This window comes from Stenella coeruleoalba (genome assembly GCF_951394435.1).
Source record: "Stenella coeruleoalba genome assembly, chromosome: 19".
NCBI classification, from domain to species: domain Eukaryota; kingdom Metazoa; phylum Chordata; class Mammalia; order Artiodactyla; family Delphinidae; genus Stenella; species Stenella coeruleoalba.
The window spans coordinates 11184134-11294012 of NC_137165.1; the positions used below are offsets into that span (position 1 = coordinate 11184134).

Genomic DNA, 109879 nt, shown 5'->3' on the forward strand with positions numbered 1-109879 from the left:
CGTGCTGCAACTAAGACTCCGTGCAGCCAAATAAATAAATATTTTTTTTAAAAAAAGGCAGGGGATCAGGAGTGACCAGCAGCAGAGAGGACTCAGGCCACTGAAGGAGGAAAGGAGGGGGCACTGCAAGCCCCCTTTGCCCTGCCTGGTCCTGGGGCGTTGGTCCTGGTCTCAGACTCTTTGTCCCTTTGGAGCCTCGGCCGGGGTGCAGTCCCGCTTCCCTCTTTCCTATGTCCCGCTATCTCCTCCCCAAGATCTGCCCGCAACCTGGCTTGGGAGAGCACTAAGACGGAGTAAGAGAAGGGGAGCAGGTTTGGAGAAAGTTGAGGAACCCCCACCAGCCCTGCTCCTGTCTCCCCTACAAGGTCTGGCTGAGGACAGTGAGCTCTCCCGTCCCCTTTGCAGGGTCTCATCCCTGTGCCCTGGCCCCCCGGGCAGAACTTATTCTGGGCATTTGGGGTTTAAAAGTGAAAAATGATGTGAAGACGTGGTGTTTGGCGCCACCTTGTGGCCAATTCAAGTTCTCATGCCTGGTCTGCGCCAGGCCTTGAGAGGCTATGTTACAGGGAGCAGGGACACAGGACCCTGCCACAGGGAGAGACGAGAACACGGCACCAGGAGCCCAAGAGAGCTGCGTTCAAACGGCTGATCCCACCTCTTATTTCCTGACCTTGTGGCTTTGGGTATCTCCCACCCCATCTCTATTTTCCCAACTGCAATGGGAAAATCGACCTCTCCTGCCTCCCTCTCTATGAAATTGAGAAGCTTCCCTGAAAAGTGAGTGGGACCCCAAAACCCAGCATCCCTAAAAGTTTTGACTCCCATGAGGAACCATTGGCATACAGCAGGGCCAAGCCTGGGCCAACTGGTCTGGGTCACAAACCCAGACTGGAGCAGCCCAATCACCCCTCCAGGACCCCTCCCTGAGTGCTCAGAACCTCCCCACTGTGGGCCCAGCTCCATCTCTCTCTGAAGACAGGGGATAAGGTGGAGGGGGGTTGTGAGGTCCTTCTTTTCTGTTCCATTCTTTCTGCAGCCACATAGCAACCTAGAGCAGTCTGCATGCGTAGGAGGCAAGATGGTAAAACTACAAAGAAAAATCAGAGAGATTCCCATAGAAGTCAAGCGAGGGGGGACACAGAGCAGGGGCAGTGGTTGCTTCTGGGGTCCTGGCAATATTCTGTTTCTTCACCCAGGTGATGGTTACATGGGTGTTGGCTTTATAAGTATTCATGCTACTAGCCTTTACGTTTTAGGCATTTTTCTGTCCATGATGTCATTCACAAGGGAAGAAAAAGTTCTAACTGGGTCTCACGTTGCTCAAAACTCTCCCTCTGTTTCAATTGCTTCCCTTTGCAGAGAGTCGAAAGGCACACCTGAGGACTTCCCTGCGGTCCAGTGGTTAGGACCCCATGCTCCCACTGTAGGGGACGTGGGTTCAATCCCTGGTCAGGGATATAAGATCCCGCATGCCACATGGTGTGGCCGGAAAAAAAAAGAAAAAAAGAAAGAAAGGCGCACATGGATTGCAGAAATACCTAGAGGTTGAACTGACAAATTTGGCCCATGGTTGGCGAGGGTGAGGGATACAAGCAGAAGGGGGTGTTGAAGCTGATGCCGGAAGTTTCAGTTTCACTGCTGAGAAAAATGAGGTGCTCAGGCCACAGCCTCTAGAGGGAGCCCCAGCCACTGTTTGGCCCACAAAATAACTTCCTAATGGACTTCATAAAAATGCAACTCTAATAACCTCAGTCCCCTCTGAAAATTCAACAAAGGCTTCCCACCACCAACAGGATAATAAATTCTAACCTCTTCCCCTGGCTGATGGGGTCCTTCAAGCCCTGCCTCTTGCCATCCGGCTCCTGGCCTCTCCATCTTGCTCAGGCTTCCTCTGCTCCTGGAACTTGATGGAGATCTGGCGTCCCAACATCAGCCTTTGCAGATCCCTCTACTGGAAATCCTCTTCGGCTTTGTCTCCCTAACTCATCAGCTAAAGCATCATATGTTAAGGGAGGCCTGCCCCGACCCCCCAGCTCCAGTGGGTTCCCCATTCCTTTTACACCCTCTCATCATCCCCTAGCACCTCACATTCATGACATTTTGCACAGTTTAATGTCTGCTTCTTCCATCACACGGGCACTTCCATGAGGTCAGGGTAACTGGTGGAAGTTTTCCGTTTGACAGGGAGCCTTCAGGGCAGGGCAGGGCTGGAGCTCCTTCTCCTTCTCCAACCCCCTCCCCAACAGAGGCAAGGATGGAGCTGGACCCAGAAAGCCTCAGCCTGGAACCACGGACTGGTTTTTCCTCCTTACAAGGAGGGCCAGGAGCCCCTGTACCCACCACCTCTCCGCTGGGAGCCTGCTGGCCTCCGTACATTTTCCTTCCCACCACCTTGCTCCACCCTCCACAGGAGGCCAATAGAGAGGCTCCTCATTCAGAAGAAATTGTTTCTTCCTCCTCTTGTTGCCATGGAGACCATTCTCCTTCACCTGCCCTTCCAGTCACAGAGCTGAGGGAGGCGGGCTGAAAGCTTCAAGCAGGGAGGGCCTCAGCGTGCGTTCAGCCCCTCGTTCCTGATGCTTGATGAGGCCGTGGAATCTAAGGTTAAGAATTCAGGTTTCAGAGTCAGACCTTCAGGGTTTAAGTTCCAGCTCCGGCTCTCTGTTCCATCTTGGGCGAGACACCTCACCCGTCTGAATCTCAGTTTTGTCATCTGTAATGGGAATAAAAATAGTACCTGCTTCATAGCGTTGCTGTGAGGATTAAGGAAGATGAAAGAAAGGAAATGCACTTAGACACATAGTAAGGGCTTCACACATATAAGCTATCGTATAGATGCCTGTGACGTACGAGCCAGGCACTGCGACAGGCAGACAGGCACGGATGGACAATGGCAGCGCGACGACCGATTTGGGAGGATTTGTTTCTACATGTGTCACCTTCCCTGAGTCTTTCCCACATGTTCAACTTAGTTTCCAGAAAAATGATAACTCCTGCTCCCCCCCCCCCATATTTCATTGGTAGAGGACACGAAGTAAATTCCCTAATTACAATAATAAATCCAACAAGCATAGAAGAAGTGTGGGAACGCACACTTCCGACGCTTGGGAAACAACTCGGCTAGGGGAAGAAGTCGAGCAGGCAACACCGAGCAGCGTTTTTCAAACCGCAGCTCACAACGCTTAGAGAGCCATTGTAACATAAACTTAGCGAGCTGTCACCGCGACTTTTTTTTTTTTAAGGAAATAGAAAATATGTCAAAGCACCTCACACATAGTCAAGTATTGTTTCAGGAAACGTTTGTTTTAGTTACACATATGTGTGTGTGCTGGGGGTCTCACCTGGGTCCTGGGCCCCCAAACATGATGTTCCTTGTGCAAGAAGAACACCTCCTCCCCTGCCTCCCACTTCCCCACATACACACTCAAACACACACATTCTTTGCTTGGTGAACTCATTTTCTAGGTCTCAGCTTTAAGTGACATCATTTTGGTGTCATAATTTTCTTTGACGAATCGATTACTGGTTATTTAATTTATTCATGTCCGTTTCTCCCCACACACTAGATCTGAGCTCCTGGAGGTAAGGAATGCATCCGTTTTGTTGACCTTTGTGGACCATTGTTAGCACAGTGCTGAATCTATCAAGACACAAGTAGGTATTTGGAAAGACACATGAGGGGACATGGGGAAGGAGGAGAAGGGGGGCTGGGAGAGACCAGGGTTGGATACACCTGCCAGGGAGAGGTGCAGGCTGAGGAGATGCAGTGTGAGGCGCTAGTGAGGCTCATGGACCCTGGTCCCAGACTAAGTCTGAATCCTTGCTGCATACTAACCGGGGGAAATTGGGGCCCCACCAGACCTCCCTACACCTCCGTTTCTTCATCTAGTCCTTGGCTGCAATGAGGGGCTCATGAGTTCCTCCTGTAAAGTGCTTGCAACACCAGTACCTGGTGTATAGTAAGTACCTCGTATTAATCGTTCTCCTCCCATGGGGAGGGTCCCTTCGCAAGGGTGTGGGTGAGATCACCCAGAGGTGAAGAATGGGGTTAAGGACTGAGCTTCAAGGTGCCCATCAGTCGAAACTCGGGGTGGGGGGGTGGAGGGTTTTAGGTGAGGACGGCAGCAAGGAAACGGAAGGGGGAACATGGCCAGTGCTGCCTTGAGGTGGAGGGGGGACGGGGCTTTCTAAATGGTGGATTTTTTAGTTTGGATGCTAAAGGGAGGGAGGGAGGGAGGCACTCAGCTGGATAGAGGGGACGGGGCGGGGGGGGGGCGGGGAGCGTACTTGGAGGAGGAGGGGAGGTGCACCCAATCTGTCCCCTCTTCCAGGATGGACTTTCCTGGGGGTCAACGCGGGTGGCAAGTTTGGGGGACAGAGGGTCAGTCTCAGGAAGGCACAGGGTCACGAGGGAAGTTTGAAACAAAACTTCCACAGGAACCCAAGGCTCCGAGCTCCCCCAGCCCAGGCTCTTTCTGACAAAACCACTGAGACCTCCAAGCAGGATGGGAGGGGCCCCTAGGAGCTCGGGACCCCGCCTCCGCCCCGCCCAGTCAGACCAGCCAGAACACTTTGTACTTAAGGAGGGAGCCCAGCGACCGGGGGGCCGAGCTTCAGGAGGTGGCGCCGGGGCTGAGCCGGCGCGGGGGAAGGATTCCGCAGGCTGAGCGGGCGGGACCCGAGAATACAAAGAGGCCTCAACGCGCAGCTCCCGGCCCGCCAGACACACAGAGGAATGAATGGGGACGGCAGGGCCAATCCGAGAGCAAGATTCACAGCCGCGGGCGCAGGGGCCAATCGGATCCCCGACGAGGCAGCGAGGCAGGGACGGAGCCAATCAGCTGTGAGGACAGGGCCAGGGGGCGGATCCGCGCGGTGTTTCAAATCCTCTGGATGGGTGAGGAGCAGCTGTGCTCGGCGTCTGGTGAGCGTTGGGCGCTGTTGGGTGAGTGCGGGCCGGGGCGTGGTACGGCCTCTGTTAAGAAGGGACGGGAGGGGGGACCTCCCGTTAGGACGGACACATGTGGGGCTTCTGGGTATAGCCGGATGGACATTGGGGTGTCTGGTCAGCCCGCCAGAGCGCGTTGGGTCAGGGCGAACCCGTGAAAGAGCCGCTGGTCCTGCCCTGGACCAAGTGCTGAGGCTCGGTGACGGCCGGCCAGTCCTGACTGCCTCCCTCTCCGCCTGAGGCAGATAACGGAAAAGAGGCTGGGATGAAAAGACAGCTTGTTTCAGACACTTGCAGCACGGGACACATTGCTGACCGGCCTTGTTCAGCCGCTACCCTCTTCTGGTCCTCGCTGACCCCTCTTCCAGGAAGCATCCTCCTTCCTGCACCCACAGTTTCCAAGTGCCCCACCCCACGGGCCCCCATCGCATCTCTTTCCCCGGTACTCAGGGTGTCTCTGAAGCCTGGGAATGGGACAGTGGGGGGATGCCTTGCTGACCTCCCTTTGATCTCCTCTCCAGGGTCTGCTGGGCAGAACAGACTCTCGGCAGGGCAGATGGCTTCTCGGTGGCCAGCCGTGGGGGCCTCCATGCGTCGGAGGTCCCTACAGAACCAGGGGCAGCTGGAGGAGAGCGAGGCCCTACAGCCTGCAGTTGGCCACCCAGACACCTCCAGCGGGGCCCTGGATTCCCTGTGCAGACAGTTCCAAAGGAGGCTGCCCCTGAGAGCAGTCAGCCTCAACCTCAGGGCGGGCCCCTCCTGGAAGCCCCTGGAAACCCCACAGCCAGGACAGCAGGGCCTCCAGGCTGCAGCTCGCTCAGCTAAGAACGCCTTGGGTGCCGTGTCCCAGGTAATATCGAACATGTCCAGGTGTGGAGGGCCTTCTTGATGCTGGATAATAGCTGCCCCTGAGGAGCCCCCAAGAATATAGATTCTGTGAAGACAGGGCCTTTGATTTGTTCATTGCTGTGTCCCCAGCACTCCGAATAATTGCTGGCACGTAGCAGGTGCTCAACAGATAGCTGAATGAGTGAATGAAAGCAGTGTTGTGAGGAAACAGAGCCTCATAAGACAAGATGATAGAGCTGTATTGTGATAGGAAATTGCATTCAAGGGGCTAATGGTGGGGGAACACCAAAAAGAAGCTTAGTCAGTGAAGGCTTCCCGGAGGAGGTGATTCCGTGGAATTCACCCAGGAAAAGGGGGAAGTATGAGGAGTGTACAAGGCAGGTGAAATAGTCCAGACCCAGGGCTGAGGGAGGGCAAGATGCTGAAGAGAACTGGCAGGAACTTAGTCTATGTATGGCCGGAGGACAGAGCGCAGCGTGGGACGTGAGAGGGGCTCGGTGCGCCGAACATGTTTAGATGCTCCCAAGGGCGACTGGGAGCCCTGGGAACCAGTGGGAAGAATTTGCAACATGGTGGGAATTGGGTCCGATTAGCATTAGAACTTGTTCTTTTAGCTACTTGATGAAAAGGGGGTTAGAAGAAGATTCGCCTCTGAGGGGGTCTGGGGGTCTGGCCTTGCAGAGGAGTGAGCAACTTCAAGAACTGCTCAGAAGATAGCTTTGAGAGGATTTGGTATCAGATGAGAGGTGTGGGCAGGAAGAGGCCACGTGTGCTGGGGCTGACGGGTCCGTGGGCCTCCCAAGTGGCTGTGTCTCCAAACCTAGAGCTGGAGGTGTGGGGAGGTGTCACCTAGGAAAGACAGGAGCTGTGAGAGTGGACAGGCCTCCAGGGAGAGACCTGGGGGTGGGCAGGGCATCTCCTTGCTGAGTGGGAATCTGAAGGTTTGGGAGAGGGAAGCATTTCTGGACCCTCTGAGGAGAAGTCTCTGAGCCAAATGTCAGTCCCTGAGAAGGATCTCTGTGCAGCAATGTGGACGGTAGATTAGAGTGAGGGAGACCAGAAGCCGGCAGAGAAATTATTTCACAGTATCCTGTGGGTAGGCCTGCTCTCCTCTGGGTCTCCCCTTTGAGTCTGGGTCAGTCTGTCCCGAAAGAGGGTTTGGACTTAGACCAAATGCAGACTCCATGAGCCAGCGTGGTTCTGCTACTGGCCACGCGCTCATCCCCGGGGGCCCTGAGCTGGGTCCTTGCCGTGGACCCATTCCACACGGACTCACCTGCAACCCTCACCTTGAGAGTAAAAGCTGCCTGGATTTGTAGGACCGGCTGGTGGGCCGAAGTGTTGGGGGTACGGCCTGGGGACGCTGGGGTAGCTCACTCTTGGCTTGTCCGTGCTGACCTTTCCGTGTGCCTGTCACAGAGAATCCAGGAGTCCTGCCAGAGTGGCACCAAGTGGCTGGTGGAAACCCAGGTGAAAGCCAGGAGGAGGAAGAGGGGGGCACAGAAGGGCAGTGGCCCCCCAGCTCGCAGCCCGAGCCACAGGAGCACCCGGCTATCAGTGGCCGCCCCTGCCCGCTCAACCCTGGACCCCCGGGAGAGGGCGAATCGCCGCCTCTCCACCCAGATGGGCCCGCATGCCCACCCTCGGCGGCGGTCCAGGAGGGAGGCTGCCTTCCGGAGCCCCTACTCCTCAGCAGAGCCCCTCTGCTCCCCCAGGTACGTGCAGTAGTGCCTGCCCCGCAAACACTAACTGGGCCCTGGGGGCTGCTGAGCCCCTCCCAGGGCTACCTGGAGCCAGGGACACCCTGAGCGGAGCCACATCTGTGATCTGGCCCAGCTCTGCGCCCTGCTGGTGGGGGATCTGGGGAGGTCCTTCAGGGTCTTAGTTTCCCCATCTGCCAAAGGAAGAGGCAAGCTTAACTCTGGGAGTATCACAGTCACCCAAGCCTCCTGGGGAGCCCAAAAGCAAGTTCTGAAGCCATCTGGAGGGCTGAGGCTCACCTGTCTACAAGATCACCTGCCCTTGACCTTGTGGGCCTTGATCCAGCTTCTCTGTGCCATCTGCTCCAAGCTGCTCTGATGTCACTTCCTGGAATGGGAGTCTACGGTGACACGTTACCAGGCCGTGTGGGTCATCTGGGCCCATACACCAGGCCCGGTGCTGGATGGGAAGGGCTCCTGTCACAGGTTTCCAACTAATGACTGATATGTGTGGCTCTTCCTTCCGTTCAGCGAGTCTGACAGTGACCTAGAGCCCGTGGGGGCAGGCATCCAGCATCTCCAGAAGCTGTCCCAAGAGCTGGATGAGGCCATCATAGCCGAGGAGAGGTAAGCTGGCATACCGTGCTTCAGAGGGCCGTGGCCGGGAGGGTCCGCCTTGAGCAGCCACTTTTTTTTAGGCGGGCTCTGGCTCTGCCCTGCTGTGTGACCCTGGTCGTCCCTCTCCCTATCTGAGCCTCTGTCTCCTCTGCAACATGCCTCGGTCTCCTCCTTGATGAAAGACCTAGATTGGGGTGGTGGTTAAGGACATACCCTGCATGTATGTGGCCCCCTGGGCCTTGGTTCCCCACATTTGTCCATCACATGTGGCCGGGTCCCTGGTTCCTGAAAAACCCGCCCTTCCTCTGCCACTCCCCATGGCTCCTCTGGGCCCTGCCCGCCCACAGAACTGGGAAAAGCATCCTGGCTGCTGTGAAATGCCTGGTCTGTCTGCTTAGGACAGCGTCCCGGGGGCAGGGCCTGGGCCTGGAGCTGCCCTAACTGGGGGCCGTTTGTACGTGGCTGTGACGGCCTCTGAGGCGGGGCCCTGCCGGCTCTGACTACATGCTGAGTGGGCCATGTCCCCGCCACGTTGCCAGGTCTGCTCTTGTCTAGCTCAGGCGGGGAGGGTCCCTCAAAGCCTGCGGCACCCAGCGGCATCTGTCCCTCCTGCTTTCCCACCTCTAGTGGCGACATGACTGTTTCTCTCATTCATGACTGAGGACAGCATCCTTCAGGTAATGCCCTCCTCCTAAGCATCTTTCCCTGTGTCTTCCCCCTCCCCCACCTCCTCCTCTTGCACGAGCCCGCAGACATACTTGGAGGTATGTTAAAGAACTGAGTCTTTTCTGGAAAAAGCCACAGAGCCGATGGGCCTCACAGAGCAGGAAGGTGCGAGTCTTCTGAGCTGCTCGGAGCCGGAGCTCCTGACCTCACTGGGCCCATCACTGATGGAGCAGAGCATACCGGGGCCCCAGGCAGCCGCAGCCACCTTCTAGCACCTCATTTCGGGGGGGCAGTCTATGGTGTCCCCGCCTCCCCTGGCTTCAGCACTGTGAGGGGCATGAAGGGAGCTCTGTCTTGCAGGAAGCAAGCCATAGCTGACCACCATGCCCTCACACCCAGGGTCCGCGCCTCCCAGGAGTTCCTGGAGGACCCAGGAGCTGGCAGTGCCCCTGGGCCGCGGCAAACAGGGACCGGACTAACAAGGGCCCAGGTGGAGGCTGCTCGGGGGTCTCTGCCCTTCTGCTCCAGCCACTTCCCCGCCCGCCAGTGACCACTTGCCGCAGTCTGCGAGTGACTCGGGGAGCCCTCGGAGAGGCGGGGGCGACTGCTCATTCTACTCCCCTTTGGGGCTTAGAAACTCATCCCACACGTGAGCTTTACAGTTGCTTCACTTGTAAAGTGCAGGGCAAGCACAAGGTAATATCTGAGAGCTCTGAGCTGCGTACCCAGGAGTAGGGTCTGCAAAGAGTCATCTCCTGTGTCACCAGCGCAGGGGCTCTTGGGAACCCAGATTCTAGCCCTGTTGCCCACAGCAGAGCCCCGGAAGAAGGGATGGGAGAGAGTTCCAGGCCCCAAGACCCTGAGTCCACAGACACCTACTTACATTCTCAGCACAGGGCACCCACCGTGGGAGTACAGGGAGAGGTAGCCCTGTTCAATAGCAATCTCTGCCCTTTGTAAATTATTTAAGAAATCTGCTTTGTCATTTTATTCGAAAGAAACCAGTGTAGGAGTTTCCTAGACAACACTGCTTTTTCATAATAAAGACTCTCTGTATCTGACATCTCTTCGTTGTCACCCTACCCCCTGCGCCGCTCCGAGCAACAGGTCTGTGGTCTAGGGCCCGGCTTTGTCGCCCTCCTCCACCCCGACTCCAAGCCAGCCTGCGCCCAGCTCAGGCGGAACGTGAGCAACGGGAAGGGTCTCTCGGCTTAGTTCAGAGCAAAGCACGTTTTAAAGGCAAATAAGGTTTTTATTTAAGTGACAACATTTGAGAGTTAAAAACCAGCTCACATCAAAATCAAGACCAGTTGTAAAAATCTTTTAACTCTGTAATGCTGTTTTTGTCTTGTTAGAAATCTGGTATTTTACATTTTCTTTTCTAACGGATTTTGTACAAGGCAGCCATGAGAAATAGATTAAACCTTTTTCACCACAGAACCGTCCACCACAAATAATACTGAGAGTTACATACTTAGGAACAGTCAGACGGACACGGTCAGACCGGCTGCCACCGCCGAGGAGACAAATAGAAAAGGACAGCGGGGTCTGGGGGTGGGAGTCCCGACGAGCAAGCCACCCTACCGTCCCACCCCTCCTGGTGTCACCTGCCTCTCCTTGTGCCCGTGAGGGTGGCGGCCAAATTCCTGATTCTTTTTTTCCCATCCACCCTGTTGATTTCTCAGCAAGGAGACAAGGACCCAGGCCAGGCCTCGCTGCTTGGACTTAACCCTACTTGGGGGGGGGGGGGGGGGAGGTTTCTTCTGGCTGAGCCAAAGAGAATAGGTTTCCAGAGCACTGGGCACCCAAACCCCCGGGGATTCGGCAGGAACGTTGGTTATTTAAGGCGGGGTCAAGCTGAGGCTCCGCAGGCAGGGCGCCCCTCCCGGGCAGGGCTGCACCTGGGCTGGGTGGGCGAGTGTCCCCCACAAATCCGGCGCCACCTCGGGACCCATTCCCACCTGCCTCGGGGTCCGCCTTTCATTTAACAATCGGCGCCCCGTTTTGTCGGCAGGGCACTTCCAGGGCGCGGGTCTGAGCTCCAAAGCCGTCAAAGTACGGTTTAAAACCCATGAGTTCCAGCTTCCCCTCTTTCAGGGAGCCCACCCCACCCCACCCCAGTAATGTCTGGAATCCTGGGGTCCAAATACGTTGGTTTTCTGTGGCCCAGCACCCAGACTGGAGGGCCCTTTATCCAAATGCATGAGTCTTACTTTTTTTTTTTTTAATGTATCTGTTGCGGAGCCTAAGAGAGGAGTTGCCGAGGCCGGAAGAGCAGGCCCTGGCTACAGATGCACCCTGAACCCCCAACAGGGCGAAGGCAGGGGAGGCTGCAGGCAGGCCCTCTGTCGGGACAGCCGCCCCCCCACCCCAAACTAGGAAGAACAAACATGCCACGCAAGGAACAAGGAGCTTTGGTCAGGCGGGAAGACGTGTTCCAGCCCCTGGAGAGCAGGCACACGGAGCTGGAAGGATTCTCTAGAAAACAGCCAGACTGGGGGTCACACAAGTACTCCAGGAGAGGCAGTGGCACCCCCTCCGGAGAACGACACAAGTTGCTTCTTTGTTTTTCTCCAACTTAACTGGAAGGACAAGATCAAACAAACCACTAGCAGAGAAAGTGCACGTTGGTTACAGAGTTGCTGTGAAAGCAGTACTGAAACAAGTCGAATCTGATCACTATACAGGGCTCCAAGTACACACATTCACACACACCCACCGAAGCTCCCAGGACGCTGTGTTCACCACATCTCACTGTACACCTTCAGCATCTGAGGTGCACTTTGTCAGAGCCCCAAACTGGAGCTCCAGAAGGGAAGGGGTGCGGGCCCTACTGCTGGGGCCCACGTCCCGGCTCCGATCTCCACAAGCACAGAACCCTGCTCCCGCGGACTCCAAACTCCTCAGGGTCCCTGCTCTCTCTTGCTCCCAGCCTGGGGTTCTCAGAAAAAAGGGCAGAGGGACTCTAACTGGGGGAGAAGTATCTCACGCTAATTATTTCATCACTTGAGAGCCACACATCAGTGGCTTCTGCAAAAAGGAGATGGAATTTCAGAGAAGCAGACCAACTCCGCCCGAGTGTAACGCAGCGTCTGCTTTGGAAAGGAGGGGAAGGACTGGAGTTGACGAGCTGCTGCTCGATGGACAGCCAAGAAGGATGAAATGTTAAAGGCGGGATGGGCCCGCTGCGAACCGCCAGGAGGCAGGACCAGAGAGGAAGCTGGGAGTGATCACCCCTCCCCAGCAGACTTGCCAGCAGCTCTGGGCCTGGGCGCAGAGGCGGCGCTGGAAGTGGAACGGGAGCTGGCAGGCTGGAGAAGACAGAGTTCCAGTGGAGAGCAGGGGTGGGGGCTGGGAGCCCGGAGCCGTCCAGCCCCAGCGGCGCGTCCAGTTTACCGGGTGATTCACAACAGCAGTGCCAGCAGCCCCCACCAGCAGCCGCCACTGGGGAGGACACTGGCCACATGGGACCTGCAAGAGGTAGACAGCAGAAGCGACACTGAGCTGACACAGGTGCCTGCTGGGTATACAGACATCTGGGCCTGGGCAGCCTGGCCCGTGACCCAGAGCCTCGGCTGCAAGAGCTGGATCAGCCTCAGTGACGGCCCGAAGGGCTCAGAGGCAGCCCGGGTAGCCCAACACAGCAGGTGTGGGTCTGGGCCAGGGAGCAGGGGAAGTGCAGGAGACCAACGCCTGGGCCAGGGGCTCAGCAGGAGGAAGGCCTGGGCAGAATCTGAGGGGCCCTAGGAGAGCCAAGCCCTGCCAACCTCAGGGGATGACCCAAGAGGAGGTTACGGGCACCAAACCAAGCTGAGTGGCAGGGGGAAGGGAAGAGAACACAACAGTTTGAGCCAAAATTACATGAACCCCCGCAGCTCTGGGACCTCAGCTGTTACGCCTTCCAGGAGCCAAAGGGAGAAATCACTCTGAGCAGAGCTGGGGAGGGGGAGCCCGACCAGTGCCCTTTGGGGAATGTCTCTGTCCCTGGGACACCAGGTTTGGACCTCAGTGCAAAGCAAACCTCTCTATGGAGCAGGGACCCCTTCCCAGCGACCACCCAGAGGGGCTTCCTTTGAAGTGGTGGGGCAACGGTGGCTCCCTCCTGCCCACCCCCTGCCCCAGCCCCTCTCTTAGTCTGCAAGGAAGGTATAGATCACTGGGCACTCTGAGGGGCTCTGAGGGGCTCTTAGGCCTGAAAAGCCTCAGGAGGCAGAAGTGCAGGACAACCTAGGAGTCAAAAACTCCCACCAATCTCAGCTCGGGAGACCCCTCCAGTTACAGAAGGAAGGCAGGGCCCAGAGAGGGCAAGCAACAGGCTCAAGGCTCACAGCCAGCCCGGCTAGGCCAGAACCGGGGCCACAGCCTCACAGGGGAGGGCACCAGGCAGGACTCCGGGAAGAGGCATAACTGTCCTCAAGGGCCACGGGAGAAAGGTGAGGAGACAAGAAAGGGGACAATGGACAGCTGCAGGAGGACAGACCGTCAGCACCAGACCCCGCCCCCCAAGGGCCGTGGGCAAACGACTCAAACAGAGGATGAGCCCAGGGGACATCCTCTCGCTCCCAGAACGTGGCCACTTTGCCACAGGAGAGCCAGGCCCAAGATGGTGACCCGGGACGCCACACGGAGGGCAGGCACAAATGCCACTCGACCCTCCAGCAGGCGGCCAGGAAGCTGTACCTGCCAGCGGCATTTGGTCCCTGGTCTGGGGGCTGCTCCCGTTAGGGCCTGCTTAGCATCACTGTGGAAGCCTCAGGAACTCAGGAAGATGGTCGACTTTGTCAAACCCTCCGGCTCCAGGCAGGCCTGCCCCCGGGATTACACAAACATCCACCCTAGCTGGGGCTTGCGCTACAGGCATGATGGGGCAGCAGCAACCGCACTGAGACCCCTGGATCTCACCCCTTCGCAGCCCAGGGAGCCCCCCGAGGCCAGGCAGGGTCCTGCCCCCCTCGCTGGTCGGACACTGCTGGACAGACACGGGAGGGAAAAAGCAGGAAAAGGCCTGTGTCTGCCGGGGAGAAGGCAGCCCGCTGGGGCCCCCCTGCTCTGCGCGCAGCCTGGCCCTCAGGGCACCGACTCGAACTTGGGGGGCCCGCGCGCCCAGCTGAGCGCGGGCAGGGGCCGCTCGTGGTCCTTGTCGGACTCGGGCTGGCTCTGGGCCCGCTCGGGCTTGGGGTTGGCGGGCGGGTCGGGCTGCTGCACCGACATGGTCCGGCGCAGGTGGTTGCGCTTCCGCAGGAACTCGGGCTGCGCGTGGAGGCCGAAGCTGCCCTTGCGCAGGATCATACGCGAGCTGTTCTTCTTGGGGCGCGAGCGGTGGCCGGCCTCCAGCGCGGCCAAGTGCGCGGCGTAGCCCTCGCTCAGGAACTGCGGAGGGGACAGGCGTCAGGCCAGAGGGGCAGGCGGGCCGTGGTCCTGCCCTTCCCCACACCCCAACATCGCCCTCTCCCCGGAACACCCAGCTGCTCCAGGACCTGGGGAGCTCATGACCGGTTAATGCTCCCTGCCCGGCTTTGGGCAACTGAGCGCTTCTGTCTGTACCCCCGGGTCACGCCAGAGTTCCCTGGATTCCTGATGGGGTGAAGCTCCCATCCTTGTCACTTTCACTAAAATCCCCCAAAGGTAGTCTCTCTCTCCCCTCCTCCAGCTTCTGCTGCATGGAACCTCGTTATTTTCTGGCCCCCGCAGCTGCCCTTCCTGCCCATCTCTCTCCCTAGGTCCTCAGAGCCTTTGCTACTCAAAGTGTGGGCCGTGGATCACAGCCGCAGCAGCACGACCTGGACCCTTGACGGGCAGGATGTCAGGCCCCAGCCCAGGCCTAGGAATCTGCATTTAAACGAGGTCTCCAGGTGACCTGTGCGCACCTTAGAGTTGAGAAGCCCTGCTCTAACGGTCCCCACTCTGAGGTCCCACCATCTCTGCCCCTCCACCTGCCGGTCACTTTCAGGCACCTCCCACTCAACGTGGCCCAAAGAGATCATCGCCTTCCATTCAGTCGCCTGCTTTTCAACCCCAGTAATGGGACCACCTACCTGGTCACCCAGGTCAGAAACCGGGCGTCATCTTTGACTTTCCCTTTCTCTCGACTCATGCATCCGATCCCTTCGTTACCAAATCCAATCCATCCTGCCTCAGAAGCGCCTCTCAGGCCCTTGGCCTTCTCTGCCCTGCCACTGCTTCCCTCCCCTCTCCCCTTCCTCTGATCCGCCTTCCACCTGCAGCCTGACGGACCTCTCTGAATCACAAACTCATCACAAACTCACTCCAGAGCCGTAGAGTCCCAGCTTGGCAAGACACACAGGCCGTCCAGGACCCGCTGCTCCAGCCCCCTCTCCCCTTCCCTCCCACATCACACTCAGACAAGCTGAGTCACTTGCAGTTCCCATAATACACATGTGCTCTGCCGTCTCCTGACCGTGGCTTTTGCTGCTGCCTCTGTCACAAAGGCTCCTCCAACCTCAGGCCCTTCCTGGATAATTCCTTCAAACTCCCAGAAAACAACCTTGTCCCTGAGTCCGGCTTAGCTGCTCCTCTCTGGGACCCCACAGTTCTCTGTGCTCCCTGTCATTCATTATGGCTCCTGCCACACTGCACTGTCATTGTCTGCTAATTTTTCCATCTCCCCCACTAGACTGGATGACATGACATCCGATTCCACCGTGGATCTCCCCTGTACCCAGCGCAGGGCCTGGCCCAAAGCAGGCACCCAGTCGTGTTTGTGGAAGGAAGGAAGGAAAGAAGGAAGGAAGGAAGGAAGGAAAGAACAAATGACTGAGGAGCAAACAATGGAATAAACCTCCTCCTCCCCTCTCCCCTTTTGTTGGTTCCACCCCCCTCACCCCCCAACCCCCAGCCCCACCTCTACCCACCTGGCACTGGGTTTGGTACTTCTTGGTGGGCCGGCCCACGATGAAGATCTGGGAGGGCGGCAGGCCTAGCGCACTGTAGACGGAGATGTCCTTCGTGGAGCCGTAGGCCGCACTGATTTTGATGAAGCACTGAAACACAGGGCAGCTGATGGAGGGAGAGGGGGCCCAGCGCATCCCCACAGAGGACTCCTAGATGTCCCCCCAGGGAGCACTGCTGGGGGACCCTTTATCTGCACACTGATAGACTCCAAGTCATGGGACCACCCTGCATCAGGAACCACCCCCTGCAGTGGCCTCCCCTCCCGCCCCACCCTCTGCACCAAAAGCCTGATATGGGCTCCACCTGTGAATCACAGCCCCACCATTTGCTGACCCCACGTGAGGAACATGACCCGTAGGTTACGAACAGTGGGGCAAAGTGCTCCTCTGTGGACAGGAAATTGAGTGCCAGGTTGACACAATGCAGGGCCAGGACTGGAGGCCGGTTCTGTCCTGCCAATTCTGCCCTCTGGTTCTCCTGCCTGTCCGTGCCTTTCTCTCCATTCCACGACTACCACCTGGATTCTGGTCTTCTGTCTCTTCCTTGGGCAACAGCCTCCCAACTGGCCTCCCTGCCCCTCGTTTCTCCCGCCAATCTGTTCTCCATACAGCTGCCAAAACGATCTTTCTACCCAAATTAGACACTGCCACTCCCCTGCCTGAAGCTTTTCCATGGCTCACCATTACCCTCAGCAGAGAGTTCACGGTCTTGCCCAGTTTCTAAGGTTTTCAAGGCCTGCCCAGCACAGGCCCCTGATCACTTCTGGGACCTCAGCTCCCACTGGACCTGAATCGGATCCAGCACATACCCCCATCCTGAATACCTGCAGCTCTGAGAACATCCCAGGCTCTTTCCTACCTCAGTGCCTTTGCACATGCTGTTTCTCTGGTCACAGGACAAACTCATACTCATGCTTCAAGACTCAGCTCAGAAGTTGCCACCGCCTAGAAGCCTTCCCTGGCCTCTCTAGACAAAGTTAGGTCCTTTCTCCTCTGTTTTCCCAAAGGGTCTTTTCTAGTCACCCACCGGTTAACTGTCAATTTCCATGTTTTTCTTCCTGTAGATCAGGGATTGGCAGACTCTTTTGGTGAAAGACCAGATACTAAATATTTTAGGCTTTGCACTCTGTTGCAACTACTCAACTATTCCATTGTAGCTGAAAAGCAGCCATGAACAGCCCGTAAGCAAATGAGCACGGCTGTGTTCCAGTAATACTTTGTTTATGGACATGGAAATGTGAGTTTCATATAATTTTCACATGTCATGAAACCTTATTCTTCTTTTGATTTTTTTCCCCCAACCATGTAAGAGAATTAAAACCATTCTTAGCTCACAAGTCATATAAAAACCATGGGCCGGATTCAGCCCCTGGGCCATGATTTGTCAACCCCGGCTCTAGATCGGCAGTTCTCAAAATTTTGTAAACATCAGAATCCCCTGGTGGGCTTGTTAAAATACAGATTGCCGGGCCCCCTTCCCAGAGTTTCAGATTCAGTAGGTCTCCAAGGGGGGGCCAGAGACTCTGCATGTCTAATGAGGTCCCGGGGAACCCTGTGCCATGGGGCACGCAGTGAAAATCACAGCTCTAGGACATCCCGAGTTCTGTTTGCCTCTGTGCATCCCCAACGCCCAGGACAGGGGAGGGAACACACTAGGCACTTCAGTGTCTGCTGAAGGTGTAACCAGATGCAGAGACAAGAGTTTAGGCTTTCGGGTCAGAAGATAAAGGATGAAAGGGTGACTCTGAGATCCTGGGCACATCCCTAAGCCTCACCTTTCTCACTTGCCTGTAGGGATAATAAGACACACCTCGCTGGGCAGTAAAAGGACCCATGAGGTGCACGTGAATGTGCTTTGCAAACTGGGCATCCGCTTGGACAATCGGAGGATGTGGGGTAAAGGAGGAGGCCCTCCCACCCCGGGTTGAGGGAGGAGGGGAGGGGTGATGGGGAGGGCGGTGGAGGAAGCCCTGCCCAGCCAGGACACTCACCTCCTGCATGAGGTTGCGCAGGAAGATGGCCTTCTGCCGCAGCGGGTCGTGCACCAGCCCGTCCGAGAAGAAGATCATGCCCTGTGGGAAGTTGTGCTGGGACAGCCACGACACCACCCGCTGCTTCTGCATGTCCGGCCGCCCCGTGATGTAGAGGATCATGTAGCCCAGGTCCTGCCAGTGCCTGGCGAGACGGCATTGCAGGGTCCAGCCCCGCCCTGCGTGGGCCACCCCCTGCCCGGCAGCCCGCCCCACTCCCCACTTCCCCCTGCCCCGAGAAGCCGGAGGGGCTGTTCCCAGGAGCACTAGGGGAAAACAAGGGGGCACCCTGAAGTCCGCACCCCCAGTTGAGCCCCGTGAGTCCTGGCCATCTCCCCCGGATGGCCCACAGGCACCAACCACATGCCCACAGCACAAATGATCCCCCCACTCCCGGCCCCTCTGCTTGGGTCCCCTTCTCTGTGATGCACCACCAACACTCAAGCTTCTGGAGCCAGAGAGAAGCGCCTTTGATCCCTCCCTTTCCTTCGGTCTCCCGTCCTTCCTCCTCCAATCAAGGAGCCTTTGATTCTACCCGGCAGGATCTTCACTCCATCCTCTCAGTTTAACTCCACTTCTTAGCCTTAGCTCAGGACCCATCGCTCTCCTGGGCCACTACAAAACCCTCCTGGGAGGCCCCTTTCCCTCCAGTGCCCCCAATTGCAATCCAACCTGGGCCGTGCAACTTCGAGCAGGTTACTTAACGCCCCCAGGATTTCAGTTTCCCCTTCTGTAAAATGGGGCTAATAACAACAATTACCACCTAGGGTTTTCTGAAGGATGAAATACATTCATCCCAAACAAGCCTGGCAGTGAGTTTATTGTTATCCTTGGTACTGTTTCCATGGTGATTTCTGTAAATTGCACATCTAACCCCACTACTCCTTTGCCTAAAGCCATTCCTGGCTCCCCGGTGCCCTGAGGTCGCAAGGCCCCCCTGCACTGGTGGTCCCCCACACTCTGCCCTTGAGCATGGCAGCTCCCCAGCCACACGGAGCTGCTTTGCTGCCCCAGACAAGCCCTGTGCTCTTCTGCTGCAGACCCCTGCCCTAGAGAGGCTTTGTGCTCCATCTCCTTATGTTCCCATCCCCCCATCTTTCAAGGCCACCTCCTCCAGGAAGCCTTCCCTGCTTTCCGAGCAGGATCTGCCTCTCTCTTCTCTGTGCTCTCACAGTGGGCAAGTGCTCTCCGCTGACATGGAATCCTGTCTGTAAGATGTCAGATGAGCCCAGGCCTGATTGCAGGCTTTTGTGGCGCTAGCCACTGACTGGCCACCATAGATTGGGGGTTTCCAAACCTGGAAGATGCTCTGAGAGATTTGGGGAGGTTTTGTAAGAATGCACAGGCTCAGGTGTCACCTCCAGAGTTCTGGTTAATTCTGACGGGGTACCCAGTGATCTGTGATTATAGAAAGCAGCTTCTGATGCTTAGCAAGGTTTGGAGAGCACCGCAGCGGCCCCAGGAGCCCATGTGAAGAGATGAGAGCACCAGATGGACTGCCCCCCAGAGAGGAAGGACCACAGCCTCCCCTTCCCAGGTGTGGGAGGGGGACACTGACTTGGGAGGGGCTTGGAGAAGATATAATGGGAATAAAGGACGCAGGCTTATAAGGAGGAGGTCGACCCCTGAAATGAGCAGGTCCAGGGCCTGTTTCCACAAGGCCAGTGGGCATCTTGAGGTGAGCAGTCTCGTAGGAGTCCTTGAGCCAGACTAGTTTTCTCTCCCCAGAGTAACCACTGCTGCTGGGGTGGTGCAGGGCAGTCCCCTGACCCAGTCCCCAAGAACTCCCAGGACCCGGGATCGGTCCCACTCTTGGTGTTCTGATCCCTTGGAGTCCTGGAGTACAGTTTCTCATGCCCATGACTTGTTTTCTCCACTGGACTGTGAATTTCCTCTAACTAGGATCTCTTTCTGCATCAGTGCCCAGCCTAGAGCCTGGCCCAGAGCCAGCCTCAGAAAAGAGTGGAGGGAGAGAGGGAGAGACTAAAGTGGTACCTCTTTTGCTTTTCTAGTGGAAAATCCGTTTGCACCTCTCTCCGCAGTACAATAGCCCTAGGAAGCTGTGCTTCCTGCCGCACCTCCTGCCCTGTCCCAATCTGGCCCCCAACATCCAATGGCCCTAAACTTGCCCCACCTCTTCCCCACACGTGCTCTGTTCTTCCCTGTCACCTTCTTGGCCTATCAAAACCAGTTTTGTGGGCTTCCCTGCTGGCGCAGTGGTTGAGAGTCCGCCTGCCGATGCAGGGGACACGGGTTCGTGCCCCGGTCTGGGAAGATCCCACATGCCGTGGAGCGGCTGGGCCCGTGAGCCATGGCCGCTGAGCCTGCGCGTCCGGAGCCTGTGCTCCGAGACAGGAGAGGCCACAACAGTGAGAGGCCCGCATACCGCAAAAAAAAAAAAAAAAGAGTTTTGTATTTTCTTCTTTTTGTCTTTCTGCATGTGCTAATATTTGTACAATGGCATGGACTGCAATATATATATATATATATCCGTCCTTCAGGAGTTGCCTCAAATGTCACCTGCCCCAGGAAGTCTGCTCTGCTTTCTCCAATCAGCTGTAATAGCTGCAATCTCTCGATTAGCACTGTGTTAGCTAGTCTTGAAAGAGGGCCTCCCAGTGAGCCACGTGTCCCAGTATTCACACCTTTATGTGGTCCCTTCCCCTTGAATCTGGTTCGATCCTGCGCCTCACTTATAACCAATAGAACGTAGTGGAAAGGACACTGAATTCCGAGGCTGGGTCCTAAGAACACTTGTAGCTTCCAGCTGGGTCTCTAGGAACCAGAGGAGGCCGGTCACCATGGTGGAAGTCAGCCACCAGGTACAAAGTCTGGCTGGTCTGAGACCACCTGGCTGGTCACATGGAACAGCCACATGGAGAGAGAGAAAGAGGCGCCCCAGCCGAGGAACAAGACACATGAGCTCATCATCCATCCTGAACATCTTGAACCTCCAGCCCAGTGGAGCCCTCAGATGACCCCCCGCCTGGACCGCCACCTGACTGCCATTGCTGGAGAAACTCCCAGCAGAAGCCAGTCAATGATGTGATAGAATAATAAAGTACGATCTTCAGTTGCTAAGTGCGGAGCATTTGCTCCACGGCAACCGGTAATCAGAACACACCAATTTTATCCTGACTGGGATCTGAATGCAAGAGACCGGGCCTGATTCACTGCACAGAATGCTCAGACAGTGTTAGAATAAACAGAGGGAGGAAGATAGGGAGGGAGGGAGGGCATCTGAGATTCTCAAGGGCCTCAGTAAATTACTGCTGGAGGTGAAGCCAGGACTCCCGGCTCCTGGCCCATATCCCCCAGGGCTGCTGGCCCCTGCCCCGGGGGGACACATCCCCTGCAGGGAGGGTGCACTCACCGGACAACGTCCACTGCCCCTGGCCGGACCTTGGGGTCGCTTCCCATGATGGACACGCTGGCCGCGAAGGAGCCGTCGATGCTGAAGACCACGCACTCCATGCCCCGGGGCAGCACTGTGAGGTAGCTCATCGCGCAGGTCTGGTCGCCCCTGAAAGGTATGGCCAGCCGTGCGCTCAAGGTCAGGTGTCAGCCTGAGGCCAAGGTCAGCCCACAGCCGGGGTCAGAGCTCAGTCAGGGCCAGGTTGAGAGAGAACCTGGGCGGCATCTCCTGATGCTACAGCTGCGACCGCATCCCATTTTCCTCTCTCCCTGCAGACAAGGACAGGGTCCCGAAGACAGTACCTCGAGGCCCCCATCTTCTGGACAGGCCTGGCTGGCAGGGCCATGGAACCGGGTGAAAGCACCGTGAGAGTGTCACCTGGGTCTTACCTGACGACCATCTTCACAGGGTAGACGCCGAGCCCCAGGCGCCGGGGCCGCGGCACGCTGTACGTGATCCGGCCGCTGCTGTTCGTGATCTCCGTGTCCAAGTGCACCCAGCGGCCGGAGGAAGGCTCTGCCATCACCAGGATGTCCACCTGCAGGCAGTGAGGGGCCCAGGGGAACCGCTGAAGGCTGGGGCGCTGGGGCTGGGCTTGGGAGCTCTTCTCTGCCAAGACAGCAGGGCTTGGGGTCCCGTCCGACGCTAGCTCCTGGCTCCCACCACCTTTCCTCTTTCTACTGCAGCCACACCAGCTTCTCCGAGGCACCCGGTCCATCCCTCACTCCCGCTCTCCCTCCCTGACCTGCATGAGCATCTCCCACCTCGTGCAGCCAGGCCTTCCGCAGCCCTCACCGCACGTGCCACGTGGTACCCAGGAGAGGATGGCCCAGCCTCTGTACCTTCTCCCCGGTCAGGGCCACCATGTCGAGGGGCCCGTACATGAACCGCCCCACCAGGACCTGGGGGCCGTCTTCGGCAGCAATCACGTCGTTGGCCCGGTGGTTGGCGGTGACATTCTGGAAGGACAGAAACCAGCTCAGCTTCTGCAAGGGGACTTGACCTGGCTTTTTCCTTACGTCAGCCACTGGATCAGCTGGAGGGGTGCACACCCGCCGGATATTGCCTTCCTTCCTATTAACCTCGTTAGAGCTTCCGAGATGTGTCCCCATGGAGTCCACGAGGGAAACAGACCCTTAGACCCTCACGTGGTCTCCAAGGAGCCCCGGGCTCCTGCAGACCAGCATCCTCCGCTCTTGATTCTCCGCATGGCCCGGAGGTAACAACCAGTCCTCAGAGCCTGGCATCCTTCTAGATCCCCAGGCTGGAAACTGAGGGTCACCTTCACTTCCTCCTTCCTCATCACGGCTCACATCCTACAGTAGCCGTTTACCATCCGTCTTTGCTTCGTGGGCGATTTAAATGTCAAGAGTAGAGAAAACAGCGTAGGAAGTCTCGTGTGGCCGGAAACCAGTCGCGGCCGTTCTGGCTCTGCTCTTCCCTGGCTGGATGCCCCCACCCCGCTCCAGATCATTCTGGAGCAATGCTGGACGTCGCGTCACTTGTCTGTAACTATCCCAGCATCCCCATCCTTCTTCACGTCTGGTTTCAATTCATTCCGTAGCCCTACATTGGCCCCAGCTGCCCACCACTCCCAGCCTGGCTTCAAGACCCAAACCACTCCATCTTTACAGAACCACCCACATCTGTGTCTTTTCCCACACCCAGGTACCTCTCCCCTGGGCTCTGCTAGTAGCATCTTAAAGGAGCCCCCTTACTCAAAAACATTCCCCGTGGCAGATCGACCGTCTTTACAAAGCACAGAGCTTTTAACCCCCCGGGGCCCTCGGGATGAAGTACAAATCCTGAGCCTGGCATCAAAACTTTGCTGGGCAATCTTTTCAGTCCCATCTCCTGCTGCTGCCCTTCGAAGCCCCACTGGTTCTTTCAGGTCAGGCTCTGCAGAGGCCTCTGGGCCTTTGCTCACACTGGTCCCCCCACTTTCTATGGCATCCCTGGTCCCCTGCCTCCTTCTTCCAGCCCATCCACTAAGACCTGACTCAACTTCGTCCTCTCCAAGAAGCACTGGTGGACTCCCCAGAGATGGTCTCTGCCTCCTCTCAATTCCATGGTATTTCAATTCAAATCAACAAACATCTGTAGGCACCTCATCTGCACTGGTCCCAGAGCTGGGCTCTGGGGATGCAGAGAGGAACCAGTCATGGACCCTGACCCGGAAACCCTCAGTCAAGTGGGAGATGCAGGCCTGCTGACAAGAATACCGATAAGGGAAGAGCTCATTCATGGAAATAAACACATGGAAAGATGCCATAAAAAGGAATTAAGTACTGACACAAACCACAATGCGGATGAACCTTGAGAAAGGTGCTCAGTGAAAGAAGCCAGACACAAGGAACCACCTATGGTATGATTCCATTCTATGAAATGTCCAGAACAGGCAAAGCCATAGAGACAGAAAGTAGATGAGTGGTCGCTTAAGGTTAGGGGTGGCAGTGGGGCTGGGGGAGCGGAGTGGTAGCTAAAGGGTAAGGGGTTTCTTTCGGAGGTGATGGAAATGATCTAAAATTAACCATGATGATGGTTGCACACATCGGTGAATATACTAAGATACATTGAATTGCACACTTTAAGTGGGTGAATTGTATAAAATGTGGTTATAGCTCAATAAATATGTTTACCAAAAAAAGAGTTGATTCATGGATCACTGATCACCTTGTACCATTTAGGACTGTTCTTGGGGTCCATGTCTGATGTTCCCACAGGACTGGAAGTGCCCACAACAGTGGCTGTGCTTGTAAATCCCTGTGCCCCACTGCCTGGCAAAGGGTCTGGGACACAGTGGGTATTGACCGTCGTTTGCTGAGTAAATGAATGTATGCCTACTGAACTCCTATTCATACGTCAATACCTTGCAGAGATGATGCTTCTTCAGGGAAGCGCCGCACGGCCTGCCCTGACAATCCTTCTCTTCATCTTCTTCCTAATCTGTGCCTCCCTCTATATGATGACAAACGCCACACCGGGCTGTGGTTGTGTGCAAGACTCTTTCGGACCCCTGGGTACGTCTACAGAGGCCTGGCATATAGCAATTGCTCCACAACTGGCATCTCCTCACCATCCCCAGCGCCCTGGAGCCCCACCCGTGGTGCTCCTGTGGAGCCAGGCCACGGGCAGCCAGCTCCCCATCCCACCAATCCCCCCTCCCCCTCCACTGCAGCCCTGGGGGCCTCGTCTAAGCCCGAATCCCAGCATGTATGAGCACGGAGATCTGAGGAGCGAACCAAAGCCCTTCCCCGCCGTGTGGATGCCCCAGCCCCCGGGGGCAGCCCCACCTCCCCGAGACCACAGCCTCAGCCCGTAGGCACCTCCAACAAGCACATACCCGCAGCTTGACCTGGGTCCTCTTACGAAGCCACTTCTCGCGGGGGTTGGTGGGGCTCAGTGCCGCGGGGTCCAAGCCAGCGCTCTCCTTGACGTTCACGCTCTCGTAGCGCATCACCTGATGAGCCCAGCAGGACTCCGGGTCAGGCCATCTGGGCCCCTCTCCCTCCTCCCCATGGTGTCAGGGCCCTCCAGCTTGCGGCCAGTCAGGCCCTCCCCCAGGCCTCCCCACCTCCCAGCCTGGGACCCTCAGGAGGCCGGGAGCCCCCAGCACCTACCACTCTGCCCACCTGTCCTGACAGCTGGGGCCAGACCACTGTCTCTCAAATGCTCTGGCCTGGACCAGCCTCTGCTCTCGACACCCAAACCTAGCAGCCACCTGCGTCTGTACCCATTCTCTGCCTTCCCCCGTTACGGTGGGTGACCTGGTCCCACCCAGCCCCACCCACCTCCTCAAGAACATAATGGAGCCAGCTCCCCTCTCAACCCTACATCAATGGCTAGTCCCTCACTACTGGATCATTCTCCTCAGCATCTAAATATGCCGTCATACTGCCTCTCCCTAGGACCCCTCTCAACAACCATGACATGTTCCTGCTCTCCCTGACAGCAGAAGTCCGCAGAAGACTCGCCCTGCACTGTCTCCACTACCCCCCACCCCCGCCTTCTCCCCTCCCTCACCCCAGGCAGCTTCTGATCCTGTGTCTCCCCTGAAGCCATTCTTGTCAAGGCCCCGTGACCTCCATCCTGCCCAACGCAGCGGCCCCCTCCCGTCTATCCGCTCCAGGACTCCTCCCTGAACTTCTCCGTCTACAGTAACTCCCTCGGTATCTGTGATGTTGGGATTTATAAGAAGAAGTAGATATTTGGTCTTTGTCCAATTTCTGGCACAAAGCTTCTCAAATCCTTGCAACGTCCTAAGTGAGAGGGACAAAGGTGTCTTTCGTTATGTTAACGAGGTGACTTGAACCGCATCTAAGGATGGGGCTGGTTGCCAGGAGAACCAACCTTGTGATCAGAGGGTTGGAACTTTCAGTCCCGCCCCAGCCCCACATCACCACCTCGGGAGAGGGGAGAGGGGCTGGAGGTTGGAGTTCAATCACAGATGGCCAGTGATTTAATCCATCATGTCTATGTAATGAAGCCTCCACAAAAACCCAAAAGGATGGGGTTTGGAGATCTTCCAGGTTGGTGAACACATGGGAATTTGGGGACAGTGGTGCCCTAGAGAGGGCATGGAAGCTCCAACCCCTTTCCCCATACCCTGCCCTTTGCATCTCTTCCATCTGGCTGTTCCTTTTTATAAAATCCTTTTATAATTAACCAGTAATCTAGTAAATAAACTGAGTTCTGTGAGCCACTCTAGCAAATTAACTGAAACCAAGGAGAGGATCTTTGGAACCTCCATTCTATAGCCTGTGAGTCAGAAAACCCAGGTGAGGGACTTCCCTGGTGGTCCAGTGGTAGAGAATCCACCTTCCAATGCAGGGGACGTGGGTTCAATCCCTGGTCGGGGAACTAAGATCCCACATGCTGCGGGGCAACTAAAACCCACGCGCCGCAACTACTGAGCTCACACGCCTCAACAAGAGAGCCCGCGTGCCGCAAACTACAGAGCCCGCACGCCACAACTAGAGAGAGAAAAACCTGCATGCCACAACTAGAGAGAAGCCCATGCGCAGCAACGGAGAGCCCACGCGCTGCAACGAAAGGACCCACATGCCTCGATGAAGATCTCATGTGCACCAACTAAGACCCGACGCAGCCAAACAAAAATAAAGAAAAAAATTTTTCATGATGTTTAAAAAAAAAAAGAGAGGGAAACCCAGGTGACAACCTGAAGATTGACATCTGATGGGGGCGGGGCGGGCAGCTGTAGGGCTGAGCCCTTAACCTGCGGGATCTGACCCTATCTCTAGATAGATAATGTCCAAACTGAGTGAAATTGTAGGACACCCCGCTGAGGTCAGAGACTTGCCTGCTGTGGGGAAAAAACTCACACGCGGGAATTGGTGTGAGAAGCAGGGCAACCCATCACTGGCTTTAAATGCCATCCAGGCTCTGATGACGCCACATTTTTACCTCCAAGCCAGCTAAGCTCCAGACTCTCCACTCACCTTCCCTCCCAACATCTAACAGGCGTCTCACCTTCCCAGGTCCACACCCAAGACTCAGCATCCCCTCCCGCCCAGCCCCGCTCTTCCCCAGCCCTAGGGCATGGTGTCACCATAGTTAATCGAGTGGAAACCAGGATTCGTGGGACCCCCCCCCTTTCCCTCGCAGCCCGAATGTCAGCAGGTCCTGTCACCACACCTCAAACCCGGCAGCCCCTCGGCACCTCTGCCACCAGCTTCCTAGCTCAAGCCGCCACCTCAAGGTTGGGATCCCACGCTTGCTCTCCTGCCCTCCAAGCAGCAGCCACAGGACTTCCTTCTAAAATATCAATCTCTCTCCCTTACTCAAAACTCTGCAGTGGCTTCTCATCGGACCCAGTATAAAATCCCCCTCTGACCTTGGCTGTGGAGGGTGCATGTGATCTGACCCTCACCTGCCAGCCTCTACCCACCCCCAGGCTCTCCCTCAGTCCCTGGCCTCTCTCTCCACCTATTTTAGAGACGAGGACCTTGAGACCCACAGGGGAACAGCCATGATGACTCCAGTCTCCAAGTTGAACCATAGGTACATTCTCCTACGTGGTGTCTATTTAATTTTCTAGAAAGTACCACGCCATTGGCCAGAAGCCAGCCTTCCTCAGGAAAACCGTTGTCTGTCCAGGTCACCCCCCGACTCGCCGCGCTTCGGTGCCTTCCCAGTGTCCAGCGTGGCCCGCGAGGTCAGCCTCTTCTCCCCAGAAGGACGGGCCCTCCCAAGAAGGGGCGGCAGTACCTGTCTCAGGATGAAGGCCACCACGTCCGTGGACTCCCAGTAGCTGGCGTGGAAGAGGTGGGGCAGGGCCACGGTGGGGAAGGCGGTGAGGACGTCGGGGCAGTACAGGGCGTAGTCGATGCGCTTGCTGCCCCACCACTTGGCTGTGACTGCGGGGCCAAGAGGGGGGCAAGGTCAGAGCAGCCTGCCCGGGGCTCTGACCCAAGGGGCAGCGTGGGACCCTGGGGCCCGGATCCAGGGGTGGATGTGCCACTCGGGGCACAAGTTTGGGGCCAGAGCGCTCGGCTCAGAATGAGCTCTCCTCCGCCTTCAACGACCCCCCACCCCCTCGCGTACCCACCCCTCCCCCAGGGCGCGTGCTGCAAACTGGTCCCCAGGATGGGGGCCTGACCCACGGAGACGTGCACAGTCTCATCCCAGGGCTGTTGGTCACAGGGACTCCCAGGGGGAAAACTGAACATTGGGATTAAGTCGAGGCCTGGCAAGGTCACGGCTCAGTCCACGGTCAGAGGTCAGGGCCCCTGTCCAGGGTCAGAGGTCACAGTTCTCTCTGAGGTCAGAGCTGGGTCTGGATTCCCTTGTCCCCTCCTCCCCTGCCCTCGGCAGCCCCGGCAGGGGGCCAGCGGCCACCCGGAGGAGGGTTCCCCCTCCCGCGAATCCAGGCAGGGCCCGGGAGACCCTCACTCACTGCGGGAGGTGCCCACGGGGGCCAGGCTGTCCGAGGACTCCGAGCTCTCACTGTGGGAGCTGCCCTGGCTTATCCTCCGCCCCGGGCGCTGGGACCTCGGGGCGTGAGGGGGTGAGGCCGGGGCCTCCAGAAGCGGCGGGCTGCCCCGGGGGTTGCCCTCCAGGAAGAGGGAGCTGTGGCTGTGCAGGGCGTCAGCTGGAGGGGGAATTTCACAGTCAAGGCCGAGTGGTGGGCCTCAGATGAAGCTGCCCGTGTGCGCCAGCCCCGTGCTGGGCGGGAGGCTGAGCCCGGCCTGCTCCCTCACCTGCCCAGCGGGCAGCCCGCACCTCTTACCCCAGAGCCTGACGGGACCCCCTCACCGTAGTATGCAGTCAGATTTCACCTCCGCCAAGCCACGGGTTACGCAGGCACGAGTCAGGGTCCCGACCATCACATCCAGCCCCAGTAGAGCGGCCGAGGGCACGTCTGGGACACTGCCCCCAAAGCACCAGCTGAGGTCACAGGTGGCACGTTACCATGTGACTCCTCCCTGAGCCACAGAGGGCTGTGGAGGAGCTTGGAAATGAATGGGGCCTCCATCCTGGGAGCGAGGGCGCCCCCTGGGGGCAGGGGGATGCCCTGAGCAGAGAGTGACATTTTAAGATGTGGGAAGGTTTTAGAGCCCCTTCTATCTACGGAAGCTCCTGACAAAAGAGGACTTTGGAAATTAAGTTTCCATTGACATGGGGCAAGGGGGGGTCAATTGGATTTTAAGCCTGAATGAGCCATGTGCACAGCAGCCCCCGCCCCCAATCTGGCCCAAATCTCTGAACCGGCTTGGCTAAACTTCCTGAACTGTGGTACGGAGACAAGGCTCTGATCTCCAAGCCCCTGACTGTCCAGTAGAGGCCTCCCCTTGGCCTCACCCCAGTCCATGCCTGGCTCACCCCACTTAAGCCCTGGAGGCCACGCCCCCCCAACCCACCTGTCCTTGCTCCTGATGTTCCCTCCACCCAGAAGATCTCTCCAACCCCCATCCTCCAGCTCTTCTCCACCTGTCCGATGCCTTGGTTGAAGGCCCCCTCTTCCATGAAGCCCTCCAGGGTGACCCACTCCGTGCCCTGCCCCTCCAGAGTCCAGGCTGGGCTCTAGGCATGGCACTCAGCATGGATCCCCGGACTTACAATCAGGTCTGACAACTCAAGTATTATGCTGGTCCCGGCCATGGGAGCTGGTCACGGGGCAGAGCCCAAAGATGCCTCCTGCAGAACAGGTGCTCACACAGGTGGGCTGCTTGGAAGGCAGGTGAGTCAGCTGTCTTCCTGTCCCCCCCGCACAGAGCACATAGTCCTTGTTCAGGTGAGTCTAGTCACTCTGACAGCTGACTAGCTTGGAGGGGCTGGACCAGAGAGGGTGGCCCTGGGGCACCTCCTAGCTGGGGCCCAGCCTCCGGCTCAGCACACTCTTATACTCCTGAGGGCCTACCAAGGAGGAGGGACTGTCCGTCACCCAGCGGGAACCTCTGGTAGCGGGGAACGCTGACGGGCGACACCAGGTGGAACTTGGGATCCAGCAGTGGTTCAAGCCGGGAGGCAGAGGGGTCTGCACAGTGGAAAAAGCTGTAGACCTGACTGCAGGCAGGACGTACCTGGAAACCTGGGTGGGGGTGGGAAGTGGGAGGATACATGGGGGAAGTCCCTTGAGCACCTGCTCCCTTGGCCCTAGGAGGCTCCCTTCACTGCAGCTTTGAGTAACCTATTCCTCTGCTCAAGAACCTGCCATGGCTCCCTGCTACCGACAGGATCAAAGCCATCAGGTTCAGCTTGGCCTTCAATGCCTTGCCAACCTGCCCCACCTAGAAGCACCGCTGTAGGCGCCCAGGACTACAGCCACGGTGGACGTCGGTGACTCCCCAGCCAGGCTTGCTGCTTTCCTTTCTCTGCGCTTCTGCTCAAGCTGCCCCTCCTCCTAGCAGGACGCCCTCCACTATTTCCACTGGTCAAACTCCTTTAAATTCTTCTAGCTGTCACTTAGTTGCCACCTGAACTATGAAGCGGACCTAGGATCTTTCAGTCAGAATCAGCAGCCCTTCCTTCGGCCCGCTCAATTCCCAGGCCCGGTAGTAAGTAGACTTCTTAGTTTGCCAGAGCCGACAGAACACTTCTCCCATTGACCAGCAGGTGTCTCCACTGAGGCTTCAGCTCATCAACGTGCCTCACTGTCCCTCTTAGAGGACTGGACGGTCCAGCATCCAGGGAGCCCTAGGTTTCCTTAGCAACGTTAAGGACAGCCGTGGGATTCTGCCTCCTCTCCCCACTTCTAGCAGACACCCCCCCGCCACTTTTTATCTGTTCCATAGTGCAGGCTGTTGGTAAACTTGGGTGCTAAGGAAATTCGAGAATCCCTGATCCACTGTTCTCCGAGGTGCCTCCAGCCTCTTACATCCGCAGAGCCATTGCTAAGCCATCTGCTGGTGCAAACCACCTCCGTGTGGATCTTAGAGGGATGGGGAGAAGGCACTGAAGGCCGCAGGGACCGCGAGAACAAAAGCACTGAGGTGAGCAGGGCATCTGCAGGGGGCAGTAAGACCAACCTGGCTGCAGAGGGCCTGCCTGGGCGCTGGGGATGGAGGGGGTGGGTGCAATAGGGCTTCTCTTCCCTGACAGCATGACAGCTGGACAATGGGGGCACAAATCAGTCTGGGGCATGTGACAGGGACAGCGAAATCCACCAGGAGCTGCCTCACCTTTGCCCATCTAGGGAAACTGCCCCACTCTCCTCCCCCCCCCCGACCCCTTCTTCTTCTTCCTCGCCTCTCTCTTCATCTACCCCAACTCCATGGCCCTCCCTGCCCCGCTCTCCCCAATTCCAGGCCCTCACACAGTGGCCTAGTGACCCAAAGGCATCTTGAACCCCAGCCCGCGCCATACCCACCATCCAGTCCGGGCAGCACCGTCCTCCGCATGGCCAGGACCAGGCCCAGGGGCGAGCCAAAGAGGAAGAAGTCGGACACCTCAAAATCCAAGCGGCCCAGGCTGACCTCGGGGAGCTGGGGCCCCCCGGCCACAGGGGGCTCAGCCTCATCCTTCAGCACGCTCGAGTGGATGCTGGCCGAGGGAGGAAGACAGGGGAGCGCAGGTTAGGGGAGGACCAAGCGCAGGGGGCGAGCACTTAGCAGAGCGGCCTGAGGTCCGGGGTGCAGCGCCCAGCCCTCCGTCTCTGGGGCGGGGCTCAGACCCGGAGTCCACTTGATGGACCACCGACACGAGATGGCGACCATCTCAGCATCCAACACCAAGGCCTGGCCAACATTTGGGTAAGGCAGCCATCAGCCAACTTTTCCTGTAAAGGTCCAGATGGTAAATATTTCAGACTTCGGGGGCCATATGGCCTCCATCACATCCACTTAACTCAACTCTGCCGCGTGGCACGCGGGCAGCCACAGACGCTACTTGAACAAACACGCGTGGCCATGATCCAATCAAACTTTCTTCACTAAAATAGACCGAGCACCTGAAAACCTAAGCCCCCTGCGCATTGGCAGGTCTGCCCCATCGTACTGGTCTTGTGATGGCCACACTGTGAATTCCTGCCCTGTCCAGCAGGGAAGCCCGGCCTGGCCAGACAGCTGGGTGACATCAGTTCTGCCAGGAGGAGGGCTTTCATGGTAACTCATGTTCCAGGCAACTCGCAGACACAGATGCAAACAGCTTGGTCTTCCCTCCCCTCTAGCCCACAAAGGAAGCTGAGCTTAAAGAGAAAAACACGAGACACCCAGAATTCCAGCCGTTCCCCTCCCAGGTGCCCGTTGCCCCAAAGACTTCAAGTGGATGTTTAGTCCCAGACCCAGAGTGGGCTGCTGAGAATGGGCAGAAAACTGGGGACCTCCCTGACCTTCCAGCTGCATTTAGGTACTGGTCGGGGTTTAAGAAAGTGCAGCAGGATCGCGTGATCTATGAATCCATTAACGGAATGCAAATTCTACTAAAATACTCAAGTGGGAGGAGAAAGGGAATCTTAGAAATAACCATCGAAATCATGTGTGCCAGTCCGCCATCCCCTGTGGGCGAGGGTCCGGGCAGTTGGATCTGAATCCCCACACACCCGCCGCCTCTCGCAGTGTGAGCATCTTGCAGTGAGGATGACCACCCTGGTGTTTAACGATTCGTATTTCATGTACAGCGTGGTCCCTAAACACACACCAACTACTTAACTGCCAGAGAAACAGCCATCTGTCCCTGCACCAGAAGGAAGAGCTGGCTGTGTTGGACCAGCTCTCGAGAGCCTCCAACTTCACGTCACTCTCCAAATTTGGGGCTTTCTTAAAGGATTTTTCAAGGATGAACCAGAAATGGTACGATTTTACCTTGCAACCTGACTTGAAATGTAGCTGCTTTTCTAAAGAATAATCTTTCAGAGGGGCTTTAAATATGATTTGAGTATGCAGAGCCTTTGACCTAATAATTCTTCCTCCAAGAATCCATCTGAATGAAATAACCCCTATATATATATATATATATATATATATATATATATATATTTATGCACAAAGATGTTTCTGGAGTGCTGTTTATAATTGCAAAGAACTGGAAAAAGCCAAAGTATCTAGTTACTGGGACTAAGTAAGATGTCATCCATTCACTCAAAAAAATATTTTTAAGAATATTTACCAAGACTTTTTAATTATATGGGGAAAAGAACACAATATGAGGGTTTTTTTAAAGTAAAACTATAGGCAAAGCAAGTAAAAAATATACTGCAAGGAACACTCCAAGGTCAGCAATGGTGAGAGGATCCATCTTCCAAATGCTGTGATGACCTCCTGCTACTTATCATTTGGGTGGAAAAGAAGGAGGGGGGATGGGAGGAGAGAAGCGAGGAGAAAGGGAAGAAGCAAAGAGGCGTTCCTTCCCATGTGGATCTATGTTCAATACCCATTTGAATCCTGAATAAATGTACAGATAATTCATTTAGCCAGTGTCTGTTAACATGCCTCTTCTAGAAAGTTAAAGGGTGGGCAGTTCCATGGAGGGACCCGGCTGGCCTTCGAATGAGAGTGCATTGGGTGCTGGGCACTGGGACACCAAAATGCTGACCCCAACTCTCCAGTAACTGGCTGTGTGGTCCCTGGAAAGTTCCTAACCTCCTTGGCCTCTGCTGCCCCATCTGAGAGATACCAAGAACACAATACTAAGAAATACAAAACACACCTACGTCTGTTCTTTCACCAGATTCTTGAGACCGTCAGTGAAGTAGGCTGCAGGGCAGCGTCTACTCTCTTGGTGAGATCGATTGCCCCCAGCTCTCTGCAAGCTGGGGAGTGGGGCGGACGCAGCGTGCAGAGTCCCGGGTCTTGGCGCAGGGTCCGTGGGGAATGGCCTTGGTCCCAGCATTTCAGTGCTCGTCCCTTCCCCCCTACCCCGATGCAAGGGCCTGGGAGTCACAGGCCTCCCAGATGACCCTGGGCCGAGGTTCTGTCCCTCTGGACGCTTTGCTGGAAGGCAGCAGGCACAGGGAGCGGTTACCTCGATAGGAAGGCGTGATGCTGGGTGATGGCCTCGCAGTCATAGGTGGAGGAGTCGCTCTGCTTCCGGGGCAGTGGCCTCTTGGGCTCTTCATCCTCCAACGCGCTGGAGACATCGATGCTGCTCTTGCTGAGTCGCTTGCTGCTGGCCAGGCTGCATTCCTCCTCCACCACAACTGGGGTGTCCTTTGGGGCCGAGCAGAGGACAGGAGGACACTTCAGTCACCGGAGACTCTGGGGCCCTGCCTCCTCCCCCGGCATAAATGAACCCCTTCCTCCTACGGTGTGAGAGGCAGTCCTTCTTCCAAAAGGGGCATGAGAGCCACAGCACAGTTAACGGTGGGATCTTAGGCACAGGGCTGTCCCCCAAGTCCAAAGGGCTCGGCAACCCAGCAGGACTCTGGACAGCTGTCTAGGGACCAAACCCGGCATGAGCCCTCTCTGGGCTTCAGTTTCTTCACCTGTAATAATAATCTCCCACTACTCTTGCAGGACTGTGATACGATACCTTGTAATGTGGATGTCACAGCACAAACACGGAAAGCTAACACTGCTCCCCCAGGAGAGGCCCTGTTCCCCTGGGGCCGGGGCCGGGGCTCCCAAGGACAGACCCTCCCCCAGTCCCACTACCTGGCCCGCACCTGTGTGCTGCTGACACTCCCCTTCCGGCTGCCGCTGCCAGGGCTGTCACCTGAGGGCCCCGCGCTGTAGCAGATGGCATCGAAGGCCAGGAGGCCCCCCACGCAGTCCCCGATGAGACACACCTGGAGAAGGCAGAGCCGGGACTGCAGGCCTGCCCACTGCCACGCCCCCGCTCCACACCCAGACAGAGCGTGGGTCGCCTGCCGCGGGCGAACAAGGAGCCTGTCCCAGGGAGGCACTGAGGGTCCCAACAGGGGGATGGGAGGGTCAGCTTGAGGACAGAAAGCAGGCTATAGTCAGGGGTCAGACTTGGGCCACAGATCAGCATGGGCTGAAAATCAGAACTCAGATGTTGGCCTCAGTTTTTCTATCTGTAAAATGAGGATAAACCCAAAGGTCTCAAAAGCCTCTTTGGATCTCAGAAGCTAGGGCTCCAGGGCACCCTGGTCTAGATCCTCCTGGAAGACCCCAGCCTCTCTCCAGGCAGGGACCAGGACAGGGAGGTGAGGGCAGGCTGTCCTACCTGCCCACTGAAGCCAATCCCATCGGGGGATTTGAGGAACTCCATGTACACCTGGTTGGCTCGCTCGATGACGGTGGCAACTGCATCCTGGTACTGCGGGGAGGAGATGGCCAACAGGGGCAGGGCGGCCAGAGGGATGTGGTCCTGGCTGTTGCTGAGACAGCCCTCATCGTGGCTGTAGGGATTCAGGCTGCAGACAGGGGGCCAAGGTAAGCCCAGCCGGGCAAAAGAGAGCACATGCTGGCCAGGAATTGGGCGTTCGGCTCGGGGACTCTTCAGGAGGACACAGGCAGGAGCCGGACGAGACAAAGCACAGGCAATGGGGTGGGGGTGGAGGGAGGGGCAAGCCTCTGCTGAATCCCCTGTATGTCCATCCCGTGCCAGCCATGATGTGGGCCCTGTGCCTCTTATGACAGCAGTGCTCTCTGCCCTTTTCTGTATGGCCTCAAAGGACACCCCAGTTATGGAGGGAGCCTCTGGTGTGGATCAGGGTGGGGACATGTCATCATGGCAGACTTCCTGGAGGAGGTGAGGTTTGAACTAGGCCTTAAGAAAGGCTTTAGGGAAGCTAGAAGGGAGGTGAGAGGGCGTGCCAGGCATGGGTATCACACATCGGCCACAGCTTGGAGGTGGGCACGCAGCTGCACGCATGATATCGTGTCCATCTTTCTGGGGAGAGGATCAGAGCCATCAAGGGCTTTGTAGAAAGGTCTGTGACCCCAGAAAGGACTGAGAGAGCCTATCCTACAGCACCTCCCCAACCGTGGATTGATCCTCAGCCGCTGCGTGGGCCCCTCACTTCCTGCCTCCCTCTCTCTGGGCAGCTCAGCCCCAACAGGGACGAGCTCCCAGATGCCTGTGCCTGCCTGCACCCCACCCGTCCTACCTCTGTCCCCTGGGGCATCGGACCCAGCTGGCTGGGAGGGAAAACAGAGGGAGGGACTGTACGTCCCCTCCCCAGAGCCTGCCCTTCCCCCATAGTCCAAGCTCAGGTCGACCCAGGGCCCAACAGGGACCTGACAGAAACTGGGGAAGGTGACAGGGCTCAGGGCACCCTGGACAGGAGGCAGAGACCTCATGGTGTGCCAGGCAGGCCTAACAGCCATTCCTCATCTCCAAAAGAAACACAAATTAGAGGAAACAGCCCTCAATTGCAGCCGGAGAGATTTTAATTAGCTGAGAAAGACCTCCTTCCCAGCAGTGATTAGGGGTGATCGATGGCCCGGGGAAGGAGCTGCCTGGGGGAGAGCTAGGCTCCCTCCCGCTGTCCCCTCCAGCGGATGCTGGACCATTCGTCTTCCTGGAGATCAGGCCCGGGCTGGGTGACCCAGCTCTGGAGGTCAGATGTCCTGGGGGAGAGGGGGTAGGGGTGGGGAGTCCTGAGATTGATGATAAAGGAACACAATTAACTCCGACTATTGGCAGTGATGGACAGAGCCTTCTTTCAGCTCTGCCTCCCAAACCCGCTGCAGAGCAAAAGCCTGGAGGAAGTCAGGATGCAGATTGTAGGGCTCCTGCCCTCCAGACTCAGCCGACCCAGGGGGAGCCCGACCGCCTAGCAGTTTAACAAAAACCACACCCCGCATCTGGGCCATTAATCAGGTTGGGGCACTACTCTCCTTCCTGACCGAATCTCCTTCCTTCCAACTCTGGTTGGGATCTGCCCAGCCCGTGTCCTGGGAACACGGATAAATCTAGAAGGCAGAGGAGACTTTCCTTTCTCTCTCAGAGGGGAGAAGTGAGACCCCCGCATGCCCTCCCCGTGTTCCCCCAGAAGCAGCTGGACGCTGGGCCCCTCTCCTTAGAGCCACACCGGATCCAGAGCACGCACTCCACCCCCCTGGGGAGCTGGCACCAGACTGGGGATCCCTCTCCACCCTCCCCAACCCCCACATGGATGGGGGCTCCTCTGCAGGAGCTATGAAAGGGGGTGAGGGGCGAGGCCGAGGTGCCACTGGCCTCCCTTTCACCCCCGTTCCAGGCTCGACAGCCAGCCGTTTGCCACACAGGTGCTCAGGCTCTTGTTTGCCTATATCACTGCTGAGCAGCCAGGGCTCCCAGCTGGCTCCAGGCACCACCTTCAGCTGGTTCAACAGGGCAGGCGTCTGGGGAGCACCTGAGGGAGCCCCCGGGTCCTGGAGAAGTGGTCAGGATCTCCCAAAGTCTCCCAGGTTCTGAGGGCCCCCAGTTTCACAATCTGTCCCGCACTGGTTCCAGGGCAGGTTCGTGAAGAACTAAGCCGTGCAATCACACAGCCTTATTCCCAGCCAGCAGGGTTCTCTTCTCCTGCCCCGGCCCACTGTCCACCAACAAGGACAGTGCCTTCTCCCCTACCAGGATGGCGATGTGAGTCTCAGCTAATGCCTTCGCCCTGCCACGTGCTTCACACGCACTAGCACAAAGAATCCTCACAAAAACTCTAGGAGGTGGTTAATACCATGATCATCCCCATTTTACAGATAAGGAAACACACAGGGAGAGGTTAAACAACTTCCCCCAGGTTACACAGCCGGAACTCAAATCCAGGCTGACCGGAGAGCCCGGACCCTTCACAGGTTACGCTACTCTCAAAGCATACCCAAAAGTCACCTCCTCCAGGAAGCCTCCCTGGCCCTCTCTCTGAGTGTCTGCAGTGCCCTGTGCCCCCTCCATCATAGCACACATCTCCACTGGCTCTTAATTGTGTGGCTCGAGAGTGGGGCTGCCTGGGTTTGACTCCTGGGTCCATGGGCTGCGTAGTAACCCTGGGGACATTGCTTAACCTCTCAATGCCTCAGCTTCCTTGTCTGGGCCAACGAGACCAGGGCCTGTCGAGCACAGGAAGTGGGTCTGAGCGCCACCCAGCCCCGGGCAGAGGAGGGTTCGCTGCGCAAGTGTTAATCACTTTGGACTCTAGCTGACCACTTCCCACCGGTGATGCTCGTGGCTGGTCGGGACCTGACACCCCAGAGAGGCCTAGGCAGGCACCTACCTGCCCACCACGTACCCACGTGGCAGGGGCGGCCCCTCCTCTTCGGCCCCCCACCAACCCCAGCCAGTCCAAACAAGCAGAAAGGGACTCACTTGGAGACGAGTGAGAAAGCCTCAGAGCAGATGGCGGGACAGGGGACGAACTTGATGAGGATGTGGCCCAGGGCTGCGGGGAAGTGGGCGCGCGTGACCTTCTCCAGCACGGAGCTGAAGGTGTGGATGTCGGCCACCTTGCAGGACGGGTCCCCCGAGCCCGTGTCCAGGATGCTCCCCCCGTGCAGCACCAGCAGGAGGACGTGCGTCTTGCAGGAGCGCTGCGGGCAGCCTTCCTAAGAGGGACATCGGTCAGGATAGAGAGAGACAGGCAATGGGGAGGGGGGGGCAGGGGCACACAGAGGCTCACACACACACAGGGGGACTCTGACGGCACCTCCTGTGCATTCAGAGTGAGGGGCACAGGCTGCCAGGAGGGCAAGCCCCTCCGTGTCAGGGTGGGAAGAGTCCCAAGAGACTCTTTTTGTTCATGCGGGACCCAGAAGCCCAGAGAAGGACAGGGACCGGCACGACATCACAAAGCAAGTCAAATGAAGAGCTGAGTGAAAACTGGGTGGCCTACCAGCTCGGAGCTCTTCCTGACATCCTGACCACAGAGGTGGCCCGGACACCCTCAGAAACCCACCTCATTGTCTTCGTGGATCTCGATGCTTCCCTGGGCTGGGAACCTCCGCCTTCTCAAGGAAACCCGGTACAGTTCTCCTGTGGGGCGGACAGCGGACTCAGCACCTCCTGGCCTCCCTCACGGTGACTGGATGTTCTCTGGGCCCAGCTGGCATGAGGCCTGGGCTCCCAGGTGAGCTAGAATGACAGCGTCCCCAGCTCGGGAGGGTCACGCTGCCCAGCCCCTGCCGCCGACAGATACACAACCTGAAACCCTTCTCCTCCTGAAGAAAGGGAGGCCGGGGACTTCCCTGGTGGCACAGTGGTCAAGAATCTGCCTGCCAATGCAGGGAACACGGGTTCAAGCCCTGGTCCGGGAAGATCCCACATGTCACGGAGCAACTAAGCCCGTGCGCCACAACTACTGAGCCTGCGCTCTAGAGCCCGCGAGCCACATCTACTGAAGCCCATGCGCCGCAACTACTGAAGCCCGCGCGCCTAGAGCCCATGCTCCGCAACAAGAGAAGCCACCGCAATGAGAAGCCCACGCACCGCAACAAAGAGTAGCCCCTGCTCGCCGCAACTAGAGAAAGCCCGTGCACAGCAACGAAGACCCAACACAGCCAAAATTAAATAAATTAAAAAAAAAAAAAAAAGGAAGAAAAAGAAAGGGAGGCCGGCAGTGTGAGGCCATCATGGATGCTGTCTGTCCCTGAGGCCAGGAGGGGTGTCCCAGAAAGGAACTATTCTTCTCTTCCTCACCAGTAATGCGAGAGCAACAGGACAAATGCCATCTGGTGACTACCAGTTACGGAGGGAAACTTGGGCCAAGCATCCCTCTGAAAACAACTAGAGGAGCTGGGTAAAGTATTTTTTAAAGGTCTGTTTGAAGCGCTCGGAGTGACAGCAAGGCCTTAAATCATGGGAGGCCGGTCCAGGGAAGGTGGATCCTCCGAGAGGCAAGGCCAGCATCCAGGAGCACACTCACCGTCACACACGAGATTTGGGGTGAAGCCAGCCACTGCCAGGAATGCTTTTCTTGCTTCTCTCGGCTGCCATGTCCTCCTCCAGGAAGCGCTCCTCGGATTCCAGCCCTGGCTGAGCTCTCATTCCTCTAACATGTAAACTACAGCCGTGGACCAAATCTGGCCCGCCGTCAGTTTTTGTAAATAAAGTTTTATTGGGACACAACCGACTTTTTCATTTATGTATTGTCTATGGCTGCTTTGGTGCCACAGCAGCAGGGTTAAGTAATTGCCACAGGGTTCCTACAGCTGGCAACGCCGAAACTGTGGACTATCTGTCTCCTTACAGAACAGTTTATCTGATCTAACACCCGCATTTCTGAATGTCACGGCACTGGGCTCTCCGGTGGAGAGGCGCCTCCAGGACATCCAACGGCCCCCTCATGGCCCACCCGGTGATGCCGGCCACACTGAGGAATCCTCACCACCTCTCCTTTCTCCCCATGAGAAGGATACTATTTTCTCTGTGTGGCTGAACCACAAAACTAGACTGTGAACCAGCCACTTGTTTGCCTTCAAGCGGTTCATCTCTAAAGCATCCGGTTCTAGACAGGATGGCCCTTTCTCCTTCCCACTCTGCCCCACCCCCGCCAGGAGCCTGCAGCACCCACTAGGAGTCACATCTGGGGAGGGGCCTTCCCAGGGCTTTACAGGCAACCCTGCAGTAGGCGTGGGCGAGAGCCCTGGCCAACATGTTTCTAAGTCAACATCTCAGCCACTACTGGCCCCAGGGGAGGGAGCGTGCAAAGAATTCCAAGTGAGAAGCTTTTCTCAGTCAGCAAGTGCATTTCTGAAATATTCTGTCCTCACAGACACAACCCTGGTCTAAGGGTAACTGCTTTATGAGCTCGGAGCTGCTGCCCACACAGACAGGAAATCGTTTCCCAAATGATGGAGAGGTTTGGCTTGGAGGAGGACGAGAAAAAACTTGTTTTGAGGCCGGACTCTGCCCTGCACTTGCTGAGACTCCTTCAGTGGCTCAGACTCTTCTGCCTTAATTGGAACATCCTGTAGACCTTGCCCTGGGCTTGGCTAGAAGAGGTCTGGGCCCTGCCTTCAGGACAGGATTATGCTAAAAGACACCAGTAAATGGCTCAGTTTTGTTGAGCACTTATTACGTCCCAGGCACAATGCGCTTTACAGGTACCATCTCATCTAGTCCCCACAGTTATCCTCTGAGCTGTGGTCCTCTTATTATTAGCCCCATTTTACAGATGAGAAAACTGAGGCTCGAACAACCAAGGTCACTTGCCCCAAACCGCACAACTAATTAAAGACTGAGTGAGCTGCCCCACACTCAGCAGAAGACGATGCTTGACGAAGTGGCTCCCCTCCCATCCCCCTGATCGCCACAGCTTTCCAGTGAGGTAGACACGACAATCCCCATTCTGCAGGAGAAAAAACAGGAGCACAAATGGATGTGACATCCTGAAGACTAAAGCCCCCGAGACTTCTTCCCACCGCACGTGAAAGTTTGCTAGTAGGAAACCCCGAGAGTGTCCAGGAGGGAAGCTGAGTGTCGCTTCCCCAGGATGAAGCAACCGTACTTCGTGGTGTGTGCAGCCTCATGTGTGCAGCCCTGGGGCAGCTGGACCAGGGGGAACCAGGAGCTGGGCAGAGCTGAGGATATGGGCGGGCAGCCTGGGAGACCCCTCACTTCTGGGGCCAGGAGAAACCTAGTTGGGACCATGGACTTTGGAGCCAGAATGCCTGAGTACAAATCTAGGCTCTTACCAGCTGTGTGCCCTGTGTCTCAGTTTCCTCATCTGGAACATGGGCATAATAACAGTGGCTACCTCACAGAGTGGTGATGAGGATAAACGAGCCCATATATACAAAGCGCTTAGGACAGGGCCTAGAACATGGTAAGTGCTATATAAGGGTTAGTAGTTTATTATTATTATTACTATTATCCAGGGTGCATCGGGGAGCACAGGGCCAGGGCCACAGCTGACACAATGGGGCTGGAGGCTGATGGGGACATCACCGCCTCCACACTCCTGCCCTGCCCCCAAGTCCCTCCCTAAGCCCTGGCAGCCTCCCCAGCCTCACTGGGCTGGATGCCTGCTTGCAGTGTGATTACAGAATTAAACGCTGTGATTGCCACAAATTACCATAGCAAGGCTATAAATAAGTTGCAGGGAAGACATGAGGGTCCTGCCATCTCCTGGGTACCATGTCCTCCAGTATGTGGGGACTGCACCCTGCACCCTCACTGATGACACAGACTGAGAGCACCCGCATCCCTGATCTTCCTGTGGCCAGCTCCCTTGGGGCCCATGTGATGCCCTGGGCGTCAAATCTGTGCTGCGTCCCGGCCACAAATGATGCCGAGGCAGTTCCTGGCTCAGTGGAGATGGGAGACCAGCAGGGTTGTCCTCAGCATCCCTCACCCCTTCCCTAGCCAAGGGGAAGAGTCTGGCCTCCCACGCTGTTTGAAGATGGAGACTTGCTTCCTTTTAATGCACAAAAGCCAGAAATGCTTTGCTCTGGAAGATGGAGGTGGGGAGACCTCGCCTGCCAGATCTGGATTCTGGCCCCTTGAGAGCTGACTAATAGGACCAGGGTTTCCCCATCCTCAGTCTTAGAAGAGGTCTCTGTAGACCAACAGAAAGGCAGCCTAGAACCCACCTGCCAGTACCTTGCCCACAAGGGTTCTGCTCTTCTAAGAACCAGACATTCCCACCACAATGACTGAGGCCACTGGCTCTGACTCACCCACAAGACACAACTCTTTCACTCTTCCATGCCTTTGCTCATGCTGAGCCCTCTGCCTGGGAAGCCCTTCCTCCCTCTGCAGACCAGCAAACTCCTACCTAACCTACGAACGTGCTCAATTGTCACCACCTCTGGAAAGCTTTCTCAGATCTACTCAGGCAGAGACGGTTATCTCACAGGGTGCCAGTGGTCAGGACCTAGCATGACATTTTTGTGAAAACTTACTGCAAGTGAAGATCCCAGGGTACACATGACCTATGAGACATCTCTATGCTGTCAAACCCCCAGGAGAAGCTGGGATCAGGGGAGCGTCATCCACCAGGAGGCACATTTCTTGAAAGTCCCCAGGAAGCAATGGTCCCCCAGAGCCCTGACAGGCTCACTTGGACATCTCTGGCCAACCCCACCTCATTGCTTGTTGGGTAGGGTCACTGGGCTGGGAGCCCAAGGTAGCGCCAAGGGCTTAGGGCATCTGGGGAGGAGGGGACACTGGCAGAAAGACAAACCAGGTTGGAACCTGCAGCTCTCATAGCGGCTCAAGGAGTGCAGGTTCATGAATGGGGTCACGATGCGGACGGGACAGTGTGAAGCAAGGGAAAGAATGGGCCCGCGCTGGATGGTTTTAAAACTTTTTTAAAACAGTGAAATCTTTTGCCCAGTGAAATTTTCCTTAGAAACCCAATTTGCAGAACAGGTGAAAGTGGACGTCTCTGACTGAAAAAGGTTGGGGGGCCCAGAGCCCCGCTTCCTTACTTCCCCCCACCCTTGACCTAGGCAGCCACTGAGGGCTCCAGAGGACAATTAAAAAGCCACCAACTTTGTTCACCAGCCAGACTCCAGGCCACCCTCCTCCACGGTGCCCCAGCCCCTGGCTTTATGCAAAAACAGCAACCTAGGTGGAGTGGGTGGAGGGTGGGTTGGAGGCCTGATATTGGAAGAAAAGCACACCAAAATGTTTACAAGTGGTTTCTCTGGATGGTGGAACAATGGGTGATTTTTTTTAACTTTCTGCTTTTCTCTATTTTCCAATTTTTCTCTAGCAAACTCCTATTTCTTTTAGTTTACAACTATTTATGAATACATCCATTGAATGCACTACAAGCTTGTGTCGTGTTTACGATAAGAACATTTTCACCAAGCTACTACCCCTGACTCTGCTAAATGCAAACACTACAGACAAAACGAAGTGAAATGCCCTGTCCTCTGGGAGCTGACAGCAAATGAGGAAATGCACAAAGGAAATGACATGCTTATGGAAGGAAAAAACGAATGTGAAACACGATGAGTGAATCACCATCCTGCATTTGGGTTAAAAATCCAACTTGATATGACTTGCCAATTCCTCCTCCGTTGGTTATTGCCCAAACTTGTGTCCGGGCTGGAAGTACCAAGATGAAGCAGATATATAGCAGGTGCCTTCAAGGATCTCTCAAGCCCCTAGGGTCACGCGATCAAGGCCTACGTCATGTGACCCAGCCCAGTCACATGACCAAAGGCTGCAAACTGCCTGAGCCAGGGTAATGGGACCCGCAAAGCTAGTCAGCCTCTGAGGCTGCGCACACTAGAGACCATGGAATGAGGAGGGGACGTCCCCGTCCTGCTCCCTGCAGCTCAGGTCACTTTGAGGGCACATCTGGAGCCCAATAACTTGGGCAGGAAAGCTGTGGAAGGGGGCCCAGCCTGGGGAAGCGCAGGCTCTATGGGACATTTGCTGCCTGCAAATCCCAGCTGAGCCGTGTTTGGGTCACAGGAGCAGAAGACAGAGTCGGGATGAATGGGGGTGCGGACAGTTTCTGAAGAGTTCGGAATTTCAGCACAACTAAGGGAATGTTTACAATAGTACGAGAGTGACCCGTGCTGGCCCAGCGGCAGGGCATTCTCTCCCCTTCAGGAGGCTGTACAAGCAAGGACTGTGAGTGGTCACTGGGCAGGGATGCTGGCAGGGGATGTTCATACAGGGCTGTGGGATCTAGAGGCCGAGGCCCCTTCTATGACTCCTTAAGCCTTTCAGGGTCAGAAGCCAATCAAGTCAGCCTGGATTCATCTGGCTAAAGAGGCCAAACCCCAGGAGCCAATTAGCCCCCCACAGAGTTGCCTGTCCCTACCAAGTCCTGTCCCTTGCTAGGGTCTGGGCCCCAGATCCTGCCTCCTGAAAACATACTTTTGGCCACCCAAGGGAGCTTGGGGATAGCTCCGAGGAGCCACCCCCCTTGGGGGAACCCAGCGTCCCCATCTTGAATCAGGCCCAGGGAAGGTTTCAGATATACAACCGTAAGAACCTCTCCTGCCACTACACAGTGATGCTAGAAGGGCTTGGCGTCCCCTATCTGGTGACTCTCTGTAATAAATGCAGTCTTCCTCAGATGGGTCTTGAGTTTCTAGTCCTCGCCCAGTGTCTCAGGCAAACTTCACATTCATCCTGAGAGGACAGGGGTGCTCTGCCCATTTTACGGATGAGAAAACTGAGGCTCAGAGAGGTTAACTGAAGGGGTGGGGATCTGAACCCAGGTCACCCGGCAAGGGCTCTTTCATCCTCCTGAAGCATCACCCCACAAAGGCGGGGGTTAAGAATGGGGTGTTCTTGTCAGTCTTTTAAATGCCTCCCTACTGGCTCTGCCAGCAGAGCCATCCCTGGCAGGGAGGGAAAGGGGAAGAGAGGCGGTTGTCAGGAGCAGAAGCCTGCCTGAACCTTTGGGTCCTACCCGCTAAGGAACCCCTGTCAAGCCTGCCCACAAAGGAACCCCAAAGCACACTCCCCAACGGTAATCCCCTCAAAATGAACATGGGCTCCAGAAAAGGAACGGGGCAGGGCCCCTAAACATATGAAAAGGTGCTCAGCCTTAGAACCCCAAACTGTAGGAACGCTCACTGAAATCACTCTAAAACGCCTTTTTTTCACCTTAGCAGTTATCAACACCCAGCCACCCAGGGTGTGGGAAAGCACCCTCTCCTCGTTCATTGCGGGTGAAAGTGAAAACCAGTACAGCCTCTGTGGACGGCAGTTTGGCAAGGTCATACCACATACAGAGTGCCCTTGACCCAGCAATTCCAAGTCCATGTGCAAAAGGACATGGATACAACACTAACCACTGCCACACTTTCTAAGACATAGACAAGAGACAGAAAGCAACCTATGTGCCCATAAATAGGGACCTGGTTCAATAAACTAGGCCACCGTGAAATATGACACACCCGTTGCAAAGAATGATGCCCTTCTGAATGTATTAGATAGTAAAATACTCCAGATATATTGTTATCTGAGAAAAGCAAGGTACAGAGTGGAAGGCACCGAATGCTCCCATCTGTGTGGGATATATATATACAAATGAATATTTAGGGAGATGCTCATATATGCAGAGAATATCTCTGGAATGTTCTAGAAGAACCTAGTCACAATCATGGCTTCTGGGGAGAGGGAGGAACCCTCATCACCTTCATTCCTTTAGAATTTTATAACATGTACATGTGCTATCTACTCAAAAGACAGATTAAAAATAAGAATTTTTTCAAAGGGCACATAGCAGGGTGATTAAAAGCCCTTTTGTCCCCAGGAGAAAGGGATTTGAGGAGACAGAGGTTCCCTGAGACTAAAAAGAGATCCCCACCCTCTGCCCCAGGCTGAGGGGAGGAGACAGAAGTAGGTGCGATGCCCTCACAGCTTCGGGGACTCTCGCAAGTCCAGGGGGAGACAGAATGATTTTCACGGTCTGGCCACCCTGTGCCCCAAGGAGCCTGGCCCCTAGGCAGACCAGGACGGAAGGGAGTACAAGGCTGGGGCCCGGAGCCCCACAGCATCCACGAGTGTGGATGGAGAGCTTCCTGCACACATTCGCACGTGCACACACTGTTTCCCCACCAGGGTGGCGGGAACGACCCCTGGGGGCTTTGGAACAAGGGCAGGAAAATGAGGAAAAGGGAAACCCCTGGAATCACAGAGGGGGCTCTGTCACGAGTCCAGCTGGATGGGTATGCAGAGTCGAAATTACAAAGGGGCTTATAGAAAAATAAAGGAAAAGGTGGTTCGTTCATGTATAAGTCAGTGGACTGTGCAGTATGGTCTCCATTCGCCCCTCCAGATCCACCTCCACCATCCGCAGTGAGGCTCCCTCCCTGCCGGCTCACCATGGGCTGTCCCTCCCGAAGGCCAAGCTCCTGCGCAGGTGGGGCAGGGACAGAGGGGGAGGCTCTCCACGCAGCGACCTTCAGGGCTGGGAGTGGCCCAGGGCATCGTCCTGTGCCTGGCGGGTTTCCTTTACCTGAGATTGAAGAAACCCCTGCGGGACTCTCCTCCAGTCAGGCTGCTCGAGAGCCTTCCTTTTCCTGCGAGAACCCCCGGCCGAATCATGACTAGACGCTAACTGCCCTACAAAAATCTCATGTCAGCCTACACTGTCCTTTCCTGCGGCTTCCCCATCCTGACCAAGGCCCGTGTGGTCTGCCCACAGGTCCGACTCTCCACTCACCTCTCCCACCACTTGCCCCACCCTCTCTGAGCTCAACCACGTTGGCCTTTTTGACAGTTGTCAAGGATCCCATGTGCCTCTCGCCACAGGGCCTTTGCACATCCTGTTCCCTATGCCTGGACTCTTCCTCTCACCCTCTGTGCCCAGAAAGTCCCTACAGAAACCTCAGTGTTCCTTACTCCTGGGGGCCTTCCCTTCTTACTCTCCTCCTCCAGAAAGCACCATGGCTTTCTGTGTCCTAGGACTAATCCTTATACTTTTAGTTTTGTGGTTATTTCATTTGTCTTCCCCTCCTCCAACCCCCAGATTGTAAGAGCCTTAAAGGCTGGAACTGGATTTGTTTTTGTTCCATTTTATCCCCAGAGACTATTAAGGTGCTGGCATATAAAAGAGACTCATTAAATATTTTTCAAACAAGCGAATGAACTAATAATTTGTTCCTATTCTGTGCCCCTACACGTGCCGGAAGCTGCACACGTCCCTGGCAATGCAGACGCGGCACAGACTCACACAGACGCACACGGAGCCTTGTGTAGATGACTGCACTGACGCTTGGACACACACGCTAACGCACACACACAAATGCGCAGGCACACGTTTCCCTGTGCGCGCACACACACACGAACGGACCGTGCCAAACATAGGCATACGCGCACGCACGCAAGAAAAGTGCTCCCAAGGCGGACGTCTGCCACCCTGAGCTCATTAAAGCCGCTAAACATAGCCCGTCTGCAGCTGTGCTCAGCAAGCTGCCCACACAGGCCAGGAAAAGACACCAGTTACCAGGCAGAGGAGTGGGGAGGCCAGCCGTGGGCAGGGGGCTGCTGGGGAGGCCGTGGGGCCGAGGGCATGGGGGAGGGGTAGCCCCTTGGCGGCTGGTCTGGCTCTTCAGAGCTGCTCCTCTGGTCCCTAATCCCAGACAGCGGGACGTGAGGTCAAGCCACACCCCCACGAAAGCATCCTCATCTTCCCCCTCTGCCTCTGTGGGACAACCGCACAGGTTTTTCTGACAGTTATTGGGGTCCAGGAGCCAAGCTCAGTCCAGGACCAGGGACTGAAGCCAGGATACAGCCTGGGACAAATCGGGGCTCTGTGGGTGCCTAGGGTAGAGGCTCAGTCTGGGATGAAGAATCAAGGGTCCTTCTGGGGCCAGGATTGGGACGCAGTCTGCACCAGTGTCGAGGACGAGAGAAAGTTCAGAGACCCACTGCTCAGCCCGCTCTAACAAATAGGCGCGGCCACGGGCAGACCCTCCCCACACTGCGGGCATCACTTGCTGCCCCCACCCCTGCATCTGAAGCCTGGCACTGGCCCTGAGAAAGCCATCTGACAACCACGAGTGTAAGTCACATGTGCAGGTCGAGTTGTCCTCCACACAGACTGGGTTCCACCCGGAGGGCCCAAGAGCAAGTCCTCCTGTCCTGGAATCTGCACCCTCCCCCCGCCCCCCGACACACACAGGTGGACGTGAGGTAGAGAAAGTCTCTCCAACTTGCACTTTACTGTGCACATCCTGGACCCCAAGTTTTTGGGGGGCTCGTGGAGCTGGCTCTTGGAGGGGGTACCTGTGTGACACAGGGGACAATGGGGCACCTCCCCAGGTACCTGGGGTGACCAGAAAGGAGAAACTTCAGGAAAATGGGAGCTCAGACCAGACACGGGACTGGAGATGGAGGGGCATGGAGACCTGTGTGTGAGCACCTTCCTTGGAAGGTTATTTACCCCTGGTCTTTATCGTCTCAATGTGACACAGCTGTAATGATTGCAACCTTTCCCAGCATCCAGGTGGCCATGAAGATCAGTGTGCAGCGCCTTGCACACTGTGAAGCTGCTGAGAGGGGAAGGGAGGGGGGATGGAGAGAGTGAGGCAGCCACGGCTCTCCTGGGAGAGTCTGCTCCTCCCTGGAGATGGAGCCGGGGGACAGAGGAAGGAGAGTTACTACACCCACTGAGCCAACAGCTGTGCCCTCAGCCTCCTCTGTGATGACAGTAGGTCCTGGCAGGGAGGGGCGGACCCAGCTCCCTGATCCAGGAAGCGATGAATGGAGTAGAGGGCAGAGGCCGACAGGGCTGGGTCCCAAGGGACTCACTCTGGAGCCCCAAGTCCTTCCTACCATCTGCTGTGGAGCGGGCTGCTAGCATCGCCTCCACGAGGCTGGATGCACTGCTCGAGTTTTCCAACTAGCTTAAGAGAAAACTGTGCTTGGAGTCTGCACGCTCCTTCTAGAAATCGGTCTGGAAAGGAAGGGGAGGGCTGGTGGGGAAGGTGGGCAGGTAGGTCGTGCGGAGGCCGGTCTCGTCCTTTATTGGAGAGGAATCACTAGAGGGCATCAGGAGGCCGTGAGGACAGGTCTGCCTCCCGCGAAGGCCTCCACACTCTGGAGGAAGAACCAAAGTGGGAGAGACCCGAGGCAAGGAGGCCAGCACGGGAGGATGGATCCATCCAGAAGAGAGAAGATGCTGGCCTCGGCTGGAGAAGGGGTGGGGGATGGGGTGGGTGGAGGTATGAGAGATCTGCTGGGGGTACAACGGATGCTCTCAGGGGTCTGATCTGACTCTGGAAGGTGGCAGAGAAGGGGAAGCTTAGAAGGACGCCCAGGTGTCTGGCGTGAGTTTGCGGAAGATGACGCCATTCACTTTGCACAGAAGAACAGGAGCGAGGTTCAATGGGCAGGTAGTAAGCTCCCCGAGTCCTTACACCCAGCACCACGTCAGGTGCCAGAAGTGCTCTGTAAATGTGGGCTCTGCTGTGGAGTAGCGTGAACACGGCAGAGCAGCCAGACGTGCAGGCAAAGGAAACCAGGAGACAGAGGCAGCGACGGAAACGCAGAGAGCGCTAGAATGTCAGAGCTAGAAGGGGCTCTACGCACAGATGGGCCAGGAGGCCGGCCACAGGCAGGAGCTGAGGCTGCACAGCAAGCTAGCTGGAGGGGTCGGGGGCCCAGGTCTCCTGCGCCCCGGTCCGAGCCCCTCTCTCCCCTCTGCTTCCACCGGCCCCTCCGCACTGGCTCCCTAGGCTTCCTCAGGTCTGGTTCCAAACAGCAAGCACAAGCCAGAGGCAGCAGGCTGTCAGCGCACCTGTGCAGCTGCAGGTTGAAGGCTGGGCTGCCTGGGAGAGGAGGGAGGATTCCAGGACACCCCCGGAGTCCCCCACCCACGGTCAGTGCAGACGAGGCCTTACAATCCCATGCCTGCACGTGAGCTGGGAGGCCCTGGAAGGCCCCTTTCCTGCACTCCCAACCCTTGTGGCCAGCTCAGGAGGGCTCCCTGGGGACTCAGACTGTGACAGTGACAACAGAGCCAGCCACAGGACCAGCAGAGCAGGGACAAGACTGGGCTCTGTAAGATGCCGAGATTCACCCCCGCGCCTGCACCAGGTGTTCCAAGCCTCATCCAAAAGCCAGTAATAAGCGAGAACCACGCAATGCTTCCTATCTGTGAGGTGCAGACCTTGGCACCCACGTACGTTACCTCTATGCCCTCAGCGACTGTCGAAGCAGACATTACGATCATCTTTCCACAACGGAGTAAACCGAGGCCCAGAGATGTTAGGTAACTTGCCCAAAGAAGCACAGAGAGTAAATGGAGGAACTGGGCCTCGAGCCCAGGCCTGACACCTTTAAAGCTCAGATGCTATAGCACCAGTCCCAGGATTTTCTGACTCCTGGTCCAGGGCAATTTTTACCACTTCCCACCTTGTTTTTAGTGAGGTTTTGAAAACCGAGTGGAAATATCAAATAAGATGACATGCACAGAGGTGTGACATAAACGGCGGAGCGCATCATAACTGTCAGGCATGGCCATTATTCTGTTTTTATTCAGGGTCACGGACTTTTATTTTGCCGGTTTGGGATGACAAACACACATCACCATCAACTACCACCGTCATTCCATCAGAGAAAAAGTATCTGAATGCCATGATGTGTAGACACGGCCAAAGTGCGGGATCAGAAGCTGTTCTCTCAACTGAATGCATTCAACGTGTTGGGAAAACACGTTACAGGACTGCCGTTTGTCTCGTTGTCAGAAATGCTGGGTTTGGGCTTGGCAATCACTGACCTCAATGACCATTTCAGCTCTGAAATTCTCCCATGCATCTACTGTTATTCTTTACTACACAAGACTATCCTTAAGGAGGAGAAGTGGATGACGGCCGCCGGCAATCTCATTCTGACTAAAATTTATAACCGTGGTGTAAAAAACAGAAAACAAAAAGGCTTTGTTTCTCCTTAAACACGCATTCTTCCCCAACCAGGTCCAGGAGACACCAAACGTCTGATCAATTCATTTGTGTCTGTGGAGAACAGAGCTGTGGTTTGGCGTTTCCGAGACAGCCCCGCGGCAGGTGGCCGTGTTTTTCACTTTGAGGCCGCTGTGGTTTCTTCTTCCTAGGGGCCCAGAAGGAGTGATCTGGGCTTGGTTCCTCTCTCACATTCCTGAGGAATGTGATCCTGTGTTAAGCTTTTATTTTATTATGTTTGACATCTCTGGGGGCAGCCTAGCTGGCCAGGGAGAGACTGCCCCTCCCAGGCCATGCGAATTCCTAGAGATAATAAACAACTCACACTAGAACGCACCTTTCGCATGCAAACCAACCAATCCTGGGTCCTCAGCTCCAACCACCTCCTTTATCTAACTCCCACACCCCAGGCCAATATCCCCCCCCTGCCCTAAATCACCCTGGGGCCAGGTGCCCGAGAACTAGAGACCGCCCCTGTGGCCCGGAGCCTGCGACATTATTCAATCCAGCCAGTCCTCAGCTGTCTCCCCTGCCCTGACGTGCCTTTCCCACGGAAAACACAATCCAGGCTCTGGGCCAGGCTTGCCCCATGCCCCTTCTGCCCGCCTCACACCCGCCCCCCCCCCCCCGACCAAACCTGGTGCTTCCCCCGTGGCCCCTGCCCTGGGGAAGTGTAAATAATAAATTCTTCGGTCCATGGCTTGGATCTCTCCCGTCTTCACTCAGTCACCTCTATAAATTAAAATCCCGTGGGTACATTTCAACACCCAGCCCCGCTGCTGCTGAACTTGGTTCCTCACATCCTGTAAGGACACAGGAGAGAGAACTGCCCCCCTCTCTGCACTGCCCCTCCCCTTGCCCGGTACACTTATGGCCTGAGTCTTGTGGGGGGCACGCCCCTCTCAGAGACACTCATGGCGCCCAGCCCCTGAGGGGCTTCATCTGTGAACTGCCGCCGGATGTTTGAAGCGTCGAAACCTTCTCCAAGGCCTGTGCACCTACTCAGGCCATGGGAAGCTGGCGCTACAGGTACCCCTCCTGTTAGCTGACGGATGGAAGAGCTTGGAGGAAGAACTCGAGAAAGGCTTCAGCCTGGGGAGGGGGTGGGCAGAGTGGGCTGCAACCACAGACCAAAAGAGCAGGAGAGAGAAGGAAGGAAAGTTCTGAGCCCACCCTCCCCCAGATACACACATAGACCCCAGTCCCCAGCCCTGGCCTCGTGAGGAACTCAATACTGCCAACAGCAAAGACGTCCGGCTCAGACAGTGCCCATCAAGTGCACCCCAAACCTCCAGGGAAGATGCCCTGAGGTCACTGTGCCAGAAACTGACATCTTTACCAAGTCTCTCCTGGGTCTAACCCTGTGCTCGGCCTCTTGAGAAAACACAGGCAGAAGGAAATCTGAGACGCCTGTATCAGACGAAGGACACGAGGACTTGGGAGGTCCCGCTCTGCAGACAGGGCCTCTGAGTGATGGGACGGAAGGATCATGACCCCGGGCACAGCCTCGGTTACCGTGTCACCAACTGTGGTTCCTGGAAGCTGTGTCACCCGAGAGAGATGGTCTCAACGGCCCAGGAGGGCTTGCTCCCCTTGCCGGTGCCCCCCTCTGCCCACAGGCAGACCACGCACGAGGCTGTCCATGGTTCCACCTGCTCTGCTGAGCTCAGCCCCCTGGCCCATCAGCCTCAGGCCCCTCTCTCTGGTCCTGACCCCCGAGCTGCCCAGCGTGTAGGAAGTTGGGAACCCGTGAAGCTCAGCTCCTGGGGCAGAGAGCGGCCCCGGCCCTTCAATCCCACACAGTAGCGAAGACCCTACCACCTGAGTGGATGAGGGGTCCCCCGGCCCAAGGAGCTTGGACCCATCCAAGGTAAAGGAAAGACTCCTGGGGGCCAGGTTTAACTCACGTTGCTTCTCCTGGAGGATGCTGGATGTGCACGGCACGTTCGCTTCTCCTGCAGAAGAAGAGAAGAGAGGTGAGCCGACTCCGCATCACTGTCGGCCAGACCCTGGGAGGCCACTGTGGCCCCATTGGCCCCTCCTGTCCAGCTGCCCCCTCCCGGAGCCAAGGGCTGGAGGTAAGCACCAGGGAACGCCCTGCCCTGCCCCGGCCACGCCCAGCTCTCTGCTCTTTATACCCTTTCTACACGACAAAGCCCGAGCCCTGATGCTACTGCCTGGGGAGGCGTGTCCTGGCCACCTTCTCACCTCCGCCCACCTGCATAAAGCAGCCGCTTGTCTGGGGTGGCCCTTGTCTACACTTACTCTCATCTCTGAGGGTCACCGCCGCCCTGCAGACAACTGGAAATCTCCGCCTCTAGGCCAGCCTCTAGTCTCCTAAGTCCTTGACCCACGCCCCCCACCGCCTCCTGGACCTCAGCTCAGCAGGTGGCGCATGCGCACCAGCGTCCTGGAACTGCCCCTCTTCCCAAGTCCCCACCTCAGTGAAGGCACCACCTTCTCCCCAAGCCTGGGAATCACCCGTGACCCCTTTCCCTGCCTCGTCCCCACTTTCAGTCAGTCACAGAGTGCTGGGGCCATCTGCCTCATTCTCTCCTCCTTACTCTCTCCTTCTCCACCGGATTTGGACTCCCCAGTGGAAGGGGTTTCTGTGCTGTTCACTGGTGTGTTTCCAGGCCTAAAACAGTGCGTCTCAGTCAATAACTGTTGAATGAATAAATGAAACACACACACAAACATGTACACACACACACAAATACATACATACAAATACCCACACAAATACATACACACAAATACCCACAAACACATACACAAACACACACACACACACACCACTCCCCAAATACAGAACTCCATGTCGTCTCCCTGGACTATTGCAATAGCTCCTCCTTTTGATGAGAAGCTTTTTTCTATAATTATGAAAGTAACATAAGTTCCTTACGGAAAAGTTGAAAAACACCAACCAGCAGAGAAAAGGGAAAGATTCCTTACAACCCCATGACTGAGGGAAAACTACTGGTCCCCATTCTATGTCATTCCTTCCAGGCTTCTTTCCATAAACATTTTTTTGGGCCAGTTGAGATCATATCTGTGATCATATCTCTGTGGGCCAGTTGAGATCATATCTGAGATCATATCTCTGTGGGCCAGGATTATGTCATTTATCTCTGTATCCCCAACAAATAAATCAACGGTTGGCTCGTGGAAGGTATCATCGATGATAAAGAAGCACAAAATACACTTTCTGTACTTCAAGTTGAAGCATGAATAAATAACCAAAGCTATGAAACCTCTGTAAACATCACTCCAACAGCTATAGAATGTTCTATTGAGAGGATACATCATGGTTGACTTTTAAATTATCTTACTGGCAGAAAGTTTCAAAATTTCACCCTTATAATTACTGCTGCAAGGAACATCTTTGTGGCTGAAGCTCTTTCTGCCTGTTTTATGATTTCCTTAATATACAGCCACAGGGCTTCCCTGGTGGCGCAGTGGTTGAGAGTCCGCCTGCCGATGCAGGGGACACGGGTTCGTGCCCCGGGCCGGGAAGATCCCACGTGCCGCGGAGCAGCTGGGCCCGTGAGCCATGGCCGCTGAGCCTGCGCGTCCGGAGCCTGTGCTCCACAACGGGAGAGGCCACAACAGTGAGAGGCCCGCGTACCGCAAAAAAAAAAAAATACAGCCACAGAAGGAAAATTTTGGGTCAAAGGGTAAGAACATTTTTAAGGCTCGATGTTTATTGCCCGATTGCTTTCCAGAGAGGCGTATGTTCTGATTTACACACCCAGTCGCAGCAGAAGTAAGCGCTGCTCTTAACAGACGCTCACCTCCCCAGCATTTACATTGGTCTGTCAAATTTCTCTGCCTCTAATTTCACCAGATTAATCTTTCGAAAACTGGCCTGCCCAGGCCACTCTCTTGCTCCAAGCCCTCCAGTGACTCGCCGTCATCAAATTCTCAGCCTGGCAAGCAAGCCTCTCTGTAAAGTGGCCCCTGCCCACGTCCCCAGCCTCTGCCCACCCCTTCCTGCCTCATCTCCACCAGCCAAATGACCTGAACACCATTAGGGCTCTTCCGTCTTTCTCTGTCGAACACGCTGTATCCTGTGGGCTGGGTGGAGAACCAACCCGAGGCCACCTCTTCCACGAAGACTTTGATCCTTCCTCAAAGGGCTCAATTCTCAGGACCTCTGTCCTCAAAGGTCAGCTCTGCATCCCAAGGGACTCACAGGGTCAGATTCAGCAAAGGCCAGTTCCCTTCCATCGCGAATGCTCCCCTCGAGCCCACCCCACCTAACTGGAAGGCTCAGAAAGGGACCTAAGCCAAACCCCAGGAGCTAGAAAATTCTCTGTGGCCAGAGTGAGGCTAAAATCTGAGAAGTGGAATCCCCGGCCCTCAGCTGACCTCAGCCCACTGAGAGCCCGGTCAGTTAGCAGTTCTGTCTGAGTCCCCCAAAGATCTTCAGCCAGGGGAGCCCCTTGGCATCAGGAGTCCTGGCCCTGGCTCTGTGGCACCATGTTTTGGGCCTCAATTATACACATCTGTTCAATGGAAGGTCTCACTCTACTCTGCTGAAGGGTCCTCCAGCTCTGCCAGGACAGGAGTCCAGGGCCAGGGGCACAGCACAAAAGTGGCCAGACTGGAGTCTAGGGCATGGGCCAAGCAATGTAGAAGTCACGCCTCCAGCCTGAAAACTCTAGCTAGAGGCAGGATCCTGCTGCCCAGGTGGGACCCTCTCTCCTGACCCTGACCAGGCCGGCAGAACCTACAGATACCAGGTCTGGTGTCCCCAGTTTCCTGAGCAAGTCTGAAGTCCCCCCAAAAATGTGTCCAGAGCTTCCCCAAGAACCCCAGTTCTCCAAGGAAGGTTCCAGGGCACAGAAAGAAGCCAGCTCCAGGCCTCTGCCAGGGGCCTTGAACGCCCTTCCTTGTGCAAAGCTGCCGGTCCCTCCCCTGCAGACTCAAGGGTGGCTCTAGTGTAGGAAATGCCACCACCTCCCCACCAACAATCCCGGGGCTGATGGGCGACTCCCTTCCAAGGGAATGAACCATCCCAGATGCCATGCACTGGAATCCACTGCCCTGTTTCTGCAGCCTCTGCCTGCTAGGGCTGCCTTCATGGCTCATGTCACCTGAATCCTAACCTGTCTCCCTCCTCCATGGGATCAGGGCCTCTGGGCACTCTCAAAGGCAGGAGTAGGGAATGGAAAGAGCATAGACTTGGAGTCAGGAGGCTGAGATTCCCATCCAGGTTCCCATGGACTCGGACTCACTGTGTGACCTGAGGCAAGTCACTTTCCCTCTCTGGGCCTCATTCCCACAATCCAGTGTGGGTCCAGTGCTCTCTAAGGACCCTACAAGTACTGAAAGTCCTTGGTTGTACTGCATTTCGGTTAAACACCTGGACTCAAATCTTGGTAACCATGTACGCTTGGACAAGTTACTTAACCTCTGCATGCCTCAGTCTTCTAATCTATAAAATGGGGACAGGAGTGCTACCTACCTCAGAGGGTTATTGTGAGTATCAAATGATTAATGTGTGTAAACCCCTTAGCACACAGCCCAGCACACAGCAGCCATTCAAGGTGTGAGGAGTGGTCTTACTGTTGCTTCATCTACTTATTTACTTTTAACAACTGGCTCAAGATCTCATCTCTTTTGTCACCATCACGACTCCAGGTGGAGTCAGGTAGAGAGGCTCAATGGTTAGTGCTGGGTGCCAGCTCACAGTGCTCCCCGGGCCCAGGGGTCACGGCAGAGCCCGTGCTCCAGAGAGGCCCAGGTAGAGAACAGAGGCCTGGGCACCCTCGCAGAGTAGCCCCCCGACAGCATGACAAGGCGCCCGCAGACCGCTTCCCTGGGTGCCAGAGCAGCACTGATGCGGACAGAGCAAGGGAGATCCCACATCAGATGTCAGATGCGTAGGTCAGGACCGAACACGAGCGTCCTGTCTGAGCACCAGCTGAGCCCAGGGGGAAAGTCAGCTCCCGCCATCCAGCAGGACAGATGCTTCACATCGAGATGAAGTCACTCACTTATAAAACCCCTTCTATTTCTCTATCTGCCAAGCACTGTGCCAGGGACCGTGGGGGACACGGAGAGGAAAAAGTCAAGGTGAGATGAGGAAGGAGGAGGGAGAGACTCGCTCTGACCGAGCGACCCTGGGGAAGGTGCGACAGAGCCATGACTTGAGAGCCTCGGGGCAAACATAGCTTTGACAGGGACAGCACCCAGCAGGACATTGCAAGCAGCCAGCGAGACCCCGTCCGCAGCACGTGGAACCAAGGAAAGGCAGGTGTAGGGGAGCGGGGCCCGGGGAAGATGAGACAACTGCAGCTTGGAGAGGCGGAGGGGTTCACTAGCTCTTCCAAACCCGAGTCTCCCGCCATTTCTACTGTGCCCCAAACCAACTACATAATGAGCAGGGCCTAGTGCAAAATGAAAAGGCCCTCATTCAAAAAGCAAAAAAAAAAAACAAAAAAAAAAACCTGGGGATTCCCTGGCGGTCCAGTAGGTAGGACCCGCGTTTTCACTGCCAAGGGCACAGGTTTAATCTCGAGTCGGGAACTAAGATCCCACAAGCCATGAGGCCCAGCCAAAAACAAAAGAAAAAAGAAAAAAAAAACTGTTAAAGGTACTAAAATACAGTTTTCCCTTTGTCCTTTCCTGACCTGTCCTGGTGTTTTTTATTTGCTACTTAATGTGTGCTCCCTCGTGCACAGGGATACCTGAGGAGTGAGTGTAGACATTCACAGGTGCCCGGGGGCGCCCAGGCACATGGGCCATCAGCTACCAGAGTCCCCCTCCCGCCAGCCGCTGGACCCTGGCACCGTGCCGTGACCGAGAGCAGGAAAGCTTCCCACTGCCCGCTGCCCCGACCCCTCCGGGCGGGCAGGTGACCCCCAAGGGTACCGCAGCCTCCGCATCAAAACACTCTAGGTCCCTGGATGGGGCGGGTGAGAGGCCTGCCCTCTCTGAGTCACCCACCGAAGGCACCGCAGCTCTGCCAGCCCAGGGTGGGGACGGCTGCTCTGTACTGACACTGGGCTCCATGCCTCTGACCCCAACCATCCCGGCACCCAGGCCCCTGCTTGGGGGAGGACAGTAGTTGTCTCTGGGCAGGTGCAGGGAGGAGGAAGCTGGGTGGCAGAGGGCAGGAGAGAGGGAGGCCAAGAGCCCATCCTGGGAGGCAGGGAGGGGGTGGGAGGCGGCCCGACGCGTGAACCAAGCTCCCAGTCCCAGCACATGCTCCACTGTCCCATCGAGCGGCACTTACAAAACACAGAGCTGAAGACAAAATCATTCAGGATTGAGATCATGAAACCCCAAGCCCCAGGCCTTTCAGAGCACTGGCCACAGCCCTGACTACAGCACATACACCTCTGGTGTTTCTCTAGTACCTGCTCTGAGCCAGACCCTGGGGGAAGGGGAGGCGATGGGCCAGGTCTAGCCCATCACCTCCCTGTTCTCAGGCCAGGCCCTAGGAGCGACTCACCTAGATGGTTTACAAGATGCTGCTACCAAGCAATACTTCATTACCAGAAAGGAAATAGGATTTGTAGCCCAGGCAGGATTTCAGTGGGCAATAATGCCTGCTGGGGAAGTGGAGCTGGGTCATTAAAGCTGGGGGTAGGGGGGAAGCAGGGGTGCAGAGGCGAAAAGAAGCCAGGAGGGAATGTCACTGAGAAGCTGGAACGCAGGATTCACACCGGTGTCACGTGGGTAGAAGGAAGAATGCTGGGGAGGCCAGAGCCGGCCCCAGCAGTGCAGGCTCAGGTGTGGAAACCAGAAAGGCTGCCCCTGGGCTGCAGAGCTTGGGGTCTGCCCAGTGCTTTCCCACCTGTTAGATCACGAAGATCTCACACCTGTGCGGAGAAGGGTGCCTTCACAGAAGAGGAAGCTGAGGCTCAGAAGGATGACGTCACTTACCCAAGTTTATATCTGGTCCCTTTCAACACCCCTCACATCTCCTGGGGGCGCTTCCCATGACCTCTGCCCCCTATCGGGGGAGGGGCTTTCTAGAGCAGGGGCTTCCTGGGATGGCTCAGGCAGTGTGGGAGGTGCTTCCTGAAGTTGGGGTGGGGGTGGGGGTGGGGGTGGGGGGTCAGGGGCCGAGGAGTGGGGAGCAGGGGGAATGGAGAAGGGGTTGTTTGTAAGGGCTGCCGGGGAAAGGATCCAGCCCCGCCGTCCCTCACAGCCACCAGCAGGCGAGCGCGGAGGAGTCCGCGGTGAAGCCGGCTTCCTGATTAGCAGGCTCCCCGGACGCGGGTGATTAACCAGATGTGCCGCTGCTTCAGCCACTGTCTAAATGAGACCCCACTTGGCCTACGCTCTCCAGGGCCCCTGGGCCCAACAGGCTCGCCTCAGCTGAAGCTTTCTGCAAATGCAGAAGCTGCCAGCAGCTCCCGCAAACACGACAGGCTACACAGGGAGGGCAGGGCCTCCGTCGCCCACTGATCCCGCCTGTCCCAACCTCACACCCCCGCGCATCTGAGCCCCATCATTTCCTCCAAGAAGATGCTTCCATATCCCGCCCATGGTTTCCTGAGTGATTTTATATTTCCTCTTTCCAATCCCGTTCCAACAAACGGTGAGCTCCCCGAGAGCAAGAGAAGCAAAGTGTGTGGCCAAGAACAGAAACACTTTCACCAAACACCTGAAACAGGAGGACTGGGTGGCTGCTGAGGGAGCGATTCAGGCAGACGGGGCCTCGGGGAAGAAGGAATCGGGATTTCTCCTCCCGACACGCCAGAAAGGGTCTGAGCAGGCCCCGTGGAGCAGGAATGGGGGCAACTGAAGCCCTGTGATCTGCCAGGCTCTGGCCAGCCTGGTAACTCAGCCCACGCAGTGGGGCTGAGAAGGAAAGACCCGCATACTCCCCCCTGCTCAGGGTGCTCCCCACACGCTGAGCCTCTGCTGAGTTGCAAGGTCAAGATTCACCCTCATCACCTCTCACCCGGCCCATCACAACCCCCTCTACACTCATTCCCTGGTCCCTCCTATTATCTTCTGCATCGGCTTCCAGAAGGATCTCTCTAAAATGCAGCTTGTCCCTCCCGCTTAAACTGTTCTGTGGGTCCCCGGGGGCACCCCTGATGTTCAAGGCCTTCCCTTCAGCTTCCCCACTCCTACCTCTTCTCCGAGATCCCCCCACCCCCCCGGTCACCCCCCCAGCCCGATGCCTAGCCTCCCAACTCCAGTTAAGACGAACTCTGAGTAGCCACCCAAATTCCCCTGCCTTCTCACACCTCCCTCCGGACCTTTGCACCTGCTGTTCCCTCTGCCTGCTGCACCCTCACGGGTCTGTCCAGAGCCCCGAAAGGCCTCCTTCATGCCTCACATCTCAGCTCCGGCTCCGGGTCCTTCTCTGGTCCCTCTGGACCTTGTTCCCACTCTTGTTAGAGTAATTAGCTCACTGGCCTGGAGCGGCCCCACCCCCAAGTCTGGGAGCCGGTCAATTCTGAGTCCATTTCTGAGTCATCAATGTGTCCCCAGCATTGACCGGCACAGGGTCCGACACAGAGTAAGTACCAGTACGTGTGTCCTGAATGCATAAGGGAGGGAGGGAGGGAGGGAGGGCACGAATGCGTGATGAGCACCTCACTGCTTCCGGTTCAGAAAAGGAGGCAAAGCATCACCACCCAGAAAGGCACAGCTGTAAACAGACGGGTCAGCACTGCAGGGGCAGCCCACGTAAGCAGTGCCGAGCAAGAGGGAGGTGCTCTGGGAGAGGCTGGGCCAGTGGGGAGGCCCCCTGGGGAAGTGCACAGGATTACGAGAGATGGAGAGGAAATCAGGGGAAAGGCGGGGGGGGCGGGGGGGGGGGGTGCGGGAAGCAGGCAGAGCTCAAGTGGGCTTGAGAGTCAGCAAGCAGCCCCTGGGCATTTGGCTGGGACACAGCGTGAACGGAAGGGGGAGGTATAGCCTAGAAGTCATGAATATCAGAGTAGAGATAACCTGGAGATCGCCAGATTTAGCAATGACCTCTGACAGCCCCTGTGTAGTCGTTCCAGGGCTGCTTGACTCCTGCAGGGATGGGGAACGTACTAACCCTAGACAATTATAATTGTTAGAAGGAAGGCTAGAACCAGGATGGCCTCACATGCCAGGCCAGGGGGTTTATACTTCCTTCTTTTTTTTTTTTTTTTAATTTTTATTCATTTATTTATTTACTTTTTTGGGCTGTTTTGGGTCTTCGTTGCTGCTGGCGGGCTTTCTCTAGTTGCGGTGAGCGGAGGCTACTCTTCGTTCCGGTGCGCAGGCTTCTCATTGCAGTGGCTTCTCTTGTTCTGGAGCACAGGCTCTAGGCGCGTGGGCTTCAGTAGTTGTGGCACGTGGGCTCAGTAGTTGTGGCACATGGGCTTAGTTGCTCCATGGCATGTGGGATCTTCCCGGACCAGGACTCGAACCCGTGTCCCCTGCATTGGCAGGCGGATTCTTAACCACTGTGCCACCAGGGAAGTCCCTATACTTCCTTCTGCAGCCAACAAACACCTAGTTGCCAACTCCATAGCAGAATGATATTACTGGATTTATATTTTAGAACCATCACAGTAGGATTGGATAAAGTTGGCCAACTGGCAACGAGATCCAGCCTTTTTCTCCTGTCCCATACCCCTAGAAAATGGCATTAACTATTTTGTATGAAGTAATCTTCAGTAGCATTGTAAAACAGGAAGGGATATCCTGGCAGATTAGAAATTCTGAGGTACCCTCAAAAGGCAGAAGGCAGAGAGATCTGATGGAGGGGGTAGGACTGGCTACATAGTTTGTGGGGCCCCTTGTTCAAAATGACTAAGAATTTCAAGATGGTAACAGCAGAGCATAAACTCGAGCGTGAGACTCTGCTATGCATGGAGACTCGTGTGACTGCTAAGGTCAAATGCCCATAAAACCAGGCCAGGAGAGAGGAAACCATAACCTCAACCCTGTACAGAAAGGTCTGGAGCCAAAGGTAGGGGCAGCTCAGAGGGAATGTCAGGGTCATGGGTGGAGAACACAGGAACAAAGGAAGGTTTTGCAACTGTCCGGGCTTCCATGGTAGAGAAGCCAGGTGACTGGGCTCCCCATTCACCCTGCCCACCAACTCCTGCTTGTACCAAGCAGAGGCATCTGTCCCCAGGCGTGAGAAGGGCTGAGTTTGAGGGACAGGACACCCTGCGGGGCTGAAAATACCCAAGAGGGGCAAAGCAGAAGCTAATGGCTCAAGTCACCCTGCAGCAGTTCCTACCCTCCCCAATAATAAGATGACAGCAGCTTGCAGTAAATAGACATATCACATCACTCAGAGAGAGGCTAACCGCAAACACAAAGTGCAGTATGTATCCAAATATTACTAAATATAAGAGGAAAACCAACAATGTGAAAGAAAGATACCAAACTCAATGCCTGAAGGAGAGTACAGGAAAACGGATCTGCGGGTTCCTTCAGTTAACTTAGCATCATAATCATGAATGGCTCTCAAATTTAGCAAGCACCAGAATCTCCCAAAGGGCTAGTTAAAACACAGATTCTGAGCCGTACTGATTTCTGATTCCGTAAGTCCACAATTCATATTTCTAATTATTTATTTATTTATTTTTGGCTGCGTTGGGTCTCTGTTGCTGCGTGCGGGCTTTCTCTACTTGCGGTGAGCAGGGGCTACTCTTCATTGCAGTGTGCAGGCTTCTCACTGTGGTGGCTTCTCTTGTTGCAGAGCACAGGCTCTAGGCGCGGGCTTCAGTAGTTGTGGCACACGGGCTCAGTAGTTGTGGCTCATGGGCTTAGTTGCTCCGTGGCATGTGGGATCTTCCTGGACGAGGGCTCGAACCCCTGTCCCCTGCATTGGCAGGAGGATTCTTAACCACTGCGCCACCAGGGAAGTCCCACACAATTCGTATTTCTGATGGTTTCCAAGTGAGGCTAATTGTGTTGGTCCAGGGACCACTCTTTAAGAATCACATATCTAGAAATAAGGGTATAAACTAGAGTCAGAGGGTGAGTGGCAGGAAGAAACAGCTCTCTGGAAAGCTCGAGGCAGAGAAGTTGATCAGGGACATCTAGGCAGTGACTGCTCCCTTTGTCTCTATGAGAATGTGGCCTTGATGACACTAAGTTTGTTTCAGAAACAAGAAGGGCCCTGATTGTAGTCTCTCTTAAGTGACAGCTCATAGACTATTAGCACAGCTTATTCTGGAAGAGATATGTAAATCCTGAGCATAAAGGATTAGTGATACGGCAAGATCCAAGTGGAATTTATCCCAGGAATGAAAGATTGTTCAATATATGAAAATCCATCAGTGTAATATGCTATATTAATACAATAAAGGACCAAAACCACATGATCATCTCAACAGATGCAGAAGAAGCATTTGGCAAAATCTAACATCCTTTCATAAAAGCTCTCAAGAAACTGGAGGGAATCTCTTCAACCACAGAAAGGACTACAACAAAAAAACCTCACAGCTAACATCATATTTAATGGTGAAAGACTGAAAAGTTCTCCCCTAAGATCAGGAACAAGACAAGATGTTGGTTCTCATCATTTCTATTCAATATTATACTGGAGAGTCTAGCCAGGAAAATTAGACAATGAAAGGAAATAAAAGGCATCCAGTTTGGACAGATTGGACTCCCTCTATTTGGAGATTGTATATATAGAAAATCCTAAGGAATCCCCCCCAAATAAAACCAATAAATGAGTTCAGCAAAGTTGAGGTATACAACATCAATTTACAAAAATAAATTGTATTTCTACACACTTACAATAAACAATCTATAAATGAAATTAAGAAAACAATTTTGGCTACAATAGCATCGAAAAGAATAAAACGCTTAGGAATGGATTTAACAAAACAAGTGTAAGACTTGTACACTGAAAACTATAAAACGTCATTAAAAGAAATTAAAGAAGACCTAAATAAATGGAAAGACATTGCATGTTCATGCGTTAGAAAACTAATAATGTTAAGCTAGCAATACTTCCAAAATTGATCTGGAAGATGCAACAACAATCCCTATCAAAATCCCAGCTGGGGGCTTCCCTGGTGGCGCAGTGGTTGAGAGTCCGCCTGCCGATGCAGGGGACACAGGTTTGTGCCCCGGTCCGGGAAGATCCCACATGCCGTGGAGCGGCTGGACCCGTGACCCATGGCCACTGAGCCTGCGTGTCCGGAGCCTGTGCTCCACAACGGGAGAGGCCACAACAGTGAGAGGTCCGCGTACCGCAAAAAAAAAAAAAAAAAAAAAAAAAAAAAAAAAAAATCCCAGCTGGATTTTTTGCAGAAACTGATGAGCTGATTCTAAAATCCACGTGGAAATGCAAGGAACACAGAAGAGCCAAACTTGCAAGAAAAGAACGTGCAAAAAAAAAAGTTGGTGGACTCCCATTTCCTGATTTCAAACTTACTACAAGTGTACAGTAATAAAGACTCTGTGGTACTGGCACAAAGATAGACATATATATAAGTGGAACAGAACTGAATGTCCAGAAATAAACCCATATGTTTATGATTAATTGATTTTTGACAAGCGTACCAAGATAATTCAATGGAGGAAAGAATAATTTCTTTTCAATAAATGGTACTAGTACCACTGGTTACCCACATGCAAAAGAATGAACTTGAATCCCTACCTCACAGCATATACAAAAATTAACCCGAAGTGGATCCAAGACCTAAATACAAAAGCTAAAACTATAAAACTCTTAAGAGAAAACATAGGGGTAAACCTTCATGACCTTGCATTAGGCAATGGTGTTTTAGATATGGCACCAAAAGCACACACAATAAAATTAAAAATAGATAAATTGGACTTTGTAAAGTTTTTTAAAATTTGTGCTCCAAAGGACATGATCAAGGAAGTGAAAGGACAATCTGCAGAATGGGAGAAATATTTGTAAATTATACAACTGATAAGGGTCTAGCATACAGAATATATACAGAACCCTTACAACTCAACAATAAAAAGACAACCCAATTTTTTTTTGGCTGTGCTGCACAGCGTGTGAGATCTTAGTTCCCTGACCAGCGATCGAACCCATGGCCCCCGCAGTGGAAGCTTGGAATCCTAACCACTGAACCTGCAGGGAATTCCCAAGACAACCCAACTTTTAAAAGGGCAAAAGATCTGAATAGACATTTCTTCAAAGAAGATGAACAATGACCAATAAGCACATGAAAAGAAGCTCAACATAATTAGTCATTAGGGAGATGCAAATCAAAACCACAATTATATACCACTTCACACCCTCTAGGATGGCTAAAACCAAAAAGACAGACAATAACAGGTGTTGGCAAGAATGTAGAGAAATTTGAACCCTTATAAAGTGCTGGTAGGAATGTAAAGTGGTGCAGCCACTTTGGAAAAGAGTTTGTCAGTTCTTCCAAAAGTTAAACAGTTACCATACGATACATCAATTCCACTCATAGATATATACACCCAAGAGAAAATACGTCCACACAAAAACTTGTACACAGATATTTTTGACAGCATTATTTATAGCAGTCAAAAAGCGGAAAAAACCCAAATGTCCATTGACTGATGAATGGACAACCAACATGTGATCTATCCATACTATAGAATATTATTCAGACACAAAGTGGAATGAAGTACTGATTCATGCTACAACATGGATGAATCTCAGAAACATTATGCTAGACAAGGACAGCAGCCACAAAAGACCACATTGTTTGACTTCATGTATATGAAATTCCAGGGGCTTGGGGATAGGAAAATGGGGATTGACTGCTCATGGGTATGGGGTGTTTTTGGGGGGAGTGACAAAAATGTTTTACAGCTAGATAATAGTGATAATTGCACAACTTCAAAAATATATTAAAACCATAAAACTGTACACTTTAAAAGGGTGAATTTTAGGGGCTTCCCTGGTGGCGCAGTGGTTGAGAGTCCGCATGCCGATGCAGGGGACACGGGTTCGTGCCCCGGTCCGGGAAGATCCCACATGCCGCGGCGCGGCTGGGCCCGTGAGCCATGGCCGCTGAGACTGCGCGTCCAGAGCCTGTGCTCCGCAACGGGAGAGGCCACGACAATGAGAGGCCCGCATACCACAAAAAAAAAAAAAAAAAAAAGGGTGAATTTTATGATATGTGAATTATGTCTCAATTTAAAAAAGAATTTGGCAAGACCTGCTTTACTTGGACAACGTTAATGACAGCTGTGTGTTTCCTTAGACAATTAGAACCAAGCTCGATCCTGCTCCATGTTATAATCTCACTTATGGGTCTTTGGGTAATTAATCCAATCTGAAGTGTGTGTGGTCTATTCTCATCCACTTCTGACAGACCAGAAAACTGAAACTTAAAAGAACAAGGAGATAGAGACTCTAAAAAGCATGGAATGAGTCCATGACATCTGTGAATCCGTATCAGATTGTTATGAAAAAGAACCAACCAGAGCACATGAAAATGAAAAGATGATTGTTAGAAAAAAAAAAAAGAAGAGTTGATCAGAAGAACGGAAACAGCCAAAGAAGAGAGAAGTTGGGGAGCTGTTGATGAGTTGGAACAAAGGACTACTTCCAGAACCCAGCAAGAACCAAGAAATAAGAATAGGCAGGGCAAGCTGAGACATGGTTCCAGCAACTATCTAAGTTTTGGAAGGAGAAAACATAGTGAAAGAAATACTTGAAGAAATAATCAAAAGAAAATGTCACAGTAATAAAAAAAAAAGAGGACACTAGGTTCAGACACAGCAAACAACAAAACCTCATCTGCAAACTTGGCTGTGACTTCAGAATGCAAAGAATAAAGCTTTTAAAAACTGAAAGCTTCAACAAGAGGGAAGAACAGATTACCCACACATTTGCCTCAGACTTCTCACCAACAACACCAAATGCGAGAAGGCCATGAGGAATGTCTTCAGAGATAGTTTGGAATACGATTATTCCAAAAGGTGTAAAGGCAAAATGAACACATGCTGAGAAATGCAAGGGCTTGGAAAATGACTATCCCTACCTGACAGTCCCTACCTGAAAGAATTACTTGAGGAGACATTCTAATTAACAGAGGAAGTAAATCCAAGAGGAAGTCATGGAATTTAAGAAGCAGCGGTGAAAACTATACACTAAGGGCTTCCCTGGTGGCGCAGTGGTTGAGAGTCCGCCTGCCGATGCAGGGGACACGGGTTCGTGCCCCGGTCTGGGAAGATCCCACATGCCGCGGAGCGGCTGGGCCCGTGAGCCATGGCCGCTGAGCCTGCGCGTCCGGAGCCTGTGCTCTGCAGCAGGAGAGGCTACAACAGTGAGGGGCCCGCGTACAGCAAAAAAAAAAAAAACATACACTACAAAGGTGAACGCTGGCACTTCCCTGGCAGTCCACTGGTTAAGACTCCACGCTTCCACTGCAGGGGGCGTGGGTTCAATCCCTGGTCTGGGAACTGAGATCCCGCAGGCCAGGCCGAGGCATGGCCAAAAAAAAAAAAAACCAGGGTGAATGTTACCTGATGTAAATCATACCTCAATACACTTAACTGAGGAGGGGGAGGAGGAAAGGGGAGGGGGAAGGGTGGGAGGAGAAGAGGGAGGGGATTACAGCATTACAGTCAAGATCAAATAAGAAAGCCTGGATCACTCTTACCACTCAGCATCTATCTGGAGATCCTGTGCAATGCAATTTAATAAGAAAAATAAGTAAGCTGGGTAAATATTGGCAAGGATATAACTGTTGAGATTTGTAAACAATGTGACACTCTACCGAAATAAACCCAACAGATTAACTGACAAACTATTAGAAAATAAGAAAATCCAGCCAAGTGGCAGGAATTCAAGACACAAAGATTTCAAATACACAGCAGACAAATAATTTATAACCAAAATACAGGGAAAGAGCTCCTAAAAACCAAGAAGAAAAAGACAATTCAGTAGAAGATGAACAAAAAGCATGATTAAGAAACTCAGAGAAAAAGAAAATGGAGTTGGGCAACACATTATGGAAAGATGATTGCTCTCACTAGCAGTCAAGTAAGGACAAAGCAAAACAAGAAAATGTCTTCATCCGTCAAGTTGATGATATCAAGTCTGGTGACACTGTGGGGAAATGGCTCACCTAATCCACAGCTGGTGTGGATATAAATTTGCACAATCTTTCTGGAAAACTGTTTAGCAGTATCTATTACAGGTTTCAATGCTTATACTCTTAACCCATGTATCATTGTTTTAATGATGAAAAATTCCAATGTTTATCACTACACAGTGGTTAGATAAATTATGGTACATCTATTATAGAGAATACTATAGTACAGGTAAAAATAATGAGTCAACTCTATAAATACTCACAGGAAAAGCTCTCCTAGATCTACTATGAAATGGAAAAAGTAAGTTAAATTGCAACAATGACATCTAATATCTATCTCTAGAGAGATACCCTCCACGTTGATATACTTTGAAGTGAGGTCTGCAATTGAAGCAGTAGATAAGGAAGACTGGTTTATTTGTATTGATGGTTTATTTGTATTGTTTGTTTATTTACAACAAGAATATATTCAAGTGGGAATTCCCTGGCGGTCCAGTGGTTAGGACTCTGCGCTTTCACTGCCGAAGGCACGGGTTCAATCCCTGGTCAGGGAACTAAGATCCCATACGCCACAAGCCGTGGCCAAAAAAACAGAGGAAGAATGTATTCAGGAAATAATATGGTTATTTGTACACCAATGTTCATAGCACCATTATTCACAATAGCTAAAAGGTGAAAACATGTCTATCAATAGATGAATGGATAAACAACACGTGGTAGATACATGCGATGGAATATTATTCAGCCTCAAAAAGGAAGAAAATCCTGTCACATGTAACAACATGAATGACCCTTGAAGACATGCTAAGTGAAACAAGCCAGACATAAAAAGACAAATTCTGCTTGATTCTACTTATATGAGGCACCTAGAGTGGCCAAGTTCATAGGAACAGAATGTAGAACGGCAGTTCCCAGGGGCTGGGGGAAGGCGGGAATGGGGAGTTATTGTTTAATGGGGACAGAGTTTCAGTTTGAGAAGATGAAAAAGTTTTGGAGCTTCTTCATCCTGGTGGTGATGATTGCACAACAGTGTGAATATATTAATGCCACTAAGCTGTACGCTTGAAAATGGCTAAAATGGTAAGTTTTATATATTTTACCAAATTTTTTAAAACACTAAATAAAAATAACAAGACAAGCAATTGTAAAAATAATAATAAGGTGGACTGAGCTGATGCCAAAGGACCCCTTTCCATGAAAATACTGGGCAATAGGGACTTCCGTGGTGGCGCAGTGAGTAAGACTCCGCGCTCCCAATGCAGGGGGCCCGGGTTCAATCCCTGGTCAGGGAACTAGATCCCACATGCACGCCGCAACTAAGAGTCCGCATGCCACAATTAAGGAGCCCGCCCGCCACAACTAAGACCTGGTGCAACCAAATAAATAAGTAAATATTAAAAAAAAAATACTGGGCAATAAATATCCAAAAAAAAAGTAAATATGTAACCGAGCTCAAAATAAAGAATGGATAATATACAAGTGCCAGAAACAAAGAGGGAACTACAATCCAGACACAAAAGCAGAAGCTAATGTAGAGAAGAGCCCTGGAAGACTCAGATGGATAAAGGCTCCAGGGCTAGAGGCTGAGAACAGTATTGCTGTTAACTCCACAGACTTGGCCTCAGCCTGTGGAAGGTGAGGAGCTAGAGCAGCGCCCCCTGTGTAGTAGGGATCCGTGAAGGGCTGCTCCACCCATAAAGAAACATTAAAAAAAAAAAAAAAAGGGCTTCCCTGGTGGCTCAGTGGTTGAGAGTCTGCCTGCCGATGCAGGGGACACAGGTTCGTGCCTCGGTCCGGGAAGTTCCCACATGCCGAGGCGCGGCTGGGCCCGTGAGCCATGGCCGCTGAGCCTGCACGTCCGGAGCCTGGGCTCCGCAATGGGAGAGGCCACAACAGTGAGAGGCCCGCATACCGGAAAAAAAAAAAAAAAAGTCTTCCGGGGAAGCAGCCAAAAAACCATTCATAGACAGTGGGAAAGAAAAAAGTCACACATGCGTAATTAAAACCCTAAGCCCTTGCCACCTATGGGTGTGGGGTCTAAATTTACACCACTCAAGGAGAATGGAACCGCAAAGCTGTAAATTTAGCATATAAAATGTCCACAATTAGTGAAACACTCAGGCCCAGCAGAGACACAAGACCAATCACTAGAAGGATGTTTTCAAGACCTGGGGGACACAAGATTCCCATAGAAAAGAAAAGGGTGGGGTGTTGACCAAGATGAGTTCACAATAAAAAATGAAGAAACGGGCTTCCCTGGTGGCGCAGTGGTTGGGAGTCCACCTGCTGATGCAGGGGACACGGGTTCATGCCCCGGTCTGGGAGGATCCCACATGCCGCAGAGCGGCTGGGCCCATGAGCCATGGCTGCTGAGCCTGTGCGTCCGGAGCCTGTGTTCTACAACGGGAGAGGCCACAACAGTGAGAGGCCCATGTACCGCAAAAAAAAAAAAAATGAAGAAACAAAACCCATGAGGTACAGGTAGCATGTGCGCAGGTACACACACATGCACACACACATACCAGAATTCGCGCCCTCAAGAACTGGAGATACCAGAGCAGCCTGAACGTACCTATGCAACACAGGCTCCAAATGACTGAGATTCAAGATGGGCCATAGAACATAAGTAAGGTTCAGAAGGAAGAAGCTCAGCTCCATTTGGAACTTGCAGAGCATTAAGTGGTTTTGAGATGTCCAGGTACAGGCAAGTAGGAGCCTCCTGAGAATATGAGTCTGGAGCCCAGGGGGTAGGTCTTGGCTAGAGATGAACTTGGGGGTCATCACCAGGGGTAGCTGTGATTGGCCAGGGCCTGAACCATGGCGGGGGCTGTCTCTGCAGTGAGCCCTGCGTTTAAGGGCAGGAATGTGGAAGGAGGCAGGGGCAGAGCTCGATCTATAACACCAATTTTGATTGCAGCCTTTTCCAGAAAGTGTTTTTAGAACTTCCTCTCCCCAAAAGAGTCCCCAGAGGCTCTCTCCTCAGGCCCCTGACTCAGCCTGTCTTATTGCACTGTAGCCGCGGCCACGATCCTCTTCCTGTCTGCTGTGAGCTCCTACAGAGGTAACAAGGCCAGCCTGCTTCTCTTTATTTCCCCACCATCCTGGGTTGAGCCCACGTCTCGGCTCCAGAAGTGGCTGCTGGAATGAATGAAATCGGCGTGTGTGCTCTGCCATGCTGTGGGAATCCACATCGTGAATCCACAGGGGAATGGGACTCAGAAGGAGCCAGAAACACGGCTGGTTTCCTCTTCCTCACCCCTCCTTCTCTCTCTCTCCCTCTGGCTCCCCATTTCATACTGGGAGGAAACAGCATCAATTCTTGGACTCAGGCAAGCCACTGCCCCTAATCCGACCTCTCATGAGCTCCATGATGCATTTGTTAGAACTGTGTTTGCGAAAGACCTTTCACTCTTCTTTCCCCCTTCCCACGTTATAATGACCAGGCACTGAAGGCACTTTGCAAGTATCAGCTCATTTAATGTGTGCAATTTGTGTGCTAGCCCCATTCTGCAGATGAAGAAACTGAGGCTCTGAGAGGCGATGTGACTTTCCTGGCCACAAAGCCATGGGGTGGCAGGGCCAAGGTTCAAACCCAGACCTCTTAGATTCCAAAGCTACGGTTTCAGCCTTGCCCATCGACCTCCATCTGCCTCCTCCTCCCCTGCCCTCCCAGCTCACACTGCTTCTCACTCACCTCCTCCTTAGCTCACACTGTGTCTGAGTCACACATTCCTTGGCAGACAAGCGCGGGTTGGGATGGGAGGGGATGGCCAGATGGGTGGTGAGTACAAGTCTCGGTTTGTCTTTTCATCACTCCAAGCATTGTCCCAGGGAAGCACTTGGAGTCCATGACCCCTTCTGGGCCCCCTCCGGGTTCCTGGGGTGAAGGAAAGAGTAGACAAAGGGTCCATCTGCAAATGAGTAGCAGGGAAGACTGGGAAATTTCCTCTGGACTGGTCTTGGGTACCAGACTCAGAGCCCACTCGTTCTGTGAATGTGACAGTGGCCCAGGAGGGCCTTGCCGTTAAGACTCTGGGTTGCTCGGACTTGACTCTGCCGGGGCTCGGAACTGTGCTGAGCCTTGGTCCAATTTGGGAAGCAAAGCCCTGGTCTGGGAATCAGGAGACTGAAGATCTAAGTGTGATGCTGCCCCCAACTTGGAGGACCTTGGGCAAGATGCAGCTCCTCTGAGCCTTGGGTGCTTCGTTTGTAAAATGGAACAGTCATCCCAGGCCTGTCCATTTCTCAGGATGGGCAAGCTGGTATGGGGCGGGCTCTGAACCAAGGAGGCCGGGATGGGGGAGGGTAAGAAAAGGAACAGATGCTGGGCTGAGACAGCTACCGCCAAGATGGTCAACACCAAAATGGTCATTCTCTTGGGCTAGGCCAGGACTGTCTCACTGAGCGTCTCCTGATAGGTAGCCTGGCCCAGACCATGACAGGAAAGATGGGGCCAAGAGAGGAAGGAACAGAGGAGATGCGAAGGACGGGAAGTAGGAGGAGTGATATATTGGGTGGGGACGAGGGACAGAAAAAGCTAACAGAAGCAGAGGCACCCTGGGTCCTGGATAGGGTTCTAGCCCCAGCTCTGCTTCTCCCTCCTGTGTGACCTTAGTCAACTACAGCCCCTCTCTGAGCCTCAGGTTCCCCATATGCCATCTCACATTTTATAAGCTCCTTGGTTCCATCCTCCACTTGCCTTGTGAAGCCTGGGTCCATAGGTTCATTGTCAAGAATGCTCCCTTGAGACCCCCTCTCTTGCCTCCTTCTAAAATTCCTGCCTCTCCCCTCTGGGCCCAACAACCCTCAGTTTAAGGGTTGACCCCTTTATGTTTTGACTTACACTCTGTGACACATCACAAGGCAGAAGCCTCAGCTAAATCACCTTTGGCCCCTCCTACCAAGCACTGATACATAGTAGATGCTCAACGAACATTCTGTTCATAACATGAAATGGTCAGATGGACAGAAGGATGGATGCCTAAAAGAATATGCCTGCTTTGTCTGCTGATTAAGCCCCTGGTCAAAACTCCCCTCCTTAAAAAGCCTCTGGACGAATCCTCAGCAATTCGACCAAAGGAAGTTACAACCCCAACTGCTGCCCCTCTCCCCTGCCCATTCCCAAAGGCTTTCCAGTTGCTACCCTACATTAACTAGCAGATTCCAAGGAGCTTGGACCCTGCCGCCTGCCCTTAATTACCCATGCTCCTGGGTGGTCATCCAATGAACACAGGAAGCTCTGTTGAAGTATCCTAGAGTTTTTCTGCCACAGAAAACCCTGCAGAAGTCCCCACGAGGATTCCTGCAGGTCATAGAATTCAGGGGTTGTAGGCGAAGTGCCCAGACAGATAGATGACTCTTCGTAGAAAACCCAGGTTCTAGCCCCAAATTGCCGTCATTTCAAACTGCGCACTGTCCGCAACACACACATGTAGACACCCAGCCAGGAGAGAAGCAGAACCTTACCTTGATGCTCCTCCAGTTTCCCCATGGTCTCGATCTGCTCCACCAGGTCATTTGAATTCCACTGGCTCATCCCAATGAGGATGGCGTTCTTCCCCTCGGCCACCTCCTCTGTGGAAAGAAATAAAGATGGGCATGAGTCGGCAGGGCCGTGTAGAGGTAGCCCTGACAGAAGCCTATATCTCAGGGAGTATTTATTTCTTCCTTTGAGTTGAGGAAGAGGTCAACTATTGAAGGTGTCTATAGTTACAGACAGGTATAAGACATCCAGGAATTTTTCATTGCAAGAAGGCATTGTTGTTATACCCTACTGGGTCTCCACGTTACAGCCAAAAAAAGTAACAAGGGAACAGTCATGAGAGAGGCTGAAAACTCACGGAAGGCTCCACTCCTAGCACTCAGAGTGGCATTTCTTGAAAGGCAGTGTGTTTGGGAAGAAAAAGTAAAGCCTTACCACTAGGTGGCAGTTTTTCTTTGGGTGAGTTACTTGGCTTCTCTGAGCCTCAGTTTTCCTAGCAGTAAAATGGGACTGGCAATGTCTAATCATAGCATTGTTGTAAGGATTAAAGGAGAGATAATGAATATAAAGACCTTGGTGCACAGGGGGTGCTTACAGATGGGAGACATTAAGGTTACTTCTTCACGTGAGGAGTGAGTTGCCATCCTTGTTTGAGCAGATCAGGATTTGAGTGGTGTAGGAGCGGCTCTGGAGTAACTGAGAGAGCAGAAGACTTCTGCCTCTAAGCAAGCCTTAAGCTATATGGAACCCTTAACCCACATCTCAACGTTATGAACCTCTTAATGCTTCCATTCTCCCTTTAGTCCTCCCCTCAACCCTGTCTCTATCCTTGCCCTTTCCCAGTCTGAGCTCAGAGGAATTGGTGAGGTCATATTCCCTAACACACTGAACACAAGCCCCTGGGTCCCACACATCAATTACACATATCTGGTGCAGTCCCTCATCCCTGAAAGGGACATTTCCTCAAGAACAAACCCACAGGAATACCCCCTCTCTCTCTTTAAAGAGACAGGCCTTCCTGGTGAAGACCTTTGTGCCTTTTCTCATAGAGCAGACATTAAAGGGTCGTGAGGAGAATTCTTAAGCTCATCGTAACCGAGAACAAAGAGATAAGACCCATTTCACTGCCAAAGAACTTGACAGAGCACATGGAACCAATATGGTGAATCTAAAGCTTGGGGATCTGTCCAGAGTTCTGAACCACTCAAGCTCAGTCATCCAGACCCCATTTCTGGCTGGGACACCTCCTCCTGCCTTATTTGATTATTTTATGTGATCTACTTAACACCACTTACCAAATCTTAGTATGCACTGAGGTCGTTAGAAGTGTTTTACAAACACAAATTTATTTAATTCTCATAACAATTCTAAAAAAGTACAATTATTATTATCTCCATTTTATAGACAAGGAGACTGAAGCATGGAATAGTTCAGTAACTTGCCGAAGGTCACTGGCTAGAGCCAGGATTTAAACCCAGATATACTATTTCAAGAGTCCTAAAATCCTGCCCTCCTGATGGCCTGCCTGTCCTGGGCATCCTGTATTGGCTGCCCAAGCACCACACGCCACCAGACAATTTCCTGAACCCGGTGTGTTCCATCTGGGCACGGTTTACACCTCTAGGCAGCGTCATGCTCTGGGCAGAGCCCTGACTGGGTTCCAGTCCTGAGCTGCTACATGGGAGCCTGTACCTTTACAGATGTCCCTCAGCTGTTCCTCTTCTCTTATTGCTTCCGTGGGAATAACAGCTCTGGTTCCACAACTCTTTCTAGCAAACTTTCATGAGGACGACTGACATAGTAAATTTGAAAAGGCTACACAAGCCAGAATGCTGTAAACAAGTATCAGGTAGTACTATTCTTGGGGAAGCAGGGTCACCGGGGGTTAAGAGCTCCGTTCTGGCGTTAGATCGACTCTTTTCAATCCTGGATCCACCATCTGCTAGCTATCCGACCTTGGACAGTAACTTATGTTTTATGAGCCTCCATTTCCTCATCTATAAAAGGACATCACAGTAATGCCCACGTCCTAGAATTGCTGTGAGGATTCAATCAGATAACGAGACAATGAAGGTAAAGTGTGTACAAGCACGACTAGCACACGGCGGGAGCACAGATGTGCCTAACAGCACAGGAAGATGATGGTACCACCATTAACACCACCACCAGAGCACGTGGAGTTATGCCCCAGGTCCAGCTATGCTGCTGCCTACCCCAATATTTTGTCCCAGCTTCGGAGCGGGGTCGTCAGGGTCAGCCTGTAGCCCACCTTGAGTGCCTATGTCTCCTGGCTCAGTTACCCAAGCGTGCAGTTTTCTGCTTGTTCATTTAACATTCATTCTACAATGGAGGGCTTCCCGAGGAGCTGCTGTATGCAGTGTGAGACACGACCTCCATCCTGTAGGAATTCAGCTTTGTGAAAAAACACAGCGGGAAACTGACACAGTCAGATGAGTGAGCTGGGGCTCCTGGTCCAGCGCTGGGTAGACAGCAGGTGCTTGCACGTCCCAGATCCTGGCTCTTCTATAATGCGTGATCCCTCTCTCACGGTGTATGTGAGGCTCTCAGAACGCCGAGAGGCTTCAGCATCTTCTCCCTCTTCCTTGTATCTGCGTGACCCCCCTCCATCCTTCCCTCTCGGCCTTCTGTCTCTCTCTCTCTAGGAAATGTATCTCCTCTCAGACTCTCCCCGTGTTCCTCCCTGCTTGATGCCCATCCCTGACCCAGGTCCCTTTCCACTGATCTCCGTCCCTCTGGGTCCTGGGGTTTCTCTGTCTCAGGCTCTCTGCCGTGGCTGTCCCTCCCTCTGGGCCTCGATCACAATTACTCTTTGCTCTCGCTCTGTCTTTATCCCAGAACCTGTCTCTCTCCTCTCTCTGGGTGGATGTGTCTCCTTCTTGATCTCTTCTCTGGGTTTCTCTGGGTGCCTGCCCCTCGGAGCTTTCCACCTCTGCAGGCCTTCTTGGTGTCTCTGATCTCTCTCTCTCCTGGGTCACTGTCTCTCTTTCAACTCTCTTGGTGTGGCTCTCTTGGTGTCTCTCTTGGTGTGTGTGTATGTGTCCCTCTCTCCCGTCCTCTCTGAGTCTCTCTTGCTCTCTTTCCCTCTCTGCTTTCTTGTATTTTCCCTGGCTTCCTTGCACTCTCTGCTGCTCCCCCCACCCCCCGCCCCAGGCTTCAGCCTGCCTGTCTCTCCAGCCGCTCCCCGGCCCCCCACCTCACAGACGAGATTTCTCTCCTTCTCTGGGCCGCTCCTCTGCCCCTGCGCTCAGTACTCAGCCTTAGATCTTCACCCTGGCAACAATGGGCTTGTCCCCTGAGTGGCAGCAAGAAACACACACACACACACACACACACACACACACACACACACACACACACACACACACACACACACGCAGCAGCTGAGAAATCTCCTTTTGGAGTCACTCAGGAGAACCAGGGAGACGTGTGCCTCAGCTCTGAGCCTCCGCTCAGTTTCCCCTCACTGTAGTTGGAGACTCCCAGTGGAGGCCAAAGGCCGCGAAGGGCTTTATCTGAATAAACGTCCTGGTTATTGACTTTGCTTTTCGACTCCTGGTGACTGTTCCCTATGTGCCAATGCTCAACCCCGGTGACCCCTGGTGCGGACAGAGTTTTTGCATCTACTTCGGCCCCCCTGAGCCCCAGTCCCTGCCCATTCTAGGTGCCAGGCTCAGCCTCACCCACCAGTACCACGCCCCTGGCCTTGACCTCAGACTGACTCCGACCCGGAACAAAACCTGGATACAGCGAAAGCCTTTCTTCCTACCCTGGGGCCTCTGTGTCTGCTGGACCCACAGGACTTCAAAGCGGGGAACCTCCTTGTCCCGTGCTAGGCAGGCTTCACCTGCAGCTCATGGAGCTGAGGGCTCGGTCACCTTCGGCCATCAGCCGGTCCAGGTCCCTCCAGCACTCCTTGCCTGAGGCCAACAGGCCAGTCTCTCCACGGACCAGATATGCGCTGCTCTGGGGCCTCTGGGACACAAGATTGCTAACCTCCCCGACTGGGGACCGCTCGCTCCATGCCCCACCTACGGCCGTACCACCACCCTCTCTTCATCACAAGGGGGTCCCCACTCAGCCCATTCCCAGAAGCCTTTGGGGCAGCTCCTTGGCATTTGCTTCTCTACGTCCCCTCCCCCAATGAGAGGGAGGGTCAGGGGTCAGCGACACACCTCTGCTTTGCTTCTCTGAGGGCTCCTTTGCCCAGTTTCCCAAAGCGATATCCTCCACTCCAGCCACGAGACAAAGCCTGTACCCCTGCTGTGCTCCAGAGGGGGGACCCGGGGCCCAGAGGCTCAAGACTCGCCTGAGGTCAGACAGTAGCTAGTCACTGCCCCAGCCCTGAGGAAAACCTGGCTGCTCTGACCCCAGACGACCTGCGCCACTTCCCCGTACGCTCAGAGATCCTGAGTTCTGAGCCTCTGGTGCCCTGGTGCAGGAGCAGGGGCACACAGGGCCACTCCAGAGCCTGGGCAGGAAGCACGTCCAGAGGCTACTGGGCCGGGTCTGCCCTCCTGCACAGCGCTGAGCAGGTGCCCCCCTCGCTCACTCTGGCCACACCAGCCTTCCTATTCACTACTCCCATAAAAGCTTCACACTGGCTGTTCCCACTGTCCACAACACTATTCCCCCAGACCCTCACCTGGCTCATTTCTTGCGATTCGGCTCTCAGGTCAAGGCCACACCTGCTGGGGGCCTCCCAATTGCCCAGCCACTCTTACCACAGTCCCTTATGTTATACTGGGGGGGAGTGCCTCCATTTCTTTTTTAACGGCATTACTAAAGCTATAACTGACATTCAATAAACTACACATATTTAAAATGTACAATTTGGGAGTTCCCTGGCAGTCCGGTGGTTGGCCTCGGCGCTCTCACTGCCGAGGGCCCGGGTTCAATCCCCGGTCACGGAACTGAGATCCTGCAAGCTGCGCAGTGCGGCCAAAAAAAAAAAAATACAATTTTTTTTTTAATTTTTAAAAAGTACAATTTGGTAAGTTTTGACATAGGTGCACACCCAGGAAGCCATCACCCTAATCAAGATAGCGGACATATATCCATCGCACCGAGAAGTCTTCTCCTGTCCCTTTTGATCCCTCCTCCCCACCTCCAGGCAACCACTGATCTGCTCCTGTTGCCATAGACTCGTTTGCATTTTCTAGAGTTTTCTATAAATGGAATCATAATATGCACTCTTTCTCAGTCTGACTCTTTTTCACTCAGCACAGTTATTTTGAGATTCATCCGTATTGTTGTGTGTATCAGTTCATTCCTTCTTATTGCCAAGCGGCATTTCATGAATACTGAATACATGAATGTACCGCAATATGTTTATTCATTTAGCCATTGATGTACGTTTGGGTTGTTTTCACTTTGGGGCGATCATAAATGAAGCTGCTATAAACATTCAGGTACATGTCTTTAGGTGGACATATGTTTGCTTACCTCTTGTGTAGATACCTAGGAGTGGAAAGGTAGTTATAACTATGATAAACTGTCTGAGAAGCTGCAGTCTGTCTTCCGAAATGGCTGCCCCATCGTCCGTTCCCACCAAGCAGACTTTCAAAGTCCCAATTCCTCCTCCTCCTGGTCAGTTGTCTCAATGAGTCATTCTAATGAGTGTGAGGCAGTACCTCATTGTGGCTTCAGTTTACCTTTTCCTAATAACTAACGACGCTGAGCGTATTTTCATCTTTCACCTTTCATTTTTCATTTATCTACCTTCTTTGGTGAGCTGTCTGTTCCTCTGCATTATTTTATTTATGGAAACTATCAATAGAGCTCGCTTGCTTGGACATTGTCTTCCCACCCATCACCACTAAGCTGTAAGCTCCATGGGGGTTACGACAGTGTCCACTTGCCCTGCATCCCCTACACCTGGAATAGGGGGATGGACAGATACCCAATAAATACTTGAGAGAGTAAATAAATGACTCTGAATTCTAGCCGCTGCTCTGCCTGACCCTCTGTGGGACCCTGAACAAGTTTCCCAGTTCTTTGGCCTCAGTTTTCCAGCCTGTAAAATGAGGTCAGGGTGTTGAACTCAAACACCTAGAGGGGCCCCTAGCTCTGACATGGGTTTGAGCCATGTCCCCTCCTGGACACCATGGGTTTCCCTCACTCTGCACTGTGGCTCCCCAGATACCCTCTGACTGTACTGACAGGATGGGGAGTGGTGCTTCTTCTGGGTCTGGGAGCCTGCAGCATCCAATCACGGGTACCAGCCGCCCTGAGGCCCCATGCCTGCTGCCACAGCCCGGGGAGCTGGCATCCTGCCCAGGGGCTTGTTATGGTCCCGGATAGCTCCATACTCCTCCCTGACTTCCCCCCAGTCCCTCCCAGGCCTTACATACACAGCCAGAGCCCCCAGAGCCTAAGAGTCTTCCTCTGCTACTAGACCATGAGCCATGAAGGTCTCTTGTCCCACCAGGTAAACCCTAGTGCTGGACAAGTGGGATGGAGCTTAAGGAAGAAAGGGAGGGAGGAGGGCCCCATTTTCAGTAATAAGTCGAAGAGAAAGGCCTGACCTGGGCTCCAGCACCTCTGCCCCCACCTTGCTGCGTGAGCCTGAGAGGTCCCTTCCATGCTCTGGCCTCTGCTCCTGACAGTGTGGCTCCACCACGGCTGGAGGTGGAACTGCAGAGGCAGCAGGTTGCAGGTGGGGACAGAGATCACACCCAGGCCAGGGTCAGGGCTCAGCCTGGGCTGGAGAACAGAGGCAGGGAGGTGACCCTTCAGAGCATGCCCAGAAAGCCGGACACTCATGGCCTGGCCCCAGATGCTGAGAAAGCCCTTGCGAGCAGAGGAGGAGGATGGCTTTACCTCTTACTGCCCTGAGTGGAGGAAATATGCAAAAGCCTTGTCCAGGGAGACCACAGGGAACAGGCAGGAGGTGAGGAGTTGGCAACGCAGAACCAAAGAGGTTCCAGCAGCAGGCGGGCGGATCCTGGGGCTGAGAGCTACAGATGCTCTGGGAGAGGTGACATAGGAAAGGTTCAGAGACGTGAGGTTCAGAGGTCTGGTAGGGAGTGCTGAGAGGTGGAAGACAGGGAAAGAGATGGGAGAGTGTGTGATCCTGGGATAGTGGAGAGAAGGAGAGACAGAAGTGAGGGGGCGGGGAGGAGATGAGACAAAGGAATAGAAGAGAAGGTGGGGCCACCCATAAGAGAGGAGTGAGAGGGGAGGCCAGTTTGGGAACTGCAGACAGAGCAGTGAGATCATGGGGGCAGAGGACAGAATGCTGAGGGTCCGCAGGGAGGGAAGCAGGATGGATCCACAGCTGCTCACAAGGAAAGCAGGTGCATAGGGCCCATGGGGATGGAGACGGAGCTGACCGGCGCCACCCGCAGACGCCTCCCGCGGGAAGCCATCATCGGCATCTGGGAATGCAGAGCCCTGATGAACTGCAAAAGTATTTTAAATGAAAGTGTTCTAAGCATGAAAATATTGAAGCCGTTGTTGTCACACTTTGCGTGCGTTGCTATGGAGAAAGTCAGCCCCGGCTGCCACTCCAATCAGACGCCAGTGGGAGACAGGAAAGAAGCCCCAAATGGCCTGGTTTGGGGTTAGCATCAGGGAGGGGGCACTCCATCCAGAGTCAAGAAAGGGGGAGGCTCAGGCTGGGGCAGCATTCCACTGCCCCGCCCCCACCGTGCCTCCCCGAAAATCACCTGAACTGGATACAGTCTCCATTTCTGGAGGCACAGAGCTAATAGGGAAACTGAGGCCCAGAGCAAGTGAAAGACTTGCCCAGGATCACAGAACGAGTCAATGGCACGGCTGAGACCATGTCCCAAGTGTCCTGCTCTGGGTCCTGGGGTCTTGCCAGCGCATGCTCTGTTTCTCTTTCAAGACCCCATTCAGCCAGTACTTCAAAGCTGGCCCCATCCCAGGAGTAAGTCAATCCCCCAAATACGGTGACTTCCCAGAGTGGAGCTGAGCCAGCCAAGTGAGACTTGGGGGCCCTCCTAGCCTGGAGACCCTCCTAGGCTTGTGCGTCTCACCCAACCCCGCATGGCCCAGGCCAGCATGACTGTGAGGGTCCTCTCTCCTGATGTCCAGGCAGACTCTGCCTTCCACTGGTCCCCACACCTGCCCTGCACATCCTCATCTCTGAGACCGTGCTCTCTGCCTGAAATGCCCACCCCATCTGGTGTCCTCTTCTCCGATCCTTGTAATGTTTCTTGTTTTCCCATCCTCACTTAGCGCCCCTTGCTACGTCCGGCAGGCAGGCCGTGCACCCAGCACTGAAATGCAGAGCTGATGCCCTCCCCTCCCTCCTGTCTCCCCTGAACATCTGCAACTAACTCGTCCACATCTCCACTCCAGATCCCCCTCCCACCTGCGGGCTGATCTTGAGAGTCACCTACTGGGTCACATGCAGGCTCATCTCTCCATTCCCCCTGCCGCATGGGCCTCCAGTTCCTGGAAAGCCCCGTCTTTCCTGCTTCAGCACCATCATACGTGCTGCGTCTTCTGCCTAAGGCTCTTTCCTCCCGCTCTTCTTCTAGCCAGCTCCTGCCCTCAGTGCTGCAGAGAGGATATTAAGGACCTCCCCAGCCTAAATCAGGCACCCCCATCATCACTCTTTCTATTAACACTTGGTGCTTTTTACTCAGGGGTATTAGCTCCCCTTTGTGACTGTATTTTCCTTTATGTAATTGTTTGATGTTGGCCTCTCCCACTAGACTAGCAGCTTGATGAGGGCAGTGGCCACGCCTATCTGTTTACTGCAGTACGGTAAGCGCCTGAAATATTGTAGGGACTCAGCAAATATCTCAAAGAGTGAATGACTGGATGCTGAGCCCCAGCCCTGAGGGGACTCACAGATTGGGTAATAAGGAAGCACGGAATTGCAGTGTCTGAGTGGGGAGAGATACTAACTCCCAACAGGGATCCCCTTCTTGGAGCTTCTAAAAAGGTCACCCAATGATGGGACGATGAGACTCACTCACCTCTAGCATCAAAGAATTCATCATCAGAGCTCTCCACTGAGTCGCTGAGGACATTTCGAAGGTGCCAGGGGGCACCACCGCCCGGAGGAGGGCCACCTGCCAAAGGAAACACACCTGTTAGCCAAGCTTGAGGCCGTGTCCTGACATGAAGGAGGTAAACCCAGACTGCCCCTGGACCAAGGTTTAGTCGGCATCCTGCACGTCCCTGCCCTCCTGACTTCAAGTGCACAGCATCTCGCAGAGCCCTCCCACCGCTATGCTTTCATTTAAGACCCAAATTCCTTTCTGAGACGGCTCAGTGGGGCAGGAACGAGGGTGCCCATTTTGAACACACCAAAACCGAGACCAGAGGTAGTTAAGAGATGTTGCCAAGGTGACACGGTGTATCAGGAAGCATCAGGTAAGTTTTGCTGTTTTAATAAATGATCTTAAAACACTAACGGGCTCCTTCGGTCTCCGGGCTTGTGGACCCCTGCGGCCGTCGCCCGGCTGGCGCCAGGTCGGCTCGGCGGAGGGAGGGCCTGGGCTGTGGGTAGGCGGGAGGGAGGTTGCCTTTCCCTGTCTCCCCCCGGGCCGCCTGAGGCGGGAGGAAGCAGCGGCAAGAAAAAAAAAGAAAGAAATAAAAAGGGATTCCCTGGTGGCGCAGTGGTTGAGAGTCCGCCTGCCGATGCAGGGGACACGGGTTCGTGCCCCGGTCCGGGAAGATCCCACATGCAGCGGAGCGGCTGGGCCCGTGAGCCATGGCTGCTGAGCCTGCGCGTCCGGAGCCTGTGCTCCGCAACGGGAGAGGCCACAACAGTGAGAGGCCCGCGTACCGCAAAAAAAAAAAAAAAAAAAAAAAACAGTAACGGTTCATTCCTCACTCACACACAGCTAGGAAGGGGCCTCTGGCCACGGCGGTCACTCAAAGACGCCACCTTATGACGCCAGCATCTCGAATCGAGACTTCCGGTTTTGCAGAAGCAGGGAAGGAGAGCACAGAAAGGCACGCCCAGTCGTAAATGAGTCTTCCCACACGTGACACACTTCTGCTCATGTCATTGGCCAAAGCAAGTCACGTGACCAAGCCCAGCTTTAAGAGGGTGGAGGCGAGGAGAAGCAGACACCCTGAAGGGCATTAGTGATGTCTGTTGCACACATGTGCAGGCCAGGGAAGGACTGCAGCCTCCCCTGGGGAAAAAGCCCCACACTAAGAGAAGGGGGACCTGAACTTGAGTTCCACCCCGTCTCTGCCACTTGCAACCTCTGTGGCCATTTCCTCTCCATACCACAGCCTCAGTTTCCCCTTCTACAAAATATCGGCAACAATCAATCCCGAGCTGGAAGGATCAGAAATAATGCATGCTCAGCGCCTCTATCTCGGGGGGCGCTCAGTGATGGTGACTGCTATTATTATTAATATCTGCAGAGGCCAGGACATGGGGCTGAGAGGATCTCCAGAGCAGGCAGGAGCAAGTGCATATAGAGAATGTGGCCCCTTGCCCTGGACTCAGCCTCAACCCACCTCCTACCCCACGACCGGAGGGAGGAAGGCCAGAGGCAGAGCTGGGTCAGAAGCCTCCTCCCCTGACCCCCATTCTCAGAGCCCCCTTTACTTGGCACTTTGGGACTCTCATGGAACCAGCTGGTGCCCGGCACATCCAGGAAGCCCTCCACCTGCTCCCTGGACACGTGAACTACTGGAGATGGCATATGAATCCCAATCTAATTGTAAACATTAAAACCATAAAAGTGGGGCTTCCCCAGTGGCGCAGTGGTTGAGAGTCTGCCTGCCGATGCAGGGGACACAGGTTCGTGCCCCAGTCCGGGAGGATCCCACATGCCGCGGAGCGGCTGGGCCCGTGAGCCATGGCTGCTGAGCTTGCGCGTCCGGAGCCTGTGCTCCGCAACGGGAGGGGCCCCAACAGTGAGAGGCCCGCGTACCACAAAAAAAAAACAAAACAAAACATAAAAGTGTTAGAAGAAAATTGACCTGGTAATTTTCCTGAGGAAATAATCAGAGAAGTATACAAAGATGGCAATATATAGTTGATCATCTTAGTGTTCTGGTAATACTAATAAACTGGAAGAAATCCCGGTGTCCATCCACAGAGGATCAGACATACATTGATACACAGTCATCAGGGGAATTCTTTGCAACTGGTAGGAAAATCAAGTAGCTCCTTATGTACTGACATGGAAAGATGCCCACGGAGTATGGGTAGAAGAAAAAAAATGCACATTGGTCCCAGAATCGTAGGTATCTTTTGACCCCATTTTTGAAAAATATACTTATACCTGCACACTGAGGGTATGTACAGCACGTTAGTTAAGAACTCAGGGTCTGAGGTTGGAAGAGGCCTAGATTCAGGCTCAGGCCCTTGCCTCTTAGAAGCTGTGTGATGTCAAGTGAGTCCCTTCACCTCTCTGTGCCTCATTTTCCTCTGCTATAAAGTGAGGAAAGCTCATACCTGCCCGATGAGTTTATTGTAAAGATGAAATAAAATACATCGAGGTGCTTAGCACAGGGCCTAGCATATAGCAAGTGTTCACAACAGTAGTTATTATACAAATGTACTCACACATGCGTTAAAATGTCTGGAAGGACAGGCACCGAAACATCAATAGAGATTATCTCTACAGAGTAGAATTTGATAAGAAGCAGGGAAAACTCAATTTTTACCCTGCACATATAATTCCATATGACTATTAATTTTATAAATTCATCTTATCGGTTCTAAGACGTACATTTTTTTCACACTTCAACATCTTTAAAATTGGAGTGTGTCTTACATGATGGCATGTCCTCATTTAGCTGGCATTGTTTATTCTTTCCTGGGGTATAGAAAATAATGACGCGTCTTACAATTGACTGCATCTTAATTCAATGGAAAACAGTAAAATCGCCATGCACACAAGGTACGCCTTCCTCCGTACGGCCCTGGTCATCCAGTACATGTGGGTTCTTGCATCAGCAATGCCCCTACCTCAGTTTCCCCATCTGTGCAATAAGGAATCTGACAGAGACTTTCCCCTGAAACTTTTCAACTCTGACTGATGTTTGAGGAGCCAGTCTGGCACATAGTAGATATGCATGAACCGGTGAGAGGTGGGCATTCCCCCAGCCATGGCTAGAATGCCCATCACGATGCAGTCCTCAGAAAATCTGCTGCAGCCTCAGCTCCCCACACGGAGTCACCCTGCAGGATGCTGGCACTGTTCCCTGCCCTGAGCTCAGATCTCAGAACGTAAACTGTTCCTGAAGGGAGAGGCCAGCACAGGTCAGCCCAGGGACACAGCCCTCCTGACTGTCCCTTCTGCCCCACCCACCACAAACTCCCAAACACACACCCAGCTTGAGCTCCATGGCTTGGAGCCAGGCCAAAAGCACTTTCTGAAACACAGAAAAGGCAGAGGCCACAGGGAACACTGACCTGGGAGTCGCTTCTAGGTGTAAAGCTGGGTCTGCCATACACTCTCTGTGGGGACCCTCTAAGCTTTTGATTCTCACCCAACAGTGTGGATGGCATGACAGGCTGATCAGCAATTTCCTGCCCGTGACCCCTGGATTTATTGCGAGGGAGTTTGAGAATCGAGATTCACCATAACTGAGTATTTCTAACGTGGATATGGGACCGTTTCCCAAATGTATGTGGGGGAAGTTCTAGCTAGTGCAACAAGACAAGAAAAAGAAATAAAAGGTATACATGTTGGAAGAGAAAAAACAAAATTGCTTTTATTCTCAGATGGCATGATTGTCTATCTAGAAAACAAAAACTCTGCAAAATCTACAAAAAAAGAACCTACTGGAACTAATAACTGAGTATAGCGAGATCACAGGATACAAGATCAAAATTCAAAAGTCAGTTGCAATCCTGTATGTCAGCAATGAACTGGAATTTGAAATCTGAAAAACAATACCATTTACAATAGTATCAAAATAAAATAAAGAAGTGCTTAGGTATAAATCAAATGTATGTGAAGATTTCTGTGATTCAAAAAATACAATCACTTAAACTTCTTGATTTTACACTAATTTTATGTTTTCTCATATAAACCTATCCCTTTTTTTTAAACCTATCCCTTTTATAGATGCTAAAGGTATAAAAACCATCAGGCATCCCATATTAATGTGCAAATATCCCTTGCTGTCCAAATCTATTCCATTACTAAGAAAGCAAGAATCTGGGTACTCAGGACAGTCATGTCAGCCTCATCTACTTGGCTCCTGAGTTTGGGATGGTTAGCAGCAAGGGTTTAAGTAGCGATGGGTTTGTCTGAAGCTGTATCTGAGTCGATTTGGGTCCTGAGTTTGAATAGTGAGGGTTCAGCAAGAAGGTCCTGGTAATGGTGGGTCTCATACCTGTACAGTATATACTCCACCTGAGAATGAAGAAGGGCAAGGATATTCCTGCCAACCTCTCCCTCCTAAATAGAGTGTGTGCTGGAGCCTGAGGAAAAGAGGAGAGCTCTGGAAGTTGTCCCTCTCTCACTCCCACCACCACATCCATCCTTGCAGGCCGCCATCATCTTAGGCCAGCGCAACACCCATAACACGCGTGACGGGCTGGCCTTGGGGAGAACCCACCAGCAGGGAAGGCTGCAGGGAGGCCAGTTCAGCTCCATTTGAGGGAGATGTTCTCCCAGCTAGAGGTGGGCAGAGAGGGAAGGAGCTTCTGGGTGTCAAAGGGAGTTGTCCATCCTGCAGGGCGCTGTGTGAGATGCTAGGGACACTGAGGTGAATAAGAGGGACAGGGCGGGGCCCGGCCATGGGGCCCTCCCAGCGCGGACACTCTGCGGGGTGTGGGTGATGGTGGCAGTGGGCAGGGAAAGCAGACCTGGAACAAGGAAGCAGCAAAGATCGTTTCAGCAGGAGAAAGTGCTGGGAAGAAAGTAAAACGGTCCCTTCCTACCTCCACCACGTCCTCCTTCCTTGAGTGTCTCCTACAGACTACACTTCAGAGTGTAATTACAGCCTGGAGAATAGACAGGCAGGAACGCGTGGATCTGTACATCCACCGAGGAATGATGACAAGGGCGATCGGCCCCGTCATCAAAAGAACTCTGTCACCTGTTCGAGTTATAAACGCTGAACCAGCGCTGTTTCTCCTTCCACATGAACCCTTCACCTGATTGTTGACTCTCCTTTGCGGCAGAAATCTACAGTTGATTTTCTCTTCAAAGGCATCTTTTATCTGGTTTACTTTTATCTTCTTTGTTTTCAGAATGCATACCTGCACTGGTTTTTAAATACACACTGTAAGTTTGCTTAAACCTGCTACAGTTCCTCCCTTCTTGCAAACAACCTCCAGAAAGGGAGAGATCTCGGTTATCTACCCTGGTGTAAAAAAGAACCTATAAGAATGGATCATGTTAAGAAGCAGCCGTCACCTGGGTTCTGGGTGGAAGATGTTCCCTTCATCTCTTCCTTCAGGGTGCAGGCTTTTCAGTGAACGGCAAAGATCATACTTCAAAAAAGGAAAACAGTGATAGACAGAGTATCTTGGGAGGGGTGTGAGGGGAAGACTTTTCTGAAAAGGTGTCGGATCAGTGGAGACTTGAATGATGAGACACAGCCAGACATGCTAAGCGTGAGTGTGTACGTCTGTATGTGTATGCATGCTCCTGGCACACACGTGTGGGATGGACAGGCAGAGGAGAAGGATGAGAGCCTGTGATAAGAGCTGGAACAAGTGACGGAGGGGGAGACAGGTGTAAGGGGAGGTGAGAGAAGAAATGAAGCCAGACCAGGTAAGATTAGGGTTAAGCTTAGGGTTAGGATAAGGTAGGGGGTTGCCTGCTTGTTGCGGATGGGAGCTCAGCACAGGTGGATTTTAAGGTTCCAGCCTCCACCCAGCGTCTATCACCTGCAGACTTCAGGAAGAGGGAAACACAGATGCCCAAGAGGGTCAGGAAGTCTCCCAAGAGACAGGGGGCACAGGTCAGGTTGCTAAAGGCCACACGTGATCTTGAGAGTCAGAGAAGTGGGTGCCACGATCCCAGAACAGCAAGGGCAAAGGCCCAGAAGCACAATCTCCTTGAGGTGGGTCCCTGCCCTCCACCTCTCTGCATTTTCTGTGTCCCGTACAGGGTCCCAGGTGAAAGAGGGCCAAGGGGTGTTTGGCAAACAAGCAAATGAACAAAAATGATCTGCTAGCTGCTTCACAGGTATTATCTAAAGTCATCCTAACCAAGCCTCGTGGAGTGGGTGTCATGAATCCCCATCTTACAGCTCAGGAAATAAAGTTCAGAGGTGTGAAGTCATTCGATTGAGGTCATAAAGCTAATAAGCGATGGAAGCAAGATTTGAAGCCAGGTCCACATGACTCCAGGGTCTGTGCTCAGGACCACCATGTTGGGTGCTCTCTAGCAGAGCTCAGGGCACGGGGCCCAGGTCTTCTCTTCTCTTCCCTTCCCAGGCTGCAGCGTCCCTTCCGCAACCCCAAGGCTCGGCCTACTTCTTCCAGCAGACTCCTTCTGTCCCACCTTCTCTACCACACTTATTCAAAACTCTAAATCAGGGGACTTCCCTGGGGGTCAAGTGGTTAAGACTCCGTGCTTCCAATGCAGGGGGCGTGGGCTCGATCCCTGGTCGGGGAACTAAGATCCCGCATGCCTCGAGGCATGGCCAAATTAAAAAAAACCTCTAAGTCAGGATAAAAGAGAAAGGGGAATATCCCAATCCTTCCCGGCAATCCAGAGAGAAACAAACGATCCTTCACACCCCACGATACGCTGATCCCCCAGCAAAGCTCGGGGTACGGTGGGGGGCCTGCAGTGGGAGGGGCTGCTAGGAGCCAACCCCACCCTCTCTCCTGGCGCATCTACCCACCACCATCAGGTCCAGTGCGGTCTCCTAGACCTTGTCACAGGCCTGGGTCTCCCCAGCGTGGGTGCAGTCAGAGGTCACCCACTTCCCCACCTTGGCCCTGGCTCCCAGGGATGCAGGAATAGGCAGATGGACAGATGGACAGGAGTCAGCAGTGGGTACTCTGCCCAGTACCGGGGACCCCAGGGCAGCCCCGGCCTGAGGGTCAGCCCCACCAGAAGGGAGTCACCACCCTGCTCTCAGGAGCCCAGTCTGAGGGGAAAGACATTTCACAGTGAGGAAAGCCCTGGCACAGTAAAGTGAGGGAGGTGGGTATTGGCCGACTCTTCCTGGGCCAGACCTTGGGCCAGGTGGTGCCCAGGAGGAAGGAGTTGGGGACAGAGCTGAATGGGCTCAATCCTGGCTCCTGGGTGCCAGCCTTGGGGCCCAGCCCTGCACAGGGCACAGGACAAAGGAGGGGTGGGCAGCCTAGACTCTGGGCTAAATGCCACCCCTACCTCGTCTCAGAGGTGTGGACAGGACCTCCCAGAGGCAGACACCCTGCAGGCTGAAGGGCCCAGAGGCGTTCCTGGGGGAGGAGGCCCAAGCTGAGCCTTAAAGGAAGGGTGGGCAGGGTTGGCCAGGCTGGGGCAGGGTGGGAGGGAGTAGAGACATGGGTCAAAGCAATCGGGCCATTTCCAAGAGACGCTGGGTCCAGAATCTTCTCCTCAAGAGTAAGAAGTCTGGCTCATCAGAGCAAGGGAGGGGACATAGGCGTCTGCTGTGACAGCCACGGCCCTGTGGTGTTCGAGTAACACCTACCAATTTCCAGACCTCCAGGGAGTCACAAGCACCTCTGAGCTGGCCAAGGTGGGCTGCCTGGCTCTGAGCCTGCTGCCCGTGAGTGTGGCCGCAGCTTCGGTGCCCAGTCCTGCCTGAGGCCACATCTGAAACCACGGCCTGGCAGGCCTGCGGGATTCCAGCAATCTGTGCCTCGGAAGAGGACGGGGCCGAGGGGGAGAAAAGAGCTCGGCTGTGGGCTCATTCAGGCAGGTCCCCCGTCTCCAGTCTGTCTCTGTCTCCTCTCTCTGTCTCTCTCACATACACAGACACAGACACACACACAGACACACAGACACACACACACACACACACACACACACACACACGGGGATGGCAGGTTCTACAAGCACAAGCATCTGGGTCTAACTACTGACAATCAATGCTGCGGAAACCATCAGGCTGCCAGACGTCCCGTGGGCAGTGGGAGCCCCGTTAGAATCACACTTCACAGCTCTGGCCTGGGGTCCCAGGGGTCCATCCACTTGCTGGATGCAGAGTGAGAGATGCAGAGTCTGAGTGAGGCTCCTACTGGCAGGCTGGGGGTCTCTGAAGGCCCACCTCCTCTCTGCCCCTCCTCCCGCAGCCCTGGCTTCCTTCCTCCTCTCACTGTCAGCTCCGCCACTTCTCAACTGGTAATCTTAATAAATGTCACTACGCCGCTCTGTGCTTCAGTCTCCTCCTCTGTAAAATGGGGGTAATAACAGTCCTTCCCCAGGGTTGCTATGAAGATTACGTGAATGAATATTTGGAGAAGGTTTGGCATGGTGCCTGGCGCTCAGTGCTATAAAAGGGTTTGTTAAATAACATAAATAAATCATGATATCCACGGGCCTTTCTCTGGTCCTTTCACAGGTGGGAGCTCCCAAGAGTGGGCCCCTCTGCTTCTCCAGCCCCTGGAATGGGAGCCCAGAGGGCAGAGCAGGAACTGAGGCTGGAAGCTCCGCAGCCCCGACAGTCTTGGGGCTGCCCCTGGTGCACGGCTGGCCCTTCTCTCCTCTCCACCGGCGCAGCTTCCTGGGGCTGTGTCTTATCTGCCCCCCAAACCTTGAGCTACCTAAGGCCAGGACCTGCTCTGTCTGCAAGCTCCTCCACCCATAAGTCTGGGTTCCAGCAACACGTCGTCACTGGGAAGGGCCCCCCCTCGCCCCCCACCCCAGCCCATACCATGTTCTTTCCCTCCAAGACTTTGCTCCTGAACCTCCCGGTACCTGAAATACCCTCCATCCCCACCCTACCCCAGCTGAAAGCCTTCTTTGACCCCAGTGCTGGTCTGGGTACCTGCCTCTTCTGTACTTCCATGACATCCTTTACCTGTGCCCATCAGAGCACCAATCTGCAGACTAGGTCCAGGCCTGCCTGTCCCACTGGGCTGTGGGTTCCCCCAGGCAGAAACCTGGTAGGAATCCTCCCCAGGCCCATAGCCTCTTCCAGCCCAGGGCTGGGCACAGAGAAATCTCTTGTTCCACTCAGCATGGCCCAGCGCCAGGTAGATCTCAGGAGGGCCCCCTCTCAGGGAAGTATCCCATAGGGAATGTCCTCAGGCCCCCTCTCTGGGTCAGGATGAGTCTGACCAGACCAATCAGGGCCAACCAGCCCATGCTCAGCCTTCAAGGGGCTACGGGGCCACCCAGGGAGAAACAAGAGGCCAGGAGAAGCTGCTTCCAGAAAAAGGCATTATTGAAGGAAACCAGTGCTGGTTGGGGGTTGGTTGCTATAGAAACATGTCCTAACTATCTCCCAAACTGCTGTAAGCGCCACTGATGAGCTCGTGTGCTGGGCTGTTTCAGGGCACATGCCAGGAGTCCCAGAAGGGCCTGTGTGCTGGGGTTCCCAGCACCTGGAGTCCAGATCCCGGAGGACCCTGAAGGAATCCAGCTTCCAGGGAACCCACGTAGCTCCATCAGTCCAGGGGTGGACACAAGAACCGAGGCTGAATTTTCCTGAGACTAGCCATGGCCCAACCTTGACCTCAACCACAGCCTAACCTCGAGCTGACCACAGATCAAGTCACAACCCCGATCACAGAACAACTGGGACCTGATCTCAAACCAGGCCATGAAGCCGAGCTCAGGCCAAGCCACACACTAAGCCTTGACTCCGTCACAGACCCAGACACACGGTCGGCAGTGACTCAAAACAAAGGAATGCCTCTGGCCACCGACTGACGCCTGACCCTGGCCATAAACAGCACCGGGCAAAATCAAGGCACTGTATCCTATAACTTCAGGGCTATTTTCACAGCTAACACTAAATTCTGTATAGCATTTTACACCACTGCCCGGGATCTGCATGGCTTTCACTTCCTATCATCCTCACGGCAGCCCAGGGAGGTCAGTTCAGAAGGGCTCCGATCCCTCTTTGCGATGCCAAAAAGGAAGCTCAGACGGGACCTGCCTCCCGTCATGCTCCCTGCGCCTGGGGGTGGCCTGGGGGTGGGATGACAACCCCAGTCTCCCAGCAGGACACAGTTGGGCCAACCAGTCGTTTTGGGAAAAAAATGTGCTTTTTGAAGACCTGCTGGTATCTCATAAATATGCTACTTAAATACCCATTAATTACCTGATTTAGGAGAGAATTAGTGATTAATAGCTTTGGCTATCTATTGTACTTTCATTTGCTCTGCCCGTTCGGCTCCCAACAGTTCTGAGTTATTTGGAACAATTCTCTCAAGCCCCAGATGTCCCACCAGACTCTGTCCCACCAGACTCTCGCTCCATAAGGGAGAGGTTTTCTCCTGCCTCTAAAGGGAGCTCCCAGAGCACCTGCCAATTCACCACCGATGGCTCTGCCACCTGCAGCCTCCTCAGGAGGGCGGGGGAGCCCAAAAGACAGGACAGAGGGGCCCCTTCAGATCACCCCAGGACCCACTGAGGGGAGCAGGGAACAAGAGACCAGGAGGGACCCAGGCATCCAATCAGGGCATGGGGAGACCAGATTGGGGAGGGTCACAGAGTCAGCGGAGGATGCTGGGGGCTCCTTTAGAGGAGCTGGCCAGCTTTTTGGTAAGGTCACCAAAGGCTACCGTTGGCCTGAAGCAAGCGGCAGTAGGGGAGCTGTCCCCACCGGCCAGGGCCAAGGTGACTCCGACCGGCCATTTGTGCTACCTGCCACTCTGGAGTGACTACAGAGCAAGGATGGGGCCCAGGGTTGCCTCTGCCCCAGGCTCTGCATTTGGTACCAAATCACAGCACCGGGAATTGCCAGCCGGGACCCCGGAGGCAGGGCTGCGTGATGCTCTCACCGCTGCTCCAGATTACACTGTACAAGAAGGAGAGAAAAAGGCAGCAAAGGGATAAACACCACCCCACCCCACCCCCCACTGGGCAGTAATGGGAAGGCTGAAAATAGCTCCTTTTACCACAAGGGATGATTTCAGAATTGCTCAGCTGAGACCAGCCTCGGGGGGGGGCGGGGGGGGGGGGCGGTGGGAAGTTGGAGGACTGGCGGCGGGGGGGCGGGTATGGCAGGCCAAAGGGAGCTCTGATCAGGAGGACAGCAAGCTGGACCATGGCCACAGCAGCCCCAAACCTCCCAAAGACAGACTCATGGAAGAGTTGCAGCCCCTCGAGCCCGCAGCCCGGGTCCTGCACACCTAGATCCCCGAGGAGGTCAGGAGCGCAGGACATGACGTGCTCTGCAAACACGGAGCCGAGCAAACACAGCATCGGCGGCAGACAGCTCGGAAGAGGCCTCTCGGATCCTCCAGAACTCCACGCCCCTCCCAGACAGAACCCAATGTGTTTCTATTTTTGCTTTCAACCCTTGTTTGGCATCCCCGGCTAACGGACGGCTACTTCCCCTCCCTCCCGAACAACGGGTCATCTAGGAGGGGGAACACCTCCTCGCTGGCCTTCCCTGCCCCAGGTCTGCAAGTTAACAGGCTGACCCTCAAAACGGAAGACGAGGCCCCAGACAGGCACACACACATCCCTCCACCAGGATACCTGGAGAGAACAGCTTGACGCCCGAGAACTCCGGTTTCTAGAGGCAGATGCATTAGCACCTGCCCCCCTGCCAGCCCTGACCGCCCCAGAACCACAGCGCCCGCCCCCGCAGGTCCTGTATTCACCCCACACTCAGGTCACAGCCCAAGTCCCTACGTGCCACCCCCAGCCTCAGCCGGGCCCCAGCTTGAGCCGTGACCCCATCCGCGAGCGAACCTCACGCATGCCACCCTGCGGAGAGTCTGGAGGAGGCGGGGTGGGGCACCACTGCAGGGACCCAGCGCTCACCCACAGCCGCTGACAGGCAGGGGCACCTCACGCGCGCGCCCCCCGGTGGCCACACGGCTCTGCAGGCCTCCGCAGGCAGGCCGACTGGGGCCCTGGAGGTGGCATTTACCTCCGGAGTGACTCACTAAGGCTCCCATTCGTTTGCGAAAGGGGCTGCAGTGTAGCATTTCCCTTCTCTTTAGAAAACAAGAATTGTAGAAGAGGGAGTATAAAGAGATTTGAGGGAGTGGGTGGGGAGCTCAGATCCCATTTGATTTCCAAACTCATCTGTTATGCACTCTCTCCTCCCCCTCCCCCCCCAGCCCTTCCCCTGGGGGCCCTGGCCGCACCCTTCCACGTGGCTCCTGGCTGAAGATCTGGTGATAGGCTGGGGCCCCGGGACCCTGAAGAGGCAGGTGCTCTCCATGTCCCGGTGCCCAGCTTCCCATTTGTCCTCCCATCCCCACCACCCTTGTGAGGGAGGAGAAGGGAGGAGGTGAGGGCCCAAAAGGCACAGTAAAGCCAGTGGGGAGCGAGGCCAAGAAGGAAAAGAGAGCAGTGTTTGAACTGGAGCAAACTCAGAGCTGTCCTGTCCCCCGAACTCTTTCTTTCCCATTCCCCTTTTACAGACGAGGAAACTGAGACCGGAGGGGCAGTTCAAGGGCAACCAGTGACCGAGCCTGGTCTGTTCTTTGTTACACAGTCCAACTCCTAGGAAGGCTGAATCCAAGAGAAGAGACCTAAGTTCTAATTCCAGCTCTGCCTCTGACTTTATGTGTGACCCTAGAACCAGACACTTAACACTTCCAGGCCTCAGTTTTCTCATCCATAAAATGGGAACAACATCAGCCCTACTTCAAAGAGATGCTGCCGTGCCATTGGACAGTAAAGCATGTTGACTGCTACCAAAAAATGAGCCAGACTGTCCCCAGGATGATAATCCCTGACGCTCTCCCTCCCTCTCCCAAGCCTGGAATCCCAGAGAATTTCTGGGGGGCACCCAGAGCCTACTGAGTAGCTCCCAGTCCTCAAAGCCTCACTGGTCTTGGGAGTTCACACCCTCTGTCGTTGAAGACACCAGAGCTCAGAGAAAAACCCTTTGCCTTTCTGGCCTCAGTGTCCCACTTGCATAATTAACAGGTAGGACCAGAAGATCTCCAAGCCTCTTCTAGACATGAATTACCACTGTATACTAAGATGTATACGAGAAAACATCCCACTTTCTGGCCAGTCCGACACAGACATGGCCCCAGCAAGGGGGGCCTAGCCATGTCCTCGTACCCTGTGTTCCACCACTCGAACACCAGCTAGGACTGGGGCTTCACGCGCTGGGGGTAGGACTCTGTTTTAACTGTGCTGTCTTTGACTCACCACACCATACCACAGCCAGGGCTAAGAGGCAGCAAAGGGTCTCGATCTGGGGCCTGCTGGGGCCTGCCAGGTCGGCTGCTGTGACACGTAACTCAGCAGAGGAACCAGAGACTGGCCCAAGCTCCAGCACTTCCCCGACTGCATGGAAGGCCCCGAAGGCTTCCTGGGGGCAGAGTTTTATGAAGGCCTTGAGTTGGGACACGGTCATCTGATTTGGCCCTAGCCTTCTCCCTCGGAACCTGAAAAGGTGCATTTGCAATCTCCCCGCAGAAACGTGATGCTCTTCCCCAGAAACACTGCGAAGCCATCCAGCACCCTCGGCCTGGGAGTTTCTGAGTCGTGCCTCAAATCTCCTGGCACCCCCGCAAAGTCCTGAGAATCCCAGAATTGGTCCCTTTCCCAAGCTTCCAAATGCTCTGTCCTCTGAGAGCTCTGGCCGCTCCCCACGCCACCACCTGGGAGCCGTGAAGCAGGGGGCCCAGAAGAAGGTCTGGCTTTGGGATGTGAGGGGGCGGCTGACTCAGCAGAACAAGGTCCCAGCCAAAACTCTGGAAACACAGGTTCTGGGGCCAGCTCTGCCACCACCTTTTTCTGTGGCCTTGGGCAAATACCCCACACCGCAGGCCTCAATGTCCCCTCGTGGTGAGGGCTTTGAACATGAGTTTCTGGAAGCGTCCTCTCAGCTCTGCCACTATAGGATCAGTATTTTACTCACTCGAATTACTGGGTTTGATACAGTCCAGCCCGCTGGCTCCGCCCCTCAGAGCAGAGGTCAACACCTGGCAGCAAATAAACTGGTTCCTGCAGCCTGGAAGGCCCAGCCCTGTGGCCCCAGCCCCGCCTCTCCAGATGGTCCTGGCCCAGCCTGAGAGGTTCCAAGACCCTCTTGGCTGTTGTCTCTGTTCCTGCCCGGCACGGCCTTCCACTTGCCCTGCCCCCGGGTGGGCAGACACCCCTGCCAACCTGCTGGGGTGTGGAGGGAGGCGTAGAGGGGCCCAGGGAGGAAGGGAGGGGCCGTGCGGCTGGCAAGAACCAGCACAAACTCTTCCCAACTAAGACAGCCCAGCCAGGCTGGCCTCGTTTTGCCCCCACAGGAGCAGCCAGAGGGATCTGTCAAAACACCCAAGCTGGGCTTCCCTGGTGGCGCAGTGGTTGAGAGCCCGCCTGCCGATGCAGGGGACATGGGTTCGTGCCCCGGTCCAGGAGGATCCCACATGCCGCGGAGCGGCTGGGCCCGTGAGCCATGGCCGCTGAGCCTGCGCGTCCGGAGCCTGTGCTCCGCAACGGGAGAGGCCACAACAGTGAGAGGCCCGCGTACCGCAAAAAAAACCCCAAAACACCCAAGCCTTACACAACGCTCCCATCCCCCATGCTCTCCGGAGCTCCTCTCGGCCTTCTGCAGCCCCCTAGGGATGCTTCACCCCAGCCAGACAGATTTCGCCACCCTTGGGCACCTCCTCCCCCCCCACCCCCATTCCCACCCGCCATACCTACACCTTTCCCGTCCCACCCTCCTAGCCTCACCTGCCCATGGAAGCCTGCCCCTTGCCACCTGCCTGTCCAAATTCTGCCAGCCTTTAAGGCCCAACTTCTAGAGATATTCAGCCTTCGCTGTTTCAAGCCGCCACTGGCCTCCTCTCTGTCTGCACTGCACTCGAGGCCTGCCGCCGTGGGTAGCTGTGCATTTCCCGGCCCCTCCCCACTGCCAGCCCTCACCTCCCTACTGCAGACTTTCATCCCCAAGGTAGGCCTCTCTCCTCCTTTGTCCACTAGACGGAGCGCTCCCTCAGGGCAAGACCAATGGCTCTCCTCTTGCCTTTTCTCTCAAGACTGGATACGGGGCACCATAACGATCCCGTTCTGTGTGCTGAAATCTCCCCAGAGATTTGGTAGTCGCCCGTTGGGGATCCACCCTCTGCCATTTATCCAATCCTTTCTAGGACTTGATTACATTTTCTCTTGTACCTGGGCTCTCCTGGCAGCATGGAAGTCCCTTTCACTGCCTTCCTTCAGCTCCTGTGTGACACGGTTGACATGATGGCTGGCTGCTCAGGCTGTGCACTGCACAGGTCTGGGACGCCTTCGCTAGACTACAAAGTGATGACCTTGGAGTCATGCCCTATGGTGGCCCTGAGGCCCAAACCCCTATCTCCAGTCAGTGGCTCCTCTGACCAGTTTTAGACGGAACACCTCACAGGTCAGAGAGCACACTCCCTCATTCACAGTCTAGCTTCTCACAGCCTTCAGCCTCCTTTGGTTCTAACAGCACCCTCTTCTCCACCAAAGTGAAGGCCTGATCATTTCTGACTGACCATCAGCCTGTCCATCCACGGTAGATGGTCCTGAATAGCCACTCCTGTCTGAGTTACAGCCCTTCCTTGGGCCTCAGTTTCTCTAGCTGTAAAGAGAGGGACTGGGGCTCCTACCTCCAAGGATTCCCTTTGTTCTAAAGCTCACCAGTCCACCCTACACAGATTTTGACATCCGTGCACACATCACCACAAGTTGTCTTCAAGTCAGCGAGCTTAGAAGCCTTAGGAAGAGAAGGGACCTTTACAAAATGCAAAGGAGCCTGGAAGAGCTAAGAAGAGGACGAGCAATCCCATCTTGCTGAGGTCAATCCTAAAGGCTCCTTGCGGGGGCGGCTGAGGGTGGGAGAAAAGAGCCTGGGCGGTTTGATCCACAGAGGAGGGGAGTCTGTGCTGCCCTGAGGGAAAGGGCCAAGCATGAAACTGCAGCAGGAAAGACAAAATGTTAGAACACCAGGCACTGATGCTCAAAGCAGAGCAGTTTTTCACCCGTCACTGGAACAAATTCCCACGGACTCTCAGTCTAGAGACCAATGCACCCACAGACCAAGGTGGAGGGGCCGGAACCGCATCTTTGTTCTGTGAGGGGGGCAACCTACGAGGGTAGCAATGGAGAAAATCCAGTACTCGAAGTCCTTACAGCCTGGGTCTACATCTAAGCTCTGCCCAGACCCTCTGGGCCACCTGGAGGGACCTATTTCTCCAAGTACCTGTTTCCAGATGTTTTAAAAAGGGAAGAGTAACACTTCCTGCCTCCCGGCATGGCTGTGCACATTGTCTGATACCTAGGACAGGCAGCAATTGTTAACTGCTGCTGTGATGACAGTGCTCTCGGGCAGGTGATCTGTGCAAGGGGTGTGCATGTACTTACACACACACACACACACAGGCAGCAGAGGCGCGGGGGCAGTGGGCGGGACACACACCCTGCCATGTGCCCTATGGGAGGAGGGGGTTGGGTAAGGACCCAGGGAGACAGCCTTTTCCAGCTGCCTGGGGGGAAAGGGGAGGGAAGTGAGAAAGGGGGTGTTTACATGTGTTCCGTACTTGCTGTCTCACACAACCAGCCCCACCCCAAGAAGACTCCTCAGGGACAGAACGGGAGTGTATTCTCAGGCGTCCATATCACACTCCCAGCATATGTACAGGGGCATCCAGACCCGGCCCTTGGTTGGGGCAGCATTTGTGGGGTGGCAGTGGCTTGACACAGCCCAGCGGTATCCAGCCCAAGTGTGTGCAGGGGTGAACTCACACTCATGCCATCACTGTCCTCGCTGGTGGGCAGAGGGTGGGGTTCGTGCCAGCCCAATGTCGAGTCCAAGGGGATGGCATGGCACCTGCCAACGTCACAGGCTGGGTGTGAGTTCACGGTAGATTTACACATGCCAGCCTCCCAAGCCAGCCCTGCTGTGTCCAGGCTTGCCGCCACCGTCGTTCCACCGCCCTCCCAAGGCACCATGGGCCCGGAGAGAGCAAACAGGAATATAGTCTCCACCACCTCCCGGTCCCAGAGCCCAGCTCCGGGCCTGGCACAAAGCAGATGTTGGCGAATGATCGTCTGGCTGAATGAATGAACGAATGACTAACGCCCACTCCCTCACACCACGGGCCACACGGCCTGTGTCTGGGGGAGGGCAGAGCCCTGGGGACCCCAGAAGAGGCCCCGCTTCAGACCTCCACACCTGAGGCTCTGCCTCCCAGGGTCCGGAAGGGGGGAGGGGGGGAACGGCTCACTGGCCGGTGCGGAGCGGGGCACCCCTCCTTCCTCAGAAGAAATCTGGGTCTCCTGACTGAGCTGGGGGCGGGGGGGTTGTCGCGTCCTGGATAGAGCGAGCGGCCGGACAAGGGGGCGCGTCCTGGTTGGCGCTGGGGGGCGTGGGATGGAGCGGCGGCCGCGGGACCTCGCCTTCGGTCCCCGCGCCCGGCTCTGCCCAGGGCCTCGGGAGGGCGGCGAGAGCTCCCCACCGCCGGGCTGGGCAGAGGCGCCGCAGACCTGGCCCTTTCCGGCGGGGCGGTGGCGAGGGGACGTGGTGTCCCACGAGGTGACCGGGGGCGCAGGAAGGGCGCGGGGCGCGCGGAGCCCCCTCTCCACTCTCCCGGGGGCCGGCCGCGCCGCCGCCCCCTCAGCCCGCCCGGAACCTCCGCCCACCTGCGCCGGGGGCTCACCTGGGCTGGCGCCCCCCGCTCGAGACGCGCGGGTCCCTCCCCCCGCCGGCGGCCCAGCCCTCCTGGCGCCCGCCCTCACCTGCACGGCCCGCCTTGGCCATGGCCCGGCCGGCGGGCTCCGGCGGCGCTGCCCGCTCTCCTCGCGGCTCCCAGCCCGGCCACGGCTGCCCAGCCGCCTCCGGCCGCGAGCGGACTCCGAGCGCCGCGCGCCGCGCCCCCGCCCCGCTCGCCGCGGCCGCCGCCACCGCAGCCGCCGCCGCCTCGCCGCTCCCTCCCGCTCCCTTAAAGGCGCCGAGCGGCGGCCGCGCCGGCCCCCCCGCGCCGCCGGGGAGGGACTGACGGAGGAAGGCGCCCAACGCCGCCCCCGCGGGCCCGCACCCCTGCCCGGGGCCGCTGCCGCCGCTCCAAAACGCTCCGCTCCGAGCCCCGGACGGGCGCAGAGACGCTGAGGCGCTGCGGTCCAGGCGGAGATGCGCACGCGGACCGCGAGTCGGGGGCGAGAGCCCCTGAGACTGGGCGCTAGAGACACCCCTGGGGCCGAAACACCGACGGGGAGAGGGGGAGAGAAATTCGGAGGAGATTCGAGACCCTGGCACCTGGAGAGTGACAGAGAGCAGAGAGGAGAGAGAGAAAGGAAGAACGGGCACCGGGAGGCTCCCGCGAAGCCAAGAGGGAGGTGTCTCCAGGGATCCGAGGCAAGAGATGGACCCCTCCATCAGCCCCAACTCCAGGCTATCATTTCTAGGATCCACAACCTGGACCTGAACTAGCCTCAGAGGGGAAGGGATTTCTGTGCCCTTAGTTCTAAAGGAACTTGTAAAATACACGTAAAGCCCACCTGGGATTCCAGGCTGGCGCAGTCTGGGGAGGCCAGGAGCCTAGCTGTGAGCTGTAGCCCCCTTTGCTTCCCACACCTGGGACGCAGACATCCTGGTGCACAGTCCCAGCGGAGGCTGGGGAGGCTGGGGTTGTGGCTTCTGCCTGGGGGCAGCCGGGGATTCACAGCCCAGCCCCAGCAGGGGGCGGGAGAAGGCCAGCCGTTTCGGTGGTGCCTGGGTGGTAGCCAGATGGGAGGCCCCAGGGGAGAGCAGTCCTCTCCCTCGCTCAAGGCTGGGCCAGGTCGGTGGGCCCAGCAGATGTCTGCCCAGCCTTTGGCAGCTCCCAACATCCCCAAAGCCGGCTGCCTGGCTCAGCTGCTGGAAAGGGCTAAGGGGTATCTGTTCTCAGATGACCTTTCAATTCCCACCAAACCATCCCTTGAGAAGATGCCCTCTGCTTCCTTCTGAGGACCTGGGAAGCTAAAGCCCAGTTACCGTCTGTAGCCAGGCACCTCACACACCCTGTCCCACACCCGCCTTCCAGGGAAAAGGATAATTCCACCCTTAGGGTAGCCACTGTCCCGACTCCAGGGTCCCATTAGCCCCTCTATGGAAACGGGGCACATATGGTGCTGAAAGGGTCCTCAGTGGGCATTTAGCCCAGCACCCCACCCCCGGGACTTTGTCTCCATCCACCGGATCCCCATCAAGTGGCCCTTCAGCTCCTGGTGTATTACATCCAAGGACAGGGAGCTCAGTACCTCAAGCAAGAGTTCCTCCATCTTCGGATGCTGCTGACTGTGAGAAGGTTTCCCCTCATCTGAACTGAAATCTGCACCTCAGATGACCCACCTGTGGGTCCTTCTGTGGCCTCACTCAACAGAACCAAGGGCCCTCTGTCTAAACTCCCTAGTGTGGCTTCACCAAGAGGGACCAACCATCCGGGTTTGCCAGAGACTCCTGGCTTTAGCACTGAAAGTCCCACAACCCAGGGAACCCCTCAGTCCCCAGAGTTCTGGATCCCAGAGCCAGACAGCAGGGCTGACCAATAGACAAAATTTCAGAAGCTCCGAGGTTGAAGCCGGAGCTCTTGGCCGGTGTGTGCCATCCGTCACCAGCCGGGAGTGTGTGAGGGAATCCCTGCAGCCTTTCCCCATTACTCGGGCATGGTGGAGGCAGGGACAGCAATGAGTGGACAGGCAGTATGCTCGGGGCTTCACATATATCATGTCTTTTAACCCTCAGGCAGTTGGTGCATAATACCCTCGGATGTCTTGTATTATCCCCAGTTTACACATAGGAAAGGGAGGCTGAGAAAGTTCCGTGCTTGTGGTTATGCAGGATAAATTTAGAGCCTATGTTCTATCCCTCGGGCCTGGTTCTCACCCTTCCCTGCAGGCAGGACACAGTCAGAGGCCTGACTGCCTGGTTAATGTCCAGGTTCGGCCACCTGGTCTGTGGATGTGAGTTGTCACAGAGGAACAATAAAGCAGCCTCAGAGGGGACACACCCGGGCCTGAGCACCTCCTGGGGCCCTTGGCTCACAGCCGCAGCAGTGACCACAGTCTGGCAGGGGCCCTACTTCCAGGCAGCACTGCGCGCGTGCATGCGTGCGTGCGTGCGTGCGTGTGTGTGTGTGTGTGTGTGTATTTCATAGGCAAACACATCCTGCTCAGGGAAGATGCTCCCTGAGGTGGGCACTGAGACCCCTCCCACCTCTCCGTCCAGTCACCACAAACCCTTGGGAGGGGGTGGGTGGGGCAGGTTAGGGGAGACGCCGAGTTGATGGGAGTTACAGAAATCATCTAGCCAGACCCTCCTCCACGCCCCCATTTCTCAGATGGGAAGACAGTGGGCCAGAGATGGAGGAGGCTTGCCACATGACAACCCACTTCCGGGATCCACCCGTGGCTTCTCCACTTTGGACCTCCACCGCAGCCCCAGTCCCTGTCTGAAGATCAGTGCTGCTGCGTGGATCTGGAGTCCAACAGGGAATGTGGGGCCCTGGCCCCCCAGGGCAGCTCCTGAATGCGTGGGCTGTGACCTGCTACCAAGGAATTTGTGGCCCTGCCTTCAGATAGAGCAAACACATCAGGACTCAAGGCCATTAGATTAACTGGTGGGAGTTAACTTCCTGCGTCAGAAGAATTGTCCTTAATTGAAGAAAGGAATAACTAGCAATTTAGAGATGCTGACCTCAGCTGCCTGCAGGAGAGAGAAGCCAGAGTCAGCCGGTGCTTCCTGGGCCTCCCAGCTCTGTGACTGAGAGACGGGGTCAGGGTTCCAGACAGGATCTTTCCTCTGGGACCCGCTGCCCAGACCCTTTCCTCTGCCCACAGCCTGTTGAGCTTCCGCCTCTGGAGTAGCCAGTTGGCCCCCGGGCCCAGCCAAGCACTCCAGCCTAGAGATCTGGGAAAAAAGTGCAGAGGCCAGTGCTACCTGGTCCCCAGGAGAATGTGAACACAGATGTGGATGGAGCAAAGAGGTCCAGGCGGGTGTGGAGAGGCACATGGCTGGGGTGACCCCTCCACATGACAGACCCAAGGCCTGGGTATCCATCCCGGGCAGGTGGTGTCCAGGCACTTGGAGAGGTAAGTGACCATCATCAAGAGCCATCATGGCCCCGTGGAAAGGCAGCCACGCCAGGTCACACTCATTTCCTTTTTGGACACGTCGCAACCGGTGGAGTTCGGTATTGCAGTGCCTTCTGGGCCTGGTATGGCCGCTGTCCAACTCTCTGATGGTGACTTGCACGGAAGTCAGGAGCAGGACAGTGGTCTGGTTAGGTGACTTACCCCTGTCCACTGCTGATGGACGCCAACAGAAGGAGGCCTGGGGCAGGACCAGGGCCAACTCGAGCCCGGCAGCAAAGGCGCCAGTGAGTCCCTCGGCCTCTGCCGGTGTCACGTGGGTCTCTCTCACCCGAGCTGCTGGAAACGCCTTCCCTCCCTGCAGTGTCTCCTGTCCTGGCTCTAGCCGTCCGGGCCCCTCCTCGCTGGTTCCCACACTTTAAAGAAACTTAGGGGTTGTCCACTGCCATGAGGCTCGCCCCAATCACGAAAGCAGCCCTAGGAATAGATGCTGTTCTTTGGAGCCTTCCAGAACAACCGGGAGTGGCTGGTTTGTTCTCACCATCGCCTTCTGGCACCAGGCTGCCCCCCACTTCTGCCCACCATCCGGGACACTGGGTAGAATGTGCCTTCGCATCTAGAGCTCTTCTTCTTCTCCTTGCTGGAGCTGTGGCTTATCTAGTCCGTGCTTCCACCTTCAACCTTAAGAAGGGTTAGGACCCTGCCTGTCCGCTTCCCTGCTGGCGAGGGCCCGTTCCCAGCAGTTACGCTAATAACCCCAGCCTCACGTTCACAGCAGATCCTGTGAAGGAGGCACTGGGTCACCAAGGTTCTCATTTGTGATCTCACGCAGAGGCAGGAAGATTCCCTTAAGATCAACACAAATGACCTCTTAGGTGAGCCCTAGACCCCTGTGTAAGAACCCCTGGCCAGGAAAGACCCCCACCCACCCACCCACCAACCTAGTAGACCAAGGAGAATGCTCTACCTTTACATAGACCATGGTCCCCCCTCTATGCCCACAAGGGTGGGCCGCAAAATCTAGATGACATTCACATTCCTGCATCCTCAGTATTTTCGAAAGATGCTTGGAGACATCTTGCAGAACCTGTTGAACAAGACCTCCCCCGGTTTTACTTGAGTGCTGAGATGACCCGAGGCTCAAGTTTAGATTTTATTTCATCAATTGCTGTTTAGCCGGCTTCCTGTTCTTCTGAATGGGGTGCGCTGGTAGATGGGATTTTGGAGAGAGGGTCTGGAGAGGCCGAAGGGAGATTTTTTAAGAAAAGAGGGGGTTGGGTGGAGGCAGAGAGATATGGCCGCGGCTCTAAGGAACGAGCTGATTTAAGAGGCTGCCCAATGGGTTAGCAATTTATCTCCTCCTTCCGCGCTTGCAGTTGGAGCTGTGTTTTGTGTTTGTTTGATGTCAAGACTGTTGAGATTGGCCTCAAGCAAGACCAGTTGTCTTCAAGTTATATTTAGACCAAATACAAATGAGGAACTGGCTGAAAATCTAAAACGCACTGCAAGAGTGGTCCTTGGAGTCTACACTCCTGCAAACATGCATCAGTGCCAGCGGCCCCAAACAAGCATGTACCAAAGCTCCGACTTCAGACTCGTTGCTCCCCTGCCCTGGCCCCCCACACGACATTGTTTATGACAGATTCCAGAACACAGAGAAGCAAAGACAGGTATAGATGATGAGGCACTAAGGAAACAATAGATCAGCCCGTGCGACCTGATTACTAATGTAACTGTATTGACGAGGCAGGAAATCACAACCAGATTATGTAAATAGATTATGTAACAGATTTTACTGGCATCTAGTAGACTCCCTACACCTATTAGGGCTCTTGTACACCTTTCTTCAGATACGGCTTTGCTCAGGCTCCACAGCTCGGCATGGCCCTTGCTCTGGACCCCTACAAGGTCCCAGCTCTGGCCATGCCGGCTGAGTACCAGGATGGCAGTGCTGGAAGGTCCTGAGGGAATCATCTAGACCCAAACCATCTTTATCTATTGTGTTTGAACCCGAGATGCACCTAACAGGATATAATAGGATTTGGTATTACCAGCTCATGGCATCTCCTAGCAGTCTCAGCAGAGTCTTTTTTTTTTTTTTTTTTTGGTCTCTTTTTGTCCTCACCCCCAGTCCATTCCTCTCTTCCAAATGCTGTGTGCTTTTCCCATCTAACTTCAGAAGCTCTTTCTCCTGTCTGTGTAGCCTAAACATTATATACCTGCATGGATGCATTTAAAACATTACATAATGGGGCTTCCCTGGTGGCGCAGTGGTTGAGAGTCCGCCTGCCGATGCAGGGGACACGGGTTCGTGCCCCGGTCCGGGAAGATCCCACATGCCGCGGAGCGGCTGGGCCCGTGAGCCATGGCCGCTGAGCCTGCGCATCCGGAGCCCGTGCTCCGCAACGGGAGAGGCCACAACAGTGAGAGGCCCGCGTACCGCAAAAAAAAAAAAAAAAAAAGTATTTAAAACATTACATAATGGCACCATGGCTAGCCCGTTCTGCTTCTTACTTTCCCCCCTTTAATATTGTTTTCAGATCTATTCATACTGATATTTATGGATTTGGCGGGTTCCTTTTGATGATAATGTTTCCTAGTGTGATAAGACCTCATCTTGTATTTCCCCATCCCCTCTTGATGGGCATTTAGTTTTCACAGCCCTTCGCTGCTACAGATGCTGCTGTAACAAACATCCCCCGCATTTCTTGGGTTTCTCTGTGTCAGAGATTCTCTGGGGCACATACACAGCACTGGAACTGTAGGGCCGTTGGGAACATGCAGATTTCCCTAATCACCGCATCAGTAAGCTGCTCTCGAGAGAGTGTTCTGCCAATACCCTCATTTGATGGATATTAAGACCGAGGCCCAGAGCAGGGAAGGGCCTTGTCCTAGTTTAGAACCCGACTGTTCTGACTTCCAGCCCAGTCTCCATCCGCTCAGAACACTCCACACTCCCTGTCTCCCACGGAGAGAGCAGGGCAGCTGCAGCCTCGTTGAGCAGGCAGCTCGGCCTGTGATACAAATTTCATCTCTCTCCTCCAGGTCCGAGCACAGTGGTACCCACCACAAGCCTCCCCAGGAGGGGATGGAGAAGAAGGTGGGCAGTCTGAGCTGAAGTCAGCAGAGAAAGGCCTCCTATTCACCAGGAATAAACGCTGGCAGCCCCCATGGCCCGAGTGTGATATAAGCTCCTGCTGCAGACCTGCCCCACCCTGCCCCCTCCACAGAGGCATCATCTGTACTTGCTGATACAGATCTCAAAGTGTATTAGTCTTAACTCCCCAGAGAGGACCCCACACTGCTGGGGCTCAGGCAACTGCTGAAAAGAAGCCAAGACAGAGTCACTGGGGGGAGGGAACCCCTAAGAAAGGGTCATCCTGTCCATCCTTCTGCCTCCAGACTTTGCTACAACCTTCAGCTCTCTGTTAGGCTAGCTGGGAAGCTCTTCTTCACACCTGCTCTATTTCTCTCCAGCTGTAACAACAACACAATAACAACAATAACAGGAATAGATTTGCTGAGTGACTACTATGTACCTGGAAATGTTTTAAGTACTTTTTATGTGTTACCTCATTTAATCCTTACAGCAACATAATGAGGGAGGCATTATTCTAACCATCCCCATTTCACAGATAAGAAACTGAGGCCCAGAGAGGCTAGGTATCTTTCTTTAGGTCACACAGCTAGTAAGTGGTTGGACCAAGTATTCCAACCCAAGCCCTAGGATGCCTGTGATTCTGACCTTAACCTCTAGAGAGAAGACAAGAAGAAATAAATAAGACAAAAGCAAGACACAGGAAACTGAGAGGCTGAGGCTCTGCCACTAACTCCAGGTACAGCCTCAGACAGCTCACCGCCCTGCCCTGTCTATACTAGATTCACAGGTTTCCCAGAACCTTTCCGCTGGGCTCTGACCCCGTGGTTTTCCAAAGCCCACATTCAAGATGCTCTGGCAGGTGAAGAAGCTGAGTCAGCAGGAGTCTCCAGGGCACAGATGCTGCGGCCTTGGCCCAGGCAGAGGCCTCCTGGGGCTATCAGCCCATATCCCCTGGCCGGATCTCATCCCCTGGCCGGAGTGGGTGGGTGCTGCTGGGGCTATCTATTCTTATTGGAATTTGAATGCTTCAGGTCAGAGTGACTAAAAGGCTGAATTTTACGAGGGTTTTGAAAGTGAATTGACTCCACTTATTAAAGATATACTAGATTACTCGCTGAGTGAAAGGACGCTCCAGGGACTCCAGGCCTTTCTTGAAGACAGAAACATCCCTTTCCGAGCCCAGCCGCTGCCAGTAAACCACAGGGGGAGACATTGCACTGGGCAGGTGTCAATTAAATTACCGGCTGAAGGATCTCAGTCCATTAAGGAAACATCCTGGCCTAGAAGGGCTGCAGGTGAATAAAGAGGCAGCTGTAGAAATCCCCTCTGGTTATTTTATGCAAATCCATTTCTAAAGGCAGGAAGGCAAAGACTACAAGGAACGTATACACGGGAAGACTTTGACTTTTGGTCATGAAATGTATAAGGGAGAGAGAGGGATGAAGGGTGTTTGGTGCTCCAGAATGTGACGCACAGGACCGATGCCAGGTAGGGGTCAAGACACTGCTTGTTTTCAGACTCAGAGTCCTAGGGGAGTGAGTCCTAGGTGGGCGGGGGCTGGGAGGTTGTTTGTCTATGCCTCTGAGGATGTTGGACAGTTTGAAGGGTATCTGGACTCAGGGCTGGAGTTGGAAGGACCTCCAGACCCCACTCACCGCATACAACTCCAACTCAACGGACCCAGCACCTCACTATACAGATGGGGAAGCTGGGCCCCAGGTACCGGGGCTGGGAAGCGGGGAGTCACAAACAGGGCATTGGGCTTCCCTGGTGGCGCAGTGGTTAAGAATCCGCCTGCCAATGCAAGGGACACGGGTTCGAGCCCTGGTCTGGGAAGATCCCACATGCCGCGGAGCAACTAAGCCTGTGTGCCACAACTACTAAGCCTGCGCTCTAGAGTCCGTGAGCCACAACTACTGAGCTCACACGCCTAGAGCCCGTGCTCTGCAACAGGAGAAGCCACCGCAATGAGAAGCCCGCGCACCGCAACAGAGTAGCCCCCGCTCACCGCAACTAGAGAAAGCCCACGCACAGCAACGAAGACCCAACACAGCCAAAAATAAATAAATAAAATAAATAAATTTATTAAAACAAAAAACAAGGCATTGGTGGCAGAGGGTCTCCAGGTTCATCTCTCAGGGCTCTCTCCTCACACTCCTGCGTGGAGGTGGAGGGAGTGTTGCTAGCTTGTGGAAAGGAGTCTTTTCTACTCTCTTTGACCCCCTCCACCCCATCCTGCCAGGAGAAGTGAGGGTGTTGCTGGTGCCCAGGTAGCATTTGCTTGCGGAAGTAACACGAGGTCCAGACGGCGTGCATGCAACGTGGATGCTTCCTATTGTAGCAGGCACAGACTCGGGCTCTCTTAAGCAAAAGGGAATTTATTGGCGGGCTGCCGGGGCTGAGGCTGCAGGGACAGGCTTGGAGAGCAGACAGGAACAAAGGCAGCTCAGAGGGCAGAGAACTGTAAAGCCCAACAGCCATCTCGTGGCAGAACAATTTGGCCCGAGGGTCACCCCCTGCACCTTGGACAGCCCCACCGCTGCGTGGGTTCTAGAGGAACCTCATCTTTGCACCACTCATTCAAGCCAGGTCTGATTGGCCAAGGCTGGGACGTGGCAGCACGTCCCAGGTTCCAGCAGTGGGAGAGGGAGCTCTGAGAATCCTGCCATGGCAGATGGGCTCCTGCATTCCCAGGACTCTATTCCAAGGGCACTGGCAATGTCCCACATGAAAGGCTGCATCGTGCGTTCCAAATCACTTGGATATTGGGGGCTGCGTCATCTCATGGATGACATAGCCCCTGCAATCCCCCCAAAACTCAATCCTGAAGACTTGCCGAAGTTAAGGGTTCCGAAAGTCTTCAGGAGAGTGCTGTTGTCGCTGTTTAGAGTCATCTGGCACTGGCATCCTCCGTGCACGAGGGTCCTGGTGTGTCCCCGGCAGGAAAGTTCTGGGAAGGGGCTGGATTAACCGCACAACTACGTGGAGAGGCTGTCAGTCCTTTCACAGTGCTTTTTAGTCCAGGCTGCCGCAGGCTGTATGGTTTTAAATGTTCCAACGTTACAATAGTTCATACTTGGGAATTAAGCACAACTATGGTTTTCAGAGTTCAAATTATATTTCAAGCTATAGAGAGTAAAATTTAACAACTTGGCCCAAGATTCAGTAGATTTCTGCTCCCCTCCCCACCATGAGTTATTAGAAATTCCTAGGGTGGGGAAATGAGGTTTTTTTCTGTGCATCAAAAGGGAGCATGGCCTAAAAAAGTTAGAGGAAACACTGGTGGAGCTGATGAGCCCCTTTCACTATTGATTTCCTATCAGACCCGTCCCCGCTCTGCAGAAAAGGGGGTAATAAACCCTCCTCTGTCTACCTCAGAGTAAGAGGTTAGAAAATGCTTTGTGATGGGGGCACGGCTTGTACCTAGACGGCTTCGGAGAGAATTACAGGGGAAGAGGC

General features: G+C 54.6%; 2 protein-coding genes across 6 annotated transcripts; one reads left to right on the plus strand and one right to left on the minus strand.

The window, feature by feature from the left end:
- Positions 1 to 5489: 5489 nt before the first annotated feature.
- On the plus strand, positions 5490 to 9311 carry PIMREG (PICALM interacting mitotic regulator). Of its 2 annotated transcripts, XM_079904319.1 has the most exons (5): positions 5490 to 5798; positions 7217 to 7512; positions 8029 to 8124; positions 8743 to 8792; positions 9181 to 9311. In XM_079904319.1, the coding sequence occupies exons 1-4, from the start codon at positions 5505 to 5507 to the stop codon at positions 8774 to 8776; spliced, it is 720 nt and encodes a 239-aa protein (XP_079760445.1). In that variant the 5' UTR covers positions 5490 to 5504; the 3' UTR covers positions 8777 to 8792; positions 9181 to 9311. The 2 variants fall into 2 exon arrangements, with proteins under 2 accessions (XP_079760445.1, XP_079760444.1); XM_079904318.1 differs by lacking the exon at positions 9181 to 9311 and having other exon boundaries at positions 8743 to 9016.
- A 699-nt stretch (positions 9312 to 10010) lies between these two features.
- PITPNM3 (PITPNM family member 3) lies at positions 10011 to 100823 on the minus strand. 4 transcript variants are annotated; one of them, XM_079905138.1, is made up of 20 exons: positions 100750 to 100823; positions 82225 to 82320; positions 73237 to 73344; positions 52702 to 52749; positions 38371 to 38447; positions 37785 to 38020; positions 34722 to 34911; positions 34198 to 34320; positions 33558 to 33742; positions 30967 to 31139; positions 29518 to 29688; positions 28054 to 28248; positions 27366 to 27514; positions 24481 to 24597; positions 21980 to 22096; positions 21527 to 21675; positions 21096 to 21245; positions 17684 to 17867; positions 15654 to 15782; positions 10011 to 14151 (listed from the first exon to the last, which is right to left on the minus strand). In XM_079905138.1, exons 3-20 carry the CDS (start codon positions 73304 to 73306, stop codon positions 13849 to 13851), a joined length of 2766 nt encoding a protein of 921 aa, XP_079761264.1. In that variant the 5' UTR covers positions 73307 to 73344; positions 82225 to 82320; positions 100750 to 100823; the 3' UTR covers positions 10011 to 13848. The 4 variants fall into 4 exon arrangements, with proteins under 4 accessions (XP_079761264.1, XP_079761262.1, XP_079761263.1 ...); XM_079905136.1 differs by lacking the exon at positions 100750 to 100823 and adding an exon at positions 99991 to 100286; XM_079905137.1 differs by lacking the exon at positions 100750 to 100823 and adding an exon at positions 83094 to 83638.
- Positions 100824 to 109879: the final 9056 nt, after the last annotated feature.

What these genes read in the sequence shown, in the direction of transcription:
- PIMREG (XM_079904319.1), top strand. Translation starts at nt 5,505, where the DNA reads ATGGCTTCTCGGTGGCCAGCCGTGGGGGCCTCCATGCGTCGGAGGTCC. An exon ending in GAGCCCCTCTGCTCCCCCAG is followed by an intron (nt 7,513 to 8,028) that starts GTACGTGCAGTA and finishes CCTTCCGTTCAG; the next exon opens with CGAGTCTGACAGTGACCTAG. An exon ending in GCCATCATAGCCGAGGAGAG is followed by an intron (nt 8,125 to 8,742) that starts GTAAGCTGGCAT and finishes TCCCACCTCTAG; the next exon opens with TGGCGACATGACTGTTTCTC.
- PITPNM3 (XM_079905136.1), bottom strand. Translation starts at nt 100,012, where the DNA reads ATGGCCAAGGCGGGCCGTGCAG. An exon ending in GGATTGGCTTCAGTGGGCAG is followed by an intron (nt 34,321 to 34,721) that starts GTAGGACAGCCT and finishes TGCCTTCTCCAG; the next exon opens with GTGTGTCTCATCGGGGACTG. An exon ending in GGAGTGTCAGCAGCACACAG is followed by an intron (nt 33,743 to 34,197) that starts GTGCGGGCCAGG and finishes TCGGCCCCAAAG; the next exon opens with GACACCCCAGTTGTGGTGGA.